General features: G+C 44.1%; 6 protein-coding genes and 2 long non-coding RNA genes across 10 annotated transcripts in view; 3 read left to right on the top strand and 5 right to left on the bottom strand.

Moving 5' to 3' along the window:
- CACNA1I (calcium voltage-gated channel subunit alpha1 I) overlaps positions 1–37,454 on the bottom strand; it is a 376,846-nt gene extending 339,392 nt beyond the window's left edge. Inside the window, exons 1-2 of one of the 2 annotated variants that reach the window (XM_083701729.1) lie at positions 37,068–37,454; positions 34,151–34,236 (exon numbers count right to left, since the gene is read on the bottom strand). The gene's annotated coding sequence lies outside the window, so the exon portion shown is untranslated. The remainder of the gene's footprint in view (positions 1–34,150; positions 34,237–37,067) is intronic. The other variant, XM_083701730.1, reaches the window with a different exon arrangement.
- Positions 37,455–37,489: 35 nt separating this feature from the next.
- RPS19BP1 (ribosomal protein S19 binding protein 1) lies at positions 37,490–44,613 on the top strand. The gene is made up of 4 exons (XM_083701745.1): positions 37,490–37,616; positions 37,699–37,839; positions 39,698–39,795; positions 40,721–44,613. The coding sequence occupies exons 1-4, from the start codon at positions 37,565–37,567 to the stop codon at positions 40,859–40,861; spliced, it is 432 nt and encodes a 143-aa protein (XP_083557871.1). The 5' UTR covers positions 37,490–37,564; the 3' UTR covers positions 40,862–44,613.
- On the bottom strand, positions 43,653–48,622 carry ATF4 (activating transcription factor 4). The gene is made up of 3 exons (XM_083701744.1): positions 46,495–48,622; positions 44,835–45,149; positions 43,653–44,591 (listed from the first exon to the last, which is right to left on the bottom strand). The coding sequence occupies exons 2-3, from the start codon at positions 45,049–45,051 to the stop codon at positions 43,741–43,743; spliced, it is 1,068 nt and encodes a 355-aa protein (XP_083557870.1). The 5' UTR covers positions 45,052–45,149; positions 46,495–48,622; the 3' UTR covers positions 43,653–43,740.
- LOC310826648 lies at positions 48,112–49,293 on the top strand. Its single transcript, XR_014555908.1, has 2 exons — positions 48,112–48,219; positions 48,621–49,293. It is a non-coding gene; the product is annotated as an uncharacterized lncRNA (long non-coding RNA).
- A 7,354-nt stretch (positions 49,294–56,647) lies between these two features.
- On the bottom strand, positions 56,648–64,936 carry MIEF1 (mitochondrial elongation factor 1). The gene is made up of 5 exons (XM_083701742.1): positions 64,897–64,936; positions 64,037–64,185; positions 63,198–63,378; positions 62,229–62,491; positions 56,648–60,639 (listed from the first exon to the last, which is right to left on the bottom strand). Exons 2-5 carry the CDS (start codon positions 64,178–64,180, stop codon positions 59,836–59,838), a joined length of 1,392 nt encoding a protein of 463 aa, XP_083557868.1. The 5' UTR covers positions 64,181–64,185; positions 64,897–64,936; the 3' UTR covers positions 56,648–59,835.
- A 135-nt stretch (positions 64,937–65,071) lies between these two features.
- On the bottom strand, positions 65,072–65,284 carry MIURF (mitochondrial elongation factor 1 upstream open reading frame; the record flags this gene model as incomplete). Its single annotated transcript, XM_083701746.1, has 1 exon — positions 65,072–65,284. One exon carries the CDS (start codon positions 65,282–65,284, stop codon positions 65,072–65,074), a length of 213 nt encoding a protein of 70 aa, XP_083557872.1.
- Positions 65,285–77,067: 11,783 nt separating this feature from the next.
- On the bottom strand, positions 77,068–125,069 carry MGAT3 (beta-1,4-mannosyl-glycoprotein 4-beta-N-acetylglucosaminyltransferase). Of its 2 annotated transcripts, none has more exons than XM_083701740.1 (2): positions 123,909–125,069; positions 77,068–84,754 (listed from the first exon to the last, which is right to left on the bottom strand). In XM_083701740.1, the coding sequence occupies exon 2, from the start codon at positions 84,751–84,753 to the stop codon at positions 83,248–83,250; it is 1,506 nt and encodes a 501-aa protein (XP_083557866.1). In that variant the 5' UTR covers position 84,754; positions 123,909–125,069; the 3' UTR covers positions 77,068–83,247. The 2 variants fall into 2 exon arrangements, with proteins under 2 accessions (XP_083557866.1, XP_083557867.1); XM_083701741.1 differs by lacking the exon at positions 123,909–125,069 and adding an exon at positions 95,457–95,888.
- On the top strand, positions 94,484–101,161 carry LOC310826646. Its single transcript, XR_014555907.1, has 3 exons — positions 94,484–94,778; positions 97,713–97,784; positions 101,047–101,161. It is a non-coding gene; the product is annotated as an uncharacterized lncRNA (long non-coding RNA).
- Positions 125,070–144,179: the final 19,110 nt, after the last annotated feature.

Below are 144,179 nucleotides of genomic sequence, written 5' to 3'. Positions count from 1 at the left end.
AAGCCATAAGAGACCATGTCAGAAACTGATCCCAGACTTTCTCGATCCAAGTCAAACACAGCTGACTAGACAACACTGGTTCTTAGCAAATCAATGCCGTATTCTCCATGCTCCCAAACCAATGATAAAAGAACACTGAAGGTGCCACTAATGCCGCTCATTCTTGGTTAATTTGACAAAGCTGCTTGAGCAAGGGAACAATTGCATCACTTTGTGTTAACAAGAGGAAACTTTAGGTGAACAGAGCAGCGATGTACTGGGAATGGGTTTGCCTTACTGCACACAGAACAAATAGCTGGGGAATGAATAGTACATCTCACTCTAAGCCCTACAATATCCTCCTCTGCTCCAGCATATAGCCAAGAGGCACCAGGTCTAAGATGCCTCTAAATGGAGGCGAACAATTACAATAAAGTTTACTCCTTAGATTGCAAAGCCTTATTTGGCAGACAGGCAGTTAAAATAAAACTCCTTCTCTCCCTGAAACTCTGAGCCAGCTAAGAAATGGAATCCCTGCAACTCCCTGGTGTGATGCAGAGAAAATAATATGTCACAAATGATATCACTTAAAGAGTGGGATGGAGAGCCAACGCACACCAGGAATCATGAGCAATAATGCCAGGCAGAGGCTCTGTGCTGGAGCAGAGACACCTAACTCATCACTAAGGGAAATGGATGTCACTGGAGTAATGCATGAGAAATTAAGAAATCTCCCCTCGCTGACCAGGGTCTTCAGTGGGGCTAGAGAAGGTTACACAAACAATGTACGTTTCCGAGCACAATTCAAAGTGTTGGTGCTGACCTTTAAAGCCCTAAACGGCCTCGGTCCAGTATATCTGAAGGAGCGTCTCCTCCCCCATCGTTCTGCCCGGACACTGAGGTCCAGCTCCGAGGGCCTTCTGGCGGTTCCCTCACTGCGAGAGGCCAAGTTACAGGGAACCAGGCAGAGGGCCTTCTCAGTAGTGGCGCCCGCCCTGTGGAATGCCCTCCCATCAGATGTCAAAGCGATAAACATCTACCTGACATTCAGAAGACATCTGAAGGCAGCCCTGTTCAGGGAAGTTTTTAATATGTGACATTTCAGTGTATCTTTTATCTTTGTTGGAAGCCGCCCAGAGTGGCTGGGGAAACCCAACCAGATGGGCGGGGTACAAATAATAAATTATTATTATTATTATTATTATTATTATTATTATTATTATTATTATTATAATGTGTTTCTTTCCTTTCTCTTCTATATCCTCTCCCAACTTCTGCTTTCTGTTTCACCATTGAGCTGTATATTGCTTTCAGCCAAAGCCTAAACCTATATTTTGTTTCCTGATGCAGCATCACATTCTTGATTGCCTCTCAGACTTATAGCTACTACTTCTGCCTCTTTCCTCCCTGACCCAAGTAAGCTTTGTTAAAGAAGTATTCGTGGCATTTCAAAATGGGCTGTTCCTTTTTAATGTCTTTAAACTGAACATGACAGTCACTGAGAAACAATAACATTAGAGCCAGTAGTTGATGGTAATGGGGCCTCTCCTATGGCCTTGGAAGGCCATTAAAATCTGAGGAAGAGGAGGTGCTTGCAGAAAAACAGCTTGTATAGGGGCCTTAGCAGAACACTGGGAGCTCTCCTTGGTCCTGCAGGTGCTCTGGGTTTCTCAAAGTCCTTAGCCTATTGCTTCAGACTATGGAAGGGAATTTGCTGAGCTTTCCCCTGTGAGCCTGGAGCAATTACAAAACACAGTGCTGCCCCCCCACCTTGAGAACTCCAGCAACTGCCAGAAACTCCTGAAGACCCTGTATGTGCAGTGAGACCTTGAACTCCTCATTCTGCCTCCAGCCATCTCTTTCAAACATTATGGCACTTGTCTGTCCTCTCTCTACTAATCTTATCCCAGTTCCTTTCCCTACCACTCCTCCTTCCTTCCCTTCTCGTATCACTCCCTTGCCCTCCCTGGTCCGTAACCCCTTATCAGAAGAAAGCCAATGCATGTGCAACTGAAATAACAAGTCTTCCCTTGCCTACTGCTGACTCCCCCCCCCTTTATTTAGTTATTTCTGTGTTTAGAGTAGAGACCTATTTTTCACAGAGCTGGACAAAAGTCAGGTGTGTGTGCGTGCTTGGTACAATGAACTCCTGACTGTCAGGGGGCAAATCTGTTCCCTTCAGGCCTTGCTGGCTGACCTAGAGAAGCGGAGAAAGGCTGAAAGATTTGTAGGCAAGTCCTTCAGTACCAGATTGCAACATCTCACTCTCAGAGCAACAGCTCCTCTGTTGCCCCAGAGAGCAAGTGTCTCGGGGGTGCAAGGCATCACTCTGAACTTCAATGAGAAGGAAACCAAGAGATAGACTGGAAATAAAACTACCAATTTTGTAAAGCCTTTATGCCAAGAGTGGGGAACCTTTTTCAGTCTGAGGGCCACATTCCCTCATATGCAGCCCTCTGGGAACTGCATCCCAGTAGTGGGTGTAACAATGGACATGGTTCTTCCATTCTAGCCACACAAAAGTCAAACACACAAACATTCTGACAAGCAAGAAGCATTATCACAGTTCAAGGGCCCAGTCCAAGCCAGGCAAAAATATTCAAATGGGGGGGGGGGTAAAGGTGCACAACAGGAACTATGCAAGGTATTGCCTAGGGAGAGTGCATTGCATAGGAGAACCCCAAGAACCTGATGGAGAGATATGGAGGACCACATTTAGCCGGAGGTTCCTCCTATGGGCCAACCATACTTGGAATGGAATACAGTTCTGATTGCTCCACCTCAAATTAGGATACTATGGAACTGGAAAAGGTGCAGACAAGGGCAATCAAAATGACTGGAAGACTTTCCAAAAAGAAAATATTGCCACGTTTTTGGGCTTTCTAGTTCAGTAAAAAGTGAGAATAAGAGAGGTTTCCTCTCTCTCTCTCATGCTGCTAAAACCAGGGGTCATTGTTCTGACAAAGGGCAGGTGTTCTGTTTGGATTCCCAACACAATGAACACACAAATGGGGTGAAGGCTAAAAATTTCATTTTACAGCTAAAAGAGCTGCAGAACACAGCAATTAACTTACATCCTTTCTCTGTTTGGTTGCTGGGAACCCCATCAGCAACCAATGTAACTCCTGAAGCTGGAGTGGTGGAGAGTACACATCATGTTCCGGACATGGCTTGCATTGAAGTTCTGATTAACAAAGCTGTTCTCTGGACTTATATACTCTTGGTGTTCCATAAGTCACATCTGGTATTTGTGTGCTAGATCAGTAGCCCTGACAATGCTTATGCATTCTTGCCTGAGTGAAGGACCACTTAGTATATGTCAAGCAGCCAACACAGATAGCTCTAAAACTAGTGAATCCCCCGTACCAGCTGCCCCCTCATGGGATCCTGTTAAGGGCTTACCTAGAGATTAAACTTCCCACGCAGTGCCATCTCAGCATATAACTAACTCAGAGAAGCTAACATTTCACAAAATAACAAGAGGGAAAGAGAATTAACCACTTAAAGCCCCAAGTCTCAAAGATTCTCCAGGAAGGAAAGGAGACAATTGTTGTATTTCACCAAAATGCCTCAAAAAGAACAATGGTCTTTCTTAATATTCCACTAGTCACCAAAGGAAGCTGAATGGTGAGAAATGTAGGGCACACAAAAGGAATTTCTTCACACAGCACACAGTTAATTTTCAGAATGTGCCTTCTCAAGACGGGTGATGGCCACCAACTTAAGGCAGCTTTAAAGAGGGATACAAAAAATTCATGGACAATAGGACAACCAGTGGCAAGTAGTAATGGTAGGTATATGCTACCTCCAAGACAGATTTGGCATAACAGCTGCTGGGGAACAACAGTGGCAGGATACTAGGCCCTACATTTGCACCAGCTGGAGGTTTCTAGTTGGCCTTTGTAAGAAACAGGAAACTGAACTAAGTCAGGCCTTTGGCCTCATCTAGGAGGACTGTTGGTGTTATGTTCTTTAAAAGATGATGTTCCAACACTACACCTAGGTAGTCCAATAATAAATAAATGACTCATTTGTTCATCATGTCCTATGGTATATGATCTTCATTTCACCTCTATATAAAAAGTCCTCCATAATATTATTGTGAGGAAGCTGGTAAAATGTGGACTGGATGAGGTAACTACTGTTGTTTTTAATAAATATTTGTATTGATTTTCCAATATTGTTCTAATAACAGCCTCATTATAACAAAGCCAAATTTATCCAATTAATACAATCATTAAAACCAATGATTAATATACCAAATTATACAATTTAGCTAAAGTGGCCTCCTCACGTCCTAGATTTGATGACTCCCTCTTTGTTTTATGTTTTGCATGCCAAAATCTTAATAATTTCAATTACATTCCCTTCAAGTTAATAATCCGTTATGCAACGGCTACAATCTTATGGTTTCAATTTGTGTTAATACTGTATATGAAGTAATTTATAAAGTTTCAAGTGAGGTACTCAGAATGAGGTAACTTATGTGGATTTGTGGCATGTTGACTGACCGAAGAGTGCTCACTAAAAGGTACCCCATCATCCTGGGGGAAAAGTGGCAGGTGGAATGTCACAGGGTTCTGTCCTGTGCTTGTTGTTGTTCAACATAAATGACTTAGATTAAGGAATTGAGAGGATGTTCATCAAATTTGCAGTTGACACCAAACTGGAAGGGGCAGCCAATGCCACTGAAGACAGAATCAGGATTCATTATGACCTTAACAGATTGGAGAACTGGGCCCAGACTAACAAAAGGAATTTAAATAGGGACAAATGTACGGTTCTACATTTACACAGGAAGAACCAGCTGCACAAATTTAAGATGGGGGACACCTGGATTGCCAGTAGCACATGTGAAAAGGATTTAGGGGTCTTAGTAGACCACAAGCTTAACATGAGTCAACAGTGTGATACAGCAGCAAATAAAGCTAATGCTATTCTAGGATGCATCAACAAAAGTATAGTGTACGGCTCAAGGGAAGTAATAGTACCATTCTATTTTGCCTTGAACAGGTACTATGTCCAGTTTTGGGTGCCACAATTTAAGGATATTGACAAGCTGGAATGTGTGCAGAGGAGGGCAATCAAGATAAAGGGTCTGGAAACCAAGCCTTATGAGGAACAGTTGAGGGACTTGGGTATGTTTAGCCTGGAAAAGAGGAGATATGATAGCCATCTATGGAGGGAGATATGATAGGAGAGGAGATATGATAGGGCTGTAACATGTAAGATGGAACCAGATTGTTTCCTCCTATTCCAGAGGGAGGACCTGTACCAATGGATTCAAGTTACAAGGTGATTCCAACAAAACATCAAGAATAACTTTCTGACAGTAAGAGCTGTTCACCAGTGGAATGGACTCCCTCGGAAGGTGGTGCACTCTCCTTCCTTGGAGGTTTTTAAGCAGAGGTCAGATGGTGATCTGTCATGGATGCTTTAGTTCAGATTCCAGCATTGCAGGGGGTTGGACTAGATGGCCCTTGGGGTCCCTTCCAACTCTACAATAACGTTGAGAGTTGTTGGTTTTTTTCATTCCACAGTGTCTGGTCTTTCTTTTTTTAAGGTTAGCAATTCAGCAAAAGGTTGTGCATCTTTTTTCCTTCCGGTATCAAGCATTTTGTGCTGAAACAATTTTCCACACTTTCTACCTAAACCTTTTATCTGTTGCACACCACTGGATTCTCTTTTTTCTTGGTATTGCCTTACTAACCCTAGAGATTATACTGAGGCCTAATCAGCAGCCAACAGAACAGTTTCATTACCTTGTACATACAATGACTTTCCTAACTTACACGAAGTCTGATTTGCTTCATATGATGGCCACAAGCGAATAATTTACTCAAGCATGCAATCCCTGTGGACAGTCTCTCATTTAATTGCATGTACTGCATGAGCCAGCCCATACATGTGTAACATTAGCACACTGGTGATCTGCAACCTCAGAGGAAAAGCTGTTAGTGCACCAACCCTACACATCTTTGTAATGCAACATATACACAACTGAGATGGGTGTCATGGTCTGGTTCACAGGCGATCGAAGTCCCGGCTGGGGATGTCAGGACCGGGGGCAAGATGGCGAAGTGGGAGCAGGAACAGGAGTCCAGAAGCCAGGAGTCAGAAAGCCAAGAGTCCGAGGGTCAGAGTGCCAGGAGTCAAGAAGCCAAGGGTCAGGAAGCAAGGAGTCACGAAGTCAGGGGTCCGAGAAGCAAGGAGTCACAAAGTCAGGGGTCCGAGGACCAAGATGCAAAGAGTCACAAAGTCAGGGGTCCGAGGATCAAGAAGCAAGGAGTCAAACACAGCAAGGCAGGGGACGTCTTGCTGTGGCAAAGAGCCAAAGGGAAAATGCTGACCTTATATCCCTTCCCAGCTCTTGCCACCAGGTGCTATGAGTTACTAATCAGCCTCACCTGTGTGGCCACACCTTGCCTCTTCAGAACAAACTTAGGAAGGCCCCAGTCCTGCAGAGTCCTATTGGTCACGGGGCCTGGCTCCTGCACACACACCTGACAATGGGGGCCACTGCAAAAACTTCCCCAGGATCCACATCAAAAACATGAGAAAAACCTAAGTCATGTGCTCCGGCATAAGAAGGGGCTGAGAATGTTCTGCAGGTTGTGAGTTTGTAGAGAACACCACATAGCTTTTAAAAATGAAACTAGCAATAAACAATAAGGGTCATTTCTCTGCCTATAGGAGGGATGGAGAATCATTCCCCCCCCCAAAAAAATGTTACTGGACTCAAGCTCCCATCAGCCCCAGCTGGCATGGCCAATGGTCAGAGATGATGGGACTTGTAGTCCAGCAACATCTGGAGGGCCACAGGGTCTTCCTTCCTTGCCTAGAGGGCAATAACCTCTTTTCCCTGCCCACATTATTAAAATAAAGGCACCGCTGGAACACAGTGGGGCTAGTATAGTGCTTAGAATACAGTTTCTTTTCCCTCCCCTGTCAAACTGAGAGGCCCCAGGACTCAGGAACTCATTCCTACTCATTTTAACATACCGCGGATATCTGGGGAGCAAAATGAGCACACAAAGGCTTTTAACTCCAGCAAACCTCACTTTTTGAGCTAAATCAAAGGTCTCCCCATGCTAAGCCACAAAGCCTTGGGGGGATTTCACCACCACCACTCCATAAATTCAACGGGCAATAAGCGCCGACCTCATTACAGCCAATAAAACTAGAAACTTGGATCCTGCATTCATTGCATACACACAAGCAAACATTTTAGGTACTACCAGCAGAAAGTTATTTTATCCTGATGTGGGCTAGTGCAAAAGACTTCCGAGTTTTTTGAGAAAAGGAGAGCTGTTGGGAAAGACACAGCATCAGTGGCTACAGCAGCAAAGATGATGTGCAAATCTTTTTGCTTTATTGTGCAGCACAGTTATTAGATTTTCAGTCAACAATCAGACTAGAGTCGTGCAATTTCTCCTTGAAAGTGAAATAATTTACTCCAATCTCATTTCTCTCCACACTCCTTTCTCCACTGCTCATTGAGATCCCTCAGCAAACAAAAACTATATTAGGAATGTTCCTAAGCTGACTGGGGGGGGGGGAATAGTGGGAACATTCCCATTGTTCCCACCATCTGACCCTATTGCAGCCTGCAAGACTCCTGCAACTTCATGGCTTGTGAATAGACCAGGACCCCCTTTGAAGCAATTCTGGACTTTTGGCAAAGTGTTGCTTACCTGTGGGACTCTGCAGCAGGAGATCACTGAGTGGAAAATCTAGTGGCAAGCTCACAGATGTAACAGACCATTCAACAATTGCTTGCCATCTTTTCTGTTTCCCTCTCTGGCAGACATGCTGAAAGATTCAGGGTATTCACTAGAAGGGGCTGACATGTGACCCTCCAGATGATGTTGGACTACAGCTTCCATCAGGGTCAACCAACATGGCCAATGATTAGGTGCCCTGAACCCCTGGCCCACCTGACCGCAAGTCAGCAGGCCAAGTCCAAAGTTCAGAGTCCGAGGGCCAATCTACACAAGCAAAGTCCAAAGGTCGGGAAACACATTCCAGGGTCAATCCAAGTAATCAAGTCTGAAGTTCAGCAGTCAGGATACAGTCCAGAGTCAAACCCAAAGCACAGTCTCATAGAGTTCCAGGAGCATCCAAGTCAAGGCCCACCAAGATGGGCAGCTGAGCAGACAGAGCCCCTTGGCTCTGCTTCCCTTTTGGACTTTGCATGCTGATTACAGCACCTGGGCTTGACGAGGTATGTGACCCTCACCTGTTTTGAGCCTCCTCCAGCTGAGGAAACACACACCTCTTCCCAGAGCTAACAAGACCCACCTGGTTGCTGGGTTGTGGGCCCTTGCCTGCCTCAGCCTCCTACAGCACACCCTGCTGCTCCCTACACCTCAGAGCTATGTTCGTGGAGACAGGGGCCCCTCTGGCTCTAGTGATGGGTCTGCTGCTCTGGTTCCTGTGCACTGACCCCCATCTCCTCGCTATCCTCCGTCACCCTGTGAGTACTTCCTTCCCCATCCCTTGCTTGCCCTGGTGTGTCCCAGTCCCAGCTGAACCTCCTCTTCTTCTTATTCCTCTTCCTCTTCCCCATTGCCCTGTCAGTTCACGACATCAGGTCAATAGTGGGAGCTGTAGTCCATCAACATCTGGAGGTCTGCAGGTGTTGTGAGTCCTGAAGAGACATCAAGGAGTGGCTGTTCCAGTCAGGACAGGGGGAGTCAGAGGAGCCACTTGTTGATGACCCTGGGAATGGGCTGTTTCAGTACCTTGAGAAGGGGAAGGAGTTACAGGTAAGGAGTCAGATCCCAGGGAGAGTCTCAGCAGCACAGCTTCCCAGTGCTCCACTTCACCCTCTCCTACATCATCCAGGCATGCTGCACCCACTGAATCCTCAGCTTCTGTGCCCATTTGGCCTCCCATCCTGGCACCACATCCAGCAGCACAGAAGCCCATTTCCAGCCCAACCTCTCAGGAGGAGTCAGGTGCTCTGTCTGGTTTGGAGCAGCAGCTGTCACCTCCTCCATCGCCTAGGTCACAGAGACACCAATGCAAGTAAAAACAGACAACTCAGGTCCTGCCCATCAAAAGTTCATAGAATCATAGAACTGTACAATTGGAAGTAATCCCAAGGGCCATCTAGTCCAATCCGCTGCAACACAGGAATCACACCTAAAGAATCCCTGGCATCCAACCTCTGTTTAAAAATCTCCAATGAAGAAGAGTCGACCACCTTCCATGTCCATTCCACTGATGAACAGCTCTTGCCATCGGAACATTCCTCCTAATGTTTAGTTGGAATCTCCTTAATTTTAATTTACAAGCTTACTCCATCTTCCTTGTGAAAGCTCTTCAGATATCATATCACCTCTCAGTCTCCAGGGTAATGATTTCCAACTCCCTCAACCATTTCTCATCAGACCCTGTTGTTTGCCCATTTCCCATGCTGAAGTTGTGCCCACCCCATTCCCATATAGCAGGACTCAAGAGGGTGTGTTGCTTCTTGGATCAGCATCTTAGCTTGCTTAGCCATGTGCAGCACCTGCTGTGCCTTTGACCTGTACGTTGCCCAGGCATTGCACTCATCTGAACATTAAAGATCTTGGCAGAAACTGTACTCAGAGTTCAATGTCTTCATCCAGTTAGAGCCAGGACAACAGGTTAGCCACCACAGATATAAACTGGCTATATTTAAAGATCTCATCCCAACATTCAGTTTCACAGAACAGCTAGTAGGAATGAAATGATGGGCTTCCTCTTGAAGAATCCACTGCTAGTTCTTGATGGTTGTAGCCAACAGAGCAAGATCAGTCAAAGGACTATCCTGCAATGGCACTGGGAGTAACCCTCTGCTTCCTAGCAAGTATTGATTTGGGCTGGGCCTCCTGCACTTTATTTCATTTTATTTCAAAGTACTGGGGATTTCAAGGAGTTGTTCTGCAGAGATTCTGTAAAAAGATGCACCAGGCCCACCTCTTCCAATTCCCCACCCTCAAAACCCCTGTTGCCATGGTAACATTACTGACGATTTCAAGCCATAAACCAAAATTTGCATTTTAATGGGACACAATTAGAATGTTGAGACAAATGCTTCCTCCTCTCTAAGAGGTAATAAACACACATGCACGCCCCATGGCACGTAACACAATGGTGCTGTGCAACATAGTACAGACAGAGGGAGGGAGGGAGAGAGAGAATTTGGGAAAAAGTTATACTATAGGAAGGGTCTGTGTGGGTTTACAACAGAATTTCAAGCAAAAGGCACAGCCTTTGCTACTTGTCCCAGCTTGGTCTCTGTGTGCAGCTCCATCAGTAAGCAAGGGAAGCATCGGTTCTGTCAGGGCGTGTCCAATATCCATGGGGAATGGATGCACTAAATCAGTGAGTTCCAAACTGTGCGCCAGAGAACCATTGGGTTTGGGGTGGTTTTTTTAGGGGTTTCTTACTGCCAAGAACAGCACAGTGGTACCTTGGGTCACATACACTACAGGTTACATACACTTCAGGTTACAGACTCCGCTAACCCAGAAATATTACCTTGGGTTAAGAACTTTGCTTCAGGATGAGAACAGAAATCGTGCTCCGGCGGCGCAGCAGCAGCAGGAGGCCCCATTAGCTAAAGTGGTGCTTCAGGTTAAGAACAGTTTCAGGTTAAGAACGGACCTCCGGAATGAATTAAGTACTTAACCAGAGGTTCCACTGTAATAGCAGAAATGCATCCCTAAAAGACAGCTTGTACACGGGGCACATCCAGACAACTGGTTTACTGAGCATTCATCTTGATTCATTTGTAGACAAATCAGACAATATTGGCTATTTAATGAGTGTTCATTCTGATCTGTTTGCGGGGAGATTGGAAAATAAGAGCATAAAAAGAGCACTGCTGGATCAGGCCACTGGCCCATCTAGTCCAGAATCCTGTTCTCACAGTGGCCAAACAGACATTGTGGGAAACCCCCAAGCAGAACCTGAGCACAAGAGCAATATCCACCACCCACCACCCCCTGGTGGTTTCCAGCAACTAGTATTCAGAAGTGCTACTGCCTCTGACTGTGATGGCACAGTACAGCCATTGTGGCTAGTAGCCTTTTTTTAAAGCCATCCAAGTTGGGGGCCAGCACTGCCTCCTGTGAGAGTGGTTTCCATAGCTTCACAAAAGTGCTATGTGAAGAAGTACTTCCTTTTATCTGTCCTGAATCTTCCAACAGATTAGATGGCGCTAGGTGCAGCTCCGAGAGCCTTCTGGGGGTTCCCTCACTGTGAGAAGTGAAGTTACAGGGAACCAGGCAGAGGGGATTCTTGGGAGTGGCTCCCTCCCTGTGGAACACCCTCCCATCAGATGTCAAGGAGATAAACAACTTTTTAGAAGACATCTGAAGGCAGCCATGTATTGGGAAGCCTTTAATGTTTGATGTTTTATTATGCTTTTATATATACTGTTAACAACTATCCGGGGCAATCCAGCCAGCTGGGTGGGGTATAAATAATAAAATTATTATTATTATTATTATTATTATTAATTATTATTATTAGATATCCCACATTTTCCAATGCATTTTCCTATCACTTTCCTCATCAAAAAAAGCCTGAGCTTTTGGAGAAGTGGTTTGTTGTGCAAGACGTCCCATTCAGCTATAATTCTGCAACCTTTGACTGCAAACTTAGTGATCTGTTTTCATAGTTCATGCTGAGCAACAGGGAAGCCCTACAGATCTGGCTGCCATCCTTGTGTGGACAGCACAAATAACCCTATCCTGGCTATTTTGAGCTGGTGAAGCTCACACATTTCCTAAAGAAAGAAATAACCCATTGAGAACATTTAGCTCCATTGAAAGCCAGTGTGGTGCAGCAGTTAGAGTGTTGGACTAGGGCCTGGGAGACCAGGGTTCAAATCTCCACTGGGCCAGGAAGCCCACTGGGAGACCTTGGGCCGGTTGCTGTCCAACCTACCTCACAGGGTTGCTGTGAGGATAAAATGAGGAGGGGAGAACTTTAGAGGCCACCTTGAGCTCCCTGAAGAAAAATCTGAGATATAAATGCAATAAATAAATAAACACATCCTATTATCTGTTGCAAATGGAGAGGGTTCCTCAGCAAGCAAATTCATGCAGGGTAGCTTCCCTGGAATTGAACATCCTGAAAACCTCTGTGCTATAGCAATGCTTCAGAGCAACCAAGGGTGGGAAACAACATGTCCCATGGACCTCAGCCAAGTGTACTCTGAAAGAAATATTCACAAAGGAGATGTGTGTTGGGCATCTCTGACAGTGGTACCATACAGGGCAGGAATATGGGGCAGATGTCCGGGGCTCCACCTGGCCAACTGAGCAGTGGGGTTCCAAAGGCAGCAGAGATCTTAATACACATTGTAATCCAAAATGGGACCTCCTATAAAACCATTTGAAGTAAGTGAAGTAACACAGATTATCATCTAAATGGGGAGTGCACCCATTAGACCATCAAGTCCCGAGTCTAAAATTACTGTACGACACTACTGATCTCTGGTAATTAAGTATAAACTTCCAGAGAATTCTCCTGTCTCCCCTCCCCTTCCTAGGCATTATCTAATATCTAATTCACAGCAAATGGGTAATTATTTCCCCTTCAGTTTCTTAGATCAGAGAGACATGTTGTTGAATAACTGTCACATATTTTCAGCAGATGGGCAGATATTTAGAAAGGGCAAAAGAGGTAACATTTAAAAAAAAAAAACTTCTAAGACATCTTCATTTGATCCTGCATCTATTCCACCACCGCCACCCCTCAATTCCACTCTGTATTAAAAAAGATTTATTTATTTTTTTGAAAGGCAGAAAATGACTTTCTCCTGCCCTCGGTGCAAACCAAATTCAAAGCAGGCAGCTGCTAAGAGTGAATAGGAAGAGAGAGGGTGTGGAGGGAGAGAGAAATAAATTAAAAATAAAAAGGGGGGAAGCAAACAAGTGAATCATAAAAGCTGCAAACCGCCTGGAAATTCCATTTGGCTTTTCAATTTGAAAGTGACATGACGCCTGAGCAGGAAAGCAGGAAGGGGAAAGGGAGAAAGAGACCAAGAAGGAGGGGGGAGCTTCCAAGCTAAAGGGGGAATGGCCCAAAAAGTCATGTTGGTTGGAGCCCACCCAAGGCTTCGCTGGGCTAAAATGCAGCCCAGCATGAAACCTCCCCATCTTGCGAGTAAGGGGTCCCAAGAAGCAAAAGAGAGGGGTAGTTCCTGAATGCAGGGGGTTGGCTGCACCTTGCTGGGAAGCCTGTGAAAAGCCCACATTAATAGGGAAGTGATAATGAACTGCTTAACCGTTCCCTTGAGATGTAAGAACCAGAGGCTGGCAGTGTTTGAAAAGAAGCAGGCAGTGTTTAATGGGCACATGGAAACAGCAGATTAGGAGCCAGGGAAAGGGGGAGGGAAGGATTTAAAGGGGAAAGTACATGGTAGCCCATTGTCAGATAATCTGGTAGCTTCTCGAGGGGACGCATGTATGCAGACCCCTAAACATTTTGGGAATCTTTGTACTTTTGTCCATTTACTGCGTTTATTTTTCCTGATTTGAACTATAAAATGGTGGTTTTCTTGAGTCAAAATGAGAGTACCCCTAAATGTTTATTTTTGTTTTTAGAAAAAAGCACTGGTGCTATTAAATTAAATGTGCAGGCAAATGACCAATTTCCAAGAAAATCCAACATGGTCGCATTGGACTTTGGAAGAAGAAACTTCATTAATAAATCAATATTATATAACGAAAAAGGAAACTTCCCCACCCAAAAAAATAAGGGTTTTTTGTTAAAAATGAAGTTGAAAGCCAAAGTTAGGAGGGTCAAATCACTCCAAATGCATGGGAGTTGTTTAAAAACAGAATATAGTATATAACTCAGATCAGGAAAGGCAGGGCGAAGAAATTGCCAGCGTGGTTAACTAGCGGAGTCAAAGAAGCTACTACCAGCAAGAAGGCATCCTTCATAACATGAGTCCCATCCAAATGAGGAGAACGAAAAGGGATACAAATATTGGCAAACGAAATGCAAGTGGGCAATAAGGGATGCTAAAAAAGAATTTGAGGAGCATATTGCTAAAAACAACATTATTTAAATATATTAGTAACAGGAGACAGGCTGGGCTAGTGCCAAGGCTGCAGACCTCTGAGGGGCACAGGACTGTCTTCTGAGGGACATAGTTTTATACAGATTAGTTTTGGTTATATCCTAAATTTCTGAAAATATTTTATTTTTATATTTTGAAGTATTTTATCATTTTTTAAGTAATTCATAGATTAGAATTGTTTTTAATGTATATATGAAATGGGCATAAAGTAGAGTTGTAGGTTATGCATATATCACTTAATTTTAAATCTTACCTTCACATCTTATGTATTCATTTTTCTAGTGAGCTATAACTGATTTAAAAAAAAGACCACCAGTAGCTCAGTACCACAAATGAAAAGGAGCAAGCAAAGCAAAGAGAACTTTCTCCTGAAATACCTTCGTACACAGAAAGGAATTGGAGAACAAAAATATGACTATACTCTTGTTGAAACCAGCACTAAGGGAGCTGAATGTGGTGTTTCTACTACAAATGATATAAAGTCCAAGACAGAGGTTTCACAAATTGGAGATATTTTTGGAAAACACACAGCAGAAAAATAGGATGTCAAGAAAAGTGAGAGTGCTGCAAAGTCTGCAAGGAGATGGTATTGTGCCTAATTTCAATTACAGTGATCCTGCTAATTGGCCTAAATATTGCCATGATAATTTGAGACAATTTACCGTATTTTTCGCCCCATAGGGCGCACCACCCCATAGGGCGCACCGCCCCATAGGACGCACCTAGTTTGGGGGGGGGGATAAAGAAAGCCCGAGCTTCCCCCGACCCCAGCCCCCAGAACAGCCTGCTATCCGCAAGCCTAGGGAGCCGCGCCGGTCTCCCCAGGCTTGCGGAGAGCTGCGCGAACCCCAGTCGCGCTCTTCAGCGCACCCCAGGCTTCGAAATGCAGGCGGCTCTGTGTATCCTTCTGATACTTCCTGTATCAGTGGCAAGTGGTGAATGTGGTTTCTCAAAGCTCAAACTTATATATATAAAAAAAAACTTTCATAAACTGAACCATGTTGCAGAAGAGACTAGTTGGCTCGGGAACTATACAGTGGTACCTCGGGTTAAGAACTTAATTCGTTCTGGAGGTCTGTTCTTAACCTGAAACTATTCTTAACCTGAGGTACCAGTTTAGCTAATGGGGCCTCCCACCACCACTGCACAATTTCTGTTCTCATCCTGAGGTAAAGTTCTTCACCCAAGGTACTACCGTATTTCTGGTTTAGCAGAGTCTGTAACCTGAAGCATCTGTAACCCGAGGTACCACTGTATTAATTGAACATGGCCAAGTATCAGCACTTGACCTGAAGGTACTGGTGACAAAATTTTACAAAGAAAAAGGCATGCAAAGTGAGATTTTGATGTGCCCAAAACTGAAACATTTAAGAGACTTAAATTTCAACATCACAATTCACAAGATTATTCAAAATGATTTATGTGTTAAAACGTCGTCTTCTGCATTTGAGAAAGGTAATCAAAGATTGTTTTATCCAATTGGTTAGAGCGTGATGCTGATTATGCCAAGGTTGCACGTTCGATCCCTGGGAGCTGCATTGCAGGGGGTTAGAGCATAGATTCTATGATGCTATTACTTAATTTAAAATGCGATTTAAAGTGTGATTTAAAATGAATTTAACAGTTTCTATTTTTGTGCTTTTCATTTTTTCAACAAGACATCAGTTTTTGAAAATTGAAGTTAGCAATTTTTGGGGCGGGGGGCAGGGCGTAGTTAGCCTTGCATAGGGTGCAAAATAGCCTGGCACCGGCACTGAAGACAGGCTGGTTTCTATGGGGAAATTCTGCAGGTACATAATTCTGCATGCTTGTATTTATAGTCTGTATTAAGCTGAAGGCCTAGGTTTCAGCAGAAGGTAGGGATCTGGGGGCAAAGGCTGTAAGGGTGCACACTGCCTAATGAAAGCTCTTTCAGCATAGAGTGCGGCAAAAAGCATTAATCAGCAGATCAGGGTTTGCATGCAGAGGAGCATCTGCTGATGTGATGAGAAAGGGTGGGGGGTAGAAATCACTTAACCATGGATGACATTAGCAAGAACATGATCAGGAAGGGAAGACCTGAAAAGAACCATCTATGAGGAAGTGGAGTGAGGACTCAGCTAGACTGCTGCAAATATAACATTTAATTTATTTGCATTATACAACTGTGACCCAGGGTGACGATGGTGAGCTTATGGCAAGTTCAACATATTTTTCAAAACTTTTTTTAAAAAAGCATTTTCACAGCATTTTTTATATGTGTTTAGATTCCACCCAATGTATTACTAACAGGTGGGGTAGAAGGGCCTTGAGATACTACTTAAGTCCTAAATACAGTCATAGTCACAGAACATATATTAAATAGGATCCATACATTGTTCTTCTGAACTTGGTATATTAGTTTGTTGATGTCAGTATGGCAGGTTAGCACAGGAATTAACTTGCATCTCTGCATTCTGGCTTTGCTGGAAATGGCACAAAAGCAAGCAGACGGACACCCCTAAGTCAGAAATTACAAAATTAGCTCCACCTGCGTTGACTAAGACTGGAGTGGGGTTTAGGAACATTTTACTGCATGTGTTTTCTGACAGGTGTATGGAAAAGCACATGAACTTGACCTTTGAAGAGTTTGTAAGTAAACCAATTTTTAACTTACCAAATGTGTGGCCTTTTTCTATGCTAGGGGAAGAGGGGAACTTTGGAAGGAAGTTAGAAGGCCATGTTTTAAAGGTCTAACAACCTATATTTCCATGCTCTGCTGCACATTTTGTGTTTTTAAATCTCTGCTGGGATTCTCCCACCATCGACTACTTGCCCCAAACCTTGATCTTGGCATCTAGGAATTTTCCTTTCCATATACCTTTCCCCCCTGCCAACCAACATAGGGAACCTGTGCCTCTCAGATACCGCTGGACTACCTGAATATGGAACCAAGTGGGAACTAAGAGGTGCTCAATTGTAGGAAAGAAGCTTCCAGTTGGGAGTTCAACAACATCCGGAGGGCCACAGGCTCCCCCGCCCCAAATAATAATAATAATAATATTGAGATTAGATCAGACTTCTACCTCTGCATATGGAATTTGAGCTCTCTCTCTCTCAGGGGGCAACAAGGAACGGCTTGCATTTGTATGCTGAACAGATCCACAATCTCAACAGATGGGTGATTTGCTTCCATCTGGATCTGCACCATCTCGATCTCCCCCCTTCTGCCTATATAAATTATTCCAAGAAGCTTTTCAGCTGTGGTTCTACTAGTAGCAGCTTGTTGCTGTCAGTGTCTCCCCACCATGCTCCAGCTTCTTGCTAAGTAGCAGCACTGCTCTGGCCCTCCCATCCATACTGCTGGATTAGTGGTGCCTGAGTATACAAAGTAAAGACTTCACTTATATTCTCATATTTTAGCTGTGGTGTTGCAGTTCTCAGACATGGGGTCCTCTCAGGCATATTCACCCATACAATCAGCAGTGGCTACATAGCCACCTAGTATGGATATTTCATCTCCATTTGTTTGCACAAATGATGGGGGAGATTAGATGATGTTGGCTGTTTATTGAGCATCCAGTCTGATTTGCTTGTGAGGAGCTTATACGATGTTACTCAACTGTTACAGCCCACACATCCCAATGCATTTGGCCATCACTTTTCTTATTGCAAAAAAGTCTGATTTTGAGGGAGGGAGGGAGGGAGGGAGGGAGGGAGGGAGAGAGAAGTGGTATGTTACACAATGACACCACACAACCTTTGATTGTGCAACCTGAATTTGTCGGTTTGTGACTGAATCCCACCCAGAAACAGAAAATGATGCTTATCATACTCCAGAACTTGGAATGAGATAGAAAGCAAGGCCAGTGCAGGAGGGCACAGGGACAGATGTTTGGTTAGTATTACCCAACATTGGGACTCTGTCACCAGCGGCCAGCAAGAAGAGCTATTTATTTGCAACCAGTGGTGTTCAGTTGCATATCTGACTGTCATGGCTCCCTGGGGAATTCCTTCGTCATTTCCCATTCAAGGGAAAGCAGCATTAGGGTGGAAACCCTGTCTCACAATATACCTTCTTTCTTCAAGGTTTTCTTCCTGCACTTCTGATTTATCAAGGAAGTACCCAGCAATAAGCATGAGAAACTCATCTGCAAGCATCCTTTCCCATTCATTCCATTTAGGGCAGTTGCAACAATCCTGCTTATGGTGGAATTCAGGGAAGATCAGGATAAGGGAACTTCTCAGTGGTGGCTCCAGATTGTGGAGCATTACTAAAGGAGCCCACTAAAGCAGAGCCAATGGATTTTTAGGAAGAAATGCAAATCTGACTCGTGGCTGCATTGCACAAAGCTGCAATGTTCAAAAAGGTGGCATCTGCTAAAGATGCCCAATTGTTTTAAGGGTCAGAAAGTATGATGGTGGTTATTATTTATTAAATTTGTATACCACCCTATACCCATAGGCTTCAGGGCAGTTCTCTGTATAATTTCTTTTCCCTATTCACAGTATCCTTTCCTCATGTTGGTGCCACCATCACCCACATTGCCCATTCATTCCCATCCACTGGAGAGCAACATTTAACACTGGGGGAAATTGAAAATCTCGGGATAATATGGGCAAATCATCTGAAACCAGCAGAGCTTGCTCTGATGCTGTAATGTGGCATTGCAAAATATGGATTGTAAAAAACAAGAAAGCCCTTTGTGCTGTTATAGTAACCTAACCCTACAGATGCCCAGTCCCCACTACACTTCCATCAGTAACAGAATCATGTAGACCGTTTAGGGCCGTTTCCATAGCAGCACTGATTATTTAGAAGGGGAGAGCTTTAGGTAGCTGGAAGTTCCCTTTTGGTTAAGTGTTTGCGCTCCCAATTGGGCCTCCTCGGGAAAGAACCCCTTTCTCCATTCCACGCAGCTGACCCCATTTAACTCCTCTGCCCTCCTTCATTTGCCAGCATCAAATATTAATTGCACGGCCCTGTGATGGAGGGGAGGTTAATGCACCTTGGCATTTTATCAAACGCAATCGTAGCCAGACCCTTCCCCCACCCACCCACCGCCCCCTTTGCCTGGCAAAGCAGAACTGATAGCCACAGTCCTGGAATATGGAGAGAGCAGATGTCTTTGAGGACACCTTCCCCTTTTGGAATGGGTGGCAGTTGCAGAAGCTTATGCCTGAGAAAGCCCCATGTTAGAGTCCCCAGAGAAAGCTGAGTTGCCTTCCATCTGTCAGTTCTGCCTTCCTGTCTACTGTTCATACAGTTTGAGATGGGGCTCAGCCAAAGAGTGAAATATCAGTGTATTTTGGATGTAGCCATTTGTATTATAGAAGCCCTTGATAGAGATCCCCTTTCCCCCTATATAAGAAACGAGGAGAGAAATCTGCCTTTCCTGGGATATTGGGAAACAGCAAGAGTGGGGAAGGTTGACTGATATCCAGCACTAATGGGAGTCTCCCATTGCCAAATAGGTTTCTCAGGCTAACTAGGATTTTTGATGGGGAATTTAAAGGAGGCAATAGGGCTGGTGTGGATGACAGATAAGGAGAGACTATTCTGGACAATAGCATTGCACATGCCTACAGGCAAAAGCCCAAAGAGAAACTAATGTTTCACCAGACCTACTGTTCTGTGAATCAAGGTTTGGAAAATTTTAATCTTTACCACTTCCCCACCCCGTCCTTCATGTAGAAAGCCTTTGAGGCTGGGCTTCAGTATGATCACATATATCCAAGTGGCCTAGGAAATTTCTAGTCCCCTAGAAAAATTAAAACACAGAGCCCTTTGCACATAGTTGCACAGACTTGGAGCTACATCAGGAGGGACAACAGACCTATAGAACAGATACCCCTAGTCCACCCAGTGGAGGTTGTACTTGCAGGCTGCACATTCACAAAGGCTTGCCCACACAAGTTGTCCTGAGTTTTGCTGCCTTCGCTTTGGGTTTGAGTGAGGCAGGGAGAAATGCTGCCGAGCTGCCGACTGTGAGAGAAAAAGCAGTTCTGTAGGAGTGAGACATATATGTCTGCCCCCACACAGCTGGACCCATAACTGGCATTTTTGTCCATTTAATTGGACAGCTGCCCTTCTGTGCTTGTGTGTGAGATGGAATACAAATGGGTGCATGGGCCTGTGTGCTTGATCCCTCTAATCGCACACTGTTTGTTTGCTAATAGAGACAGAGAGTGTCACGCTTACTGCTTGGCTCTCGTTTCAGCAATGCAGCAGGGCAGCCACAGGCAACATGGAGCACACTGCCAAGCATGAGCACAGCAATCTGGGAGACACTGTGCTCCTCCTTCACACACACCCCAACACACGCACCCCAAGTTAGAGCAGAAACCACAACAGAGAGGAATCAGGGCCTTCTTGAGTCCTGGAGCTGCTCACGTTCTCCTGATCCGGCTGACAACAGCACCTGCGCTTCCCCTCTGCGGTGCGGCACAATTTGTTTTCCTAGACTCCTGATCAGATGAGACATATCTGATTTTCCAGCATCACAAGGTTGCCCCACTTGTACGACTGCCAAAGTAAAGCTTTCTCGTGCTGCTCTGTGGATTCTGACAGAGCTAATGGCACTGCCCACTATTTGTTATTCATGGTTGTACAGGGCCTGAGGCCATACCTGGTGCCACTGTAAGCATCAGCATCAGGTTAAGAGAGAACTATTTTGGATGCAGGGAAGGTAAAAGTTGCGCTTGCGGCCAGGAGAGCAAACCAGCGCCTGGGACTGCAGAGTGCAGTTGTGGGGATGCACAGCAGTTTGTGCACATCATGGCACACCTCCAGGTGAAATACCTCCCTCAAAGAAAGATCGGATTCATATTTTGCATAGGTGAGAAAAATTGAATAATTTTCTTCTTTTTTAAAATACGAGTACCCTGATTCCCCCCGCCTCTGGCTTTAAAAAAGGAAAAGGAAAAAAAACGGCTTGCTACCACTTGACGGTGATGCAGGCATGTCCCTCAGACAGACTCCCTCAGGGAACGATGCTACATCATGAGACAGCCAGCTTCAATCCCAGGAGCCCCCTGCCCCAGAAAGGCAGGCAGATCAGCAGAGCCACTGCTTCAAGTAGCAGCAAGACTGGTCATTTTGAAAGAGAGACAGAAATCCCTTCTCCGTCTTGTATATAAGGTAAGCCCAACATACTTCATATCCCCAAAAATCATGAAACAGCCCACCCATCTGGCAAAGGTGGGGTGGAATATTCAGCCCAGCACTAAAATGAACAGTTGTTTGAAATAAACACATGGTCCCTGCAAACATAATGGGTTTCAAAAAAACAACAACACTTTTCCCCCTGTTCTTCATAGAGTCATAGAATTGTAGAGCTGGAAGGGACTCTGAGGATCATGAAGTCCAACCCCCTGAAATGCAGGAATATGCAGCTGTCCCATACGGAGATTGGACCTGCAACCTTGGCATTATCAGCACCAGAAAGAGTCCTCAGAATAGCTTTAAAGTGTTCATAGACAGTCCCTGCCTTTGGTCTTACATTCTAAAAGACACAATACAACGGAAAAGGGTATTAAGAAAGAGGGGGAGAGCAAGCTTAGGCACTATTTTTTACTTTACAAGAATTCTTGCAATGGCCAACTGCGACTGAAGGAGTTCAGGGAGAGGAAGCCCCCCAAATCTGTTGGTCTTTCAGCAGAGTAGATGGAGAGGCCTTGCAGTTCCATCTCTCTCCCTTGCCTATGGCCTGGTGGAACTAGGGGTCGCACCCACACCATACATTTAAAGCACGATTCTTCCAAGGTGTTATGTACTGAGTTGAATAGGATACAAAAGGCAGCAGTCTGATTGTTCCTAGAACAATAGGATCCAAAATGCAGCAGTCTGATTGGCCCTAGAACAATAGGATTCAGAATGCAGCAGTATTATTGGTCCTAGAACAATGCAGCAGTACGATTGGTCCGCAGGAGCCACCCAATCCAGCTCCAGGTGGAATCCGCAACCTGATTGGCCTACAGGAGAATCCCGGAATTAACCAGTCACGTGTGGCCCATTGTGTAAATAATGTATATAAAGGAGATATTTGGGGGGGAACTTTCATTCCTCACACTATGAGCTGAATAAAGAGCATGAAATCCACACTCGACTCTGAGTATATTTCACAAAGAATCCTGGAGATCTTGTTATGGGTGCTGGGAATTGTAGCTCTGCAAGTGCTCTGCAACTACTGTGCCCAGGAGTCTTTGGGGGAAGCAAATATGCTTATATATGGTGTGGACGTGCTGCAATATTGAGTGCTCCTCTTCAGCATTCCAGCTAGCCAGCCATCCTTCTTTCAAGATTCACCATTCCAGTCCTCTCATATTGACTTCTGGTCTCCACCCCAGAAACTCACCACTCTGTAGCCACTAAGCATGATCAATCCCTATTGGGCTGGTTTGGGGGGGGGGGCAGAAACGGGGTGTAATCCTCTTTACAGGTTTCTCCTGTTGTCTTCTGTACTTCTGCAAACCTCCCTCTTCTGTGTGTGGATCCTGCCATCTTGGATAAGAACCAACACTTGAAGAGCATGTTTGCTATGAGTGTGCAAAAGCAAATAAGGTAAAATAAAACATTATCAGTGAAGTCAGCCTTATTTCATTTATGAATGGGGTTCATTCATAGTTGAAATAGGAGGGTGAGAGGGACCATGTTAGCAGACGTGCCCATGTAGCAAGATGAAGAACACAATTGCATACTGTATGGTGGGATTTCAGACCCTACATCTCAACCAACAACCTGCAAGGCTCCCTACATATGCAAAGAAGAAGAGGAGGAGGAGGAGGAGGAGGAGGAGGAAGAAGAGGAAGAGGAAGAGGAAGAGGAAGAGGAAGAGGAAGAGGAAGAAGAAGAAGAAGAAGAAGAAGAAGAAGAAGAAGAAGAAGAAGAAATGTGGCCTTCCTGAGGCATGTGGCATCTCAACAATTTAGACAAGATTATAATTATATGACATGGACATTTCAACAAAGACTTTATGCATTTGAATGTGGTTGGGGGTAGGGTTCTTTTGTAGTTTGTCTTTGTTTATAAAATATAAAAAGTGATAATGTTCATTTTGCAAAACCCATTAAAAAAAACCACATTACTGGAGGTGGAAGGGGAAAGTATCCCAAGAGCTCATTCAATTGATCATGCAGAAAAGCCCTTAGACGGCAGCCGAAATGGCAAAAAACATGTGAGTGCATCATGTCAGCCTGAGCCATATATCAAAAAGGGGAAGGAGTGCAATCTGCAAACAACACCTAATGACTCTGCTAGGACTGACATAATGGTCATTACAGAAGGATCACTGCTTTGAAAAAGTCTGTGCAAGGTGCCTTACAAACTGGGACAAAGGTTGGTTTGGAGGAACATGAGAGGCTCCCACTCAGTGTTCTGTGGCATTTACAGAAGCGTTATTGATCAAAAACACAGTTTGATAAAGTGCAAAGGAGAAGACAGTTTCTTTACTTTGAGACTTGTGTGCAAGAATAAATTTCAGCAGGTGTACTTCTCACTCATGCGAAACAAGTTGCACACTTTGAAATCCCCCCCACCCCATGCAAGTTTTAAAAGATGCAAGGGGCAAGTCTTCAATTAAGCTTAGTTTATTTGTAATATTCGGTTGTGTTTTTCTTACTCTTATCCAGTTTTTAAGGTGATTTTATTGAACGTTGTTTGAATTTTTCTTATTTTGTTAAAAATACATTGTTAGTGTGGTGTTAGAAGCTGAGATATGAAAGCTAGGAGCTGAATGGCACCTTAAACCTAGGCTATGGACGCCGCAATGGAGTGTCTAGGCGCACTTTTTTATAACAAGAATACAAAGCTGAAAATGAATGAACTGCAGCTAAAATCTTATGTTCGTTTTTCACATGGTCTTGTCCTTCTCTGAAGACTGCAAAAAAACAAAGGCATGCTTCCCCTGCCCGCCCCCCTAATATTCTTATGAGAGTCCCTTCTCCAGCCTTCAGAGAGTGGCTGGAAGTGGGGAGGTAAAAAAGGGTCCTCCTTTTCTTTCAGCAGTGGCAGTTTTAATCTGAAATTTTAGATGGAGTACTGTGCCCAGAGCTCAGAAACTGCTTGCATTAATGAAATTCCCTGTCGCAAAATGCGCCTAGAAGAATAGGAGTTTTGAACTCTTTGTTAGTGTATTTTTAAAACACTTAAGAGATCTTTATCATATTAAGCAACATAATTTTTTGAATGAATGAATGTATTTAATTTTAGTCACCCTAACAACAAGCAGGAAGAGCCATTCTGGATATAACGTTGGGTCAACAAGATCTGGGCACCATCACTTGTATTTTTGGTAGACACTTCACACACTCCCAACCACAGTTATCTATTTGTAATAGGGGAACATTAGTGACCAACCTTACAATGCTATTGCGCACATATATATATGTAAAGGTAAAGGTACCCATGCCCGTACGGGCCACTCATGACTGACTCTAGGGTTGTGCGCTCATGTCACGTTAAGAGGCCGGGGGCCAGCGCCGTCCGAAGACACTTCCAGGTCACGTGGCCAGCGTGACGAAGTTGCTCTGGCGAGCCAGCACCAGAGCAGCACACGGAAACGCTGTTTACCTTCCCACTGTAAAGTGGTACCTATTTATCTACTTGCACTTAGGGGTACTTTCGAACTGCTAGGTGGGCAGGAGCTGGGACCGAACGACGGGAGCTCACCCCGCCACGGGGATTCGAACCGCCGACCATGCGATCGGCAAGTCCTAGGCGCTGAGGTTTTACCCACAGTGCCTCCCGCGTTAGTATAATAGCATAACACCCGCGTTAGTATAATAGCATAACACATATGCAAAGGTATATTTGTATGCATATATATGCATACAAATATACCTTTGCATATGTGTTATGCTATTATACTAACTGTATTCAGCATGGTTTATTGTATGAACATTTTTTCCTTTTTTATTATTTAAATGCATTTCGCATGTTGTTAAATGAAATAGGTCATTGTGCTCATCAACAAGCCAGAGAAAGGTATTACCCTCAACAGACACTCTGGCACGCACACACACACACACACACACACACACACACACACACACACACACACATTGCGGGTCACAGCAATCCTTCAGCAGCCTTCTCCTTTGCCTTCCAAGAGGCTAACTGCAAAACATTCTGTCTGTCATGGAATGGCGACACCTTGTGATGAAAGGAAGCAATTGCAACAAGGACCAAAGTAATTCTGTGCATCCTCCAATGGGCCCTGCACCACCTGACATTAAGCACACTTCTGAAAAGGCCACTTTGCTGTCACTGGTGAGGAGAAGCGAACAAACAGAAAACTCCCTTCTCCTGTGCTGCAGAAGATGATGGAAAAGAGTAGGGAAGGAGGGGCACTGCCCCCAGCCTGGAAGCTCCTCTAACCTCCCCGCCACATCCTTTGACATCACCCCCCTGTGAGCACTGCTGTTTGGGCCACAGTGTGTGTGTGAAATAAGTGCAAGCAAAAGAACTCAGCAGCTGGTTTTCCACCAATTGCCATTTACTCTGATTCAGCTTTAAAAGAGCAGGTTTTCACAAGGAAACGTCGGGGGGGGGGGGCGACAACCTGTGCTTGAACACAGAGCTTTTAAGCCCAGACAGTGCCTGGGAAGCACGAAGGAAAGGCAAGTGTGCACAAGCCCTTTGATGTGCGCTCTTTTACTGTTCTTATAGTGAACTGTGGAATTGCAGAGTTGGAAGGGACACCGAGGGTCATCTAGTCCAGCCCCCTGCAATGCAGGAATCTTTTGCCCAACATGAAGCTCAAACCCACGAGCCTGAAATTAAGAGTCTCATGCTCTACCAACTGAGCTATCCCATAAATCATTGTTCTCATATTAAAACCAAAGTATATGGGGGGGAGCAGTATATTTTATGCACCATAAACTTAACAGTGGGAGAATTTCATGGCAGCTGATAGGCTTCCAAAATTTCCCTTCCACTCCCCCTGCATTCTGTTCCTCCGGACAGTCTCTGGCTGCTGTGATGGCTTTCTAGGGCTGCATACACACTTTCCCTTTAAAGGACATTTGAAGTGCATTATTTATCTCAAGTAATTCTAGCCATCTAAAGTAATTCCAGCCACAATTCAAGTCCACTCGGGCTAAGGGGGCATTGCCCAACCAACCTTAGCCAGTCCCCCACCTACCTACTTTCTCACAACAAGTCAATAGGGATTGCACAGCTTGACAGCTACCTCATCCCCTGTCCCAGGCTATTGATTCCATGGGCACAATGAATGTTGAAAACACCCTGTATTTTATCATTTGTATTATGACCGGGATAGGGAATTTCTAGCCTGTGGGTCTCTTTTCTGGCCATTCCAGAACAGTTCTTACTGTCAGAAAGTTCTTCCTAATGTTTAGCCTGTCAGGGTTAATGGTGCTTCTAAGATCAATTTGAATTAATTAGTTCAGCTCCTGTCCTCCTGAGCAGCGGAAAACAAGCTTGCTCCATCTTCCATACCCTTCAGATATTTGAAGTTGCCTACCCTGACACCTCTCAGTCTAAACATACCCAACTCCACTTCCGGGTCGGCGCCATCGCCGAATGGCGGACTCCCTCCGAGCTCCGGAGGGAGCCTGCACGGCAGGGGCTGGGTCCTACCGCACCGGCGATGCGGGGACCCTTAAAAACCACGGCCACGGGGGCCGTGGACATGGAGACTCGGCTGGCACCGTTAGCGCCCTCCCGACTCGTGAAGGAGCCTTTTTAAAGGCTAAGGATCGGGTGCCGGGGAGAAGCGTGGTGTTTTGAGTCCTCTGCCATCCCTGCCGTGCGAAGCCGCATGCCATCCGGCGGAGAGCGCTGGCTTTTTCCTTTGAAAATTTGGACCTAAAAGAACAACCCGTAAGTAATTGGAATCTGGACTAAAAAGAGGGACAAAATTTTAAAAATTTCGGAGCGAGCGGGGGAGGCGCAAAAAAGGAAGTCAGCCACCCCCTCCATTGTAGAAGGGTCAAAACAAAGGATTTGATAACTAAGATCGGAATAACATCATTTTGGCAAGTTTGGAACCTCACGAGTGAAGAATATGAGATTGAGCTGGAGGAGGAAAGTAGAATTTGGACTTAAAAACACCCCCCCCCCTGGAACCCCGGGAGCGATCGATGACGGTGTTTGGAGAGGAGAAAGGCAAGTTTTGACAGCTGTCAAAGAGCTGTCAAAGCAGAAAAACAAGATAGAGACTATGTCACAAGGACTTTGCAGGTTATATTTGTTATAAATTGGACACAAATTGCTTTAAATAAGGATTACAAAGTTACTAGGGCTAATGGATGTGATCTGGAAGAGAACTCAGTTTTTGCAATCCACCTAGAGGAGCCGAGGGATATCACAAGTGGTTTTAGTTGGAAATTTGAACAGAATTTTTTATCTCCTGGGAAACTGCAGAAATGGAACATTATTATGACTACAGAGGCCAGTATACCGAAGAAGACAATGGAATCATCCGTTGTGGAATGAAAGGAACTTGACGTAATGTTTTGTTTCTGAGCAACAAGCCTCTGCAAAGGAACTAACTTTTGGAATTAGGACATTTGTGCAGGAAAACAGGGACAGAAAGAAATAGAAAGACGAGTGTGGCCAATAAGAACAACAAAACAACAAGAATTGGATTAAGTCGAAAGTGGGGACATTTGGGACATCCAGATTTGACAAGCTTAAGGATTATAATTTGGAGTTTTTCACTCCTGGATATAAAAATCTGGATGGAAAAAATGGGCCTTTCTTTGAGACAGAATCCTTTCATGATTGGACATGCGAAACTAAAGAGGACTGGCAAAGGACTATGACTTAGAGAGACGTGGAAATATCGGACATTGAGGAATATTGGGAACGCAACCGGGAAAAGGGGGGGTGGGAAATGTGGAACCCAAAGGGCGTAAACTATGTTTTATTTAGGCTATATACATCTACATGGTATTCTAAAGTGGGGAACTCGTGGAGGGACTAAGCCGATTTTAGGGGAATGGAAAATAATTTTTTTTATAAAAAAAAAAAAAAAAAAATTTTGGGTTAAGGATAACAAGTTTGAAGTGAGGAGAAGAACTTGTTGAGATTATCTGTTTATTTGAGAGATTTGGAATACAAGGGGGGGAGGGAAGGGGAAGTCCTGAAAGGATGTAATTGGAAAAAGATTTGAAATTGGATGTTTTATTAATTTGTAATTAATTGGAAAACTTTAATAAATATTATTTAAAAAAAAAAAAAAAAAATAAACATACCCAACTCCAACTCCCTCAATAGTTCCTCCTGCATGCAGGTTTTTGCAGCACCCACGCAATCCTGTTCTCATCAAAATGCCATCCCACATTGCTCTCCACCCCTCCCCATTTAATCTGAACTGGTCGTTCCTTTGGTTGTTATTGTTTTGGTTTTTTTTTACTTATTAGTGGAAAGGCAAATCTGGATTAAAGCAAGTGGGATATGGGATAGTATTTTGATAAGGATGTCGTTGTGAGGAAACTGTGCAAAACGTGTATGCATGAGCAGCAACCGAGTCCAAAATAAACTGCCTAGTGGAAGCGCCCAGAGTTAAGATTCCCCCACTCCCATTTTAATCCATTAAAAATGTCCTCATTAGCAAGGTTTTAAAAACTAATTTGCATTTACCTTTTTAAAATACAAATTGAACTAATTAGTTCCTTAGTTCCTCTCACAGAGGTCCTACGTAGCCTGAATACAAAATGTGATTTACTGTTGAATCTGTACTGTTCCATTAGTTACAGTATTATACATTTCCACTGGAATAGCACTGCATTATGTGTCAACATCCAGCTCCATCGTTCTTCATATTTATCTGTATTTGCCAACCCGAGGCAATTTACTCGGCAGTCGCTTTACCTACAAAGAGATATGGATCACTGGCTGGCTGTTCTGCAGGCGTGTGGTGTAAACACTTTTGGCTTTTAACTGGTGACATCGCTTTGAAAAATGATGTTTTCCTCCCTTGCCTTTATGGCTGACTGAATGCAAGCAAATGGAAGGCAGTTCCTTGAATTTCTGTCTTGAATTCATTGAGCATGTAGTTATTTCTGACTGTCAAAGTGAGGGAAGAACCCAAACCCTGACTGCTCTTATTTCCAATATTTGGTTCATCTCTCCCTTGTAAATTTTTTATCTCTCTTCCTCTTGGTTTATAAATAATGAATACCTCATCAAGACATACAGTAAGATGATAAACAGGCGAACAACCTGGATCTCTATTCCAGCTCTTAGAGGTCATTCTCGGGAGGTAATAGCAACTTTAAGGCTGTGTACAAACTCCTGTACAAACTTTGAGGCCTGTGCACAAACACAGTGTGCTCCTCCAGTGCGCTTCCACCACTGGTTTGGAAAGACGTGTGCATACAACATTAGCCACAATCCATATTGATCCTGTACCTATCATGTCACTTTGTAGGAAATGCTGCATTTTGATGCATTCCCCGGTGTTATGTACTGAAGTTCTCACCCTGGGCCAGCAGGGGGATACTGTAGATAGTTATGCAAATCAAAGATTGAAAGTGACGTTCAGTGATTGGATAGTTTTAGAATGTTGCAACAGTTACGTTGTTCTGGAGCTCTATATAAGCAGGCTGACTGAGCTCTTCAGTTCAGTTCTATTCTGGCCTCTGAATAAACAAGAGCTGTTGAAGAATCGCTGTGTCGTCTGATATGTTCGCCCACAACTTAACACCCCGCAAACCAGCTTCAATCGAAATTGAGAAAAAGAACAACGTCGAAGCTGGTAATGTGTACACAGCCTTGGCCTCAGTCCTGTTCTCCTCTTTCAGTTCTGTCAACAAAACTGAATCCACAATAAACTGCTGTGCAAAAGGCGCTCTTCAATATCCTGTCTGTCCCGCATTTGCAAGGGATTGATCCTTCAGTGTGGCAGCACCCACTACTCTTTGGAAATCTCTGCCTATTATTATGAGACAAGCCCATTCACTATACTGCATTGTTTTTGGCATGTGCCATTTTTGTTTAGGCACACCTACCCAGACATACAGTTTTAAAACACAATTTTAGCATATAGTTTTATTATGTGACTGTTTTATACCTGCTGGTTTTGTTTATGTTTTGATAAATTTAATGCCAAGTTGTTTTTAATGTTTGATTTTGCTGCATCTTTGACATTGTTTTAAGTAAACCAACTGCAGGGAGGGGAGTTGTCAATTAAGTTGTATATAAATTTGTCAGATTAAATGGCAATAAATTGGGCACAGAAGTTCAAAGCGAAAGGAATGGATATATTGAAGGAGAGTTCTCAAAGAGCTTCCAGAGCCTACTATGTGAAAGGAAAATAAAACAGAAATGCCAGCACTGTGTGGGTGCCCATACACACAGTGTGTGTGAAAGCACACTGGATATGGAGTGTGCCCAGCCCAGCCTATGTGCAGAACTTCGTCAGAGAGAACTGCACAGCACTTCTGGGATATTATGGGGCCCTCCTGCAAACCCCCATAAAGCTCTGCAAATGTTTGCAGCTGCTTCCACCTATAGCCCCACTGCCTTTCAGCGCCACTTCATTGGCCAAAGACAAGCTCCCACTCATAAGCCTGCATTCCAGAATCACGCAAAATGTTATTTGCCCCTCATCTTTCAAGCCTTCCTCAAAACCCATTCTTACATTCCCCCCGCCCCCTGCCTTTTCTGCATCTGGTGCTTTACCATCCTTATCTCACAATCCTGTCTGCAGTCTGTCTCAGGTATTCTTTACTGTCTCAGAACCAAACAAGACACAACAATTGTCACATAGGCTGGGCTGGGCCCACTCCATGTCCAGTGTGCTTTCACCACTGGCATTTGAAGCTGAGTATGTGTGACGTTAGCCACAGTCCCTTACCTATCCTGTAGTTTCTTGAGAAATGTTGCTGTCTGATGTGTTTTCCCGCAAACCAAATTCCATCTGATTTGAAAATGTAAACTACAGTTGAGCCGAGGCATCTGTTGAGCATGCACAGATGGCAGCAGCACATGTGCAGGTGACAGCTTCATTCAATAGGATTTGGGGGTGTTGCAGGCACAGGGAAACAAATCAGGTAATGTGCATCAGGTGAAGACATCCCCACCTCCTCTCCAGTGTGCGCAACAACATAAAATTGTGACCTGAAAAGCAGTGGGGAGTTGACACTGCATTTTAAGCTGCTAATGAGCACTTAGGCATAGTTTCCTCTGACTTCTTTTCTTTTCTTTTTTAATAGCCAGCATGGCAAAGCAGGGGGCAAGGAAAAGAGGCAAGTTGAATAGGGAGCATGTCAAAAAATCAAGCATGCCGGGAAAAACACACCAAGTATGCCAGCAAAAGTGACTTATAGTTCAGCCCTTAGAAAGGCCATCCAGCACATGGAATTTGAATCAAGGTGTTCTGGGTACAAGGTCTAAACTGGACTTCCCTCGCTTTCACCAAAATGCCAGTGCGAACATCGGCCTGGCAAGGAAAATAACTTGTTACTCTTCACTATTCCTTTATCAATCTCTATCCTCTCTTTCAGTATTCATCTTTGCCATCTAAGGTAGACAGGCTTTAAATTAATTAATAAATTTGCTGCATTTATATCCCACATTTTTCACCAATTTCTATTCATCCATATATATATTTTTAATTTACTTATTTATTTATTTTATGAATTGCTTCCCATGAAACATCCAAAGCAATTCACAGTAAAATCAGGAATCAGAATTGGAAGGCTCTCAGTGAACTGGGTAATTCAACAACAACAAAAAGATGCCAGAAAGTTTTGTACTGTTCCTAAATCAGCCTAAAGGGCCTAATGGACAGATAGGCACTGTGTACATTTTTGAAACAGACCCTGGTGGTCCCTTCCAATTCTATGATTTTATTATTTATATCCCACCTTTCCATACAGTGGGGTAGAAGTGGGCTAGGTTTGGACTTCTCATCATGTGATTGATTCACTATGTGCACAAATCATAATTTTTCCACGACAGGTGGCACTTTGAAAAGTCACTACGAAAGCCTCTAAGATCAGTACTGGCACATCAGGAAGTCAGCTTACTCTGAAAAAATGTTATCATCATCACATAAAGACATCCAATGGCAGTTTCATTGCACACCCAACTCCAAACATATCACACTTCAGTTTAGCCCGTATCAATCCTTCTTTCAGGGTCAAGTGACTCAATCCTTATTGTACACTTCATTTAAGGGTGATAAATCTTGAATGGAGAGATTTAAGAGAATATAATGAAGCCTCAAACCATTTGCACAGAACAGAGGTAAAGGTAAAGGTAAAGGTACCCCTGCCCGTATGGGCCAGTCTTGACAGACTCTGGGGTTGTGCGCCCATCTCACTTAAGAGGCCAGGGGCCAGCTCTGTCCGGAGACACTTCCGGGTCACGTGGCCAGCATGACAAAGCTGCATCTGGCGAGCCAGAGCCGCACACGGAAACGCCGTTTACCTTCCCGCTGGTAAGCGGTCCCTATTTATCTACTTGCACCCGGAGGTGCTTTCGAACTGCTAGGTTGGCAGGCGCTGGGACCGAGCAGCGGGAGCGCACCCCGCCGCAGGGATTCGAACCGCCGACCTTTCGATCGGCAAGTCCTAGGCACTGAAGACTTAAAAGCGGAAAAAGCAGAGAGGAGCCTTTCCAAGAGCTCAGCTACTGAAACTAATTTGAGCAGTGGTATTTTCTTAAACTGCTGATTCATATAAAACAACACAACAGCTGAAAAGCACACTGCTCAGTATAAAATACATCCTCGCTAGTATTTAAAGGAATAATAAAATATCTAGCAAGATGAATTCAAAGCCTTTGGTCAATAAACCCTTTAAAGAACTGGCACAAAACGATATTGTCTGGCACGGGCAAGGCCGAGATAAATTTGATTCCTTGAGGAACAGAAAATGTAATGAGAAAATCTCTTAATAGTGCCAGCATTAGCATTACAAGGACAAGGGCTACCAAAGTCACCAATTTGTTGCAAGTGCTACGCTGTGCTGCACATGCCAAGTAGACTGTGAGATCAGAATAGAAAAAGAGGAGCAGAAGCCGAAAGGAGGGGTGTGAGCAATCCTTGTCCAAGAAAAGCTGCCCAGTTGCAACTTGGATGCAATAAATTATCATTGATCCCTGCCTGGTAAGTTATTTCCAGCAAAGTTCTGTCGTGCTTTTCCAGGATTGATTTTTTTTTTTTTTAAGTCTCTGAAAAAGTGAAGATCTAGAGCTGCGCTGATACAGTAATAATACATGCCTGTTTCTCATTTATAGATTTTCAAAGGATATTTTATGTGGCCAAATATGCAAGAGAAGTAGCACACACACACTTATATATACATACTATAAATCCCAGTCATGAACACACACACACACAAGAAATGAAGTGGGGGGAAATTGTGACTAGCTTCATGAAAGAGGCTAGTGGTGAAGGCACTAGCACACCATTTTTAGTCATCTCCTTTCTAGACCAAATCACAGAAGACTCCCTACTTCTTTCCACTCATGCAGAGGGAGAAGGGAAAAACCTCAGAAGCCTCTACCAGCAAAATTAGCCCCCCGTGAGGCTGCATAAAAATCATACATTTAGAGCAGGCCCATGGGCCAGATGCGGCCCAATCGCCTTCTAAATCCGGCCTGTGGATGGTCCGGGAATCAGCGTGTTTTTACATGAGCAGAATGTGTCCTTTTATTTAAAATGCATCTCTGGGTTATTTGTGGGGCCTGCCTGGTGTTTTTACATGAGTAGAATGTGTGCTTTTATTTAAAATGCATCTCTGGGTTATTTGTGGGGCATAGGAATTTGTTCATTTTCCCCCAAAACTATAGTTCGGCCCCCACAAGGTCTGAGGGACAGTGGACCGGTCCCCTGCTGAAAAAGTTTACTGACCCCTGATTTAGAGCACATTCCCCCTTCCCAATAATCTTGAGAACTGTACTTTGCCCCTCACAGAGCTACAATTCCCAGAACCCTCAACAAACTATAGTTCCCATGATTCTTGGAAAGGCAGAAACATGCTTTAAATGTATGGCGCATTTCCAGTTCAACCTGTTTCCATCCACATTCATTAGATTGCTCAGCAAACTGAATAGAGTAATACAAATTCACATTCAGTAGAGGAAGGACAGTGAGGGGGAAGAGTTGGGAGACAGTTAACCAACTGTAGACTGCTACAGCATGTGTTCCCTTCTCCCAGGCTTACCTGTGTGGGTTGCTCTGTGCCGGCATCCCCAGCTGATGGAGTGGAGTTTGGTATTTATGTCTGGAATCCCAAGTCCTGTTAGGGTTCTAAGCAAATAAATATTGCTAATGTTATCAAGCTACATGAGGAGAAACAGGAATATGCCTCTCCCTGTACCCCAGTCCCCCATCCCACCCTTCTGCTGCATGCCAGTACGACTACCACCCAGCTGACCTCAGCAAGCAGGGGAGCGTTCCACAAGGCTTTGACAAACATCTACTCAGCCCCGGGGGTAGGGAAGATGAGTGGCAATGCCGTGTGCCAGAAGGCTCTTGCACTTCCACCGCTTGAGGCAGCCGCTTCCCTGTCTCATGGGTGGGCTGGCTCTGTTCTCAGGTTCTCTGTACACTGTAAGACTAAGTTGTTCTGTACAATGTGCTCCCTTTTTATGTAAAACGTTCTTCCTCCCTGTAGCCTTGCATACACTGTGCCTTTAAAACACATTCAAAGCACTTTATTTACCCTCAAAGAATTCTGAGCACCATCGTTTACACCTCACAGTTTCTTCCCCCTTGTGCATGCAGTGCTCTCCTCCAACTACTGCAGTTCCACAGGCTTTCCTCCCTAAATCCAGAGATTCCCTGTACTTTCGAAATCCAGTTAGGAGAATTACATTGATTGCATAGGGAATCTCCAGGTGTAGGGAGTAGAAAGCGTGTGACAATGGTAGGTGGAAGACAATGCTGTATGGATGAGGGGGGATTAAAAGAGGGGCAAGGGGCTCATAATCTATACTAAGATGAGTTATGGATGGGGTCCAAATCTTCAGTAGAAGATTGGGCCCTAAAACCCATTTGATTAACCACAGTTCTCTGAAAAACCATACAGCAGAAGCTGACAGACACCACTTTTGCAGGACCTACTTTGCTTTTTTTTATTATAAAATGCTAACTACAGCCAAGACCTGGGGTTAAATAATGACTTGAGTTGGCAGGTGGTGGTGTTGGAATACTTTTAGAATTAAAGAACAGAGAGCGCCTTCCCATGCTCAAGCTGGAATTTGTTTTAATTATCAGAAATGAGCTCACAGTTCCTTCACACCTACATGCCATTCCTGGTTTCCCCTCAAGTCTCTTTAGCTCAGCAGCATATTTTAGAAAGGGGTAGAAGAGAGCCTTTTGTTGTTGCAATTTGTTGTTGCAACAGCTGGGAGTTGTTGATCAACTGCAAATTACCCTGAGATCTAGAACAGATCCCAATCCACCTTCTTCTGCACACGCCTGCCCCAGAGCATTGTTTCTTATAGGGTTTTGAGTTGAGATGAAGCTTTGGAACAGCAGCATGGATGCAAAATTGTTCTCTCAACAGCATGGAGGGATCCTGCCTTCTCAGAATAACCATTTGGAAACCCTAAACCTCACATGGTGTTTCCTATTAGGATCTCTTTGTTATTTCATATAATTTTTTTATTTCATAAAATTTATATACCACTTGACTGTAAAAACAGCATTTGTCACTCAAAGCATTTGTCACTTAAAATAATTTCTGAAAATAAGCAGATTTGATATCAGTTATTCATGCAGTATTCCACTGACTTAAGGGCCATCCATAAAGCATATCACACTTGTTAAAGCCTTTTTATAATGGAATATGAGAGGCACCCACTATCTGTGCTTTCCAGAATACATGCTTGTTTTGACAACCTTTCTGAGATGGAGAAGGTCTCTGCTATGGCTGTCTACTTTGACGTTTTTAAATTTATCTGTTGTTATTTTGTATTGCTTTTAGTTGTGTTTGTTGTATTTTGTACATCACCCTGAGACATAAGTGGAGTGCAATAAAGAAATGAAATAAATGCTGTCCCACCCAGTTATAACACTTTGTCCCATTTTAACCAATAGTAAACCCCTCCTTTATAAGCTTTTTGCAATCTCCTCCTACCCAATACACAATATACTTTATGGATAATCCCTTAGCCCAGTGCTTCTCAAACTGTAGATCCATTATGTTTTTGAATGGGACTCACAATGGTGGGCTATTTTTTTCCCATTACCAGGGGCATTTTTTGTACTTCTTTTTATTGGGCCAACAAGCTCCCTCACTCACTCCATGTCACACTTAAGTTCTAGGCAACACAATGACCATGTACAATAAACAATCTTTTATAGAATTCCTTCAAACCATAACAAGTCCTAAATGAAAACTTTAGTCTAAAGATTTCATTTTGGACTTGTTATGGTTTGAAGGAATTCTATAAAAGATTGTTTATTGTATATGTACATAGTCATCGTGTTGCCTAGACATTGCTGACGTTCTCTTTGCAACATGGGTTTGTTTGGTTACTTACGCTTAAGTTATAGGCAAACATATAATGCCTACATATAACTATGTTAACATTATGAAGAAAATCTAAATTTCTTCATTGTTGACTAGGAATGTGAAATTCTTTCATTTTCTATTGTAGAGCAGGAAAATAGGCTCCAGTAAGTGGGGTTAGGTTTAGACAGGTTGAGTAACTTTACAAGTGAGCACTGCCTTAGCCCATCCCTCAAATTTCTAGGAAACTTGAGCAGGCTCGCCATACATCAGGAAAATTATTGAAATGTCAGGGGATATGCAGATATATGGGAACGTAATGGGAAAAAACAGTGAAAACAGCTCAAAAAGCTTTAAATCAATTTGGGTTTGTTCCCAAAAAGCTCAACAATATTGGTGGTTTCCTTTTAAAAGTTCAACAGTTTTGGGGTCTTCCCAAAAACGCTCAACGACTTTGCGGGTGTAAGGAATTTTGGTTTTTAATATGGCAACCCTGAAACTGAGTAGACAAAACATTTTTATTTTAGAAGCTCCGATTTTTTGTTTTACATATTGTAAATCTCATGACATTTACTTGGTTTTGTAAAGTGATTTTCTTTTATTTATTTTTTACTGTTGTTACCTGTCTGGAGCACTCTAAAATTAGACGGGGCAGAAGTTGCTATATAAATAAAAATAAGAAGGATAAACAGCCAACTTCAGCCCCTGGAGGCTCACAAGATGTCGCCCTAGAAATGGGGGATACTTTAGCCACTCAGGGTTCAATACTTTACTGACATATCTGGGAGTAAGCCCACTGAACTCAATAGGGCTTAGTTCCGAGCAGACACGCAAAGGACTGCACGGCCACCCTCAGCGTTCCCGCCTAAAAACTAAACTGGCCATTCCTTCCCTCACCCGCTTTCTAAGTACAGTACAGTACTGTATTTCATTGCCCTGCGCAACCGCCAGCAAAACCTAAGCAGGTGCGGCATAGAACTACCGGAAGTGTGGCAGAAACCAGCACGGCACACCAGGAAGTGTGGCGGGAAGAAACACGGAAGTGCGTTCATCATAGACAGTAGTACCATAGAAGCGAGACAGGAAGAAGGGCATTTCACGTGGGAGAAGCGAGGCAACATGTCAGCCTCCTTGCTGAGGAAGGGTCTGGAGTTGCTGGAGACGGCGGGAGGTAGTGTAAGGCAGCGGGGGACTAAGGGAAAGGGATGAAATCCGTTCGTTCTTTAATAGGCCTTTTCTCTTCCTCTGGACAGCGTCCGCTCCCCGGCCCAAGAGGGCAGCCACCACCAGCCCAGCCAACAAGCAGTCGCTGGCGAGGGCGAGGAAAAAGAAGCTCTCTCGGCCCCAAAAGGAGAAGGCGACAGTCAAGGGCAAAGTCATCAAGTCCGCGTTAGGTGAGCGCCGAGGAGCCATTATCTTCGAATCCACCCATAAGTTTTTTACCAATCAAAGCAAAACCCTTCAGGCAAGCTTGCTCTGAATCCCGGGAGGATGCAGTTAATCACCGAAACCTTATATTTATTACGATGACGAACAGCAGAGATGCTCAAGTTTTAAAGCGAACCGCTTTGACTTTCCTCCTTCTTCAGCTGTTCTTATGTGTATCAGATGCTGCAGCCGAGGTGGCAGTTTCAGAACAGGAGGGAGTGTGGCTGTTGTTGAGTGATGCCTGTTATTCTCTTCCAGGTTGAGCCTTTTTAGTTTAGAGAGAAGGGGAATAACAGGAGATATGCATCCAGGTGCATTAAACTATGCTTGGTGTGGGGAAGGTGGGTAGAAAAAATGTTTTTCTCCCTCATAATACTGGAACTTGAGTGCAATCCAACCAAGTTGAATGTTGGAAAATTCAGGAGAAACCAAAGAATGTATAAAGGACAAAATTCATTCCTACAGAAGGTAGTGATGTCTACCAATTTGAGTGGTGCTAAAAGAATAGACAAATTCATGGAGCATAAGGCTATCAGTAGCTTCTAGCCATGATGGTTATGTTTCCCTCCTCTGTGGGAGGCGGTGTGCTTCTGAATACCGGTTGCTAGGAATCACAGGTGGGGAGAGTGCTATTCTGCTCATAATCCTGTTTACTAACTTCATGTAAGCATCTGGTTAGCAACTGCGAGAACAGGATCCTGGACTAGATGGGCCATTGGCATGTTCTCTGTGTTTCTTCAATGAGATCCTGTATCAAATATATAGATACTGTATTTTTTGCACCATAACACTCACTTTTTTCCTCCTAAAAAGTAAGGGGAAATGTCTGTGCGTGTTATGGAGGGAATGCCTACGGGTGGCATGCCTACGGATTTTCCCCCTCTAAAAACTATGTGCGTGTTATGGTCAGGTGCGTGTTATAGAGCGAAAAATACGGGTATATCTCCAAGTATATATACCCAGGCATTTTGAGTTTTTTCTAGAGCAAATGACATTTCTGTTGCAATTATGGATCAACCAGAGAGGCCTTAATTATCTGAATATTACCTCACCTACAGTACCCTCTGTTCACATCAAAGGAACTAAGGAATATGGAAACCAAAATGTTTTGCTTAAATATATGTTTTGTAAATCACTGGTGATGAGTGCAGGGTCTATGTCAGTTCATATGGAGAAAGGCAGTCCTTGAGGTCCTCAGATGGTTTGCAGATTAGGAATTCAAAAGGAAACTGAAAAGACAAACTGACTTTTGCCCCAGCTGGAGCTGCTTTAAAAAACTCTGTGCACATGGAGAATTGTGAATGACATGCAGGAACATTCTGCAAGACTGTAATAATACATGCCCAGGCATCTGTCCTTGTTTTGTATCCATTAGTTACATTAGTTGCTTAATGATCCAAATTGTGTATTTGTATAGACATGAATCTCTCTACTACCATCACTTCCCCACTTCCTTGGGCTTCTCAATGTACTATATTATAATTAAGATCTGGAAGGTTTTGTGATTGGCCTATTATCTACCTTGAAGTGACTGCAGTATTCACTTTAGTAAATAATTTTGCTCTCCACATTGGGAATTAACACATGCCCCACGCATGGTCCTAGTTGATCCAATGAAAGACCACATAACCGGTTTTATCTGTACTTTTAGATCTATAACCTGTGCTATACTATATGATGGGCAATTTAAAAAATTAATAAATCTGGGCCGCAGTGGCAATGTCCATGCCGTACATGAAAGAAAGTATCAGTCATAGCAGCATGTTACATCTTGCTGTATCTGTTGAACAATCTTACTAACAATTATTTTCTTAACCTTCCCAGAGGAGTATACGAAACATCAAGCTGTTGACCATTTTCAGGAAAATGTGAAGTACATGACGAGTAGCCATTTCATGACAGACAGCACCATCACTCAGAAAGTGAGCCTTCTACTCTGTTCATTAGATCCCATAGTTTACTTGGAGGCAGGGGTGAGGAATGTGCTGCCGCTGCAAATTTGTTTTTCCTGCCTTGTGCCTTGTCACACCCCCTAACAATAATGTTTCTTTAATAGAAATTGAGTTGATAAAGTTTGCCTGAAATATGGGTTCTATGTGCCATATGTTGTGTAAGAAAAACTAACAAATTTCTATACCTGTAAAGTATCAGTTGAAATGATGTCTCAAAAGGAAGAGCTGTAGCTCAGTTGCAGAGCATCAGTTTTGCATGCAACAAGTCCCAGATTCAGTCTCCAGACGGGACTGGGGATATTCCTGGCCAGAAACTACCAGTCAGTGTGGACAGTATTGAGCTACATGGACCAATGGTCTGACTCTGTGTAAGCCAGCTTTCTGTGTTCCTAAGGTCAGGGCATCTTGAGAAAGAACTTGCATTTTTCCGCTTACCGTCTAATTCCTATTGCTTCTTGCTCTGCCATTCTTATCAAATGGTAAATATTTATCTTAATACATTAAAAATATATTTTTAAACCGTCTGGGGAATTCCTAAAATGATTTCTACTAGACTGTAAATCAGACTTTTTGACTCAAGTTTTTTTTTATTATTATTCTCACCTTGCATGGGTCCTTTTCTTCCCAAAAGGAAGAGGCAGTTGCTTTTGAAATTGGACCATGATTTAATTTTAGTATTGGTATGCAGCAATGCAGAGTGTAGCCTTGTTGGACTGAATTTCCTTAAATTATTTTGAACCAGAGCCTAGACTTGGCTCTATTTGAACAGTGTGTCAGCAGTCTGTGCTCAGATGATTGTTTGAGCTGGAAGATAAATTGAGATTTGAGAACTGTAAGTAGTTTTGCAATAATAGAAAGCTGTAACTTCTCGTTTCCCTTTGTTTTGTGTCTGAAGGTTTTGGCCCAAAATAGAGGCAGGAAAGCCAGAGATCGCCGTCAAGAGGAGGAGAAAAAGAAGCCCGAAGGCACCGTTTTCACCGAGGAAGACTTCCAGAAATTTGAGAGAGAATATTTTGGGGGAACTGGAGCAGTCTGAAGAAAACGGCACTGTCTCCTGGTTATAGAGAAAACATCAAAGATTAGGATACTTCCTTTTTATAAGCAATTGGGAGCAGAACTTTACTATAGGGAGCTGAAGCACCTTTACATCTAACTTGTTCAGTCCTCTCATGCAGGATGTCTGCTCTTTCTTACCAAGAAAACATTGTTCCTAGGAATAACCTACTTTGGGACTTCTACCTCTCTAATACTTTTTGCAGCAGTATGAGAAAATGCTGGCTGGAACCAATCATCCCCCACCCCCAAATAGTTAAGAGGCCTGAGAAACAAATTGAATGCAAATGTTGGGGCAAGGGGAATTCGCTAAAAGTGTGGGAATTAAATACATTTCCTTTTGCAGGTATGCCACTAGGAAAACTCCATAAATGTGTATTTTATTGTTACACTTGCATTTTCGTCCTTCTTCCAAAGAAATTACAGCATATATACAGTTGTGCTTCGTACCCCAAGTGATCATCTGTCTAAAGCATCTTAGGTTTCTGTATTCAGTGTGAGGCTGTAGTAACACTGCTTCTGTTAGTAAGTGAAAAGGGTCACTAGTTGAGTTTCTGAAAATGATTCTTGAGGCTTACAAGGTAGGTATTTATGGTATAGCGTAACTTGTGCTCTTACAGTAGCTTGAGGGCAAGTAGCTTGGGGGCACTTCTGGATCCTTTGCTGTCGCTTGAGGCCCAAGTGGTCTCAGTGGAGCGAAGTGCCTTCCATCAGCTTCGACAGGTGACCCAGCCACATCCCTATCTGGATAGAGATAGCCTAACTTCTGCCACCTGTGCTCTGGTAACCTCTAGGGTCGTAGTAGTACTAGTAGTAACATTTCTTATACGCAGCTCATCAGACTGGGTGGCCCCACTCTGGGCGATTACTGCAGTGTGTTATACATAGGGCTGCCTCTGTGGACAGTTAAGAAACTCCAGCTGGTGCAGAATTCAGTAGCCAGGTTGCTAACCAGGACAAGAAGGTTTGAGCATATTACACCAATCCTGAATTGCCTGTTGATGAGTTTCCAGGCTCTATTCAAAGTGGGTTTTTTTACATATTAAGCTTTGAACTGCTGAGGACTGCCTGCCACCATATGAACCGACCCAGACCCTATGATTGTCATCTGAGGACCTTCTTTGTGTGCCTCAAGAGGTCTGGGTGGCAGCAACACAGGAGTGGGCCATTTCTGCAGTGGCTCCGTTTGTGGAATGCTCTCCTCGGGGACGTTTGGCTAGCACCTTTATTACACACCTTTGGACCCCTGGCAGAAATGATCCTCTTTAACCAGGCCTGACTGATTTAACATCCTATATACCCTTTTAAATGTGTCTATGGGAGTGGGGTTATTGGTTTGTTTTGCTTTTGTATGTAATTTTCTTTTTGTATTTTTGTGAGACACTGATCATCGGGGGAAGGACAGTAGACAAATTTAATTTAAAGTGCTCAGTATACTTGGACCAAGTTGGGCTGGGAGCCAATAGTGTTGGAGGGTAGCTGATGGTGTAAATGTTCAGCAGCTTGTGAACTATTTAAATTATTTCTTAATTTTGCAGTTTCTGCAAAACCCTAGCATGTTAGTCTCCCCAAAATGAGATGGGAAAGCCACTGCTCTCCAGCTGTTATTTTAAACTTCCATAATCCCAGAGCTTTGGCCATGCTCCCTATGGCTGATGGTGTAAGGACCACAGCTCTCCCTCAGTGAGCCAATTGTTGTTATTGTGCAAATTCATTTTAAGAGTCACCATCTGCACCTAGCAGCCTTGGGCAGCTGCCAAGCCCCCATTCTGGCCCATTAAAAAAATAATTAACATCTGTATTAAACTTTTCAGTGCATCACTCCAAGTGCAGCAAAATCGCCAGTGCAATTTCTAAGACTGCTGAACTCATGCCAGATAAATCAAAGATGTATTTACTAGTGGAAATACCCCTCTGCCCCAATTATGTGAAAATATTTTAAATATTTTCTCCACCTCATCTTAATCAATTTGGGTTTAAATTACTTGGCAAAATCTGCTGCACGGCACAGTAACTTTACCAAAATGTGGCAACAGCACTCTGCCAGTAAATCTACTGTGGTTGTCAAAAGCTATGGGTACATAGCTTTTGCTACTGATTGCTAAATTGTTAGGCTGTTGAAAGCTTCTTCAGATTATTAAGGGAAAAAGCATCACCAATGTAGGAGGCAGATGAAGCTGTCTTGCGGTTAAGTGTTCTTCAGTGTGGATATTCTTAGTTAACTTCCTTTTCTCCCCCCCCCCCCCAGCCCAGGGTGTAGTCACACTGAACAGAAATGCTATCATTTCAATTCTTTGTGCGTTTTTGTTGCAATATGGTGTTTCAAAACCTTGTGTGCAAACAGCCAAAGATGTCTGACAAATTACCGTAACCAAATTAAAAAAAAAACTCATAGAACTAGCTCTTGCTCCTCCCTTCATGGACTTTTGTCAACTGTATCTAACCAAATGACACCCACCCCCAAGTACATAGCAGAGTAAAACTGCTATTAAGGTTGCTTTTGAGAATAAAGGCCTTTGGATCATTAAACTTAGAACTATTTATTGGTTGTACCGATATATATGAAAATATCCACACATAACTAGCTTGGAGATAAATACTACCAAAAGTGCCATATCCCATTTTTTAAGCCTTATCAAGTGCAGTTGCCAGGTTCCCCCCTCACCAGCATAATCCAGACCTCTCTATTTTTATTCTTTTTGAATTTTATTAAAATCTGCAGACCAAGCCTGCTGTAAGTAAAACCTCCATTTGCAAGACACAAGACAAATGTGTACTAGAAAATAATTTATTAAGCAACAATACACAGCTCATTGTACTAAGCTCTTATATACATGCATGTAACATATACCCTTGACTACCCTATTCTGGGACTTTAACTTTTTTACCCTTGGCCTTCCGGACCTCTTCAATTAGATCTTTCAAATACTGAATTTCTTTGCTCAGGGAATCTGCCTTTTCCCTCAGTGTTTCATTTTTCTGCTCTAGTTCTCTACATTCCCCTGATAAGGCCTCCTGCTCTAACCTTTTCTTCTGTCGATAGCGTGTAGCTGCAGTCTTGTTTTGCTCCATCTTCTTCAGTTTCTTATCTACTCTCTTTTCTCCTTTCATCTTTACTGACACTACCTTATCTGCAGGATGATCATAAGGTTTGGACCTCACAGGGCTATCATGCAAGACTGTGGCTGATTGACAATCACTGAGGGAATTAACAGAAGTGGTGGGGCTTTGCTGGGGAGACCCCAGGTAAGATTCTGGACTCATGCATATTCCACTATCATTATCTGAGTGAGCTTCATCCTCTTTTTCACACTTTGGAATCACCACTACTAAGATATGGGCTTCAGTTTTCTTGTCTCCTTCAAGAACATCTACTTCACTGCCTAATTCTAAACTGAAAGAATGATCTGTAGTGGAAATCACTGACTCTGGAGTGAGGGGAAATGGAAACAAAGGGGCCAGTGGGGCCACCTGGTCTGCCCCAGAGGGAGACTTAGGAGAATGAATAATTAATTCTGTTATCAGTGGAGTTTCTTTGTTGGGAATTTCTTGGACAGGAGGGTCAAATAGATCACACGTGTCCTCCAACGTGGCCATGAGCTCATCTGGGGAGACGGTGGCTTCCAGATCATCGATACCCAACAGTGCATCGAAGTCAAATTCCTTCAAATCCATCTTCTCCACCATCCAATCCATGCCAGAGAAGGCATCCTCTGTTAAAGAAATGACATTTTTTTTTAGAAAAAGAAAACAATGAACTTTATAAATGAGGGTTTTTAAAAAGTGTTTTTTTCTCTCCTTTCCTGTGCTCATTTAACATATTTAGATGATGTTGCTAGCACTCATATCAGCTCAGCTCTTTAATCTTATTAGGAATGCCACACATTTACTACATAGAACTATAATTCAGCCAGGCCACCCAACGTTTTCAGAATACGTTTTAGTCTGTGTCTTACCCTGGCTGTTGTCTGTGGCATTGTTCGAACTATCCACAGCCAGCCATTCGGAAGAGCCCACTTTAGCCTTGTCGCTGGAGAACCCATGCGAACTGAGGTTCTTGGCCACCTCCAGGTAGTCATCTAGGAGGCCCAGGCCCTCCTCAGCCACCAAACACGGCTGGTTGAAGGGGGACAGAAAATCCCCCAACAACATCTCTGTGTTTGAGAAGCTCATTTTGGTCAGATTTTAGTACTTTGTCGTCAAAAAGTGTGGACAAATAGATGGTGTCTTTGTCGAATACAGCAAAGCTGCTGTCTGATGGCTTGAAAAACCTGAAAGACACAAGCAATTTTTGTTGTCATTGATGTTGAATTCAGGTTATCCCTTGAGAGGGAAAAGACGAAAAAAAGTACATTACTGCAACAACAGCACCCCATGATTCCAGTTTAGGACACTGTATCTGGATCCTATCCAAGAGAGTTCTAATGAATACCAACAAGGCACTATTGTACAATAGCGCCAACTAGGATTTGTGGAAAATATTCTCACTTCTGCAAGGCAGCCTGCTTGGGTTTCCTCCCAACCATATATGGTCACAGCCACAGTTTCAGCTCCACCCACCACTTTTCCTGGTCTGATTCATGCATTCACAAGCGTCAAAGGCAACAGCTGCAGCCATTTCATGATCTGCCTGCTGTGCATGTCCCCACCCTATAAATAGGGAGCCATTTTGTGTCCTGCCACGTTCCATGAAGGTTCGATTACTCCTGGTATCCTGGCATTTTTCTAATCAAGGCTGAGAAGCAGCAATGTAAGGGGGTGCCAAATAGTTTGAATTCACATTCAGTGATCAAAAAAGGGTAACACTTTCCACAAATAGATATACACAAAACTTATTTCAAGGTGACAGGGAGCCATCTGAAATCCCCACCCTTTCTTGGAAAGCTAAATATGGAACCAATCCAAAACAGACAGTCAGATCTGAAGCTAGGGAAAGCCAGCATTTTTCTCCTTTTAAGTGTCTTGGGCCCAGCAAAATTAAACAAAAATTAGAGCTGCTCCTTTTGCCCATCACTGTATGTTGAGAAAAGCTTTACCAGTTGCCTGGCAAATAGGTACTAATAAACCACAGCTGTTTGGCTCATGAAAGCCACAGCAAATTTACCTTAAATGCCATCTTTGGTCTATATAGGAAGACACAGCACAGATCTGTCAATAGTTCAGATCTCATGAGCATTTGCTTAGCTATGAAGGGAAATCACTTTAATTACCCTGGGAAGCCCAGAGGCTCATTAAATCACCCTCCACTTTGGACAAACAGACCTCTCCCATCCTTTTTCTCTCCAAGGGAAGCCTTGCCCCACCCTCTGATCTCCTTTCCACTTCCATGGTAGATCTTTATTTTGGGAGGACGAACTATGGTATTTCTACAATGTCACCTTATCCCCACTTCATGCCCCGCCCACAAAAGCATATGTCAAGGCGCGACCCTTTTCCAGTGGGGGAAGCGGAGCGTAAAACGCTGCTAATTACACCCCGGGGCTTTTAATCCCGTGAGATGAGTCTATGAGCTCTGCCGCCGCCCACTACTGTCTTATGTTTAAAGATGGTTCTCGTCGCCCCCTCCTTCGGAAGAACGAGGCGATCCTCCAGTTTTTGTCCCTCCTCGATACTCACGCCATGGTTGCAGATGCCTGGAGATGCCGAGGCCGCGGCCGATGCTGCTGCGCCTCTGCAATGGCCGATGCCGCCGCTTGCACTGCCGCACCTACCATGCCATGGCGGCGGCTGCGGTAGCAAAAATCACCCCCTCGCTTCGACGCCGCGTTTGAGCTGCGTCCCGGACAGCGACACGCAACAGCAGACTACACACTTAATTCTACAGTCAGACAATGAGGCTGCGCCGCCCGCGCTTTCCGTATTTATATGCAACAAGATCCGGCAGGACGCGCCCCTCGAAGAGCAATCACTCCAACAGGATCCTTCCACCAACCGTTTCCAGAGTTAAAATAACTTCGTTCAAAGAACTGGATTTTCTCAGAGGGCACTCTGCAGGACTCTAGGGGTCAAACGTACAGTTCGCGGGGCTTGGCGACTGGATCTGCCTGCCCCTTCTCAAAAGTCAGCGGAAGGTTTTCAGGTACTACACTGTGCTATTTTACTCTAATGCCGCTCTCCAGGCTCTCAATTAAGGTCAGACCGCGTGACGCAGAAACGGCTGGCTGGCTTCCTATTGGCTTCCTTGGAGCAGTGGGAAGGCGACTGGCTGGAGCAGATGATGTCCCGAACTCGAGATAGCACGTGAACATAGAAACACCCGATTGGCTGACAGCGCCTGTCCACGTGTACTGTAAACCGTCATTGGCTTAGAGCGGGAAGGGCGTCAATGGGTTCCGAAAGGCAGTTGAGGGGTGGGAGGGAGGCAGAATTATTTTCTGTTTCGCACGCGCGCATTAAAAATTTAACCGCCTCAGGTTGGAGGACGGCGCAAACGTCCTTTCGTTGTCCGCGTCCTGCGTGTTTCTTAATGCGCTGCTGCTGCTTGCCTCTCCCTTCTTTTGGAATGTGAATATAGGAAAGGAAATTTGTTCCATCTTCTTTGCCATCCTTTTCCTTCCCCCTTTTCCAGAGCGGCTGCCATGTTTGGTCGGTGTGGCAAGAGACTAAACATGGCTGCTCCCCTGGAACTGGCCTTTGTGGAGCTCCGTCCGCAGGAGCCCTATAGGGCGCAGTAACCGCCTCTCCCTCTCCCTTTCTTGGCTGTGCTGGGGTGCAGATGGCGCCTGGCGAGCCTAATCGCTCCCCACCCTAATGCACTATGAATGTAATGAAAGAGATAAGAATTGAGTGTAACGCAGCTGCTTCTCCCTCAAGATGGCCAAGCGGCCCACAGAGTGGACATAAAGCCTTCGGGGGGCGTGGGGGGGAGATGAGCCTTCAGGCAGCAGCAGCCGCCCATGCTGACTCCTCGCACTTGCCTGCCTGCTTCTCAGGGCCGCATAGCGAGTATGTGGTGCGCTGGACTGGATCCGCGCCTCTGAGCTCTCGGGAGGGTAAAAGGATGAGATCGCTATGCCTTGGTCGCTGCTCCCACGTTTTCTAGGCAGCACCGTAGGCCCAGTCCTCTTCTCTGCACCCAGGGACGATAAGCGAGAGAGGGAAGGGTGTAAGGAGCTGCTCTTTGCCCTTGCCATGCACGTTTCTGTCCTCCCCAAAACGGGAGCGCGTAGAAGAAATGGTGCCGCTGGGGTGTATGTGTTCTGGGGCGCTTTCTAAGTTGGGGAACTCCCCCATCCTTTCCAGCATCTGGTGCAGATGGCATAAATTGTTTGGGCACCTTTTCCTTCCCTGTCCATTCGGCTTCTTTTCCTGCAGAATAACTGCCTCAGTGCTAAGCATAGGGTATGGTTTTTAAAAATAACATAACATGTAGCTTGACCCCCTTCGTGTTGGGTAATCCACTTCCTTTCTTCTGCCAGTATCTCTGGGTGATTCACAACTTTTTCTTCCTCCTTCCCTCATGACGGGAATCAACATGAAAGTTCATGTTGTGTGGTCTGGTAGCCCTGAATCAATAAAAGCACAATTGTTTCTAACAACAAATGAAAAGTGAGGAAAAGGGAAGTCTTTGGGATTTTCTTTTTTGCGAAATGAAAAAACTACACTTATCTGTGTACTAAAGCATTCACAATAGAAGGATTAATCATGATTTGTAGTATAAAGTGCACAGCTCTGTGACCTCTTCCACTACTGCTGCATTTTCTTATTGATCTCATTTGTATTCTGTCTTTTCTCTCTCGAAGAGACTGAAGGCAACGTACGTGGAGTCATCCCATTTTATCTGCACAACATCCCTGTGAGGCAGGCTAGCTTCAAGGTCATATAGGGAGTGTCATAATTGTGCTGATTAAGTTTTGGTCCAACAAATCTTTATCTCAATTCCATTGTGGCGTCCATTTTTTTCTCATAAATAAAGCAATGCTGCAGCTACCAAGCAAGCACTGGACTCAGCTGCGCAGCAATAATGGTTAGCTAAGGAAAGACATAGTCACAGAATACTTGCAGTAGTTGCTGACTTCTGCTAAATATGATGCTGTATTTACTGTCATTTTCAAAAAGATACTAACAAAGTATGTATGAATGGAAAACTCTTTACTTGAACTGGCTGTTGTTACTGTTGCAATTCCATCCATATAAATTTACAGATAGCTAATACATTACTTATGTTGGATGCAGTGCTTTGAAGGCCAGGTAATTTTTGTAATTTTGTTGTACTGTTAATACTATACACAACTTGTCTCAAAGCTATGTAGCGCCTAAAAGCTTTAGTGTTTCAAAATTAACAAGTTCACAAATGAAGAGTGTTCACAATTGGACTTTTTAGCCTGTCCAGTGCTACTTAAACCTGTATGTTGGTTGGGAATATGAAGCCCATGAGGTTATGTTGCTAGTTAAAAATAAACCAGTTCTAACACATACACCTTATTGTCTCCTTCTTTAAGATAAGCGTTGTTCAGCTTCTGTTTCCTCTTTTCAAAATAAAATCTTCAACAGGATATAGTAAAAGGAACTTCATTTCCCAAGACTGATGAGGGGAAAAATAATCACTAGGTGGACACGTCAGCACCAGTGTTTTCCATTGACAGAGTGCTAGCAGTTCTCCTGTTTGCTTAAAAGGTCGTACAAGATTTTATTGACTGATGCAGGTCAATCTGTTACTGTATTTAAAAAAGCAACAAACCATGCCCCTCTGGGTCACAAGTGATAAAGTTTTTTTTTTAAAAAAAATTGATTTAGCACTGCATTGCACCAAATATGTGCATTTGGCAAATACATTAGATTACCTCCTTTCTTTTTCTTTCTTTTTTACAAATTTAGTTTGGTTAGTTGAAGATAGATTACATGAAGGCTAATTTTACATATGTGCAGAAATAGATTTCACTAGGCCAAAACACTCATTTTTACAACCAGCCCCCAGTCACATTGATTTTGATGGTGCAAGAGTATCTGTGTTTGTTCAGCCCCATGGCCTTAACTAGATTTGTGTGTGTGCAGCTGTTCTGTGAAAGGGGTGGGGAATGCAAACTTAGCTGAAGAATCCACTGGTGCACATTAGCAATACTTGGCTTATTTACTTCTGCTGGTTTTGAAAATGACAGCAACAGAACCTATTAGGCTTTAACAACCATTGAAGTAAATATGTATAGTTCTTCAGATAGGAAAATATTTTAACATTCAGGATGCTAAAACCACAAAATCCTACTTTAGTTTTGTCATTTGCTCTCTGCCAAAGAAAAATCCCCAAAAGCACTTCAGTACTGCAGAAATCTAGGAAACTCTGCTTTCAGTTCATAAAGGGGGATGCAGCTGCTGCATGTCTGATTGGCTGGGCAAATGGGTGGACATCATCACAGGGTGCTGACTGGCTGCTGTAAACGATCTCATAGCATTCCCCTCCCTACTTTAGTGAATGCCTTTTTAAGTGAAAATGAAAAGGTCATTCTAATCATAGTTAAATCAATGGAAATTAAATGTAAACCTTAACCTCTATCCCCCAGAGATAATAAATCTCAATGAAAGAGCTCATTGTGGAGCTGAACAAAAGGCACAAGTTAAATAGAAAGAACTGGCTTGCCCTAGCATTACAAATGGAAATAAATCCTTAACATTTGTGGCGATGAAAGATTCCAGAAAGAAATTCCCAGTCCTTGAGGCAAAAATAAATTAATTCAAAACTTCTTGTTTTGATACTTTAGAATTGTCTTATATTTAGGCATGAAATGTAATTACTTTTAGAATTCTGCAGAGAAACTAATGTACCTAACCTGGGTGGGTAACAACATTTTTCAGCCTTACTGCAACTTTGTAGGATTATTATAATTAGTCTTACTGAAAAAGACTTGTCCCTGGCAATTGGAGGGAATTGAACACAGCATCCCAAAATCTATACCCAGCATTACAAACACACAAATCAACAATTTCTTTCTCTCTAATGTAAGATACCAAAAAATGGAATGTCATGTTGATACGTCAACACATCTCACCATTTCACAGCAAACAAACAAACAAACAAACCACCAGCTCTAGTTGCTGGAAATTTCCCCCACAGCATTCAAGAATCCACTGAATTTCCTATATCCCCATGGGTATATAATCCTAGTGGATCCCCCACCCTGCATGGGGTGTTTTGCCACTTACCAGGAAATGAGTTAACAATGACAACAGGTTTATGAGCACTCCTGTTTCCAGACCTTCCTTCCCACAGAATACCAAATTGAGGGCATGCCCTGCTCCATGTGCTGAGCTGACAATAAACTGAAATAGCCCCATGATCCAGACCACCTTTACCAGCTCAGTCAAGGAGACTGTTGGGCAGCAGGAATCAGTATAATTCGGTTCAGGGATGGGAAACCTCTGGTCCAGGGACTGGACTCTTCCCCAGGCCACATCACTCCCTGGCCTTGCTTCATAATCTAAGCATTTTCCCAGGATGGGATGTGCCCTTGAACTCTGATGATGCCTCTTGCTTGCCTGGATGGAGGCTAGAGAAGGATGTGTGAGTGTGTGTGTAGAAGCTAGCCTACTGTAAAAAGGCAAAACTCACTTTCATTGCTCCATGTCCTTTGGACTCTGGCCACACCCACCACTGATATGTGGCCTCCGGATAGTTGTCCCAAAGCAGAATGTGGCCCTTGGCCTGAAAAAGGTTCCCCAGAACTGGTGTATTTGTTCCCTCCATCTGTAGTTTATAACAATCTGGAGTTGGAATATAAGAGATGTTTGCAGACATACTTGAATTAGCCTTACAAGGTGGAAGACCAAGGCCACATTCACAACATGCATTTAAAGCACCATGATTCCACTGCGATTTTTACTATGATTGTCGTTAAGGGTGCTACAATTTACTGGAAATTGTAGTTAAAGGTGCTGAGAATTGTTAGCAGTCTCCTTTTCCCCTCACAGAGCTATTGTTCCAGAGTGGTTTAAGAACCAATCCCCATTCACAGGGAACTCTAGGAATTGCCCCTTTGTGAGGGGGCATCAGATATTAGAAACTGAGGAAGCTGCCTTATATCAAGTCAGACCATTGCTCCATCTAGCTCAGTATTGGCTTCACTGACTCAGACAAAGATCCAGGGATCTTCTGCATGCACAGCAGATGTTCCCCTACTGTCAGGAACCAAACTGATGGGTATTGCTCTGAGGAAGAATGTGAGAGAGCCCCTCTCCCTCTGCTCAAGGGCCTGATCCTGATGTTCCTCTGGAGCAGGAGGATAGTATCGACCTAGAGCAATGGTTCGTGGAAGGACACAGTTCAAGAACTGACAGTTGGGTTGAGCTGGGAGAAGAGCAACCAAGGGGAGAGGATCAAGAAGAGAGGGAGCTGGTTGGATCTCCCTCACTAGAAAGTGTGCAGCCCATGAGCCTAGAGCCAGGCGTCTGGATAGGGTAGCCTCTCAGAAGGCTCAGTGGTGGAGGGATCACATGGTGAGGAGACGGAAGTAACCAGAGAGAAGTGGGAAGAACTCAGTTGGGAGCACCTACACGGTGAGAATGGACGCTGAATGTTTGTGCTGTGTTCAATAAACCTCTGTTGCTGCAAAAGACTGCTTTTACTTCGTGCTGTTATCTACAAAGAGGGGGAAGGTAAGCCTTGCCTGGCAGCATGACGCCTACTGAACTACAGCCATTTTCCAATTGAATAAATTGAATTTAGGCACCTGTAGACATTACTGCTCTCCTAGTTCATACCAAATAGCAGCCTGGGTTTGAACCTGTAACATGATGTAAAGCAGATGCTCAGTCACTGAACTATGGCCCTTCCCTCCACTTGGGTGGGGGCAGCAGGACAGAGTTGTGTAAGACTCTGATGACCATCTACTCCATTGCTACAGTCCACATTTGGCCATTGGGCAGGAATGGAGTATTGCTACATTCAAGAAAATGCAAGAAGTGCTCAGAATTGTTCCCCTTAATCTACAGAGGGGGAAATCCTATGGAAAGCCCAGTTATAGCCAGTTAACACAAATAACATGCTCCTGTTTTGCATCTCGTTCTTTAGAAGCTGATATGCTTCATGAAGCATAACCAGTAATACAGCAAAAGGTCAAAACTGCAAATGAGTATTGGAATGTAAAGGGCAGACAGGGTTACAATTTTGTTACTTAAAACACAATAAAGGATCAGGTAAGGATGCGATTGTTGTCGTACTGGGTTGCAATGGGATCCTTTGGCTAGTTTACTCCACCTACAAACACATGGTTGAGTACATTTATACACTAGGTCAGAGCAACCATATTGTCACGCGATTCTTGGAATTACACAACGTCCCTCTTTCATGTTTCATTTTTCTTCACTGAATCACCATGAAAATATTATAATTACAACCGTAAGCAGAGTCTTGTGCTGCAGTGAGCTCACTGGGCCCAAAGGCACCAATACTTTGCTATTACTCCACTGCTAGACGGTTAACACAGCAGCCCACATACAGCATAGAAAAATGTTTATTATTTAATTTAATGCCCTTATTTATTTTAATCTACCTTTCTCCAAATGCAGGACCCAAGGCATAATAAATTATAACAAATACAACTAAAAACACACAAGAAATATAAATATCAAAGCAAAAAAAAAAAAAGGAACCATATTTTTTAAAAGCACTGTTTTCCTTTATTTATTATGGAGATTTTAGGTTGGTGGAAGGAAGCAGTTTGTCCCAGTTGCCACTCAACAAATTTAGTTGTTACCCAAATTATGGCACAAGAAACCATCAATGCAGATAGTGATATTTGGGGAAAGGGGGTGGAGTTAAAAGCTGAACACACAGATGTTTGATAGTGATACAGTAACTTAAGGGATGTCAAAAAATGAAAGATAAATCATGCATTCAAAACATATATTCCATACCTGGTGGCCAGTCTTTCCCTCACTAGGCCAGGTAACTTGATTACCGTAGCTTATAGACCAGGTGTAAGGAATCCTTTTTTTCCTGTTGAGGGCTGCTTTCCAAAGGGATGAATGTAAAAAGGTAAAGATAAAGGACCCCTGACAGTTAAGTCCAGCTGCAGACGACTCTGGGCTTGCAGCGCTCACCTCGCTTTACTGGCTGAGGGAGCCGGTGTTTGTCCACAGACAGTTTTTCAGGGACACGTGGCCAGCATGACTAAGCTGCTTCTGGAAACCAGAGCAGTGCACGGAAACACTATTTCCCTTCCCGTCAGAGCGGTACCTATTTATCTACTTGCACTTTTTGGTGTGCTTTTGAACTGCTAGGTTGGCAGGAGCTGGGACCGAGCAACGGGAGCTCACTGTCGCGGGGATTCAAACCGCCAGCGCCTAGGACTTGCCGATCGAAAGGTCGGCGGTTCGAATCCCTGCGGCGGGGTGCGCTCCCGCTGCTCGGTCCCAGCGCCTGCCAACCTAGCAGTTCGAAAGCACCTCCGGGTGCAAGTAGATAAATAGGGACCACTTACCAGCGGGAAGGTAAACGGCGTTTCCGTGTGCGGCTCTGGCTCGCCAGAGCAGCGATGTCACACTGGCCACGTGACCCGGAAGTGTCTCCGGACAGCGCTGGCCCCCGGCCTCTTGAGTGAGATGGGCGCACAACCCCAGAGTCTGTCAAGACTGGCCCGTACGGGCAGGGGTACCTTTACCTTTACCTTTTAGGCTCAGTGGTTTAGACCACAATGCCACCCACGTCCCCTTTGGGGTGGATGAGTATGGGCTTATTTGAAGAGGAGCATTTCAGATTGTAATTGAATAATGCAGCTTATTTTGAAGTTTTCAGCGCCTACATACTGTATATGCCTGCTGTTTAGGTCCCTAACATACCACGCAACATTGGGGATGTGATTACGAAGGCTAGAGTCCTAAGATGCCTTGGCTCTTCTGCTTTTTCCCAATCAAATAACCTTAGGAGCAATAGTTGTAGCAGGTTCCCAACTTGTGTTGCCTTACGGGGAAGTAAGGCATTATATAGGAATGGTGACTGCCTGGTAAGGCAGCAACATTCCTCTCTCTGCTTTCCACAGTGACAGGAAAGACTACTAAATTGCTTACAAGCCTCCAACAAACTGTTTCTCCATATGCTCACATTCGCCCCAATCATAAGAGCTGCAAACTTGCTTAAGGTTGCAAATCAGTGCACACTTACCTGCAAGCAAATCCCATTGAACTAAATGAGTTTTGCTTCCAAAAAGTATAGGATGATACACTTAAAAACGAAACCTGAGGTTTTCAGGGAGTTTAACTCCATGATGTACAATGCAGTCAGTGGCAGAGTAACAGAACTCACTATCATAAATTCAGGTCACGATGTATAGCAGCAGTGTACAAGCATTCTAATGGCAGCAGTGTACAAGCATTCTAATGGATGAATTCCATAGCCAAAGAACTCCAAATTACATGTCAAGAAATCACCGATTCTATATTCAGAGTTAGTAATGTGCATGATTATCAGACATCCCTGTTTCCCGGGGACAGTCCCTGGATTTACAAATCTGTCCCCAGAATGTCGCTGGATTTCATTTAATGTCCCTGGATTTATATTTTAAGTGTAGATTTATTAGGGAATGAATGTTGCGTGATTGGTTCAACGGCACTTCATATGGGGACTTCCGGCAAGGCAAAATGGCGGGCGCCACTGCCGAGGGGGAACCGGGGATGCCCGGCTCATCAACTGGGGGAACCACTGACCCCACCCCTGCAATCCAAGCCAAGCTGGGAACAAGAGTACCTGGCCACCTGGCCGACTGCCCAGTGGCGCTCCATGGCCATGAAAACACCGGAGCCAATGCAGGGAGAAGAGAAAGGAGAAAAAAGAGGGGAGCCATGACCTTGCTGCACCACTGCCGCCACCGCTGAGGAGAGGTAGGAGAGCACCAGGAGGGCAAGGACCCATGGCAGAGCCCAGACCCGACCCGAGCCTACTCCATGGCGGCTAGTGCTCCAAGAGAGCAGGCCGGGGCCCAGAGGAAGGCCACGCGACAGAGGAGGTCACAGAAGAGAAGATGATAGTTCTTAACTTTTTTTAAAAAATAACTTTTCTCTTTTCAAAAAAAAAAAAAAAAAGGTCCCTGAATTCTTTGAAAAAAATCTGGTAACCTTATATTTGGTGGGTAACCTTATATCTGGTAACCTTATATTTGGTGGGTAAAGCCAAAACAGGAAGAGGGCACAGAAGATAGAAGCAGGAGTTACCACCCTAGGCTCCTTTGAGAGGAAGGGTGGGATAGAAATTTTATAAATAAAAAGCAGGGATCTTAAGGACAGGAGGACAAGCATCCATGCTAGGCATAAAAGCCAAGACCTCAAGTTCTCTGCTCAACTCCTCCTTACAAACACACACCTTGACTTCTAATTTGCTGAGGAATTGCACCTTTAAAAAACAAAATTGAACACTGAGTTGTGTGAGAAGCCAATTCTTGCAACCTCTGCACCAAGGTAATATGACAGCTATCTTTTGTGGAATTTCCAAGTGACTTCCACAAGGCATATGGTGAAATGTTGATGTAAAGCTATAGCACAATCTTATTTAAACTTTTTAAAGCACATGAGGCAGCATGTTCTGCAGAAAAGTCTATAATTTTTTGCTCACTCCTTGCCAAGTTTTGCTCACAAACTAGCAAGTGTTATTTGAAAGCTGTATGCAGTTGTAGATGGATTATTGTATGGCTTAAGTACATTTCTCCCTGTGGGCATTACAAGCTGATAGTTTCAAGATTTTATCAATCTAACTAGCACACGAGGAATTTTCCTGTCCCCCAGCATACAGAATGTGAAAAAGGCTATGCATCTTATGTTGTAGAGACATTCAAAAACAGCCACACAATTGTGGAAAAGTTGTTTTATTTCATAATTTCCACACAGTCACAGACCATGCACTAGACCTTGTTCTTCCAACTCCCTTACACAGCATTAGGGCTTGAGAGAGGCTGAAGTATCTAATTCCTTTCTCTTCAATATCTCGGACACACAGACACTAGAAGAAGTCTACAATTTACATAATTAAGTTGTCGCATTAAGAATTTTAACAGGTTTGGAAGATCAGTAGTGGAGTTTGACAACAATGAAAGACTTCAAGTTGAGATAGATGGTCCCCACCCTGCAGTTTAGAGGCAAATCACATTAGCTGGTGTGACCTAAACATCAAGATAGTATGTCGATGCTTTCGCAGGGTTCAAGAATGCAGCAACAGACTTCAACTTCTGGGCCTATGGCAATCATTCATTTTATACCAAGGCCTCCCCATTCCCCATGATATGGGGGAGCAGCTAGACACTACTGGCATCTACAATTTGTTCTGACATTTCACATAAGGAGTCCACAAGTGCTTAAGACCAAACCCTCCTATATATACCAATACACATGCATTTTTACTGAATACTGGTGGCGGTGTAAACGTTCTTCAGAATGAATCATCTAGTCACATAGCAGAATTGGTGCAATATTGTTATAGCTGTCCCGCATAGCCTGTCCCGGATCCCCTGCCACAGAAATAAGGAATAGCCCAGACATGCTTCTCCCAACCATCACCACTTTAAACTTTGTGTTGACAGTCAAAAGCATGGTCTCTTATTTCCTACTCGTGGAATTATGTGCACCTACCATACTAAGAAATAGGCTCAAATCCCTCGTCCTCTTTTAGGTGCCTCAAAGAAAGAATTCATTACTTTGAGAAAGGAACAGCTAAAGCAATTAAAGTGAATACTACAATTGTGTCTTGCTGGCCTAAGCCTACATTCAATACGCATTTAGCTTCATGGCAACTTGTCTTGGTCAAGGCTTCTATTAATTATGTTCCTAGTCAGTAATAAAGCATTCATTTTCTTAACTGAGCATGTCATGATATGCATTTGAGAAGCAGAAAAGCAGGAGAAACTAGATCCCTCCTACTCTCCTTGCAGGATCTCCCTGCTACCATGCTGCTTTGAAACAAGCAACAGAATGGTGGCAAAGAGGAAACTGGATGAACACAGAAGAGGTCAATGTGGGGTTTCGTACAACTCTTAAAATATCTATTCATGTTCAAATAGCAAGGTCTCCATCCCCCTAAAATCCGCATGCATCCATGTCAGCATGTGTGGCAGGAAGACTCATACTGGAAGGACGGCTGAGAGATGAGTGAAAAACCTGGTGTTTTTCCAGGCTATGTATTACCAGACACCCACACAAGTCTTTGGCTGTAAATCTGGTGAGGCTTAAATAACCGCAACACTGTTTCTCTGCTGTGCAACAAATACCATCTAGCAGACAAAATTGAAAAGACAGACTGTTGGGGGGGGGTACCCAGGTTAAATTGGTATATAGATTAAAGACTCCACTCTGGAACCACACCAAAGGCTTAACTTATTAACATAAGCACCACCTTAAAAAAAAAAAAAGAACAGGAAAGGGCACTTGTTCCTTATACTGTACCTACAAATTATCTCATTATTTATGGTGCCTTTTCAGCAGCAAAGGTGAGCATTTCAGATGTGAAAACAGGGGAGCCATGCCTGCAAAATTACACACAACCATAGCAATGCTTGTCACGCAGACTCGACACACAAGAATCTCGCCACTTAGGGTACACCCTGTTACTTTTCTTTCTTTTTTGGTGATGTTAGCAGTAACAGAACCAAACATTCCTGAGAGATAAGACATTCACAGTCAATGCCCATTTCATGTCTGCAGAACAGGAGACATAGCTAGAGTGAGCGGCCACTCCCTGAGCTGTGCCACTATCTCAAGGAGCAGCCAGAGATGCAGAGCAGCATTGCGTAAATTAAAGCTGATGACTCCTTAAAAGCAGTAAGGGCAAGGTGATTAAGCGTGAAATGTGCCACCCTCTTTAAAAGCGTATTAAAAGCACAAAATTACTTTTTATTCAAGCTTTCTTTTGCCTTCCTGTAAAACCTTCGTCTCTTGTTTCTAGTGACTAGTCATTTTATGGACCTAAAGTTTGGCAGGTACAAGGTAGTGACCATTAATTCTAGCAATTGGGTGATGAAGGTCTGAACATCAACTACTCCTCATAGCACACTCCAGCCGCAGTGCTTTCAGCAAGAATTTGAATGTTCAAAACGGAAATATTTGAAAATATGGTGCCTTACTTCCGGAGCTACTTGTTCTATGTCACAATAAAAGCTAAAGAATGTGTTTTCCCTAGCAGTTTGCATTTTCTTGGGCAGATACCACTTGTAGTGGGAAGTGTTCTTGATAGCCACATACAGGAAACTGCTCTCCTTACATTCCTCTGGACACCTTAAGGGTCTAGCGCCAGTTTTGCAAACATGCATGCAATAAAAGAACCAAATTTGTGTACACTGAAGGGCATCAGATTGGCTGGGGAGTTTATCCCCAGATTCCCAAAAATGCGGATACATTGGTGAGAACCTATGCAAATGTGCAAACTCTCTCTGGACACCCCACCCCAACGGCAAATATAAATACAATCAATGCACAGAGCTCACACAAATACATTCTCCACTATAAATATTTCTACTGAAACTTTTCATCCAGACTGCCATGCATTTTGGGGTGTGAGAGGAACAAAAACAAACTCCCACACACAAACCAACAATAGGGGACTGAATCCCTTGGGGGAAGAGGGCACAGAATCACCATATTTAGATGTTTCCAAAAATTGGCAGTAGGTTACTGGCCCAATCCCACACTTTCCTAGGTGGGAGTGAGAGTTTTCAGTGCAACAAGTCATAGCATATTACCGGGGTGGCGGGTTGCACAGGGTTGGGACAGGCAGTTGGGACCACAGCAAGGACTTTCTAATAAACCGAGCAGCCAATCCACATAATTTCTTGCCCCATGAGACAATGACTATGCGGGTAATGGAACTGGACTAATAGCACCAAGAAATCTAATGGACTTTCCCGCTCTCACGGTATGATAAAAACGGAAAGAAAAACAGGACGAACTTGTGAAAAGAATGGGGCAGGTTATGCATATCTCACTCAGGATGTGTCAGAGAGAACCTGTCGTGGGCTAGAAGCTCCAACACTGTTCTCACGTATAAGGCAGCTATTCTGTTTGCAGGAGGACCTCTGGTTCCGAAAGGGAACAGTACAGAGTGTAACCCAACTCATCCACCTCTTCAGGAGTAAGCTCTGAAAACAAGTTCACCTTGGGGTTCAAAGCGCTGGGAAGAACCCCTGCTTCCAAATAGCCAATGAGCTCTTTCAAGGCCTGCAGAAAACGGTCAGCGAGCATGTCTTGTGACCAGTCAGTCTCCTCCAGGTGAAGTATGACGTTGGTAAGCTGGCTGGCAGAAAGGTGACTCAACGCCGGGTTCAGCTTGCATATGGCCTTGAGGATCTTGAGGCACAAGGAACGGCAGCCAGAATCAGCCTGGTCTAAGGCCCGCAGGCGAGCTGTCTCTGCCGGCCGAAGACTGAGCCGCCACAGATTATCATACTGGGCCAGTCGGTGTGGTTTGGCTACCAAGACAGTGTCACCTAGTGTCACAGATGGCAAGAAGTCTATGAAAAGGCGCCGATCTCTTTCATACTGGACCTCCAATGTCAGAGATTCCAAGGGTGCTGCTGGACGGATCACATAGTCTAGGAGGGTCCCAATAGCTGGCCAGTTGATGGAGCCTGCCACAACTTTCTCAAAGGTGCTGGACACTGCCCTGGGTGAAAGGTAGCCCCCCACCACACAGCGGTCCCAGTAACTGCTACCACGAGGGAAGTATTCTGGGTTTTCCCGACGTACCAGGCAGAAGCCAGGGATGTTCATAATGGTGTCTTCACCTGGAATGCAAGACCACAGGTTCTGTTCCAACACCAGAGGAACCATGAGCTGGATGTGATCAGCAGTCACAACCTGCCAGGGGGGAGAAAAAGAAGAGGTTTTCTAAGGCCCTTAAAAGGCCACACTATTTGGCTAAGGGGAAGGCTGGAATGCAAAGAAACGTTGAGCTAGGATTTCTATGATGCTCGGTGCCGTGCTAGAACATGCTGATGTATCAGAGGCAGCATTAGAAATAGTTCCTCATAAATTAAACAGTAAGAAGGAAATAAAAGCAGAGTTTATGCTTCAAAGAAACTACTACCTTATTGAGATGCCATTCACATGCTCACAGTGATTATTTGCAGATAGGCATTCCCTGGATACAGACCAGAGAGACAGACGGGGGAGTTGCCTGAGTTTTAGTGAATAGGAGTAAGTCTGCATGTAGGTGAAGCTTACCTGATGTTTTTAATTCTGTAGAGGTTGTGCAATTTTTTTCTTGAGATGTTTTGAGTATTTAGTCATATATAGATTTAAATGTGTTGCAACCTATCCTAAGCCCCTCAAGTGGAGTGCATTTACATTAACTAAAGCCCGAGAAGAATGCTAAGAATGTAAGAAACGAAGAAATGAAATTGCTTCCTCAAAATAAAACGTAACTGTTCACATTTATGGTGAATACAATAAAAGAGCCAAGGACATATAACAGAAAACAGGGAGCCATTCACTGAATCAGACCATTGTTCTATCTAGCTCACAATTGTTTATTCATCAACTGGCAACAAATATCCAGGGTTTTTCACACAGGAGTCTTTCTCAGACATACCTGGAGTGGCAGGGACTGAACCTGGGACATTGCTGCTTCTATGTTTTTATTGTCAAAAGCCAAAAGACAACTATTTAAAGACTGAGTTTGATGAAACATGATACGTTTCTCCAAGGAAATCACCATCACCATTAGGTGTAAATTTAAGTTTTATCTAATACAAAATACTACACATAGAAGTCTTGATGTAATGTTGAATCAAGTACGTCCATTCAGAATTGCTCACTTAAAGGCTATATGTTCATCAGGGTAGCATGAAGGAATGGCTCCCATGCCCATTATGTATTGAAAAGAAGAGACTAAATAATGTAGAAGGACCATGCACAGTCAGGAACAGATGTGGGCAAGAAAAGATAGAGAAAGATTTGTATCTTGCTCAGTCGGAAAGAGAGGACATTAAAATTGCAAAAAGGAGGGAAAGTACTTTACAGTGGTACCTCGGGTTACATACGCTTCGGGTTACATACGCTTCAGGTTACAGATTCCGCTAACCCAGAAATATTACCTCGGGTTAAGAACTTTGCTTCAGGATGAGAACAGAAATTGCGCAGCGGCGGCAGCAGGAGGCTCCATTAGCTAAAGTGGTCTTCAGGTTAAGAACAGTTTCAGGTTAAGAATGGACCTCTGGAACGAATTAAGTACGTAACCAGAGGTACCACTGTACAGTATTGGGGAGAACAAATTATTTCCTATGCAAGATCAAATCACAAAAAAAGCCAAGAAACATGACCACAGACAATTCTAGGCACAAGAACATGATGCTGAGACAAACACTGGCAACAATAAAGTTTGCATGTTCTCTTTCTCTATCACACCTATTGAAGAATATGTAAACCTTCTCACCCATCCAAATTACCTGCAAATCATCATAGAGGCTACCACTCAGGTACATTTCACGGAGAGGCATGTCTGGCAGCTTGGCACGGAGGAAACCACGCAGTTCTGCACATATATCTACAGCAGCCTGCTTGGCTTTCGCCTGCTCTTCTGTAGGGATGGCCACCTTCCTCCGGTAATACGCGAACAGCTTCTCTTGCAAGGACATTCGGAGGCGGGACTTCTTCAGCTCCACCTGGCTTTTCTTGATGGATGATTTCTGCTTTGTGGGTTTGATCAAATCTGCCAGGATAGGTTGGAGAGAGAACAGCAGGCCTCAATATTGCACCACACAGGATTCATTAGGTACAAATTGCCTGTACTGAATTGCACCTCTATTGAATTTGAAAACACTGGGGATTAAACTATGTGAGACAAAAAAATCATTGACCACACTTTTAACCTTTCTTTAAAAGTAATGGCAATGTGCATCTTGATACAGATAGCAACAACACCCTTTAATTCATGTCATTTTCCTGACAAAAACAGTACAACCTCCTAGCTTTAATCTTCCTTATGAGGACAAACTGAAAAGTACCCATGTCCTCTTCCTGCACACTGTTAGTGTTATGATGTAGTGATATAATTTCTCTTATATATGTGATAATTGTAATAATTTGGACAGTCTGTTTTCTGTAAACTGCTTTGAGCACAAATATCTTTGTTGAAAGTACAGTGTAAAATAAACTGACTGATTTGAAAAAGATGCGCTTGTTCCCTGGAGATTTTCACGTAAGGCACTAGAACAGTACTTGTCAGGAATACATTGGGTCAGCAGTATTCTTCCTCAGAAGAATGTGCTGGACTTATTGATCTGTAGGCTCTCTTCCAAAACTAAGATCCTTTCTTAACTGTTTTTAGACACCAGAACATGTAAAGGTGAAAGGTTTACCTGTTTGGCAACCAACTTATGTAAGAAGTTGCAGAAGAGTTACAGGATGTCCCTCACCTATATCAAAATCTGAAGAATCAGTGGGAAGAGTCTGCAGAGAGCGGCTAATATTAGTCTTCATATCTTGGTTCAATAACCGAGATGATGATCCAAGCCAACTTGGCTCTTCCCAGCTTCTCTTTCCTGACTGACTCATGCGAGTGGGGCTGGCTGGAGCACTGATCGCCCGGTCATACATCTGAAGCAATAAAGTGGGGAGACAAGAAATTAAGTGTATGAGCCATTCAAAAGCCTCCCTGTGTAGAACCCAATGGTGAAACCGTCCTGGAAGGTCTGTAAACTCCATCTTGGTAGTCAGGCAAACATGGGACTAATCAATGTGAGCTGTAAAATGAGCTTATCTGCTTGCTTTGAAGCCTTGGCTGCTGGCTTGGCTAGCTGGGAAAAGGGAAGCTTCTACCTGTCAGCTACCCACTTATCTGAGAGATGGGTGTGAGTGGGGAACAGCCCCCTAAGACAGTGTGATTAATTGGATTATTTCTGCCAGTTTATATAGCTTGTTTTCTGTATAAGTAACACACAAGCTATTAGCCCCTCAAAGACGAAGCATGGTGGTGCTTATAGCTTCAGCGTCCATCCTGAGGTGTAGTGGCAAGGAATTCTATGTTGCCTTGTATGTCTCTTATATAATATATATCCTTATAATAAAACATTAGAACTGATTACTCTGGTGTTTTGTGCATCTTTCTTTGGAATCCCTACAACTGGGTCCTTCGGAGCACCAGTCAATCCTTCACTTTGGTCTGTATTTGGACCCACAGGACAGAAAACCCCCATTGCATCTTTATCATACCCCAAAGTCTAGGCACCCTTTCACTCACAATGTTCACTCTTACCCTTTTAACAGCCAAGGTGGCAATCCCCAGCATGGCAGCACCTCCCACACCCAGGACAAGTCGCGCATTGGACAATACAAAATCAATGGCTGTGCCAATGCCATTGTCATCCTTCTTTCCTTTGCGCTCTCCAGCGCCTGCCATTGCTCCTTTATGGGAAGAGAAAAACCAAACACAACTGTTAACATATTTCATTTTGCCCATTTGTCATTCTGTGCTTCCTGATTAAAGCTAGAATCTCACTCCGTCCCACTGGTGGTTACAAATAACCTAATTATCCATTCTACCAAACTTATAACGGGATAACATGCTTCACAATTCTTAAGTCATTTGTACACACAACTCTGACACAGCTTAGGCTGAGATTTCCCCAGGTCCTTTCAGTGAACTTCATGGCTGAATAAGGAATTGAACGCAGCTCAACAACCAAACCCAAGTCTCTATCTTTTACTGCTAAATAAAACTAAGTTCCTAAGGAAAATGAGAATATATGAAAAATGGTATGCTCTTTAAAAATGAAATGATCTCAAGTTTTCATAAACTGATTTCCAGATCATAAAAATAGTTGTAATAAGAGCTTACATTATTGTACAGAAATAGATCTTTCCACTATGAAAAACCATCAAAAGCTAGATGGGAGTTTCCCCAACCTCTGCAGTTATGCATTTCTCTTGTTCTTACCACCAACTGTATAGGTCACTCCTTGCAGTGTGATCTGCAAGCTTCCTGGAACTACTCTGGCTCCCATATAGCCTAGTCATGTTACATTTAGTCATTCAAAGTAGTGCTTTAGGACAGATCTACAATCATTTATAAAGATTCTGAATAAGAGAGCACATTCTGCCAGGAAAACAACCTACCTGAAGTTTACTGCATCTGTGAAGAATAGGGAATACTCCCAGGCAGGACACTTTTGGGATTCCTTTTTCAAGTCTGTACCACACAGCCAGTATTGACCATCTAGCCCAGACAGTCAAAAGGGTTGATGAAAAGGAAAGTGGTGAGAAAACAGATGGGGGGCAGGAAGGGAAGTCTCTAAACCAACCCCCCGAGTTTGGAGTGCAAGAAAGCCTGGCCCTTCTCCAGCTGTCTCTCCTTATCTTTGAGCTGCTCAAGATGTTGATTCTTGCGGAATTCACGCCGGATTGTGTCAAAGTAGAAATCACGGTCAGTATAGCGCAGGCCACGTCCCTGACGCAGCAGAGCGCGATACAGGGTCAGCACTGCTTCACGGGTCCACGCTGCCATGAAGGATGAGTGGAGGGCGGGCAAACTGAAGGGACACAGAAAATGAAACAATCCAGTATTTTTGCAAATTATAATATTTAGCCAAGTCGTCAATTGTGTTTTATCCAAGAGGTAATAATATCAACAAATAAGAGAAATACATCTATTTAAAGCTCTATCCATTACAACCTCCTTCAAAGTTATCCTTTATTTATTTTCTAAGCAAAAGACAGAGAAGACTCCACTAGACATATTAAAAGAAATGCCAAAAAAAGTTCCAAAAGGTGAGGAAAAGCCTTTTTAAAAAATACAACCTACATTCACATCCCACAAAACTAGGTATAAAATCTCAAAGGGAGATGCAATCAAGAAGCCTGTGGCAGCGTTGCCTCTTTCTAGGCCCGGCGACTTAATCGGAAAGTTGGGTTATGGGGAAACATCATATATGTATTTTAAATGAAATTATTGTGAAGTCAGATTTATTAGAAATTATTGTGACAATGTCAATCTCCTGGCAGACTTAGAATGAATCTTGAAATACAGAGAAAGTATATCGCAAAATGTTCTTGATAATAAATGGGAAAGCAAAACAATAACCAAATGTGTACAGACTAACAAAAGGTAAAATAGCACAATGAGAAGAATCGGAAGTTAGTGTTTATGGTGTGTGTATGTTGTAGTGTGTGTACTGTGTGTGGTATATACTGTATGTACTAAGTTAATTCTTATAAGTTATATGTAAATTGGTGTTAATTGCTGTACAATAAAGGTTGTTAAAAAGAAGACAGTAAGCAGCATCGGAATCCGGTGGATTTCGGAGATGGCGGTGACGGCGACTGGCAGATTTCCCCTCTCCCTCCAGCCTACCACAATACGAATTATATACATCTAATTATTAATATATATATTGAGTGCACGATGAGGAAAATGAAAGGCCCTCAGAGGAAACTGGAACTCAAGGGATCAAGGAAGTCTTTCTCCCCTCCCCTCCGAGCCGGGGGTCCGAAGGAAGAGCCCCGCCAGTCCCACCGAGGTTGGGGCGGCCCTAAGGCTCCGGGCGTCTCCCCGGAGGGAAGCGGGGGACTGGGGCTAAGGGCAGGCACTTGCTCTCGGTACCTTCACGGAGGAGAGGAGACCGTCGCGTTTCAGGGGCTGCTCGGAGCCCACCTCTTCCCGCTCCCGGCACAGCTCCCGGGGTCACTCGGCAAGATGGCGGCTTCTCTTCCGGGGCACGACCTCCAAGAAGAAAAAAATCCACAAAAGGCCCCGGCTTCCAATTCGGCCCTGGGGCGGAGGGGCATCGATGGAAGAGGATTTAAATGAAGCAGAACAGGGCTGAAAACAAAACCGACCGACCCCCTTCCTGCGCTCGGAAATAATAATACCCTGCACTCTAAAAATATTACACAGTATTTTGCTCATTGAAGGCGGCTGCGCCCCTGCTGGGCTGTTTGCATATAGAGCCTCTGCGTCTTGGATGCTTTTATTAAAGGCTCTGTTTTTTTAAGGTGATGTACGAAACAAAGAGCTAAGCAACGGAGTTAAATTTAGGCATTAGACGTGTGTAAGTTGCATTGCTTATAAATAAGGAGTTCTCTATGGCAAGGCTGGGGTGCAGATTTATGCTTAGAGTAGACCTATTGAAATCCACGCTTCAGGTAGTAGTAACTTGGAAGTCTCATTTTTTTTCAGTTGGTCAATTCTTAAAAGTAAAGGGACCCCTGACCATTAAGTCCAGTCGTGGACGACTCTGGGATTGCAGCGCTCATCTCGCTTTATTGACCAAGGGAGCCAGCGTACAGCTTCCAGATCATGTGGCCAGCATGACTAAGCCGCATCTGTCGAACCAGAGCAGCGCACGGAAACGGCGTTTACCTTCCCGCCGGAGCAGTACCTATTTATCTACTTGCACTTTGACGTGCTTTCAAACTGCTAGGTTGACAGGAGCAGGGACTGAACAACGGGAGCTCACCTCGTCGCGGGGATTCAAACCGCCGGCCTTCCGATCGGAAAGTCCTAGGCTCTGTGGTTTAACCCACAGCGCCACCCGCGTCCCTTCTTAGGCATTCTTAGGTCAGTTCTTACGCATGACTAAAAAGAGGCTGCAGTACTAGCCGTGTCCACCCAGCAGGAATAATTCCCAAGGAATTCAGTGAGATTTCCTCCTAGGAAAATGGGTTGCAGTCTTGCTCATACATAAGAGTAGAGCTGTTGGAACTGGTCCTCCTGCCCAGAACTGGTGGCCTGTGTGCTAAGGTTACCAGATTTTTTCCAATGAATCCGGGAATACTTTTCAACTTTAGTCGTAATGGATGGATTTTGTCAGGGGACTGATTTGTAAATCCGGGGACGTTACTGTGTGGTATAGTGGTTAGTGTCAGACTAGGACCTGGGAAACCAGGGTTCAAATGCCCATTTTGCTATGTAGCTCAGTGGGTAACCTTGGGCCAGCCACTTCCTCTCAGTTTAAACTTACCTCACAGGATTATTGAGATGAGCGTCACAACCCTATAGTCGCCTTTGACTGGACTTAACCGTCCAGGGGTCCGTTACCTTTTACCTTACCTATTGTGGAGATTAGTAGAGGATGAGGAGAACCATGTACATTATGTTGCCTTGAGCTCCTTGGAGAACAAGCTGGGCTTTGAATGCAATAAATAAATAGCTCTGCTACCCTTTATAGTGGCATCCTTTGCTCCTGTTTCAGAAGACTATGGAGGATGCATTTACTCTTCCAAGCCTTCCCTTTCCAGATCTCCCCATCATGTCTTTGGCTATGTGCCCGATTGAGGATAAAAGCAGCTGGCCTTTTGGTTTACATTGCTTTGTTGACTTGGGCAATGCAGTTGTAGCCTCTTGGCTGCTCCTGCTTGTCAGTGTTTTCAACCAATGAATGAAGTTAGAGCTATGATTTATAAGTGAGTTGGTTTGGATAGACATTTCTGAGGTCCTAAAGAGCTGCTGGTTTACCCTCCTGTTTACTGATTCTGCTTATTTCCTACTCCCTGGAATCTCCCTGGAATTTTACTTCCTTTTCCCAGCAACCAGGATGCAGCTTTCTTGGGCTGGGTTCACCTGACATTGCATAGTCCCTAGAAGTTTCTTTCTGCAAATCATAGTATACAATAAGCATGGATGAATGTTAAAGAATCCCTCTTCTTCCCAAAAGGCAAATGTGAAAACTTTGCAAAGGGGCTTAGACACATCTTCTGTTTTGCAGGAACTAAAGACCAGACACTCATTAAGAATTCACTGCATAGTTAACAATGGTATTTCTACCCAGAAGTATCTTTGTGATTAATGGGGGTTACTCCCAGAAGTATCTTTTATACCCAGGGGGTTACTCCCAGGTAAGTGGGCACAGGATGGTAACTGAGGCTTTGGTTTAGGGTTGACATTTGGGAAGGAAGGGTTCTTGTGTATTTAACAGCTGTATGGCAGGGAGAAATTCAACAGGTTAAAGTGTTTCCCTGTGTGGAAAATACAATTATGTGGAAAGCTTCACCATGACTATTCTCTCTAAATTTGTGTTATGTCATGCATGCCCCCATCATAGTATTACCGTATATTTGATAAAAAATGAACTGATGTTTAAAACCTTTTCTAGTTGTATGGCTTGGGAAGAATAAGTTTTCAGTCCTAGGCCTTACATCTCAGTAGGCATGGTTAGAATTGTGCTGTTCATTTTCTCCCCAGCTGCCCAAGAACAAATTGGTAGGCCTCTGCTGTGCGTATGTGCTATAAAACACACTGAAGTAAAAAAGTAATTACTTCTACTTTCATTCCCAAACAGTAGCTGTATTGATCCTTCAAACTAAAAACAAATCCTCTGTATATTCTTATCTGTGTGTAACCCCATCAAACTCAGTGTGGGTTACATCTAAGTAGAACTGCATAGGTTTGGGAATTCTAATATGAAGTAGTTAGGATGAAAATTGAAGCAGGTTTTTATGTTTATTTATTCACACACACACAGACAGCTTTATTGTGGTCCATAGACCCCCAAAAACATATTTATTATTGTCTATACTTATAGCCCACCCTTCACCAAATAGTCCCTGGGTGGGTTATAAAATTGCCACAATTAAACAAGTACAATTGACATTTAAATAAATAAATAAAATCCACAAAACAGCCAATAACAAAGCAACAAAAGAATAGCAGGGCATCAACTATGACTTGACCCACTGCCTGCAGTCCCTATCAAATTACTACTCACCTTAAAAAAAGGAGTGTCCACCCCTGCCTTAATACATAACTAACAGGTAGAAATGCAAATGGGAGAAGCTTTTCCCCCCAGAAGTGCATCTCTGCTATTGAATTGGTGCTTGCTGTGAGGCATTTCAATGTGCACCAGCATTGCAGAGTGGGGGGTGGGGTGCAATATGAAGCACTGCCTGGGGAAGGGAGAAGGTAATCCTTGTTTATTTATTTTGTGTGTTTGTTTTTGATAGAGGGTCCAATTTCAAAGCAGCAGCAAAACAGAGACCCTAATCCAGCCTACTACTTTAATTCCGTTGTTACATTAATCCCTATGCATTTCTGTCAGTTTTGCCCCACATACAGAGGGTTCTGCCAACAGCAACCACAGTCTGCAAGTGGTGCTCAAGAAGCACTGTTGCTTTGTAAATGAACTTGATATTCTAGAGAAGGACTCGAGACCACAGATATAGGAAAGAATAGCATGGAAGGCTCCCGTTATGCGCAAGAGCTGACTGTCCTTCTCCTCCCACCCCTCATGCTCAGCTCAGCTCAATGGTGCCGCCTTCTGGTTGTTTTCTTGAAAGCTCGTTGCTGACACACTATTCTTGAGAATAGCATTTCTGATTGGAAATTGTGGGAAGGTCAGCAGCACAATAAGTGCTACAAATAAACTCCTTCCACTTCTGTGAGAAGAGCAAAGCATTGTGGACTTGGTTGCTGGACTTCGTGGACCTGTCCGAGTCCATGTGCCCAGATGGAAGAAGAGGTTGCTGAGACATTTATGGCTCAGGGTGATTAAAAAGAACAAAAAGGGGGATGGTAGTAAATCCTCCTGCTCTTTTTCAGTGTATGTTTTCCTATGAAGCAGGAATTACAACCTGCACTGGTGTCAGCATTGCTTCAAATTTGGAAAGTGGTGATATGGTTCACTTTCTGCCCATAGCTTTATGCACATGCAAACAGTTCTGTATAATGAACTTTAAACTTGGATATTCTCACCAGGGTTAAGCTGCTGAGTCCATGGGATTTATGGATCACTCTCTTTTAAGAAGAATGTGTATCCTACCCTGCTCCTGATTTGTTTTTTGTTAACAGAGAAGGGCCCACACCATCACTTTCCAGGGTGTCTCTGTCTAAACTAGAGAGCTAGATTACTTTCTTTCTAGAGAGCAGGCCTATGAAAAATCTGGTATAGTCTTGCACAACAATTTTGAGTATAATATCTTTGTGGGGGAAACGGGAATGCGTAGTTGTACATAAGGAGTACGTGGACACTGCAGAAGGCATCCTTCCAACAGAAATATCCAGTATTCATGAGAACGTACATATTCCTCATAATTGGATGCTTGGAAGTAATTTTCACTGAGGTCCTTAATTCCAATGAATGCATATAAGACTGAGGAACCACACAATCATTATGATTTCCAGGGCTTATTTTCAGCCAGAACTCTGTTCCGACACCTCTCAGGTGGGCATCATTGCCATTCTAAGAGAACAAGGGAGGCGTTCATGGTGAGTTCCAGCATCTCTTTTTCTAGAAAAATGGCACCGACTATGCAGAAGCATTTTTCAGGGGCTTAGTGAAGGTTAGTGGCCTTCAAGTGTCCTACGTCCAGGGAATCCTTTCCTTGTGGATTCACTTGCATGAAACCTGTTATATTCTATAGAGGATTCTATAGTGTGTTCTAGGATGTATTCTCAGGGTTGCCTAAGGAGGCAAATGCAAAGCCAAGAGTGTGTTGAATACTTGCTTCCAACTGCACACTGCTGAAAACTGGTAGCCATGAGCAACCTGTTTTTGTTTTTTATCTGAAAACCTGAGCTCTGTGCAACATGATTTGTAAAGGAATTCTGTGCAGGTTGTTTCTGTCGAAATGAGAGACAAAGTAATGACTTCCTCAGTGTACTGGAAATGTTTGTTCTTATATGGGAACTTTGTTCTTCCTGGGAACTTTTTCTTTCGTATAAGAAAAAGTGTGTATGCACAAATACAAAAATAGTACATCCTCAGAACAAAACAAAAGAAAAGTAGTGAAAGGTGGGGAGGAGTGATTTGAGTGGGACAAAACAGCAACTCAAATTATTCTCTTACACACACCTGTTTTGTGATCATGTTGAAAACAAGAAACCCAGTTTAAAATATTATTAAAGCAAGTTTTAGGCAATTGCCATAGTTTTGGAAGTTAAGCTCTTCATAATTCACAAACATGACACAGCAGCCAAATTATGGCCCAGGGTAATTTTACCAGACATACATAAGCAGAGCATTTGGTTATCTCAATACCAAATCATATATTCAGCAACAATATCACTTTTCTTTCTCACAGGTTCCTGTGAGTCCTAGATATTTTTTAGAATTTGGTATGGTATTTTTGTACCATTCCTTTATTTGGGACCGAGTTGTCTGCTCTATTGGTGTGGTTGTGGTGAGAGTACTAAAGCCTGGGTGTGACCGGTTCACATCTGGATTTACAGGCCAGTAGTGTGAGTTAGTGCCAGTGGAGGGTTTGGACTGAAGCTGCTCCTCTACCACATTGCAGCTAAGGGAGTGCTTGCTACTTTGGTTGGGATGGAACCAGAAGTTGAATGTTCTCTTCTGGTATGTTGATTAGGAGGCAAAAATGCACTAACTGTTTTTGAGCTTGTGCTGAATGGGATTTCAATGTGCTAGTAACATTTGTTGGCAGCACTGGCAGCTTAAGGTTTCCGCTGGAGATTTGTTATGCGTTGTATGTAGCTTGTCTGGGGTTTTATTTTTTTTTTAATTGCTTGAAAACAACTATCTTACAAATGGTAAGGTGTCATGTTTACTAGCTGCCATTGATCTGCCTCCCATTAAAAACAGTTTGCAAAGAATGATTTTTTTCCCATTTCTGATTGCATTGCACTGGTTTAGAGCTGAGAATCTTGCTTGCTTGAATACGGTGGGAAGATGCACAGCAATTGTTAAGGCAGACTTGGTTCTTTGGTGTTCCTCAGATGCACTGCTAAGAAGTGGCTCAGGGGGGCCAGATCTTCTGCACCAAGCCCCTATTTCCTTCCCCTTTCACCTTCTTTTAAAAAACTTACTTTTATTTGCTTACAAAGTGGCTGAGCACAATGCAAAGCACCGTGTTGATGAGACCCCCAGCCACCCATCATCTTGATTTTCCCAGAAGCATCTATACATATAAATTTGTGTGTGCAATTTTTTTATTAGCAAATTTGTGTCACGGGTCTGTGTCCCATGTCTGTTAGGCTCTTCTTACGCTCTTAAGTAGGAGTGGCAAAGTTTATTAGCTTTTGAGCCACATAATTGAAGTATTTGCAGAATGAACAGAAGCACTGCCTTCTTTGCCTTCCATCCCTCAACAAGTCCTGCAGCTATCATTCTTCCCTCTAGTCTGGCCCAACAATCTTTGCCCTGAGCTCCAGAATCTGCCTCCACCAATCAGACAACAGATCAGTCCCTTTCCTTCTTTGCTAACCACTTCTCTTCTCAGTGTGAAGTGTAGCTGGGAGAGGAGATGAGGAAGATTGAAGAGCTCAGCCTTACGGCACTAATGTATATGCACACTTAAACACATCATACACAGCCCATTCCTAAGCATGCTTACTCTCTGAGGTCCAATGGGACTTTCTTCCTACTAAGTATGTGCATAGAAATGCACTGCGGCAGTGATTGCATTTCTATTTGTTGTCTGAAACCATCTGGGATCTGTGCTTGGAACTGCTTAAGAACAACCTGTCACTGCTGAGCTGTGGCTTGCCTCTCAGAGTGAAGTGCCTGGATGAAAGCACCATGATTAGGTAAAATAAACCGTTGGGACTATTGCTGAAAACATTTTATTATCTGGAACTGAAGCTGTAGCCATTAGCAGAAGAGTAGGGGAGGTGGGAGGAAGTGACTGAAAATAATTTTTTACTCAGAATTTTACTAAGCAAAGTGTATGGAAATCCCATAAACTTGGAGGGCTTTGCTTTATTGACACAATCTTTCCAGCTCTTTAGATTGCAGTATAAAGTTATATTTAGTTCTTCAGATCATACTGTTCCCTACAGTGTACAACCCAAATTCAGCAAAGCATTTGGGCATGTGCTTAACTTCAGGCCCTTAAGTAATCCCATTGCTGAGCTGCAAAATACTTAAGCATGCCAGTGCGTGGGCTTCTTCTCATTTTGCACTTTATTGACTGGCTCAGAGGTAAGCCCTAATACAGCTTTATGTATGCCACAGAGATTCTCTTTAGGCAGAGAGAGCTGTGGCATATACATTTTTAAGCAATGGACTTAGCTATTTTTAGAGGATTTGTTTCCATTTTCTGAATGCATCCGATCAATAGATGTTTTGTACAACTCCAGAAATGCAACATATGCCTATTTATTTCATTTTTATTTGAAGAATGTGTGCAGTACTATCTAGCAAGAAGGAAAGTCCCTAATGAGCAACTATATATAAGACAGTTTCCGTCTGATTCTTTGGAATCCAGAAGGAACAAACAAGCTTCCTCCCACTGGCTTTAAGATTTCTTTTTGTACATGGTGTTGGAAACTTGTGCATGCGGTAATGGCACTACCAGATGGGAGGTTTTATGCATGAAACCAGACCTTCTGAATAAACATTTGCTTAAATTGTTCCTTTGTGATAAACAGAGGTCCAGGGTGGAAGGAGCACTGGTCTGGTACCAGATGTCTTAATAGAGCAGTATGAGCACTTTCAGACAGTTGCTGGTGAGGCTCAGGTGTGTCAAATCACCCACAGCCCACAAGAGGACAATGCCCATCCCTGCAGTAGGTTCAGTAGAATCAGTAGGTTCAGAGATTGCACAACAATCACCACTCCAAAACAGCCATAGTAGCTATAAACACACAGGTTACTTGTTACCTTTGAACAACAAACCAACAACACCAGAACAGGCTTATGAATATAAAGAACATTTTTACTGGAGTAAGTATATACCCTCATAAACCAACTAGACAATGAGCAAACTAAAGTACAATGTGCATAACCAAGCCTGGAGATACTCATAAATATAGAATGTACCAGTGTCTCTCTTGTTGCTGTACTGGTTATATATGCGATATGTCATAACACAGCTGTGCTCATGGGGTTTTAAATGTTGGCAGTACTACCCATGCAGTCGGGACTAGAATTTCTGAGCATAGCATAGCGCGGGTGGCGCTGTGGGTTAAACCACAGAACCTAGGACTTGCCGATCAGAAGGTCGGCAGTTCGAATCCCCGTGACAGGGTGAGCTCCCATTGCTCGGTCCCTGCTCCTGCCAACCTAGCAGTTCGAAAGCATGTCAAAGTGCAAGTAGATAAATAGGTACTGCTCCGGCGGGAAGGTAAACGGCGTTTCCGTGCGCTGCTCTGGTTCACCAGAAGTGGCTTAATCATGCTGGCCACATGACCTGGAAGCTGTACGCCGGCTCCCTCGGCCAATAAAGCGAGACGAGCGCCGCATCCCCAGAGTCAGTCACGACTGGACCTAATGGTCAGGGGTCCCTTTACCTTTTATAGTTATTCCAGAAAAAATGTTCTTTATATTCATAAGCCAGTTCCAGTGTTGGTGTGTTGATCAATTATTATAACACCTGATACTTTTTGTGTATACTTGTTACCTTTGTCTTGGAGGCGTTTTCCTTTGGATGCCATGTCAGAACTGTCCCTGCTTGTTAGACACTTCCAGAAACAAATGGCATTAGCCTCCCTCCTCACAATGGTGGGAGGGATAGGAAGATGGAAGCGCCTCCTTCCTTATGCTACACTGAGAATGCTTTGTGATATGCTGTCTCAGAAGGATCAAAATAAACTAAAGGCACTGGTGACTTCAGCAGTAAGTCAGTTCAGTCTTACTTGCTTTATCAGCTCCTAGAGTGTTATCATAAGTTGGGTAGTAATAACCACTTTGGCTGTCATACAGCATGGAATTGAAACCTATGATTTTTAAAAACACTTTTCCTAAATGCCCAAGCAATATTGAAATCATTTCTGTGGAGTGTAAAATATTGAGCTTATTTTATTTCATAAAGGAATAATTGCACAGTGCAAAAGTTTAAAAATGCAATTAAGATCCCAACTGGCAAAGTTTGCCACAGAAGCAGGGCTGCTGTTAACAGGCTGAATATTTACAGGTTTAATAATGGCACCAAATCCCTTTCTCTGAAGTTGTTACCTACAAAACCTGGAGCTGAGACAGTGAGCCATATAATCAAAAGCTTTGCAAAAGGAGGACGCAAAGAGAAAATGTGAACCTTCAGTTCTCTGGGGATAAGATCTATTGTCTGGACCAAAAGTTTCACACTGTTCCTCTTTTGTCACTGCTCTTTTCCTCCATCAGTGGAGTCACTTTAAGCTGCACTTAGGAACATAGGAATTGGTCCACTTAGCTGATTATTGACTACACAGACTGGCAGTGGCTCTTGTCAGGCAACAGTCTCGCCCAGCCCCTACCTAGGCTTTGTACCCATAGCAGGTATCTATGATTGAATCATCTGTACCCACCAACATTTCCTCACCTAGTTGTATTAGATTATCCTAACCTCACTGAATTCAATAGGGCTTACGTCTGAGCAGATGTGGTTCAGATGGCACTGCTAATTGCTATGCATAGCAAAAGATAAACTAACAACATTTGCAATCCTACATGAAGGGGAATTGAACCCATGTTATCATTTCCAGAAGTGAGTAAATTGCTCCATGCAGGACACTGGGCAATTCATACTATGAATTAGTGTCGGGCAGCAGAAAACATGGCATAGGATTGTTCTTATAAGGAGTTCATGCAAGATCACCTATTGTCTGTTAACTGAAGTTTACTTGAATAGGTTGATCAATGTAGGTGCTTCCTAATCCTTCTCTCTCATTAATAACCTATGTAAACAGTTTTGTGTGCTTTAGCTGACCTGAGATTTGATTTAGAGAGGTACATGGTGCGGAGGAAGACGTTTGTTCACTCAATTAATTTTAATTGTATATAAGTAGTTGCGAAACTGATTGAGGGATCGAAGGGAGAAAGAGGAAGGGAAGTATGCAGGTGATGAATGGGTCCTAACAAATAAGCAGGCATTTACCATAGGTGGATTATTTGCAGAGGGAAGGAAAGAGACAGAGTGCAGAGACAAGTATGAACTTGTCCTATTTTAAGACTGCTGTTAAGTAAGCCTTCAATGACTAACTGAACTTTTAACTAAAGACTGCAATAATTCACTTATTTATTCATCTGTGTGTATATTGTCATTTATTACCACATATTTTGCATTATGTCTCATTTGCTCCTTCTCCTATCAGAGACAGTTGAGATGGGTGTATGGCACCAAATCTCTCATTCCTGTTTGTCTGACAATTCTGCGTGGAATATTCAGGGGAGGTGTATACATGTATATATCCAGTTGGGAATCATGTGGTTGAAAGTGGCTACATACTCAGCTATATCCTGCTATGGAGAAAACACAAAATATCTTTAACTGCGCATAGGCTTCCTCAGTTGACTGGGCAATTGTGCTCTCAGGCTAAAGGGAAGGAATATACAAACACAGTCAGAAACAAGCAAACTCCCCTCTCCTCTTCCACGAACATCTTCCAGTTTCAGTTGGAAATAAAACCACCACACATGCTCATTTCCCTTTCATGGTTTGTAATTTGTTTTATTTCTTCCTTTAAACATCCCTTTAAGGGTGAAATGAAATCCAACCATTTACAGAGAAAATGATTTCAGAATGTACACTTTGATTTTTCCCTTACAAAAAAATTATTAATAATTGGTATTTATAAATTAGACTTTAAAGGGCTTCTTCAACTTATTTGGCAAGTCCCATGTATTCCTTAGCCAACAGGGGGCACAAAAGCTATTTCTTTGTGCTGGGACAAGAGATCCTGTATCCTTTCTTTAAGAAATGAGCTATTTTCAGGACTTTCCACGGTAGAATACTGCTCAATTGTTCCCTCAGGAATCATGCTGGATAGTGGTGTGCACCCTTGTTGCAGGTTTTTCTTCATATCTCTTTTAGGCTAATTTACCAGCCTTGTTCCCCCACCCCCACCTATGAGAGAGTTCTGCATCAAAATTCTCTCTAGCTTCTTTATGGCAGGGGTGGCAAAGTCATAGCCTTCCAGATGTTATTAGACTACCACTGCCATCACCCCAGACCATTGGCCATGCTGGCTGGGGTAGCTGGTGGTTGACTCCAACATCATGTGGAAGGCCACTGGTTTCCCAGCCCTACTTTTATAGCGTGGTTATGGCCTGTAATGCCTCCCCCTCTCCCCCCCAACAAAACTCATCAACTCCATATTTTCCCTTTTTAAGATCCTTCAGAGTTTGAAAAGAGCTCCGAAGGTTGAGTGGAGTACCATTCCTTTTTTCCAAGCCATTCAGTTTAAGGTCTATAAAGCCATGGCACCTTGTCCCTTCCAATCCAATCCAGAGGGTGACTACTTCCACGATTCCTCCAGATCTCCACCAGTAGAGGACAGACAGAGAAATGAAGTTCGGCAACTGCCTAGGAGCAGGCAACGAGTGAAAATTAATGGTATTTCAAGTCTGAGCTCTAGATTCGCAATGAAAATGCCGTAGTTTCACCAGAAATGCTTCAGAACATCCTTATGTGCCTGCTATAGAAAAGAAGTTATGAATCTTCCAGTTTTCCTTTTTCAGCAGCTGAATACCCAGTCTTAATGGCAGTATCGGGAAGACAAGGAGCTACACAGCAGAGAGAAAATATCTCTTCCATACAGATACACAGAACTAAAAAGAACAGCCTATCCAGCTCTCTGCACAGTGCCAACTTTGTCCCTTGTAACTGGATAAGGTGTGAAGTAGCCTCCAAGGTCACAGAGAACATATGAATATGAGTAAGAATTAGTACAAATTGATAACCAGTCACATAAGTTGCTGCCTGTATTGGTCAAGGGGTGAAACAATGCTTACAAGTAGGTCAAAGGAGCTCTTCTCTAATGCTTAGTTCATATAAAGAGCAGATAAGACGAGGAAACTGTTCCTGGACCATACCCATTTTGTACTGCAGCTATGGGATCTTATAGCAGAGTGCTATCTCATTGGTGAGGGTGGGTAGGAATTCCTAGAGACACAAAACAAACAACTCATAGAAAAGTCTATGGTGGCTATAATTCTTCTCCCTCACATCTTTCTCTCACACAGGGAAGTTAGTTTTGTTTTCAGATAAGGAAAAGCATTCAACCCCCCACATACCTTGCAACTTAAAAAGAGGTAGAGTCAAAGACCAATTTCACAACCTCATTTTGTACAAATCAGGTTTGAAGACAGTGGAATGTGGCACTATGGGAGATAGAGCTTCTCTGAACAGATGGGAAGTTATCCTCTAAATCCTGTCTACAAAGTGGGCACTCTCTCCATAGTTACTGGCCATAGTTGCTGTCACTGGCCATGACAATACTTCTGGAGGTCTACTAGGGATAAGTGAGGTGGGTCTTTTGTGGGGAAAATGGGAAAGAGATACTCCCCAACTTCCTCCAGCTATTCATGGAGAGAGGAGACTCAAGCTAGCTCTGCTACAAGTTATATGCTGGCATTCATGAGGATAGTGCATCATGATGGTAATATTGGTACACTTGCAAGTAGCAATTATGCAGCACTATAACAAAGACTGCTCCAAACCTTTCTGCATAGCAGGAAAGAACTCTGCTAATACTTTTAAGTCAGCCCACCCTTTGCCCATTTGAAGTGGCATGAGTTATTCTAAAAACCAAAGTTCTTTCCAAAAACTCATCAATACAGTTAAGACACGACGTCACTGCAGCTGCAATGCTGAACATAAATTCTGTGTATACATTAAACTGATGGAGGGGCAGGCACTAAATAACCACTTGCACAGCATCAGCTACTCATTAGCATGCAGCCACTGACACACTCCAAAATGAGGCTGGCTTTGCCCACCAACCACACCAAGGGCTCATCCACACTTCTGTCTGCCCCACTGCTTTCTTATGGGAAAACCCATAGTTTAGTGCTGAATTGGAACAAACCACAATCGGCAAAATCACTCAGACCTCTGGCTAGAAAGCAAGGGACAAGAGGAAATGGGGACAGACCCTTAATTACCTTTGTAATGATGTGCAAGGATCTCAGATTCTCAACGTGGTACCAGCTGGGTACAGTCTTATTACAAGATGGAGGCTGTCACACCCTGATTTTTCTACATCGGTTCCTCTACAATTGTGCCTAAAGGTTCTTCCATTAGGGCAGGTTCTTCAATCATCTAGGAGCTCTCCTCTTCTACCTGTTGCATACACATTTAATATTTGACTCACTCATTTTCCATTGACTCTGCAAGTCAAGGGGTAAAATTAGGTGCCTAAATTACTGGCTTGCCAAGATACTTCCCCAACATCGTTTCTCCTTTAGCCACTATTGGCCACCCCCCACCGGAATGCAGAAGTCCAAAGGCTTTTCTATTAGTGCAAAGTTCCTTAATGTGGGACTCTGTTCCCACTACATAATAAATAATTAAATAGAGGGTTCTTAAACTGGAAATGTTAAAAAAAAAACACCATCGTACGCAAAAGGCAGTCCTATTTTTAAAAAAGCAAAGCTTTTACTGTAAATTCTCCTTTTCTTCCCCTACCCCCAACCCAAGAGGTCAGTTTCAAGTTTCACTTTGGTGCAGTCAAAGAAGGGGACCAGAACAAAGAGTTCTTTCAGTGTCCCAAAGGAATTCAGCGCTAACTTATCCAATTACAATGGGATCTGTTGCTTGCACACAAGGGGGGGGGCAAACCCCCCACCCCAAGGAAGGGGGAGAGTTGCGGAAAGTATAACGGGGCTAGGAACAGCCTGGCTGTCTGTGTGTGTTGCGCTTTTCAGTGACAGATGGAGCCTAGAGACAGCAGTGATGGGAGTATTACGAATTCATGAGCAGTAATTGTGAAAGCCCTAGATGTGCACAAAGCATGCCCTGTAGAGCAAGTGCAAGGACTGAAATGAACAACAGGCTGTATTGGAGGAAGGAGCTCGGTTTGCAGGAAAGCAGCACAGTGCTGAAGATATGGTGAAGTCATCTCCTTGGTCCTCATTTCTTGAAGGGTTATTTTTCTGAATTTTGTCCCAACACGCTGCAGGGTCACAACCAAGCACTGCAGCATAGCCTAAGCTCACATTCTCCATGTCCCAAGAGCTGGAGCCCATCTCTCCCCCCTCCCCCTCCCTTGCCTCTCAACACACATCAGTAGTGAAGGAACATACTGCAACGATTGTGTTAGGCAGGCTGGGTCATGAGAGCTGAAGGTCAAAGCCTAGATTCCCATTTCCTCCGAAGACTGAAAGAAAACTATTCCCTCTGTGTAGTGGGCCTTTGTATGGCAGTACTGGGAACCAATGGTGCTTAACAAACCTCCATTTGTCACCAGTAGCTCCTTTGCTATTGCTGCACATACATTTTGGAATAGCCGCTTGAGATCTGCTCCATCAACTCTACACCCCACTGTGCCCGCTGTACCCAGTATGGTTCAGGATCCCTCTCCTTTAACCCAATGAAGATCTTCTCAGAGAAAAAGCATGCAGCCCATTCCATGGGTCATTTTAGTGCAGCCTTCTCCAACACGGTGGCCTCAAGATGTTTTGGTCTGTAATTCCTATCAGCCCCAGCCAGCATGGCCAATGGTCAGGGATGATGGGAGTTTGAATCCAACAATACTTGAAGGGCACCAGGTTAGAGAAGGGTGGTCTAATGCTTCAACAGAGAAAGGAACCATGTACAAAATTTAGCATTGCCTTAGAGTGGTGAACAGAGTTAGGTTGGCATCACCAGCCAATCCATTCACCCATCCCACAAAAAGAAAAGGGGCTTCAAGTGAGCTCAGCTTTAGGCCGGAATTTCCTTCATTTTAAAGGCATAAAGGTCAATTCATACAACCATTTTTACATGGCACAGCTAAACGCAAGATGACTTTGGTTGGTACAGGGAGCCACTTCTCCCACCACCCCTTGGCTCAAACCCACAGGCCAGAAAGTTTGCCACTAGAAGAGGTGTAATCAACTTGAGCTATCCAAGCATTCACAAGACCAGCAGCTGCACCAAAAAAGAAGAGTCAATGCAAAGGGATTTCATCACATGAAAATGGTAGAGCATGAACTGGCTGAGCGCATCATGGAGACAAAGCATTAGGAGTGATGCCAAAGGAAAACTATAAAGAAGACACAGCACTTTCTGTGTCTTTTATAGGGATCAGGAATAATGCATTTGAAGGGCAGGAAAGACAAAGGGAACGAGAGAGAAAGAGAGAGAAAACACACACACACACACCCCACACATCTGAGTAACATACTGTTCCAGTGGCAAGGAACCTGTGTGCACCTCCTATTGCTGCACACATATCACCCATTTTTTGCAGTTAGCACAGTAGCTCACTGTTTAATATATTTCCTTAGCAGCAAACATAACATGGGGTTTACAATACATTTCACCCTGACTCCATATAGTAACTTAAAAGAGACATAGAGGAGCCTCTTCACCAAAGGAGAAAGGATGCACACTGTAAATGGAATACTTAAACGCTTGGCTCTTACATCAGCCTCATCCGCCACACACCCTGTCCCCTCTACTTGCCTATGCAAACCACATTATAGGCGTGCAAGTGCTAGACTTCCAATATAGCACTGTCCTCAAAATGGTGGCATCATAGAGCCAAGTACCTTTACACCTCTCCTGTTCCAGAAGTAGTAGAATGGGCGCTGTAGCTTTAGCATCCTAATATGTCCTTTCCTTAAAAGCAACTCTAAGCATGACATGCACACTGTTTTAACTGAAAATGTAAACAGCACATTTTGTTGTCGTGGAAGAGAGAAAGTAGGACCTCAATGGGCATTCCCCTTGCAAGTCTGTGGGCTACAGCCCTACTGTCATGTTCCTTCCACATTAGAGACTGGCTACCAAAACTATCCATTTAATGAGCAAAACCAGACAGCTTTTCGACCTCCATAGCCTGCCACTTTGCAGAGAGTTTTTCCCTGAATGTTCATCATCATCAGGTGGAAAGCAGAGTTCTTTGGTGCTACCATGCTCCCAGCTTGTGTGCACACCCACACTCAAATGTAACAAACACACGTGGCAAAATATACATATCCTAGACAGACATGACTCCTGGAGTCACCCACGAAAGTTCTTTCACACTTATACACACATTTCCTAGTGAAGCTGCCACCCACCTGTTCTGGCTCCAAATAAAGAGCATTGTATCCAGGGACACGGTGCTCTTTGGCCAACCGCCACCACATGCTCTTGAAACGACCAAGACAAGAAGAGTCCACACATCTACCCTGACCTCTGTCCATAACCTCTATGGGCTGAACAAGTGGCAATATGCTAGGAGAGCAGAACTTAATTGGACACCCATTGGTTTCAAATGACTCAGATGAACATTGGCTTTTAGCAATGGAGTTTGACATCACGCCCACCTAAACTACAAAGAGAGGCTTCTGCACCCTCACACATCCAGCTGTGTGCTCCTTCTCATCTCCATGTCACACAGAGAGGCGCTACCTGTCTTAAGAGTTTTCTTCCATCCCACAAGAGAGGTGAAGGAGCTGTACCTCCTGCTGGTTCTCAGGGCCAGTTCCTGCATCCTCTGGTCCTTGTTTACATGGTTTGGAATCTCCCCCACACCCAGACACACCCAAGTATATTTTCTGGGATGGGGCAAACAGAGGCTGGAGAGAACACACACTTCTCCAAGAGGAGTGGGTGGAGAGGGGGGGAAGAAAAACAAAAGACGTACCCCACTTCCCCCTTTTTCCATAAAGTCCCATGCAAGCCCCACTGCCCTCACCCAGCCCCCTCTGCTTTCTGGTAAGGGTTCTCCAATAAGTAACTAAACCTCTGGTAGTTCTTCAACAGATATTTGGGAGCATACATTTGTTCTTTGGGGTCCGCAGCAGGGTACTCTTGGGTGGTGCCATCAAACCACCCACCAGTCCGAATTAGCTCCCGGATATAGTTAAGGTCCCTCTTGTCCTCGTAGTCACCCCAGCGGGGGAAATCCCCATTCTGGGCTGACACCAGTTTGAAGTAGATTCCTTCTGGTGTAAAGCACCAAGAGCAGTGCCAGCCAGCAAAATGGAGCGGGCTACCCAGTGACCACTGCACCAGGATGTGACCTGTGCTGTTTTCATACTGCCGAAAGCCTGGCATGGTGTAGTATTCCCTCCGGCGCAGGCGAATCCCATCTGTGGCGTAAACAGTTTGGAGCATCCCCACCGTGCAACCAGAAACCACCTCCAGGGTGCCGGGCTGCTTCCAGAAGAATCCGTAGAGGGATTTGCGCATGTGGAAAGCAAAGGGCTCCGTCCAGCCATCGTAGAGTTTGAGGAAGAGCACGCCATCGCGGGCCGGGATCTCGTCGGCGTCATCAATTATGAAAACGTCATCGGGCCGCAGATTGCGGAAGCGGGAGATGCCATCCCGAGTCAGGAAAGTGCGCAAGTAGTCATCAGCAATCCAACCATCCTGGCGCCCGCCTGGGGGAAAGTGATCCAGGAAGACATAGAGCAGCTTGTGGCGGATGTAGTCAAAGGAGCCATTGAGCAGCATCTCGCGGAACTTGAGGGGGCGTGGCTCACCATATGCAGTGAAGTTGGACTCACAGACCACAAAGGCATCTACCACATCGCCCAGCTCGTGGAAACGCACGTCCAAGAGGTCAAATTCGTGGTTGACATTGATGGCATTAATGACTCTCCGAGGAACCTCCCGTGGGGTCAGCCGGTCTTTAGTGGGGAGGTTCGAGTACTGGACCACGGTGGGCACCCCGCAGCTAGGCCCATGCCAGCCAGGCAGGCACACGCACTCCACCCACTTGCGCCGCTTTGTCCCATTGGTGCTCAGAGGCTTCCGGGCTGTCCGCCCCGAAGCAGCTCCTTCTATTTTCTCCTCTGGCCGGCCCGCTAGTGGCTTTTCCAACACCTTGGTGCCTGGTTTGAAGCAGACACCGCCAGCTTTGGTATGCACAAAGTATTCCGCCGTGTCTTCAGGCAGCACAAACTCAGCTCTATGCAGCTCTTCGCCAGCTCTGCTTGGGGAGAGGGGCTGGAGCAGAGGTGAGTGGGAGTACAGCGGCGTACGGAGGAACTCCGGGCCCCCAGGCTCAGGGCTGACCTGAGGTGTGACGGGTGCATTGTTCCAGAAGAAGTTGGAGACCAGGTTGGGGCTAAGCGACGCCAGCTCCCTGGGGAATGTGACATAGGAGAGGGCTTTCAGGAAGTGTAGGAAAGAGATGAGGCAAAGACCAGCCATGCACAGAGTCAAAAAGAGTTTGTGGCGTCTCATCTTCATCCTGGGATGGGAGGGAGGGAAGACAAAGGGAGAGAAAGAGAGAAGTTGGGTTAAATATTTCCTAGCCCACAGAGATTGTTTAATCATTGGTTGGGTAAAAGGCAGCAGTGCCATCGGGGCAGAAGCCAAGCCCCCCACCCCACCCCACTCAGCAGAATGAGCTAGAGGTCCCCCTGTTGTAAACAAAAATTGCCCTTTTCCCTTATGGGGTATCCAAGAGCCCATATAGAGTCCTTACATAGGTTCCCTATTGGTAGGAGAGAATAACAGAGGCCAACCAGAGAATATTGAGAAGCAAAACAGCTAGTAAGCGTGATCTTTATTGATCTGTTGCAACAGGGTGCTCCCCTGACCGTCAGGAGAGAGGAGGAACCCAGAAAAATGGCATGCAAGGCCTTATAAAGACTTTTGAAATTGCCACCCTGTAGATCAAGACCACCCCCAGAAACATCATACATACACCACAGAAGGGGTTTAACCTTGTCAGCTTCGCCTCTGAGCCAGTGCCACCGACTGGGCTCAACCTCTTCAAACCTAAGACCACCCCCCAGATACATCATACCTACATCACAGAAAAGGCGGTCTAAACAGAAATTTGAATGTTGTTTTTTTCTCTCCTGTCCTTGTTTATCTCCTGTCTGGCAGGTTACTTGATTGGATTGTCTGGGGAGCCTGGCCATTCTTTTGTAGTGATAAATACTTAGTTCCTGGGCCAGGTCACAGGCTCACACCCTATTCATATCTTAAATGTGCCCTTAAGACAGGATTTGTGAGGAAAGAGACAATGGCAGGTTTCCCACTTTGACCTTGCGGAGAAAACATTGGCTCAGTTTAGGAATCAAAATGGTTCCAGGTTGGCCTTCCTGTGCAGATCTACTTAGTATGTACGTGCTTGGTTGGTACACTTATGAACATTACCATATATATAAGACCATAAAATTCCTATCACACCCCTAACACATGAGAGCTGGATTACCACATTTTGAAGAAAGTGAAGGAATACATGTTTACGATCTAAAGATGGAGCCCTCCATAAGACTATGAAGTCCAGAGTGTAAAATTACTTAACTGCACCACAGTTAAAATGTTGCAGGATGGGAAGCATAACCAGGGTTAGGCGTTTTTCCTCCTCACAGATTTAAGCAACAAAGGTTCAGCAAAGGGCACTACATGGCATGAACTGAGTCCTGACAATCCTGTAGAAATGTACAGCTCATGAAATCAATCCTAGAGGAGATAATAATTCTGTAGAAACGTACAGTTCTTGCAGCTCTCCTCTACCAGTAAACCACAACCCAGAAACCTGGGCTTAGCTCAGTTTCCAAAATAGGGTGAAGCTTATATAAAGTTCTGCATTAACAAAGACCACAATGCACACCTAGCTGGCAGGAAAGTCCATTCATAAATAACAGGCTTAGCTTTTAGTTCAAGCTCAGCGTAGGCTCAGCTTAGGTTTTAAATGCAGCTTATTAGCTTAAAGTGTAGGTGCAGACCTCAGTTTGGTTTGAAAAATCAGCCTACAGTTTCAAAAGCTAGAGTGCAAGCATTAAAAACAAGGCAGGCTTACAGTGAACCAAAGCTTTGCCTTCCAGAGGGACTTGTCTTTCTCATTCCTGTTTTCATTCCCTTTTTCATTCCTGTTCACTTTCTATCTGCAAGGGACTCATCTGATCAAAAACCCACATTAGACCACCATTCACTAGAACAACTCCTGTAGTTGATCTACACACCCTTTAAAAAAAAAAGTCCCCTGAGACTATTTGGCTGCAGCACAAATTGGGGGAAGCTAGCCAGGTATATGGCAGTGAAAGCAAGGCTCACAAAGAGCCTAGTTCTCGGCTCAGCCCTACTGACAAGAGAAGCAGGAGTGGGAAAGGAATGAGAATAGGATGTTACCTACTCATTTTGTTTTACTGCTATTTGGCATTATGAGCAACTGGAAGGAAAATCGATTCTGAACTTATTTGTCTTTGCCCTTTGATAGGTATTTTATCTGGTTGCTGTCAATCTGTGTAGATAATGTTTTCCTGCCCTTTTGTCTTATTCTTGATGCAGTTTATCTGGCTAAGTTTGCAGTTCACAATTAGCTGCTGAGGGGATCAGCCTGTGCCCCAACAATTATAATGATATTCATGTGTGAGTGAATCTAGTAGTTCTGGGCAGGGGGAGAAAGAACAGCAGGAGAGGAGCTGCATGTCTTCCTGTTCAGTGAAGTGTTTTCAATTGTATATGTTTTCTTTTTTAAGAAGCGCACTGCTTAAAAGGTCTTGTAATGAAAGGCTTTCTATATCTGAACTAAAGCTTTTGCTGTTGGGGGCAGATACCAAAACAAATGATCTAAAATACTTTTGGTGATATCTAGGGATTGCTATGCTGCCATTTTGACCTGGATGTGATTATTCATGGTTTAATAATATCAAAATTTGACTCCTGGGACATGACTTACACAGCAATGGCCTTGAAAAGCAAATGGAAAATGTAAACTGATATAAAATGCTACCCGCCTGGTTATTCATTTGCGATAGGTGCTGTTTCTTAAACTTTTCATAATCTGCACTGGCTTCCTGTTTCTAGGTTCAGCTCCAAGTGCTGGTTCTGACCTTTGCAACACTTTAAAAAAACATGAGATCTAAATAGTTTTAAGGTCTGCATTCCCCCAAATGTACATCCTTTTGTACTCTGTCCAACATCTGAGTACACTGGCCAAATGAAGTGTGGAGAATACATGCCTACTAAGAACAAGGCCTTCTTGGTTGTGGTGGCAGTTGTATAGTTTGCCACCAGGTCCAAACACTCTGTTCCTAGAGTTCCCAAACTATACTCCAGGGACCATCAGCAGCCCACGAGCTTCATTTAGGCAGTCTCCAGTGTCTGTGGATTTGTGGTTGGAGATGGCTCCTCCATCGCATTAAATATTCTTTTAATTGTATTCGATTTCTTTTGATTTCTTAATACTGTTGGTGTTTTATTGTATTATAATTTAGTTCAAATTGCAATACAGTGCAACATATCATAAATAAAGAAAAAATATAATTAAAAACCATACAGTATCTAGCACAACAAATTACAATTTCTACAACAGGCGGAAAAGTCATTAAGTAGTCTGCAAAGACACTCAGCAATCTTCAAATAGTCTATTGGGGTGGAGAACCACTGATTTAGTTTTTCAGCTTTGATATTTTTTTACTAGTAATAATAATAATAATAATTTATTTATATGCCACCCATCTGACTGGGTTGCTTAATTAAAACATTAAGCGCAGTAAAACATCAAACATTAAAAACTTCCCTATATAGGGCTGCCTTCAGATGTCTTCTAAAAGTCAGTTGTTTGTTTCCTTGACATCTGACAGGATGGCGTTCCACAGGGTATGTGCCACTACCGAGAAGGCCCTCTGCCTGGTTCCCTGCAACTTCACTTCTCACAATGAGGGAACTGCCAGAAGGCACTTAGAGCAGGATCTCAGTGTCTGGGCTGAACAATGGGGGGTGGATATTCTCCTTCAGGTATACAAGGCCCAAGCCATTTAGGGCTTTAAAGGTCAGTACCAACACTTTGAATTGTGCTTGGAAACGTACTGGGAGCAAATGTAGATATTTTAGGACCAGTGTTATATGGTCCTGGTGGCTGCTCCCAGTCACCAATCGCCACATTCTGGACTAGTTGTAGTTTCTGAGTCACCTTCAAAGGTAGCCCCACATAGAGCGCATTGCAGTAGTCCAAGTGGGAGATAACCAGAGTATGTACCACCCTGGCAAGACAATGCGCAGGCAGGCAAGGTCTCAGCCAACATACCAGCTGCCCTGGACACAGAATTGACCTGTACCTCTATGGACAGCTCTTAGTCTAAAACGACTTCCAAGCGGCGTACCTGGTCCTTTAGGGGCCCAGTTACCCCCATCTCCCCCCCATTTTGTGAGCTGCTTCTTTTTCAGTTTTAAAACGGGCTAAAAGTTTAAATTCGAGGGTACTGCTTTTGCTGCTGGGGACTGATACTGCAGTAAGGTTGATACTGTTCTTCTAGGTGTCAGAGAGAAAATTCTGTCTTTGAAAGGACAAGAACAGCTCATGCAAAAGAAGAGCCCGTTTCAGATGTCACCACACTTGCAGAAACCGCTATTTGCAAGAACCACTACTTGCAAAAATTGCAGGCCAGCTGCAGTGTAGAAAAGACAATTAATGTGAAAGACATCAAGGCTAGTTTAAGGATGCTCATCAGTAATTGGAAGGTAAAAAAGGTCTTACTTTCTATTTTTGGTAATGTTTGCAAGATGTGGCTGAAGATGGAACAAAACCCACAAAACTAGTTCAGTACACCTGGGACGCTCCCAGACTCTATCTGATATTCATAATATTGGATTTTAAGTTATTATTGTTATTATTATTAATTATTTATTAAATGTGTATAGCGCACTTCATCCAAAGATCAAAAATACAAAATGAGAACACAAAATACATAATAAAAACAATAGAAACAAACCAACAACCTTCCCTGCCCCCACAAACATGCTTTTGCCTGGTGCCTGAAGATATGCAACGAAGGCTACAGGCGAATCTCCCTGGGGAGAGCATTCCACAAACAGAGAGCCACTGCAGAAAAGGCCCGTTCTCGTGTTGCCACCCTCCAAACCTCTCATGCATGTGGCACCTTAAGAAGGGCCTCAGATTATGAGTGCGGGGTCCAGGTCAGTTCACTTTGAATTGGGCCTGGAAACTAATTGGCAACCAGTGCAGTCAGGCCAGGATCAGTATAATGCAGGCAACTCTTTATTTGCGCAGGGGTTGCATTTTGGACATTCACACCCATCAGCGGAGGGCACACAAGCACGTTCCGCCCTCTTCCGGGTCCAAAATGACCTGTGCATCGGTGGTTGTGCGTCAATGAAATACATGTAGAATGGTCACCACCTGTATGCTCAAACCATCTTGCCTCCATGAGCAACCTGGCTGTTGAATTCTGCACCAGTGGAAGTTTCTGAATCACTGTAGTTTTAGTCATTGAAAAATTGATCCAGGAAGTGGTCAGTTGTTTCTTAACCTACCAGTGGAGTGACCATCCTATCTATATCTAGAAACTGGGTCCCCATGGCCAGTTCATGATTTTTAAAATTGACAATCATTTATAAACTTCTCTTGACAATATTAGTTTTTTATTATGGGGTAACAGGACAATCCTATGCAGTAAATTCAATAGAGTTTACTTCCCAGTATGTGTGCTTAGGAATGAAGTTGTATTGTATGAATATGCTTGGCTAGACGTCTACTGGTTATTCTAGCAACATATTTTTATTTTAAATGTCACTGAAACATTTTATTCAGAGATTTCTTTGTTTACTCAGCATATCTCTTCATTTTATGCGTAGCCTATATGAAATTCTGAATTATTGTTGTTGGCGTCCATCTGTTGGGAGTGCCACGTAATCTGCCTAATTTAGAGGCACCTTCCTGCTTGCCCTGGTTCATGGCTCAAAGGGCTTTGGGTACAGCAGACAATCTGGCAAATAAGAGTTACGTCAGAGCTTCTGCTGGGTCCTATATCACTGTGGGGGTGAGAGCTCTTCTCCTTCCAGCCTGGTGAGTACTTGAAAGCCTCTAAGTTTTCTAAAGAAAGGGAATAAATATAAAAAGCATAATACAAAGACTATTGTTTATCTTCTTGACCTCCTTGGACTCTTCACATAAGTATTAATCTGATGACGGAGACAGGCAAAATACTGCAGCAAAGGGTCTGAATATCTTGTGGATAGTTCTTCTCTTAACGTTGCTTAAATTGGATTTTGGTTTTGGTGTGTTTTGCAACAGTTTCACATTACTGCTGACTCAAGTTGAAATATTTATGCACTGGCATCCCTGGGGCATTTCCCAAACTTTTGATACCTGTGGAACAGGGTTTTAATTCTTTCATTTTTCTTTGATCAAAACTGAATTTCCATCCTAAAGCTTTAATTAAGGGCAAATAATAATAAATAATAAAGGGTAAATGTATACATTGTCTTTGATCCCAGAACCATGGGCAGGAATATTGCTGGGATATTCAGTGCATTTCATATACTGCTGCCTCTCATCATTCTTTGTCCAGTCAGGGACAGGGCCATGATTTCTAGTGATGCTTCTAGAATTCCCTCATACCCTCCAGGTGTCACATGGGCTGCACTGGGGAATTCCTGCCAGTCTTTTTAACACTGGGGATAAGGAATGTGTGGCCAACGGCTGTGTTTGCACTCCAACTCCCATCTGCCCCAGTCAATATGGCCAGTGGTAGGAGATATTTGGAGTTACAGCCCAGCAACCTCTGAGGTGCCACTAGCTCCCCATCACAGCTTATGCCCGCCTTTAGATGAGGTCACCCACTGCCCATAAAGTGGCAGAAAGGGTAGTGAAGGAAACTCTGTGGAGTCCCTGTCTACACAAAGAGGCAAAGAGTGATGGATGCATCCAGGAATGCACCTTAAACTACGGTACTTAGGAAATACTGTATGCTCTGACTCCTCTTATGGTACACTAATGGAAGGGAGGGACTATAGTGGTTGAGCCCATGCTTAGCATGCAGAAGGTTCCCAGTTCAATCCCTGACATCTCCAGGTAGAAATGGAAAGACCACTCTCCAAAATGCTGGAGAGCCAGCCAGCCAGCGAAGACCAGAAAAAGCTAGATGGACCAATGGTCTAACATGGTAGAAAGCAGCTTCTACGTGGTTTACAAGTGATCCTAAGCTACTACCACTTGGCTCTTTACCTTATACATGTTTCCTGCCCTTTGTGGTCAAGTCCACCTTTCTGAGATTTCTAAGAAATCATTGCAAATGGCTCTCATTTTATTTCAGCCACAATGTCATACAAACTATGACAGCTTAAAGAGCAAGCAAGCTAGCCTGCCCACTTTGACCCTTTCCTCCCCATCTTCCTTGCTTGGAAGCATCATGCAATTAGAAATTAATAGGTGCAAGAATCAAAGAGATATAAGCAGAACCGATAATTTTCCTCTTTTATCTGTCTCTCCACGACTTGTTGCCAAGAAAATGAAGCAGAAAGAGCCAAAGTCCACCAGCTCTACTCAGGCAGGCAGCCTGGGTTGCATTCTCCCCAGGATCAAAACGGCATGCTGTTAATGGGTTTCCATCTGATATCTTCTAGTCAGGAGTTAGGCACTATCAGCAGGAGTTGCCGGAAGATAAACAAGGAGCGATCTTCAGAATAGGTTATGGCAAACCTCCAACAGTGCAATAACAACAGCCCTTGGGACTACGACCTAGTTCTCACTGAGTGGTAAGATTTCAAGTGGGAGAATTGTATGACTAAATGATCCTCCATACAGTAATCCTGTGAGCCCTCTGCCTTCAGTGGTATACAGTACTATACAATACTCAGACAAGGGGTTTTACCACTGCAACAAGGCCTAAACATCCAGCTTTCCCGACAACCAGATTGTCTCCAAATCCACCCACTAGGAACACACACACCTTCCTCCTTAATACTGTTGCAAAAGTTGGGTACCACCCCCACCCTCTGCTCAGTGATGGGAAGATCCCAGGGGGTCCCAGGCATTCCCCCCCTCCAGTCTGTGTTACTTTGGCGAATCCCATCACCTCAAACAGACACCCCAACACCTTGGCAATATCTGTCTCCCCAGGCCAAAAGATTCCCTTCAACACCTTTTGTCAGGTTAACAGATTTGCTCTTCACTAGACCAGTCAGACTGGTTTGCATAAGACAGGAAGAATTCCTTGTCTGGCACAGCTTGTAAAGGTAAAGGTAAAGGTAAAGGGACCCCTCACCATTAGGTCCAGTCCTGACTGACTCTGGGGTTGCAGCACTCATCTCGCGAGCCGGCGTACAGCTTCCGGGTCATGTGGCCAGCATGACTAAGCCGCTTCTGGCAAACCAGAGCAGCGCATGGAAACACCATTTACCTTCCCGCTGGAGCGGTACCTATTTATCTACTTGCACTTTGACTTGCTTTCGAACTGCTAGGTTGGCAGGAGCAGGGACCAAGCAACGGGAGCTCACCCCGTCACGGGGATTCGAACCGCCGACCTTCTGATTGGAAAGTCCTAGGCTCTGTGGTTTAACCCGCAGTGCCACCCGCATCCCAAATCTCAATTAATGAAAATCCTACCATTTACTAATTTCTAGGGTTTAGGGGGATCACCCCCCAAAATCTATAACAATACTCTTTCCACTACATCTGCAGGCAGAGAAGGGTTCACTACATTCATGTATTAATTTGAGGAAGGCTCAAGAACTATGGTGATTAAGAAGATACTCAGCATAGGAAAAGACAGGTAAAGCATCTGCTGGGAGAGACTCCTGTCTGAAACCTTGCAGAGCGGTTGCCAGTCAGTGTGGATAATTCTAAGTTGGAGTTTTGCCCTTCAGGCATAGATGTTCTTCAGCAGTTTTTAAGATGAAGGAAATTCCTTCATGTCCAGACACAATTATCTATGCCTGAAGAAAAGAAAAACAACCCTCTAAATTTGCAACTAGTAAAACTTATCAAGTGGAAAGCATTTAATGTATCCTATTACAAAGGTTTTTTTAAAAAACAACAACAAGAATTTGCTTTAATAATAAAAAGGGAGCAGCTTGAAGTAGGTTTAATAAAGAGACCCAGACAGAGGTTATCAAAAAAGGCCAGAAAACCTTGTTCTGTTTCTTAATGCTTGTGAAACATGAAGACCTTTGGCAAAGTGCATTCACAGCTATCCTAGTAGGAATACACCTGGGCCATTAAATTCAGAATGATTTTCAGAATGACAACCCTGGGCATCAAAGGAAATGCAGACCAAAATGTTCCAGTGAAATAAATGCTGCTTCCAAAGTAACAAGGCAACAAACCTATGCATGTGCATAGGCAACTTCCAAGAAAGGCTCATTGACTTTAAAAGGAGAGACTTACGATCCGGTAAGTGTGCATAGGATTGCAGGCTAAATGAGTTATGTCAAATTAAAACCATAAATCAGTAGAGATCTCTAAGATGTAATAAGTTTCAAGCCAGAGGGTGTGAGGCTGCTTACTTAAACTCCAGTTTGGGGGTCAAGAACAAGTTGCCAGAGTTTCTTTCGAAATTTTTATGCACGACATTTAATTATGTGCATAATTATTTTTATACACAACATTTAATTATGAAGGCAGTGGACAGTATGGGGAGGTCTATGCAAGCTAGGGATCAGAAAATGAGGAAGGAAGGGGACAGGGCAGAAGATGACCAGCAGAAGCAGAGACTAAAGTTATCTTACATCTCCTTCCTCTACCTTATGAAGCAATTCATTTCCAGATAAAAGAGAAGTAGCATTGCACAGCAGATAGAATGGTTTGCCTCCATTAAGAACTCTCTAGACAAGGCACTATTTCTTCCACTCAGCTCTCCATTGGCAATACAGGCATAAAACTGGCCTATCTTACAAGGCTAGCATAGGGCTGACCAAGAATGTGTGTGAAAAAGTGATCTGAGCTATATAGCCGGTTATTATTGAAAACCAAGGACAAAGTTTCTTTCCTGAAGCCAAGACAGCTAATGCCAGCAGTTGTTTGTGTAAGTATCATTGCCAATAAGAACAAGACTGCCTATTCACCTAAAACCGCAAGCCAGGGGTCAGCAAACTTTTTCAGCTGTGGGCTGGTCCACTGTCCCTCAGATCTTGGGGAGGCCGGACTATTTTTTTTGGGGGGGGGGGGAATGAACGAATTCCTATGCCCCACAAATAACCTAGAGATGCATTTTCAATAAAAACACACATTCTACTCATGTAAAAACAAACTGATTCTCGGACTGTCCGTGGGCTGAATTTAGAAGGTGATTGGGCTGGATCCGGCCCCCGGGCCTTAGTTTGCCTATCCATGCCCTAAGCTTTGGGGCACCCTTTGGCTAGATGGCCTTAGCAGGCTTGCCAGCCCAAGTAGCCCTATCAGTGTTGCTGCTGCCCATTCTCTTGCTCCGTGTCTCAGCTCAGTCTGCGCCACTGCCCAAAAAGAGAAGGCAAGGTGACACAGGCTGTTTCTCCTGTCGGGACCCATCAGAAGACAGGTGAACCAGCAACATGAGCAAGGAGTAGCAGCAGAATCAGGGGACTGTCAGTTGATTCCTGCTGGGATATAAGTGTCGCTCGAGGCCACAGGCTTCCAATTCTGGCCCTGCATTTAACTATTAGATCCACTTGCCCAAACAAAATTTATCTCTGCCCATAGCTCCTCTTGTCCAGTCTCCTGCTGACGAGATAGCAATAGAACCACACTGTTTCTGTCCACCCAAGTGTCCCTCCTAATAACCTTTCTCATTCCATGCCACCAATTAGTGATATTGCCGTGCACACAAAATATAACCTCACCCGAGCCACCTCAGAGGCCAAGAAACATTACTTCCAACAGTGCACACAAACTCCTTTGTTCACCAAGGCAACGTATTAAAAAGCAGGGATCAGCAACCTTTTTCAGCCGTGGGCCGGTCCACCGTCCCTCAGTCCATGTGGTGGGCCGGACTATATTTTGGAAAAAAGAAAGAACGAATTCCTATGCCCCACAAATAACCTAGAGATGCATTTTAAATAAAAGGACACATTCTACTCATGTAAAAAAACACTGATTCCCGGACCGTCCGCAGGCCGGATTGGGAAGATGATTGGGCCGCATCCAGCCCATGAGAGTCTGCCACATTCTCAGTCTGCCGCTCAGCTAAGAAGGGGATAAAAGCCCATTTTTCACTTACGGCTAGCTGGTCCAAGCAGAGAAGCCTTGATGGAGCTCCACTGGAAGGCAGGAGTGCTGCTCACATGACACCAAGTAGTTCTGGTGCAAGAGATGAGCCCCACTTAGATTGGTGGTGGTTAGGCCTCAAACTTTCCCCACTGTTTCCTTATAACTACAACTGGGCCTAGGCCCGTGGATGTCACATTGTGAAAGACTCTTTTCATAGCATCCTGCTTGCAATCTTTTTTTGTTAAAAAGTTTGAAGACATTGGGAAGCACAGGAAAGCAGAAGCTTTCACAACTTGGTAGCAATAGTACTGGTATTTCGCCCTCTGTTATAAACACATATACCACAACGAGGACTTCTGAAGAAAGCCCAGAAGTCCCTTTTCACAGCCGCAGCATTGAACACTACTGATAATAATTTTTATTAGTTTTCAATCACTATCCAATAATAGCCTCATTATAACAATACCAATTTATAATACAATTACTAATACAATTACTAATACCAGTCATTCAAATACTGAATTATATAATTTAGGTGCCCCCCCCACATGCTAGAATGGATGGTTTGAGGATTTTATTTCTGCGTTCCAAAACACTGAACACTATTATGGGTCATGACCATTGAAACATTGTTCTAAAAATATGAGGCAATCTCTCTGTTTCTCCCCCCCCCCCCTCTCACACACATACAAAATTTTACAACATATGAGTATAGACCCTGGCCCAAATAGGATTATTTGATGAGGATACACAATTGTTCAAAGGAGGGCTTGCTTACCTTAAATTAACAGGTTTTTGAAAACTTGAATAATCATGGGCCTGTGGATAATTAGAAAGACAGAAGCACAGCACTAAAATCCATAAATTGGCAGTTCAGCTTGGGGTTTATTTAGATATAGGAGCCCCCACTGATAACCCCCCCCCAAATGCTTCTGCATCGTCAGTGCCATTTTTTTAGAAAAAGAGGTGCCAGGACTCATCATGAACACCTCCCTTGTTCTCTTATGATGGCAATGGTGCCCACCTGAGAGGTGCTGGAACTGAGTTATGGCTGGGAAAAAGCCCTGGGGCATATACCTCACACTCTTAACTAGGGCTGCCATACGTCTGGAATTTCCCGGACATAGCCGGGATTCATCCGCCAAAAATGTTGTCCTTGGCCTAATTTCCGGAAATTGGCTCAATAACTTTGCCAAACCTTTGTGTCCAGATTTTCACTTTTTGAAATATGGCAACCGTACTCTTAACCATCACACAAGTTCTCAAAGAGAACTTGCCTGGTGGGCAACTTTGTTGTTAAATCTGAATTCACCTCTGAGAGTATATATAGCATATAGCACACACTAGAAACCTTGGTTTCTAATCTGGATTTGACCTACCCACTGGCAGATGGATTCATATCCTAGGGTTCCAGTTGTCTCTCTCCCCTGTGGGAGACATCACTGCAATAAAAAATTCTTTCATTGGGAAAACTTGAATTATAGAAACTATTTGTCATAGCACCCCAAAGCTATCAAATTAAGATCAGCCTGCCCTGCTCCTAACCACACACAGAGTCACCTCCGCATCCTCACATACCAGAGATTCCTCATCTCAGAGAGGAAGAAACACTTGGCCTCTGGGTGGGCTGACATTCTGTAGCCTTCTCTCCCATTTTTCCTTTTTCCATTTCCTGAGATCAACATTGCAATGCAAGAAATGCCTCTGAATTGCAGGCGCGTGAGGCCAAAGTTCATCCAATGAAGCAATCAAGACATTTCTCCTTCACCCACAATTAAGAGAAAAACAATGCACAGGTAGAAAGGAGACAACAGACCGCAGGGCTAGTCTAAGTCACTTTGTTGTCTGAGACAAAGGAGATGGTCTGTTCCACACACAGAAGCTGCCAGCTGACTCTTAATTCAACAATGGTGATGGGGTAGTGCACCTAAAGCAATGGGCTAGTATAGCAGAACCAGGACATGCCATGTAGTAGTCAACCATTTCCCCTCAGTTGGAGGACAGAGCTGTGTAAGGGAGGCTTAGGGAGATCGGAAAAGAGGCTGCCACCATTGCCTCCAGCAGCTGCTGCCTGAACATGAACCAGTACTGACCGAACGTATGAAAATCAGAGAACTTAAAGGATCTTCCCACCCCCCAAAATAACTATGGAAGGTCTCCTATAACACCTAGATGAAACTGCTGAGTGGGGTTATCTGGAGTTTTGGAGTACATTGTCAGCAATATGATGACAACACACAGCTTTACTTCTCCTTTACATCTGCAGGTATGGCTGTGCAGGATCTCTGTCTTTCCTTGGTAAGGGGCTGGATGAAAGCCAAGCTAAAGCTCAATCCAGGTAAGTGAGGCACTGCACCCCTATCTGGACAAGGATAGCTTAATTACTGTTGTTTATGCTCCGTTAACGGCTGGGTTAGATTACTGCAACACATTATATGCAAGGGCTGCCTCGGAAGGCGGTTCAGAAACTTTAGCTGGTATAAAATTTGGTGGCCGGGTTGCTCATGGGGGCAAGATGGTTTGAACATATTGTACTGGCTGCCAATTACAGTGGTACCTCGGGTTAAGAACTTAATTCATTCTGGAGGTCTGTTCTTAACCTGAAACTGTTCTTAACCTGAGGTACCACTTTAGCTAATGGGGCCTCCTGCCGCCGCTGCAAAATTTCTGTTCTCATACTGAAGCAAAGTTCTTAATCCGAGGTACTATTTCTGGGTTAGTGGAGTTACAGATAGGTAGCCGTGTTGGTCTGCCATAGTCAAAACAAAAAAAATTCCTTCCAGTAGCACCTTAAAGACCAACTAAGTCAGTTCTTGGTATGAGCTTTCGTGTGCATGCACACTTCTTCAGATACACTGAAACAGAAGTTTCCAGACCCTTCTATATAGTGAGAAGGTGGGGAGGGGTATTACTCATGGGTTAGTGGAGTCTGTAACCTGAAGCGTCTGTAACCCGAGGCACCACTGTATTATTTCCCTTCACTATGGAGGTTTTGGGGTGGGCTATAATTTTAAAAATGCAACTGTTAAAATAAAGATCAGTTAAAACAAATCACAGAATAAAAGGGTAGGTCCTAAAATATACGAGTTGTCAAAGGCTAGGGGTAAAGAGGCACATCTTCAACATTCAATGAAAACTCCATAATAAAGGTGCCAGACACACCTCTGTGAGGAGGGGGCGATTCCACAGTTTAAGGGGTGCCACAAGGGTTGCCCTCCCCTGAGCCACCATCACCTCCAAACTTCTGAAGTCAGTGGAACTACCAGAAAGATCCCCTCTGCCTGTCTTCAAACAAGTGAGCCTGTGGGGAAGGCACAACAAGCCCTACAATCAGCAAAATATTACTAGTTTGTGCTGTGGCGAACATTAGGTGGTGTATTCAGATACATATGTCGGGTCAACGATGTACTGAGACAGTTTCATGGTTGTCATGAAGTTTTGGCTCAGCCTCAGCATGGATATTGGAAGTCCCTCAATACAATCATGAAAGCGTTCTCCATCACCACATTCAATATTACATTCTGCCAGCTTGGTGAAGGAGTTTATAGTACAGTAAGGTAGACAGTGGACTAACAACATCCCCTTTCTGTCTCACTGGCCACAAACACCACAAACCATCACTTGAACCCAGAGACAGTGTGTATCAGTCTCATAGTGAGGGAGATGGGTTTTTTTTAAAATGGGTGTTAGTGACCTCCCTTCCCTGCCTCTCTGACCTATAGAGTGGTGTTGTACTGAGCACCCAGGCAGACACAGCTGGGTTAGAGATGGGGAATCTGTGGCCTTCCAGATGTTGGACTCCATTATCCCTGATCATCATTGGCCATACTGGTTAGGGCTGATTTGGTTTAGAGTCCCACAAGGAGGGCCACAGGTTCCTCATTCCTGATTTAGTGATTTCAGCATGTAACAATCAACTGAGCCAGTTAAGAGATTAGAAACCCATGCTTTTTTTTTTTTTAGGTCAGCAATTCAATGAGCACCTTTTCCTGCAGCAGAATTTTGATTGCTAATAGTATAACACAGTCCTGTTACCTGGTAACCAAGAAACAGAAGCCAGAATTAAGCTACGGCAGAGAAGAGTCTGGGTTGTTTCCCAATGACTTCTATGGGGCACAACATAAACAAACCTTATGGGAGGGGCATGTAATTGTTTTTGTTCATTACTATGTTTTGTGTGTTTCTATTGTAAATAAAATGCAGTGATCCTTGGATGAAGGGTGGTATAGAAATTTATTAAGTAAAAAAATAAAAATGTAAGGAGACTGGGAAATGAGAAAACATCTTCTCCAACTTCAAGATACTGGGGTCACCAATCACAGGGAGCAGATTGACGTCTCCAACTAGCATCCCTGAATGCATCCTTGATTTTCTTTCCCACTTAAGTCAATGGTTCTGGCACTTGAGACATGGTCAAGGTAGGGCAAAGCCCGCCTTCTACTTGTGACACTGAGTCCCACTGAGTAGGGCCCTTCCAATACATAGATTCACTTTCCATCATACCCTTTCTAGTATGAGTAGCCAACATGGTGCCCTCCAGATAACCTGGAACTACAACACACATCAACCACAGCCAGAAAGACCAATAGGGATGATGGGTTCTGTAGCCCCAAAACATCTGGAGGGAACCATACTGACTACTCCAACCAACATCATAATGGCTCGTATTCTGCTAGCTGCTATTCTCTAATAATTTTTCAAGAAACAAACTCTCTTCAAATTATTACCTGAATTAAGACACCTAAATCTCCTTCTGAAAATTAAACCATTTTACAGGTTCATTCAACAGACAGCTGTAATTTATTTCGTACATGGGGAAATGACTGGATCTAAGCTATTTTAGATCTAAGCTATTATAAATCTGTGCTTATTGTCATTTTCCTAAGCAGTAAGAAACTGGGGCCAAGAGCAGTAATACACTAGAGGTTATCTTCTCCTTCCCTAGAATTAGGCTTTTTTATTGTTCAGAATTATCAAGTGATTTATACCATCCTGTCCTCACATCCGAAACATAATGGAACTTTAGTAAACAGGTCAACAATTACTGACATTGATGTTCACCTTGGGAGCTGAGCAAACAAAGGATGCAAACAACTTGATGTTATTCCTTACCAAGAAACTGCCCTTACAAGACATTCTCCAATATGTGATCTGGAAGCACAAGAAAGTAATTGGGATGTGTCGTGCACTCAGATGTCTGTGCACACCAGTATAAGACACTTGAAAAATGAAACAGCAACCTGGGAACCACAGAAACTACTTATGTTCTAAGACATTTCTGCACCTGAGGCAGAAAATATAGAGAGGCTTTGCTCCTCATCCTGCTGCCCACCGGTAGTGAGAATAATAAAAATACCTATAATATTTTTAAATTAGTTTCCAAAGATTGCTTGAGGACTCCTTTTGGCCTAACGGATGTTGCCTTAGAAAAATAAAACTTAAAATTATAAGAATGAAAACATTAGGAGTGTAATTATGCGCTCGTGAATAAGCCCCACTGAACATATTGAGACCTTTGAGCAATTGTGCTGTAGGTGTTTACCTTTTAAACTTTAGAGGGTGTCTCAAAATGGCTTTAGGAATGGGTTTTTCCTCTTTAGTGATGCCAGTGGGTGTCTGCAGACCCAGTATGCCCTGTCCTTCAAAGGGAAATGAGGACAGATTGTAGTGATGGGGCAAGTGATGTTCTACTTATCTCTTCCTACCCTACCCTGCTGAAATAACCACCTTGGGGTGGGGTTGCTGGTAAAATGAGTTTACCCCACAACTGATGTGCTAATTTTCAAAATATCACATGTATATTGTACAAGTGGCAACTGCATGTTTCCAGTGCAAGGAAATGATTCTTAAGAACACACAGGTTAAATGTCAAATTCATTCTACACTAGCAACACAACCATATGTAGTTCTATTATGTTTCTGCACACTAAGAGACTGGGTTCTGAACTCCACCTCTACCCCAAGCCAAAAAGAATACAGTGGCACCTTGGTCTACGAACTTAATGTGTTCCATAAGTCCGTTCTTAAACCAAAGCGTTCTTAAACCAAGGCATGCTTTCCCATAGCAGCGGGGGACTCAATTTACAAATGGAACACACTCAACAGGAAGTGAAACATGTTCTGCTTCCAAGACAAAGTTCACAAACCAAAACACCTACTTCCAGGTTTGCAGCATTCTTAATCCAGGTTGTTCATAAACTAAGCTGTTCTTAAACCAAGGTACCAGACGAAATTAATTCGTTCCGCAAGTTTTTTCTTCTTGCGAGTTTTTCGTCTTGCGAAGCACGGTTTCCCATAGGAATGCATTGAAAATCAATGAATGCGTTCCTATGGAGACCGTCCGGGGACAGAGGGGAAGCGCCGCGCGCCTTCCCCTCTGTCCCCGGACCTGTTTTAAAGCAAGGGGCAGCGGGGAGAACACGCGTTCCCCTCTGTCCCCGGAGATTGCGGGGCTGGCAATGGGGAGAAGCGATCTTCTCCCCGCCGCCCCTTGCTTCAAAGAGGTCCGGGGACAGCAGGGAAGACGCGCTGCGCTTCCCCGCTATCTCCGGAGCTTGCGGGGCAAGCTTCGTTTTGCGAAGCAAGCCCATAGGGAAATGCGTCTTGCGAAGCGTCTAAGAAAACGAAAAACTCCTTCGTCTAGCGAGTTTTTCGTCTTCCGAGGCGTTCGTCTTGCGGGGTACCACTGTACTTCCTTCCAGAATGAAGTAACCAACAGGCCTGCCTTTCTTTTAGCTGACTGCCCTGAAGTAACCCCAAAACTGTTTGACTAACAAATGTGTATTAAAAATCGTGATGGCTTCTTCTTCTATGGTTCTATGGATGTGTTGGACTACAACTCCCATGATCCCTGACCACTGGCCAAGCAGGTTGGGGTTGATGGGAGTTGCAGTCCAACAGGGGCTACAGGTTCTCTCTTGCTGCTCTAAGGAAAAGCTGCTTTAGACAATGTGAAGTGGAGAAACAGGGCAGGGATGCTTAACTCCCTATTACCCACTATTTTGAGTCTGACCAAACTGCGGGAGGCAGTGGAAGACAGGAGTGCCTGGCGTGCTCTGGTCCATGGGGTCACGAAGAGTCGGACACGACTAAACGACTAAACAACAACACCCACTATTTTCTGCTACAACTCTTCACCTTCTTTATTTCTTCCTTGAAAAAAGATACATTTTTGTTTGATCAAAGTGGAGTTGGTCCCATCCAGTCACTTCCTTCTGTGCACAGACATCTAAATACAAACCGGTTCTCTCTTGTAAAATTCTCCTTTGTCATATTAACAGAGAGTCAGTCTTTGATTGGATTATGTCGCCCTGGCAGGTCAGTTCAGGCTGAAAACACATCCTTCTTTTACTGCCGTTTCTTCTCTGAAGAACTCCATGTTTATGCCCTTTTATTTTTCACTTTGCATTTGACTTAATGAGGCCATATATCTTCGTTTTGGTACGGAATGTTTAGTTGTGTTTTGAGGACTAATCCTCCGGGCCAGATACAACATTTTTAAAAAGCTGTTCTTAAAGACAAAGCAAGAAGTTATCTGTTCTTGTTTAAGCCCTACTTCCCAATGAATGCCCATAAAGATACTTTAGTGCTTGTTTTTCAAATCAGGAAACCAACTTGGCTTTAATGGCTTCTGCTGTGTCCAACCAGATCAGGCCACTTCAGTATTGCTGCTGTAGCAACTTTCTTTGGGATAATTGGGACGTAACCACCCAAAAGTCACAAAAGGAGTCTGACTTGGGGAGGGGGGCAGTGGAATGAGGTACAAAGACATTTTAAAGGGCATAATGTTTCAACAGTTTCAATGATTTCCTAGATCAAGTAGTCTTGAAGGAGCTCCTGTAATTTTGCTACGGTTACAAAGCACCTTTGCGGGAGGGAGGGTTGTTTTAAAATTGGCCTTTAGAAAGCAAAGCAGTTTTCTTAATGGATGGCTTTTCTGTGGGGCAGGTTTCTGGAAAGAGGGGCTCAGAAAGTGGAAGGCACTGCAAAGCAAAAATGACAGGATCACTGCTGGGGGCGGGGGCAGCAACAAACACACACATACCCTGGTCACTTGAGGTTTGGCAGCAGGATCACTTTCCCACAGTAGCAGCTCTATTACTGTTTTGGAATAGAGCAGTCACTCCACCTCCCCTTCCCTCTCACCCCCTTCCCTTTCTGTCTGCACGGGTCCCAACTTGGCTCCTTCTCTGCTTCAATGAATGTTTGGGGAGAAGCCAATCCTATGCAAAAAGCATTCCCTGTCGCTCTCTCTCTGAACCCCCCTCCCACTCACTACACACACACAGACAGGGGGAAACCTGACTCCACACTTTAATCTAAGGGGGTCTCTCTCTCTCTTCCTTAACCCCACCCTTTCCTCTAATCACAATCCAAAGGTAGCAGGGGAGCAAAGCCCCTTCCAGTATGCATTACTTTTGCTCGAGGGAGATTTACTTGATCCAAGAAGTGGCCTTATTTATTTTTCCAGCCTTCTTTTGTTCTCCATTTCCTACTCCTGAGCTCTGGCAAGACCCAGCAAATCACCTCATCCCCAGCAATTCTATAAGATTAACACACACACCCCACACACATTTTTAAGAATGATGCCGTTAGCCAATGGGAGAAATAATGAAATACCCCACACTAGGGATGGCCATGGAATCTGTTTTAAATGGATTTATTTATACATGGAATTTGGAGGTTCTGATCAGACTGTGTTTTGCTCACATCACTGCTTCTTGTGTAATATGCCAATTTATGTCCAAGCTGTGTGTGCATTGTTGTGGTTGTTTAAAAGTCCAACTAATTATGTGCAAAATTAAATTGGGGGGGGGGGGAATCTAAAGCTTCATGCTGTACTATATTTATCCAGCACAATTCCACCCACTCACACAGTTATACATATTGTTGTATGATGTGCTGGTTATTTTAGGAAGCCAGGAGTGGATATGTATACATCATTATATGTATAATAGTTCATATATGAGAACTGTTAGTATTTTTTAGCAAAAGGGTCCTTATGAAGATTAGGAAGCAAGACAGGAATTAGAAAAAATCCATGCAGATAAACTCGTCATTTGAGATTTGCAAAAAATTCCATCCCTCCCTGGGCTGCCACATATGTAACCAACAAAGTCTGATGAGTTGACTTAAAAGAGGATGTACTGCCCACCTAATAGATTTCTGCTTGGGCGATATCCATCTTCTTGCAAATAATGGCCTTGCAGCTATAGAACCCTAACCAATAGGATTAAAGTTCTGTAGAAGCTAGCTAGTTAACAGTTTCTGCACAGTAGTGACCGGCACAACATACCCCCAAACCAGGTTTTACAATTGCTAAGCCTAAAGCGAACATTTTGTAGCATATTAAACTCACAAGCAAGGTTTAGGCACTGAGTTTTAAGAAACCTCTCAGTAATTTCAGAGGAAAAGGGGGGATATACACTGAGGGTCTTTGAACTATGATAGAAGTATCGTCCACATGATTCAAGCCAAGTGCAGATTTGGCAAAGATTCCCCTGAATCTACATTCTCAGCACACCAAATTTGAATATATCTCAGAATTGCCTCCTCTAGAGATGTATGTTTTTGACCTCAGATATAACCTTCTAATAGTAGGTGGCGAGAAAGCCAGGAGGACTAGGATCGTGTTCACACCATACATTGAAAACACTATGTTACTACCTTTAACAGTTGTGGCTTCCCCCAAGGAATTCTGGGAGCTGTAGTTCAGTAAGATAGCTAAGAGTTGTTAGGAGGCCCCTATTCCCCTCACAGATCCACAATTCCTGTAGTTTCCTGTGAAGAGGGATCTATTGTTAATGTGGCTAATTTTCATACTCAAGATCATACTCATTACAGAGTGGGCTTCAAGCTGTCATGCGCCACCACCCTTCAGGCAGGGATGTGAAAGTGCAGTTTTAGTGGCAGGAAATGCTGTGGTCAGATTTTGTTCACAGTGTGCTGCCCATGATGCAATAACTTCACCCTTGGGATTTGAGAATTGTTTCCAAAAGAACACAGAGTCTATGCAGCATTAAGCACAAACTACTTTCTGGAGACAATGGGTGTTATGTACTGAGTTGAATAGGATCTAAAATGCAGCAATCTGATTGGTCCTAGAACAATAGGATTCAGAATGCAGCAGTCTGATTGGTCCTAGAACAATGCAGCAGTATGATTGGTCTGCAGGAGCCACCCAATCCAGCTCCAGATAGAAGTGAATCCACAACCTGATTGGCCTTCAGGAGAATTCCGGAATTAGCCAATCACGTGCAGCCCATTGTGTAAATAATGTATTTAAAGCAGATACTTTGAGGGGACTTCCATTCCTCCTCACCACTATGAGCTGAATAAAGAGCATGAAATCCACTCTCGACTCTATTTCAATGGACACCCTACAACCTAGGAAGATAGCAGCGCCTTATACCAGAACCTGGGACGCAGGTGGCGCTGTGGGTTAAAGCCTCAGCGCCTAGGACTTGCCGATCGAAAGGTCGGCGGTTCGAATCCCTGCGGCGGGGTGCGCTCCCGCTGCTCGGTCCCAGCGCCTGCCAACCTAGCAGTTCGAAAGCACCTCCGGGTGCAAGTAGATAAATAGGGACCGCTTACCAGCGGGAAGGTAAACGGCGTTTCCGTGTGCGGCTCTGGCTCGCCAGAGCAGCGATGTCACGCTGGCCACGTGACCCGGAAGTGTCTCTGGACAGTGCTGGCCCCTGGCCTCTTGAGTGAGATGGGCGCACAACCCCAGAGTCTGTCAAGACTGGCCCGTACGGGCAGGGGTACCTTTACCTTTACCTTATACCAGAACCTGCCTTACAAGGGCAGGAGCCATAGCTCAGTAGAAGAGAACATGCAGGAAGCCAAAGGTTCAAACTCCAGCATCTCCAAGCAGGGCTGGGGGAAAACACTTTTTCTGAAATCCCAGAGAGCCGCTGTCAGGCTGTTTAGAGAATACTGAACAAGACAGACTGAGAAAGGAGAACATGTCAAACCTTCAGAACATTTCAGTCTACCAGAACACTCTGCCACTGATACCAAGGTGGACATACTTGAGCAAAGGAATTTCAAACATAACATTCACACAGCGCAGTTGCATAAATGTTACAATCCAGTCTTGTTAGCCCTTTTGACAGATCTGAAAAAGGCTGGAGTTACAACAATGGAGCAGCAACATTTACAGAGCTAACCAAATCAACATAAATTGTATTAGATACTATGTTTCCATTTTTCCACAGCATCACTTAAATAATTAAAGGTGAAAAAGTTTTCCAAATGCTCTTTTTAAGCACCTGTTTTAAGCCCATTTTATTGCCTCCTTATGAATGCAAATGGGGAATTTATGATAGATAATAGTACAGTAATTGACCCTTGGGTAGCCTCTCAATCGACCCATTTCAGTTTCTGTTCTCACAAGGTGAGGGGGGGACTTCAATTACTAGTGTCCTCTCAATTTTTAATAGCAAAAAAGAAGATGGGGGAAAAGAAACGAGCAATTAAGCCCTCCCCACACACAGGAACAGAAACTGACACGGTGGGGATAGGATATCACTAATCCTCCTCCTACAGTCATTGAGAAGGAAATCAGGCCAGCTCTACAAAGGGAGAAGCTTTAATAAGCATTATTGGAAACCTTTGCTGAATGGGGCATAAAGGTAAAGGTACCCCTGCCCGTACGGGCCAGTCTTGCCAGACTCTGGGGTTGTGCGCCCATCTCACTTAAGAGGCCAGGGGCCAGCGCTGTCCGGAGACACTTCCGGGTCACGTGGCCAGCGTGACATCGCTGCTCTGGCGAGCCAGAGCTGCACACGGAAACGCCGTTTACCTTCCCGCTGGTAAGCGGTCCCTATTTATCTACTTGCACCCGGAGATGCTTTCGAACTGCTAGGTTGGCAGGCGCTGGGACCGAGCAGCGGGAGCGCACCCCGCCGCAGGGATTCGAACCGCCGACCTTTCGATCGGCAAGTCCTAGGTGCTGAGGCTTTAACCCACAGCGCCACCTGCGTCCCATACTCTGGAATTAACACAGAAGGAGTTTGGCCATAAGAAAGGGCCCTGCTGGACAACTGGGTGCTTTATCAAGTGTTTGTGTAGAACCTCCCATTTTAATTCGGCTTCCAGCTAATTGAGGAAAAGCAATGCCTCAGCAGCACTCAGGAAAAGGAATCTAGAATGGAACCAGCCTTTTGTCTCACGGCATGCTGATATTTTGCTGCAGTGTACCCAGAGGCCATTTCATACATTACAGGAAGTGAAAAAACACCACATTTCTATGGCCAGCAAACTAGTCTTTTAGTGGCTTTAAAACATCTGTGCTTCAGAAAACTTGTGGTGAAATGTACGCACCAAGCCTCAAGCCAACTGCATCTCCTGAGAGTGGGTTCACTACTTAATTTTAGATGTGCAAATGCCCTTCAGCTGTTGACAGGAAATGTGTGGTCCCACTGTGCCAAAACAAAGTCCTAAACCAGCCAGTCTGAACTACTGCACAGCCAGGACACCTAGTTTGTCTGCAAGCCACCAGCCCAGTCTCCACCAGTCTGGTGGCTTCCAGATGTTGTGGACCACAACAGCCATCAGCCCCAGCCAGCAAGGGAATACTTTGAAGAACATCTACCAGGCAAAGAAGTGGGGGGGGGGGGGAGGAAGCAAATGCAAAGAGGCAGTAAAGCCACTCTGATTTCAGCTGCTGGGATATAAATCACCAGGACCCAATAGCACTATCTCCAGTATTTACAGGAAACCAGAAGATGCTGTTCCACTGCACAAATAGCCTATAAATGATGCACAAGCTTGTTTAATAATGCAAAAGCCATCCTATAGCTCTCCTGGCCGTTCCAAATGCAGGTGTGGCCACAAAACAATGGCAGGAACTGGTGGGAAAGCAGGATTCATTTGGATCATGCACTCATGAAACAAAAAGACTTTTTAAAAATGACAACAGGGCCAGTAAGCAGTGGGGAATGGCCATATGGCAAAGGGTTTAAAAAAGATCCTACCCCCCCCCCAGTTACAATCAAGGAGCTGCTGCAGCTGCAAAGAGACATGGCTAGCCACAAGCCTGAGATACTAAAATAAAATCATGCTCAAAGTAGGAATGGCAGAGAGATTTGCTTCAATTCTCCTTTAAAGGTGAAGCTGCTTTATCGGCACTTTCTGAAGCAATTCAGGACCCGAAACAGCCATCCTTCCAAATTTGCACTTTCCCAAATTTTGCTAAGCAGTAATATGTACAACAACGTACATGATGCAGTAAAGTGTGCACAAAAATGCATATATTAGCAAACATAACATAAAATTGCAATATATTGGGGGAAATTGCTTTGCAAAAATGTGTATGTTCTGCAAAATTACGGTACATACAAACACATTAGGAGAAATTTGCTGGTGAAGTTCCATTAGGTCTTTAAAAATAATTTGCAAACTGATGTGGAAATGTGCAAAAAAGTGAACTAAAGATTGGAAAGGTGAGAAACTAAAATTGACACATTTGCCCACCAGATTCACATGTCATTTGAACACTGGATTGTAGCAAACATCTCTCTTCAGACTCTCTCCTAGGGCTTCAGTTTAGGATGATGGAAACAACACACACAGGATCACAGAATTGTAGAGTAGCAAGGGATCCCAAGGGTCATTTAGTCACATTCCCTACAATGCAGGAATTTCAACTGGATCATACATGACAGATGGCCACCCAATCTCTGCTTAAGAACCCCTAAGGAAGGAGAGTCTACAACTTCCCCAAGGAGTCCATTCCACTGTCAAACAGCTCTTACCATCAGCAAGTTATTCCTGATGTTATTCCTGATGCCATTGGTTCAGGTCCTACCCCCTGGAGCAGGAAAAAGCAAGCTGGCTCCCTCCTCTAAGTGATAGCGCTTTAGATAGTTTAAGACGGCTATCATATCTCTTCTCAGTCTCACTGAAAGAAGACAAAAGTAACTATGCCAGGTATTCAAGATAAGACATCACCCACCTAGGTTGCACAAGGCCCAGTTCACACATTGCAGAAGAGAATAAACCTCCTCACATTTCTACCACAAACTGACAGCATCTCCCCCACCAAAAAACTGTTCCCAATCTCTGCCGATCCAGATATTTTGAGTGAAGAAGGAAGAGGAATATGTAACAACATTGTTAATTAATAACTGTACATTGCTTCACTCTACTTCCTCTGGGTCATAAAAGATTGACTCTATCCCTGAACCGGCCTGACCTTCGTAATTAGCCTCCTTTATGGCGGTTGCCTACATTGCTCTTTTGTGCTGGGCAAATAGTCAACACAGAGCATCCTGCCTTTCCCCAAAGGGCTACCCCTTTAAGTAGTTCTCGTATGTCCAACGTAACCTCAGCCAGAATGTGCTTGGTCTGTTTCCTCTCTCGCTAGCAGGGATGCGTCAATTTTGGTTTCTCTCGGTTTCTTATTTTTTATTCTTAATTTCAGTTCTTCATATTTCCACATCTGTTTGCATTTTAAAAAAACCCTCATGAAAACTAATTAGCATTAAGTGAGAATTTCTCCAAATAGACTCATTTTTGGAAAGCTATTTCCCCATAGATATTGCATTTTGGTGTGGTATTTTCACCATTGTATGTATTTTAATGCAGACTTCACCTCAGTATATGCACTATTGTACATGTCATTGACTGGAGAGCTGCACTAAAAATTTAGAGAATTGCAAATTTTGAAGGATGGCTCTGTGTTTCATTTCATGTATCATTTTGGAAAGTGCAAATAATATAGACTCACCTTTAAATGTGAACTGGTTTTTCCAGGTTTTTCTTAATCTGCCTTCTCATGTTAAAGACTATGCAAGTCTCTGAAAGAAGCAATGTATCAGATTCTTATCTGGTGAAAACAGGCTGTTTATGGCATCTTCAGTTATGTAGTCACTGGGCATAACTTTATGACCACTGCTCCATAGCAATTGGTGTTATACTTCACTGTATAGATGGGTTTATGAAGCATTTGTGTATCCTTCTGCTGTGCTGAAGAAGAATTCTACGAAACAGTGGGCATATCTAGAATCACTGTTCACAACGTCTGTTTGCGAACTACTTCGGCAGCATTGGACATAATAAACAAAGCCTTACAGCCTGTTTTCACCAGATAAGAATCTGATACATTGCTTCTTTCAGAGACTTGCATAGTCTTCAAAGACTTTCAGAGACTTATAAGACTTATGGTTATCTGGTTTTATGTTTTCAAGAGAATCCATATTTTGTGACTTTCAGAGATTCATAAGTTTTCTGTTTATGTGTTTTCATATACTGTACGGTATTTCATATTATATAAAGAGTGTATATTGATATCGTATCATTGTATTTGATCATCGTGTTGCCTTGGGTATTACTGACTATTGTTTGCAACACAGGCGTTAAATTGTTTGTTTACTTCTCGTGTTAAAGGGCCAGAACAAGGGCAATCTCATTTTCTGCTTGGTTCATAGAGAATTTTTGCTCTATTCTAAATAAACTGCATCAGACTATCTCTCTCTCTTGCCAGCCTCTGCCTCTCCCTAAGAGGTTCTTCTCCTTTTGTTTCAGGCTTCAGAGAACTGGCACCTCTTTTCAGTAAGGTAAAGGGACCCCTGACCATTAGGTCCAGTCGTGGCCGACTCTGGGGTTGTGGCGCTCATCTTGCTTTATTGGCTTCTGGGTCATGTGGCCAGCATGACTAAGCTGCTTCTGGTGAACCAGAGCAGTGCACAAAAACGCCATTTACCTTCCCGCGGGAGCGGTACCTATTTATGTACTTGCACTTTGATGTGCTTTCGAACTGCTAGGTTGGCAGGAGCAGGGACTGAGCAACGGAAGCTCACCCCGTCGCGTGGATTCGAACCGCAGACCTTCTGATTGGCAAGTCCTAGGCTCTGTGGTTTAACCCACAGCGCCAACCGAGTCCCTGCTCCATCTGGGTCCCTGCTTTTTTCAGTACTATAGTCTTTTCAGTACTATAGTGCTAAGCCAGAAAAGGGAGGTCACCGATTAAGACAGGGGTTTTGTGCACTGTCTATTGTATTATTATGAACCGTATGCTACCTGTCCTGATTCTGCTCATGTACTAGTCTGCCATTAGGATTAGCAAAGATCATTAATTCCCATGTGGTTTACAAGTGTCTGGCACATCAGAACACCTGAAGTTGCACTCAGCTCAGTCCAAGCCCAAAGTTTCACCCTTTCTTGATCCCAATAATACTACACTCACCAGTCCTGAACACCTCAATCCACAATCACAGATGTAAGTCAGTTTTAGCAACAACCTCTTCCTAGGAAGCAACAGCATCATTGTTCTGTCAGATGGGCAAGCAATCTCTAAAAACTACCAGCATCGAAGAGTAGGGTTCCCTACTCATGGGGAACACCATGAAGTTAAAGTGGTATTAAGTACAGTATATAGATTTGAAGCAGATCTATGCCTCAGTGCCCAAATGGACTCAATACCCTCCACCACTGCACAAGGAGAAACAGGCTTCTCAAGGCATCAGTGTTGCAAGTTGCAAGACAGTTGTTTTCATAGCCTTGTTTTCAGTTCAATTCTAATTATTCTTAGTGCTACGTTAACTATCTTACTGTAACTAAAACCAACATAGCAATTACACAAGGAAGATTGCAGACTAGCAAGAGATTTTATGCAGGGTAGCCGCTTAAAGGAGTGTCTCTAACACTGTGGTTTTGTTTGTTTTAAAAAATTAACAACAGGTGTATCCCAGGTGAACCTTCTCCAGTCCCAAACATATTCATGGGTTCCATAAGTCCATCCCACTCATTTCAGCAAAACCTATTTCTAGAAGTCTGGGCGTGTGTGGAAATGAGGCTTAAGCACACCTAACTCTGAATAAAAGCAAATTGCAAAAGCACTTTCTTGGCTGTGAGTCTAAGTACATTACTTGAAATTCCATAAATAAATGGCGTTTGCTTCCATAATAGGGGAGAGGGTGAGAGTTCTTGTTTCAAAAGTTGCATTTCTACAAATGCAAGTACTAAAGAGGGCTTGACATTCTGTATTGCTTCCCCCGCCCCCTGAGCTCCCTATCCCTTTGCAGTTTTATTGGAAATTGTGTCAGTAAGTTCAATGGGGCTGCTCTTAAGTCAATGCGCAGGATTGCATTGCAAGTGCTTTCAGATCTTGCAGCCCATGCCTCCATGCACTCTTACTGTCTGTTGCCAGTCAGTGTAGGCCAGGGATTGGGGTCTGTGAGCTTCATTCAGGTGGTCTGAGACATGTCTGTGCAGAACGGTGGGTGCAGTGGCTGCCAGTCATTCTTACAACCTGTAAGTACTCCGGGAAGGTGAACAGAATGGATCAGAAGTGATATGGGGAAGAGGCATTTGAAAGGAAGCAGTGAGAAAGATATCCAATAAATGGGAACAAAGGTGAGAAGAACAAACTTGAAGTCATAGTAGGAGTAGGAGGATAGCAAAATACCCTTTTCTAATAGGTCTGTACTGTACATGGTAGTTACACCCAGCTGCTGTTGTTGGGTAAACTCATTAATAAGCTGCTGTCATCTTTTATCTAAAAAAGTTAATGGGAGGCTAGGATCAAGAAGTTCAGTTTTAATATATTTGTTTTTAATGGTGGCAATCTGTTGACGCCAAGAAATAAGGAATTTCCCCACCCTTCAGCACAACATGAGAAATAAAAATACAGTTAAAACCACACAGCATTTAGCGTAGTACATTACAAATGCTACAACTGGCACAAAAACCATTAAGTGTTCTGCCAAGACCCTCTGCAATTTTCAACAGGTGTGGAAGGTACTGAACTAGATGAGGCAGTGACCTGACTCAGTAAAAGGCAGCTGGTTATGCACTGAAGTCAATAGGGTATACAGCAACTTCAGTCCTATACCTGGAAAGATTTTACAATAGTCAAAAATGCACCCGTCAGCCTCAACTGTGAATAACATAAGACTGATACTTGCAAGCAATACAAATCTTTAAAAAGGAACGTTTACTATCCTCCAACACTACTAATTATTATTCCCAAGAAACACAACCAACCAAATTTGTACTCTTTTTTTGTTATTTTTATTCAGTTGTATCCCCCCCTCAATTGGAGCTTATTTATTTTCTTATGTTTTTGATTGAATAAATATATATAAACATGTTTTAAAAATAGAGGAAGAGGATCCTCACTGCAGATTAATTTCCCTCAGTAACATGGCCCATAGGTTTCACTGTTAGGGTATAATTATTTATTTAATGTATGTAAGGCTGCATTGACCAGGAAACAAAACTCTGGGAAGATACAGGAATGGATAAGAGCAGAAACAAAAAGAAATAAAAACAGTAGAGAGGTTAAAGTGGAACAAACCCACTTCTTACCTACTGAGAAGCTGCTTTTCTACTTCTTTGATTGAGCCATTACCCAGAAACTCCTGGCTACACTCCTTTCCCCACCTAGTTGGGAGTACTGTATGTCTCAGGAATCAATGGGACATACTTCTAAACAGACACATATAGCATTACACTGTTAGTAGACTGGATGTTGGTCCCTTCTGGTATTCTTCAGAAGAGTAAATTACATTCTGCAGAGCCTCTGTTTCCCATTCTGTGAAATGGAGGTAGTGCTACTTACTTCCCACCTGGGGCTGATTAATGCAAATTGGCCACAAACGTGAGATTCCTTAGCTAATTACGCTTCCTCCCCCAGTGCTTGCTAATTGCTTTGCATTCCCTAAAGAAGTGGAGTGTATACCTAAGAGCATTGCCAAGAATGCCCAAATTCTTCTGCACCCCAGCAGCAGCAGCAAGAGACGGCAGGGCGCCCACAGGGTCACCACTGTGTGGGATTTTGCCACCCCATGATCTGTTGGGCCTGCTGGAACCTACAAGTAACCTAAACACTGTCCAGGATAGCATATCTGAAGTCAGCAGGCTAGTTTAGGGGCCCCAGGACAGGCCACTGTCCACTTTTTGCCTAATGGTAGGGCTGGTCTAGAGGGGGGCAGGGTGAGACAGCAAGCAGAGAACTCTTGTCAATCAGGAGCAGGCTGAAGTTATCCTTGGATCTCCTGGTAGATATCTGGGTGAGTTGCAGCAGGTTGGCATGGATTTCTGCCTTCCAAGTTATAACAATAGCTTGTAGAAGTTTATTTTAAAGCAATCTGCCATGATGACGTCTGTCTTTGGGCTAATTGCTTATTATTCTCCGAGTTCCTCTCCCTTTGAGATGCGCTGCTTTCCTCGTATTGTTCGTCTTCAGTTATTTGTTTAGTATCCTTACCAGCAAGGCTGAAGCCAACACAACAATCATCCATAAAAAGATTGTTGACTTTAAAGACATTTTAGACAGTGTATCTATACAGCAGGCTCCTTTCTGTGTATGTTAAACATTTGCTGTCATTATGAAACCTACAGCAGCCATAACTTTCAAGTGAGCCCTAATGAATCAGGAGTCCAAAGGTCGCTGGCATCAGGGTTTGAGCTTTATATTTTCAGAAAGGCCACAACAGCCAGGGAGAGGCATCATTAGAAGGGCCATTTACTTTTCATAAACCTGTTTATGACTTTGGCATACAACTGGGAGTTCACATGATAGGGTGCTGATGACACGATGAAGAAAAAGGATTTTGTGCTTACAGAAAAAGAATATTGCTGGAAGAAGGCTTCTATCAGACATTTAGTTTTAGGACTTCTTTGGATGGAGAACCATTCAATCATGTGAGCTCCGACCTGCAGTCTCAAGTAGACATGAGATAATCCAGGCATAACATCTCATCTGCTGTTTAGGAGATGGAGACTGCCCACACCATACGTTTAAAGCACCCCCCCCCAATGAATTCTGGGAATGGTGGGTTACCTCTCACAGAGCTACAATTCCCAGCACCCTTAGCAAACTACAGTTTCCAGGATACTTTGGTGGGGCCGGGGATGTGCTTTAAAGGTAAGGTTTGTACGCAGCAGAAGTCAGGTCTAGGAGGTTTATGTTATGCTTTAAATGCCATTTTAAACTGATGACTTCCTTTTTAAATGCTCTTTTGATTTTGTTAACCGCCTTAGCTATTTCACATTAATTAATGGGGCTGCTTATTCTGATGCACTTTCCTGGAGAAATACTCTAAAATGAACTATCCACGTGTTGTCCTTAGAACAACAATCAGCATTGCTGCAGCAGATAATATTAAGCTGGCATATGAAGCTGCTCATGGAGGCTGTACATTTCACAGGGAAGTGTTTCTTAGGACATGAGGAACAGAGTATATACCAGAAGCAATACTTCCGTAGACGTGGAGAATGAAGGTGGCACATTGGGGAAGGGCTGATGCTTGCAGAAAGTCCCAGGTTAAATCCCTGGCACCTCCAAGTAGGGCTGGGACAGACTCCTGCCCAAAAGTCTAGAGAGCAGCTGGCAGCCAGTGTAGATGAGGAACACCTTTCAGCCTGAGGGCCACATCCCATTCCGGGCAATCTTCCAGGGGCCACAGGTCAGTGGTGGGTGGGGCTCAGGCAAAAGTGGGTGGAGCAACAAATGCATATCATACCTTTCTACAGTAGGCTGATTTATGCACACACACCAGCACTGCAGGGCAGGGGCGTAGCATGGGGTGGGGGACTGTCAGGGTGCTCGCCCTGGGTACATTTGGGGGGGGCGCAACTTGCACCACCCACCCGGCCGAGTCAGCCCTATGCCACTTTGCAAGGCTGGGATCTGATCAGATCTCAGCATCACAACGTGGCTCGAGGAGGGTGGCGTGAGAAGAATGCCAAGCATGTAGCCTCCTTCTTGGATAGGTACTTCGGACTCACAGGAGCTTTTTCTGAACAGTACAAGGCTCTGCATGTTTACTCAGGAGTTAGCCCCTCTGTCTGACTCCCAAGAAAGTGAGCATAGGATTGTAACCTAATTCCCTTAATTTTCACAGCACACCTGCAATTCTCCCAGTTTGGGAATGAATGGTCTAGAGCAGCCTTTCTCAACTTTGGGTCCCCACATCATCCCTGAGCACTGGCCATGCTGGCTAGGAATGATGGGAGATGTAGTCCAACTACAGCTGGGAAAGTTGATAAAGGCCAGTCTAGAGACACCTCAGAACCTACAGCTCTATGTCCTGGGTGAATACAGGGAGCTGCCTTATATTGGGCTAGACCATTGGTCCACCTACACTGACTGGCAGCAGCTCCTCAGGGTTTCAGGCTGGGCTCTTTCACAGCCCTACTTGGAACTGCAGGGCATTGAACCCGGGACCTTTGGCATGTAGAGCCGACGCTCTACCACTGACCTACGGCCCGTATGAGCACCTGAGGGCTTGTCTCCATTAGTGCAACTCCACTAGTCAATTTTATCTTGGATTCAAGCCAATACACAATTAATCTGCTTGATCAGGACCTTAGACTGAAGCAATCACCATGCTGGCATCAGCATGGTTACCTGGACTGGGGTCATGGTTACTGTGTGCCTGGTTTAAATTTCCTGAGTTTTCTCTTTTTCTTTCTTCTTCTATCCACTTTATTCTTCCTTATGTTTCGTTCTGTTTCTTGATGCTCTGAGTTAATGAGGGAATGCAGAGGAAGGTGATGGATGGAAGGGGAAAGACCCTGTTTGAGAAGCAGGGAAGGGAAGATCTCCCAGGATGGGGGCTGGGAGAAGAAAGGGAAGCTGCCAGGTGAGAGCTGGGAGCATTTGCCAGCTTTTATCTGTGATAAGAGTTAAGATCTACCTCCGATAGGGGACTTTGTATTTTCTTCCCCTCTCCCTCTTTTTTGCTTTTGTTTTTAATTTTTATTTAGATTAGTTTGTTATTTATTGTATTGTATGCTGGAAAATGTCCATAAATAAAAAGCAAACAAACAGGGGACACAATGTCCTGCAGCCATTCTTCTCATGACAACCTTAAGGGGAAAGCAGAATGGCTTGACTACTCACAGCACACGACACCTGCCAACCTGGTGGCACACCGAGCGGAAAATACTTCTCCCCCTGCTTTGTGCTCACCCCCAGCAGGGCGGAAGAGGAGAAAGCACTGCCCACACCCACCAGTGTGCAACCGCAGGCGATGCGCAGTGAGTGTAAGCCTTGGTGCACATGACCTGACCCAGAGATATGAGCTGGGCTTGATATGCCAGGCAATGGCCGGCCACCCACCCTGGCATGGCTGCAGGCTGTGCCAGGCTTCCTCAGCACTGCCACCTCCTCCTCAAACCGTATCCCATTCTGACTGGGTCACAGATTCCAACAATGTACAAAGAGCCCGTTTCAGAGAGCGCGGCCCCACCTCGAGCCTTGCCAGCCTTGGCAACCGTTAGTCACAGCCCTCTGGGGAAGCTCTGACCATTGCCCCTGTCTGTTTCAATGGGGCTTTTACAGGAGAATTTCCTGGGCGGGTAGTCCCCACTGGCACTTATCCTGCCCTCCTCCCCCGACTCCATTCCTTCATCCAATCTGCCCATTCTGGCTTTCTTTCTTTTTTTAATCTTCAAGATGTTCTTAAGAAAGCTTGTGACAGGAAATCCAGCGGCAGCTTGATAAGACCTCTGTCCCCGTGCAGAGTTTTATCCCCCAGCCAAAAGATTAACACACAGCTGTTTGTGTGTGTGTGTGTTTGTGTGTGTGTGTGTGTGTGTGTGTGTGTGAGAGAGAGAGAGAGAGAGAGAGAGAGAGAGAGAGAGAGAGATGGCATAAGCTGCAATCAGGTTATATACACACTCCTTAACTGTTCAAGTATATCAGACGTTCCTACTATTTTATGTAAACCTCTCAAGAGATTGTTATTATTTAATTAAGCAGTATTGATGCGGTGAAATAAGTAAAACTGTAGATCTTGGGTATATGCATATTTAGCCATTTTTAGGTCAAGGGCGAATAGAAGCATGGAGCATTTCTGAGGGCCTGGTAGTGTGTAAGTCCTCCACAGAACGGTTGCAGTGGCTGCCCAGAAGGTACAATATAAGAAAGGAGGAAGAGGCCTTCCTCAGTCTGCCACAGCCTGGTGCCCTTCAGCTGTTTTATACTACTCCCATTAGTTCCCAGTCAGTGGTAGTCCCAAACAGCTGGAGAACACCAGACTGGGGGAGATCGTGCTACATGATGGGCTAGGGGAGAGTCAAGTGGGGGTGATGGACCAAGGATCAAACAAAGGGAGGTTCTGCTTTTACAAAAGTCCCCCACCTACAAGAACATGCTGCAAACTTTCTGGATATAGATTCACACATCATCATCATCATCATCATCATCATCATCATTATTATTATTATTACTACTACTACTACATTATTTTAATTTATGACCTACCCTTCACTCCCTAAGGTCCCGGGACAGCTTACAACAATTAACATACAATGTTAAGAACAGTTCAAAACAGCTCACAGTTGCAAAAATAAGATGGAAACACACATCTCAGGTGTCAAAGTCCAGGGCAATGAGGTGTGTCTCTGGCATTTGCTGAATCCATGTTGTATTCAATGGCAGTCCCACATAGGTGTGCACTGCAATAATCCAGCCAGGAAGTGACTAGAGCACAGGGCACAAATCATTGTTGTCCAAAAGAGGCTCTAGCTGGTGAACCGGCTATAGCTTCAAAAAGGCACTGTTATCCCCCCTGAGGTATCCTGAGCCTCCAGTGACCGTGTTGAATCCCTGAAGCACCCCCAACCAACAGACCAGCCCTTCCAGAGCAATGCAAATCCATCCATAACAGACTGTCTGGGTGTGAGAACTTGGGACAAATCACACCTCTGCCTATTCAGGATTCGGCTTCAACTTATTGGCCACATTCAGCCCATCACAGCCCCCAAGCACCTTTCTAACACCTCAGCTGCCTCTTCTGGTTCAGAAAGAACAGAGAAAGTGAGATTATATTGGCTATCTATCCAACCTTTCTTTTAAAAGATCCAAAAAAAGAATTTCTTTCACCAGCTTTTAAAATTATTTGTTGCTGAGTTTCTCTCATGGCTACCAAATTTCTTTTCGTCATGGCTCCTGTGCCTTTAACAGCAAACAGAAATTCAGCAGGAAAAGCATGGAGATGCGCTAACCATTCACCAGCTAAATTTTGCTTCTCCCAAAGCTGAAATAGGTATAGAAACCGTGCAGGAAAGAGTTGGCAACCCTAAAATGTCTTCTAGTCCCTGGCCACTCTGTATGCTTTGTGTACATCCCATAGTAATGTGCATGCACCACTTTCAGCTTACTATGCAAGCACGCCCACAAAAATACAGGCACAAGGAGCAAATAAGGACAAATGGAAAAACAACCCTAAACCAGCACTTTGATAAGCACATGGACTCTGGATAGAAAATGATTACACCTAAGAGACTCTGATTTCTGACAAGGTGTGTTCAGTTTCCAGTCTCCTGGTTGTCTTTCATGAGTATAGTGTGTGTTTATATCAAAATAAATCCTAGGATGCAATACAAAAAAAAAACCATTTTTTCAGCTGCATCTCTGTCTGCCTGCCTGATATTTTCTATATGGAAGAGGCCATAGCATGTCCCTGAAGCAGCTCAAAGTGCTTGAGGGATACGGTGGCATTTCAAGCAGGCATCACAGACGCAAAGAAACATGATGGTATTAGAAGCAGCTGCTTGGACAGCAATCTGGGAAAGGGCCTTGTTAATGTGAACTGGCACCCGCAGGGAAAATTGGTCAGGTTCCCTCTCCGCATTTGGCTGGGTGCACTCTGCATCCAGTTTTGGGTCGTCTGCATATTTGCAGAATCCAAACCAAGGGATATAGATATCTGGCACAGCGCCCCAGCAGGAAAGGATGTCACACCTGCAGCAAACTTCCTGTCTCTACTGCAAAGCTACCTTGAGTCAGTCGGTCCAGCTACTAGGCTGGGAGCTTTGCCACAGCCTGTGGTAATTGTAGGCTTCAGTCCAAGTCTACTGTTTACAACAAGACTTCACTGCAGAGACTCAAGGATTCTCAAAGGGCATCAGGGAAGGGAAGATTTGGGCATTTCTCCCCTCCAAAAGACACAGACGAAATGCCATCTTCCTAGACCTAGGGTTGGTTTGTTTTTTAATGCCCCTGTCTCTGTTGTCTCACCAAATGCTGCACAGATTATCCCCACTTTTACTTCTCTATTTGGAATAGAACTTATCTTTGGAGGCGGGGCTTCAGGGAAAGGGGCCGTAGCTCAGTGGTAGAGCATCTGTTTTGCATGCAGAAGGTCACATGTTCAATCCCCAGCATCTCCAGGTCAGGCTGGGAGAGAATCCTGCAATGAAATCCTGAAGAGCCACTGCCAGTCTGTGAAGACAACACTGAGATGGGTGTCTCAATGGTCTGGCTTCATATAAGGCAGCTTCCTATGTTCCCCTCTTCTATCCAGGCTGAGTACTGACTACAGTCTTTCAGAAATCTGAATGAAGTACAGAAGAACCACAGTAACATGCATTTAAAAAAAAAAAAAAAATCCATCCCACTATAGGCAAAGCAGATTTTCCAAGCAATGCAAATTCTGCTGGACCAAAGGGCAATGGGATAGGAAAAAAGAGAGCACACATACCAACAGGCGGCGATAGCCCTATTGTACTATTTTCAAGTTTCTGAAAAAATGTCACCCAGTTCCTAGTTGATGTCAAATTTGACCCCAGATTTGCAGCACACATGGATCACATACCATATGGCATGCCCTGCCATCCAGTGCAGGGGGAAGGGAAAGGTACTATAGATTATAGTGACTAGAGTTTGGTGGATTAGATAACATCGATGGAAAAGAGATAATCAATAGGAAAAATTAAATGAAGAATTTCCAGGTGACACAAGGATTTGTTTGGGAATGTGTGGCCACTCTGCTCATCACGTAATTATCACTGCCTCTCTGCTTTCCTGCATTTACTTTTTCTTCTGCTTACAATCCCACCACTCTAGCATGTGCGTGGGACTAGCACATAATGAATCTGATGGCATGGGTGGTAGTCCATTAAAGCTTGTGCCATTAAAAAAAATGCTGGTGTGGAGGGAGAAGCACAGCAGTTCCAAGGAATGGGGGAATGGGCTGCTTTTCTTGATATTTGTGATTCCTCGTGATCTAAGCTCTGCTGTATAGGGAGTTGAGGGGCTGTAGGTCAGGGAAGGGCCATAGGTCAATGGTAGATCACATGCTTTGCATGCAGAACCAGAGAATTGTAGAGTTGGAAGGGATCCTGAGGGTCATCTAGTCCAACTTCTGCAATGCAGGAATCCTGCCCACCACCATCCCTGGGTGGCCATCAACCACCAACCTTTTGGTCAATTGCCAGTGTGACTTGGTAGGATGCATCTTCCTGTGCTCCTATGTATAGGAAGGTAGTGAGCCTTGTGGATGATTCAGTTTCTGCTGAAATGTATGTATATTTTGGGATTTACGGATGACTCAGCCCCTTCCACTCTCAGCAGTGACTGCGGAGGGGCATAAACGCATCTGAACCTCCAGGAAATTTGTTGGTTAACTGAGTAACACTCTCAGCCTAAGGTCTAGCTCAACATGCAAGTTCATCCCATGATGACTGCAACATCAAGTGATGACTGGCATGTGTGAAAGAGTCAGCTGCAATCTATCACCACACATGGTTATTTATATCACAAAATGCTCCAACTCAGAATCTATACTTTTTCAGTGTAGTCAAGTTCATATATTCCACTCCCAGCCATGGTGCATTGACTCATGTGATGTACATATGTGCAAAAGCAGCCCATAAATGATTGCCAAGTATGTCCCTGGTTCAGATCTAACTCAAACTCACCAGGTTGTCTTTGGCAAGCCACTACTGGCCTTCCACCTACAAATATGGGGATAAAAATACTGCCCTACCTAACAGGGTTGTTCTAAATATTACTGAGATGGTTTGTGTGAAGAACTTTCAACAGGCAAAAAAGCTCTGCTATGCTATCCTTGCTGCTGATGGGGACAGCTTTCCTAACTGTGAAAATTCTACTTTGGGGGAATATTTGCTCTTGCCTGATCTATTTAGTGGTCCTGAAAATGTGCCAAGAGGACAGATTTAATGTTGCCCAAGAAAAGAACTCAGCAGGTAGAACCCACAAATCCCTGGAGAAAGGAAAGCTGGGGGGGGGGGTCCAAGTCTTCTTTCTCTTCCATCCCTCCTGCTTGCTCTCCCCACCCCTTCTTTCCATAATACTGCCTAAGTAGGTTTACATCTGCAGCACAGGCTCCACTCCCCCCCCCCCCACAACACCTTTGTTGTGCTCCAGCAGACAATCACATCTCCCTGGGATGGAGCAGCACCGGATGGTCCCTCCTTCACCACAATATACAGAGAGGGAGAGCTCTGTCTGTCTAGCTGTGCATCTTCAGACATTGCCAGTGGCCCTATGTATAAGCCAAGGGAAAGAAGCCCAGCTTCTGTATCAAACCCTGTCTAGGGATCATTTAAAATCAACAACACAATGAGCAATATGCTTGAGGGAGTGGATCGAAAAGGAAAACCTGTGCTTATTCTATAGAATAAGTGATCAAAATCGCACCTCTCTTTATCTCATCTCTCCCCCCCCCTTATTTATTGCCTATAGCACGGTGCAGGCTTGGCACAAATACACCATCAGTGCCCTCCTGGCATTGAGAGCTGGGCAGCAGATGGGCTGTTGCTGCAGTGCCTGTGCTTGTAGGTTCCCAGCCATGCTTTGAGGTGTATCTCTCTCTCTCTCTCTCTCTCTCTCTCTCTCTGTAGGGTGGGAAAGGCAGAGTGGGCTTGCAATCTATGCAGGAGATCCCCATCAACCCCCACCTCCAGAGACAGACACACACACACAGAGAGAGAGAGAGAGAGAGAGAGAGAGAGAGAGAGAGAGAGAGAGAGATGCTGGGGTTATGGTCTTTCAGAAAGGGCAGCATCTTCTCTCTGGTCATGTCTTAGCCATCCCTGCAGATACAGGTGGGTCGTTTCCCTACAGTGCTAAGGAGAAGGAAACCCAAACACACACCCCCTTCCCTCTTTTCCCCATATCACAAGCAGCAGCAGAGATTGGGGGAGCGATGGCAGAATCCCTGCCACCCCTTACCCTCCCAACACACACACACATCTGCAACACCCCCCCCCCCCATTATTTCTAAGGCTCAGAGTGAAGTAAGGCAAGTGAAAGATCAAAAACACTTGGAGTTTCCTCCTGGATGGATGGTGCAGAGTGTCTGGTCCCCAGAACACCATTAGCTCCCTGACTCAAAGAATGGGCTGATTATGACCTCTTCCCGCACCCCTAGAGTCTTAAAATAATTGTGCCTCCAAAGAAGCCCCCCCCCTTTCCTAACCATACACAAAGATCTGACGATCTGGTGGGGGGGGGGGAGGGACGAAGCGAGGAGGCACAAGTGGCAAGGGAGACCCTTGGGGTCAGGAGCGATGTGGGGTGGAATGGGAACACACGTCAAAAGGGAAGATGGGTGGGATGGGGCAGGGAAGGGTAGCAGTAGGATGGGGAGTGGGGGTTTCGGAGTGCAAGTGGGAAGGGGGGAAGCGGGGAAGAAGGGCCGGAGAGAAGAGCATGACGGCGGGTGGGGGGCAGTGAGGGGGGGCTTCTCCCACTTACCCATCGCCCGTTGTTTTTCAGCAGCGGCGGCGGCAGCGGCGGCGGCGGCTCCTCTGCCTCGCGGGCCCCCGGTGGGGAGATGCTGGACTCCGCAGCAGCCTCTCGCCCCATCCCTGATTCCGGCAGCCGTGGCCGCCCCCCGGCATGGCTCAGCCGGGGCGAAAGCCCTCCACCCCCCTGCTCCTCCTCCTTCCCCCCTCCAACAGCAGCCTCTGCAGGGGAGGGAGGAGGCGAGCGACCCACACACCGGGGTGCGGAGCGTAGTTTGGGGAGAGAGAGAGAGAGAGAGGCGAAGGGAGCGCAGGATGAAGAGAGGGGAGGATGATGAAGATGGTGGTGATTATGAAGGCGCAGAGAGAGAGAGAGAGAGAGAGAGAGAGAGAGAGAGAGAGAGAGAGAGAGAGAGGCAATGGATCCGGGCAGAAATAGGGAATGTGTGCGGCGGGGGGAGGAAATCACCTCCTCGCGCAAGAATAATACTAATACTTCTAATAATAATGCGGCCGAGGCTCCTCCCCCGCCTCCTCCTCCTCCTCCTCCTCGGAGCCGCCAAAGGAGGGAGCCCGATGCTAACGGGGAGAGAGAGATCAGGTTGGGAGGGCTGCTCTCATTCCCTCCCGCCTCGCCTCGCCTCGCCTCGCCTGGCAGGTCTCTATGCTGCTGCTGCTGCAGTCATTCAAAAGCCCTGCGTGCGTGAGAGCGGGGGTCCGTCCGTGCCCCTTCCGCCCGCCGCTCTGCCCCCGAAGGTCTCAGCCCCCCCAAAAAAACCTCCTTCTGCCCCCGCCAAGCCAGATCGCCGCAGCTCCTTCCCCACCTTCCCGTCCCTCCTCCGGTTTAAAAATATCCCGCCCCCAACCCCGACGCAAAGTAGGGAAGGGAGCGGAGGACGGGGGAGGGAATGAGGAGAGAAAGGACTCGTCGGGAGGAGAGGGATTAAGTCATCCGAGCATCATCGTGACCCCCAGAGGCGCTCTCTCTTTTTTGCATCTAGGTAGGAGTCGAGGGTGGGCTCCCCACCATCTTCAAAGCGAGCTCAACCCGACGCCCCTCACAATACAAAAAGGAAAAAAAACGGGACGGATATTTCGAGTGTGGAAATTTACGCCTAGCAATTGGCGGCGGTTTTTGCAGCTTAAAGAGCTGTGTGTGTGTGTGTGTCTTTTTGTGCACTGGCGCTCCTGTTCTGCCTCTGCAATGGAAGGCAATACAAAGGAACGCCTTGTGTTTGGAAGCCGAGTTGGGAAGGGGTGGGAGCGGCGGGGAGGAGACGGCGGGGTGGGCTCGGTGAGTGTCTGAACTGGGCCGCACGACCACTTGTGCTGGGCGAAGGAATGCGCCAAGCTCGGGACCGAAGGGGGCGGGCGGTGGGGAGTAGGCCCTTTCCCAAGGCACCTGAAAGGGCAGGGAAAGCTGCCAGGACGGTGCAGCGGACAGCTGGGAGTGGACCCGGCCAGGCCTGGATTTGAATCTGCTGCGCGTTCAAGGCACCGTCTGTAAAATGGGCACAACGGAGACCCTGTTCCAGAAAGGGCCGTGGCAAAAATAGGTGGGTCGGGGTGCAGTTTGAGGAACAGCTCCACTCCAGTTCAGACTGGCAGACCCATGATGGGGGCGGGGCGCATTTTAGGAGCCTTCCAGCAAACGCTCCTTGCTACCTATCCATCACCAAAGAACAGGAAATGGAAGGCACATATTTACCTAAAATTTACATAGGCTAACTTATATGTATTGATGCAAATTTAGACATTGATACAGTCATTCAGTACATCTGACCAGTGTGGCTGCTCAGTTTGCTGTCAATGGACCACTCTTCAAGGTCCCTGCTCTCCCTCCTGATGGATCTTGATCTATAGATTGGACTTAGACTGGAAAGAGCATTTCAGACATAGGACTATCCTCCAATATCCCTTCAAAAAGAGAGAACTGCTCTCTATGAAGCAGAAGGAAAGGCTACCCTGTTACTGCCTCTAGGCAATAAATGTATAGGTCAGCACAATCCTCAGCATTTCTATTCAGAACCAAGCTCCAGAGTTCTGTGCATCTTACTCACAAGTAATCATGCACAGGTTAGCAGCCGTTGTTCATTTTGTTTTGCCGGTGATACAAATTACTCCCCTCTCTACAAAGTGGAACATTTGTTGTGCCAAGTTAATATTCCCCCAGCATTCAGACTGGTTTATTTTGTCACTGGGAAAATGCAGCAATCCAGCAAATGGGATTATGAATCCTATGTGGCAGTGCGGTTGCACAAGTCCCTCTTGGGCACGGCTTGTGACATGGCAAGGGACGAAGAGATGAAGACCTTTCAAGCTGTGTTCATCCACTGATTGAGTCACTGATTACTTTTAGCTATGAATTCGTTCATTTATTAAAGGAATTTGTAAGTTGCCTTTCAGAGCACAGGGCCTTTCATTTCATTTTTAAATTGCTTCCCAGGAAACACATTGAAGGAACTTGACAATTTAAACATCAACAATTTAAAAAAAGTCAAATCCAATGCAGACTGAGATAAAAATCTCCACCTATAAGTCTGGGAGCGGGGAGGTGTTTAGGAGGCGCTGGGAAAAAAGAACGGGGGGGTGGCATCTGTCTGATATCATAATCTGAAACGACATATTACATTACATATATAGTTGGAGAGAGTTTGAAAGGGTAGGTACACCATACTGAGGCCCAGTTCCTACAGAAGTGTCTTCCTGATCAGATTATATATGCAGGAAGCCCTCTCCTGCATTGATAGTTGGGGATATAAAGGGTACAGCAGTCTTTTAGGTACCGGTATCCTGGCTCCAGGCAGTGTGGGGCTTCTGAAACCATTACTAGCACCTTTAACTATTAGCAGTTTCATGGGGAAAACACCATGAGCAGGGTTGTTTTCAAGGGGTCTCTACCATTCAAACCCAGGAATGTTTTAATGTAGACTTTAAAAAAAAAAAAAGGAAAATGCTAGCAAGGCTTCTCACCCCACCTAGCAATTCCTTTACATTTTGTAAACCCTTTTGTTTATTCATTTTGCTTATTTCTTTGGAAAATGCACACTCCTCTTCTCCAATGTTGGAATAATACACTACTCTCTTGATTCCCCCCCCCCCCACCAAGTAGTGGTTTCGAGTGTGAATTCCCTCTACAGTAAGCCTGCCTCCTTCTGTTAGTTGGGAACAGATATTGTATTATTGGTGTTTAAACAGTGGTGCCATCAGACACAACTTTGGGGAAGAAGCCTGGGCCCCCCCGCTTAGCAGAATGAGCAGGCAGGGCCACAAATACAGCAGCAGCTCTCTTACTGTAACAATGGGTGCTATTCTGGACTTTTTACATGGTTTACAGTGGTACCTTGGGTTATGAATTTAATTTGTTCTGGAAGTCCGTTCTTAATCCCAGGCGTGCATTCCCTACATAGGCCTACATAGGCCCTGGAAGCGGATTGCGTTTGTATCCCGGGGCAAAGTTCACAACCCGGGATACCTACTTCCGGGTTTGTGGAGTTCATAACCTGAAGCGTTCGTAAGCAGGACTGTTCGTAACCTGAGGTAATACTGTATTTCTTTGGATCGTGGCATCAGTGCAGCGGGCATAAGATTAATATGAAAGATATCCCGCATGAACTATCTCTGACCCTGGTTACAAGCACCTATCTCATACATGACTCAGAGAACAGCTGAGGTCTTGACCCCTAATAGTTGCAGCAAAGATCAGCATTCTAATCCTTTTATTAGCCAGGAAGATCTAGTGATCAACCTCCTGTGGGCAGGAAGAAGATAAGAAAGATCACTTTTAAGGCAAATTTATGATTCAAGAACTGTAAAGATAAAATGTGGCCTTCCCAAAATTAAGCTCATGTCATCCTCACTTCATACTTATATTGCAGAAACACAATAGTAAGCCAGGGAGAACAAACCACAGTTGAAAGGATTTGGTGTCATATTATTCACTCACTGAGCAAGCCCCTTCCCTTGGCTCATGAAAAGTTAGATTCCAATTATATTTAAACCCAAGGTTTTACAGTGGTTTGTCAACTCACCGTTCCAATGGAACCCCTTCTTGCCACACATCAGCCCTATGTCTCACTGAGAGATTTCTGTTGCAAGGCTGATAAAGGAGTTTAAGGTAAACGCTTACATTTCGAAAAAGGCACAGATCTCTTGACTTTGTGTTCCATGAAACTCCAAGATCAGGTATTCCTTTCTTCTTTTTACTGTGAGTCTGTGGCACGTAGCTGCACTCATTCACCGACCTTTGGGGTAGTTCTTTTTGGGATTAAAGTGTGCAGGATTAAGGTGTGTGTTGCCCGCGTATTTGTATCTTACCCTCTAAAGCAGCACACACTCCCTCCCCTCCCCATATAATAAATCGATCTTTTCTACTTCCTGGTTTGATAAGTTCTTTATTGGGTATAATAAAGAACTAGGCACGTAATGATACGCTGGGCAAAAGACTTTGGATATAATATACAACTTAAAGAATGGGAAAGGTTGTGGAATAAAAGGATAAAATTTACAGCCTGTAATGCTTTGAAAGAGAATATGATGAAAATAATGTATAGATGGTATATTACACCAGTGAAATTAGCTAAAATGTATAAGACAAATAATAAATGTTGGAAATGTAAAGAAAAAGAAGGAACATTTTATCACATGTGGTAGGAATGTAAGAAAGTAAAGAACTTCTGGGAAATGATATATAATGAGATGAAAAAGATGTTGAAATATACATTCCTAAAAAAAACCAGAAGCATTTTTACTTGGTATGATAGGCCAAAACATTAATAGACAAGATGTCAAACTGTTCTTATATGCAACAACAGCGGAAAGAGTACTGTTAGCCCAGAAATGGAAGGAAGAAGAAATTCCGACGAAAGAAGAATGGCAGACGAAATTAATGGACTATTCAGAACTGGTCAAAATGACAGGAAGGATTCGAAACCTGCGGGACCAGAGATTTACAGAAGATTGGAAGAAGTATATGAATTAATTGAAGAGCAACTGTAATCAACAAATTACGCTAGTAGGACTACAAGAAGTTTTGTAAGGAGAACTATATGAAGTGTTACAAAGTAGAAAAAGATAGAGATATTGGTTATGAGTTTGAAATGTAATAGGGAAAATAAGAAATGTATACTAAGAAACTAGATTGGAAAAATTTCAGACAGGACTGATGGAAGTCAAAACAATTGAATAAGATGTAAAAGTATGTTTAATTACTGCTGAAAATGGTATATTAGAAAACTAATGGTTGGACAGTGTTCGCGAAGCTATGAACATGAGTTTGACCAAACTGTGGGAGGCAGTAGAAGACAGGAGTGCCTGGCGTGGTCTGGTCCATGGGGTCACGAAGAGTCGGACACGACTAAACGACTAAACAACAACAAGCCGTGATTGGGCTCATCTCTGAAAGGGAGGGTGAAACGGACTATAGAGATGAGGTGGAGCGGCTGACAGAGTGGTGCAGAGCTAACAACTTGCTCATAAATACAAGGAAGACAAAGGAGCTTGTGGTGGACTTCAGGAGACAGAAGAGCAATGTCCAGCCACTTTTGATTGATGGGGTCTGTGTGGAGAGGGTAACAATGTTCAGATTTTTGGGCATTGAATTACAAGAGGATCTGTCCTGGAGTGTCAACACAAGGGGGCTTGTGAAGAAGGCGCAGCAGAGACTGTACTTTTTGAGAATTCTAAGGAAAAACCATCTTCCGCAGAAACTGCTGCTTGCCTTCTATCACTGTGCCATTGAGAGCATGCTCACTTATGGCTTATGTGTGTGGTATGGAAGCTGTACTACCCAGGACAGGATGGGGTTGTGCAGAGTTGTTAAGGCAGCAGAGAGCATTGTTGGCTGCCCACTCTCCACCTTAGAGCAGATTTATGCCACAAGGTGCCATAGGAAGTCACTGGACATAGTAAAAGATCCATCGCATCCTGGTCACTGTCTCTTCGAGGTCCTGCCGTCGGGACGGAGATACAGGACGATGAAGACAAGAACGAGCCGTCTTAAGAACAGCTTCTTCTCCAGAGTGATCTCGGCCCTGAATGGGAAGCCTGGACTTTGAAAGTCATCTAATCTTCCTTGCTGTATTATACTGTATTGTTTTAATTAGTGTTTTTATAGTTGTTTTGATTTTGTGTGGAGTGCCCTACCTGGGTGGATGGAGCAGCCAAGTAATTTTGTTGTCCCTGAGAGGGGACAATGACAATAAAGATATTATTATTATTATTATTATTATTATTATTATTATTATTATTAATAACAACATATATAAAGAACTAGGAACAGCTTGTTCAGAAAGTTCTCTATAGTGGACATGACATGTCTTCCCACTTCTTCAGTCCAGGGTTTCTGCTGTGCTTATTACAGGCCATTGCTCAAGTGACAAGGAGACAAAGAATCTATAGTGAAGAAAGAGGGAAATGGATGAACCAAACATGTCTGCTGTGTGGCTGTGCATGAGAAGCAGCCCTGCAAGGGCTGACCAACAGCATCCTTTGTTATTTCTGTGGGTCAATCTTCTTAAGAAAAATATGGGCCCAAACCAAAGGGCTATCTGGTCCAACATGCTGTTTCCCACAGTGACCAGTCAGATCCCTCTGGGAAGTCTTCAAGAGGGCAAGACTGAAGGCAAGACTAGCCCAAGGCTTTTTGCTGCCTGAAGCGAAAGGGAAAATGCTACCTCCACCCCATTCCATGTATAGAAACCCACTGGACTGGCAGTTGAGTCTCATTTCAATATAAATGAGGTGATAGCATCTCTATAGCATAGCAGGCTAGTCTAGATGTTTAGGCAGAACAGGCAGTGTAACATGCACAGCTCTGTTCTCCAACAGGGGGAATGGTTGGGTGGCTTAGGAGAACCAGCCCCTCCAGCATCAGCCGCCTGAGGCAATTGCTTCACTTTGTCTAATGGTAGGGCTCTGTGTCTGGAGCAGCAGCATAAAGCTATCATGCTTGGCCTGATGTTGCACCTCTTAGGCTTTTACGGCTTGCAACTGAACTTATTCAAAGAAGAAGAAGAGTTTGGATTTGATATCCCGCCTTTCACTCCCTTTAAGGAGTCTCAAAGCGGCTAACATTCTCCTTTCCCTTCCTCCCCCACAACAAACACTCTGTGAGGTGAGTGGGGCTGAGAGACTTCAAAGAAGTGTGACTGGCCCAAGGTCACCCAGCAGCTGCATGTGGAGGAGCGGAGACGCGAACCCGGTTCCCCAGATTACGCGACTACCACTCTTAACCACTACACCACACTGGCTCTCAGAACAGCAGGATCAAAGCATAATAAATCAATAGGAAGGATCTGGGTGAGAAATATGTTCATAAGTGGGAGGGTGCACATAAGTTCCCAAGGGCAGCTATATAACTTTGTTTTAGCACAAACAACAGAGAGATTTTGCGGCACTGTATTGTGGCTTAAGTTTTCTTACTGTTACAGTTTATTTGTGAGTCTTTAAGGTGCCACAAAGCTTGGCTGCTTTCATATACATGTGAGCACAGGTAGGTGGGGTGGTTAATGGAATTGTGGTGGTTGGCAACCTGGGAGAGAGGAGGTTGCATTTCTAGAGATCCCCTCAACTCACCCCGATGCCTATCACTCAGTTCTCCTGCATCTTTCTCCAGCTCTCCTCCTGTTGCTCAAAGATAAGGGCAGTGGGCATGCCAGCACCAACAGCTTGAATCTTTGTGCAAACATCAACTTGCACAACGGGCTGCATGTTTTGTAGTTCAGTTTGGAGAAGGAAGAAGCCGAAGGAGTGGCGAAGGGCAAGCAGCCAAAGAACTCCCCACCCTCAAAGGAAAGAACCTACTTGCACTGCTTCTGGCACGCAATTGTGCACATTCACTCCCATGCAAACTGCATGCCATAAATGGCACCGCATTTGCAGGCTGAGGGGGAAATGCAGCTGAAGAATGCTTTGAGGGATCACGTGGGAAGGCTTGCTGATAAAGGTGAGAGAGCGTGCTTTAGGTTAAAATGTTTAGGAAGCTGTAAAATAAGAAGAAAAGCATAAAATCCTTCCACCGTAGCACATCCTATGGGTTGGAAATAAGCCCACACAGTTTGCTTTCCCACTGAACTGAATGGGAGTTAAAAGTAGTTAACTTTCATTGGCTCATGCCTAATAGTAATAATAATCTTGTAATGGGATGGGAGAGAGGGACGCGGGTGGTGCTGTGGGTTAAACCACAGAGCCTAGGGCTTGCCGATCAGAAGGTCAGCGGTTCGAATCCCCGCAATGGGGTGAGCTCCTGTTGCTCGGTCCCTGCTCCTGCCAACCCAGCAGTTCGAAAGCACGTCAAAGTGCAAGTAGATAAATAGGTACCACTCCGGTGGGAAGGTAAACGGTGTTTCCGTGCGCTGTTCTGGTTCGCCAGAAGCAGCTTAGTCATTCTGGCCACATGACCCGGAAGCTGTACGCCGGCTCCCTCAGCCAGTAAAGCGAGATGAGCACCACAACCCCAGAGTCGGCCACAACTGGACCTAATGGTCAGGGGTCCCTTTACCTTTAATGGAATGGGACAGGTGATAATGTCCAGGCCTACCATTACGAGTGAGTTGTCTGTGTGGAAGTAGGATTGGGTCCCATTGATAGCCATGGAAGCTTCCAAGCACATTTAAGTCTTCACAGGATAGCCCTGCAAGCCTCAGTCCAGTGCCAGTTAGCACTATTTCATTTAACAAATTAATAAGCTGCTTCATAGCATGAAGCCACAGAAGTATCGTATAAGATGAAAATAAAACAAAACACAAAAATGAAAGCTCTAAGAACAAAACCATTTTAGTAAATCTGTACCCCCCCTTAATTGGGTTGTAGACCTGGTTGTTGTTGATTTTTTAATAGATTCTTGTGAGACTGGACACTTTCTGTTGAGTGGCAAACGCTACTGAGCCACCTTCAGAAGTATGTGAGAATAAGGGTTGTAGGATAGCAGGCTTTCCCTTGTCCCTACTAGCTCCAGCCCTGACTTTCTCAAGTTCAGTGGCGTAGCGTGTGGAGTGCAGGGGGGGCCGGCCACACCGGGCACAACATCTGGGGGTTAGGGTTAGGGGGCACAAATCCATGGGTTAGGGGGTGCAAATTAGTTGCCTTGCCCCGGGTGCTGACAACCCACGCTATGCCATTGCTCAAGTTGACAAAGTCTGGAAAGAGCTTCTTTGCATATTCAGCTGAACAGGCTTAGAATCCTTTCTGTGACTGGGAACTTAATCCCACACAATTCCTTCCTCATCTGGGTGCGTTGCTAGTGGTGGCGTTCTCAGTGTTGAAACACAATTGAAATGTGTTTCGATTGGTTCATGGGCTTATAATGTCAGAAGACACACACCCTGCCACCACAATAAAAGGGTTGCCTCTGACTACCTTTCATCTTCATTTTTTGTTCTTCAGTCTTGCACACTTGTTGGACTTCAGCAGCAGCATAGAGAGTCTCACTTTTACTTTCTGTCTGGGTGAAGGAAAGTCTCCTTGGATGATCAATACAGTGGTGCCTCGCAAGACGAAATTAATTCGTTCCGCAAGTCTCTTCGTCTAGCGGTTTTTTTGTCTTGCGAAGCACCGCTATTAGCGGCTTAGCGGCTTAGTGGCTTTTCGTCTTGCGAAACAAGCCCATAGGGAAATTCGTCTTGCGAAGCACCTCAAAAACGGAAAACTCTTTCGTCTAGCGAGTTTTTCGTCTTGCGAGGCATTTGTCTTGCGGGGCACCACTGTAACTTCCTTTGGACCCTGGTAATGTAGCTGTCCATTTTCTTTTCTACAGCCTTTAACCCCTAAGCTAGAGCAATGTGCTAGATATCGTGCTTTTATGGTTGTGTTCTGATATGCCGGTATTTAAATCCTTTTCTGTTTTGTCTTTATTCAAAACCTGTAGGTGAAAATGTTTGTTCTAGCACAAGAACAAAGCACTTAGAGAAGGGGTGGTGGATTCCTACCCTCCATCCCAAGGGCTGCATAACCTCATGGGCAACTTCCCAAGGTCCTCATGCCACTGGTGGGAGTGGCCAGAGGCAAAAGTGGGTGGAGCAATTGGTATGACTTCTACCTTTGTTGGGCTGCCTGTGTTCCAGCTATGCAAAAGCCCATGGTTTCTACACAAACCCGTCTCTCTGCATCCAGGCAAGCAAGAGGCCTGTTTACATATCCCAACCAGGCAAAAGCACTTGCGAAGAGCGCAGAGTAAGGCTGCAGAGAAGTGTGGACTAGGAAAGGCCAGAAAAAGAGGCCAGCCCCCGCCTGAGGTTCCCAACCTTTGATTTAGAGCATAACTTTTGGAAAGCACATTATGTTCAAGCATTGTGTTGCCTAAGTGCTCTTTACAATGCCCATTGCAATAAGACTGTGCTGACCCAGACATTGTTTGCATGCCCCAACTGGGAAGGGCTTGTACTTCCCAGTCTGAAAAAAAAAACACAATGGGATGGATTGACTGCAGTATCAGGGCTGGGTTGGGGGAGGAGGACTGGGAAACGACAGTAGCAGAATTCTGGACACAAGAGACAAGGTGGCCATCTGTCCTACTTTATAGAGACTGTTCTCTGTTTAAAGGTGTTCTTTGTTTGTGTGGTTCATGTCTCCGTTAATGAGAAAGAGCCAGAAGTAAAGAGAGCACAGATCTACAGTTTGCACCTGTGCAGGTACATAGGCCGCCTTGTCTCAGTCTTCCCTGTGTAATAGGAATTTTATGGCCTTAGATATATGGTAATGTTCATAAGTGTACCAACCAAGTACATACATAGATCAGCACAGGAAGGCCAACCTGGAACCATTTTGATTCCTAAACTGACCAAATCTTTTCTCTGCAAGGTCAAAATGGAAAAGCCTCCCCATTGTCTTTTCCTCACAAATCCTGTCTGTGTTTGAATAGGGTGTGAGCCTGTGACCTGGCCCAGGAACTAAGTATTTATCATAAAGACTGGCCAGGCTACCCAGGAAATCCAGTCAAGTAACCTGCCAGAAAGGAGATAAACAAGGACAGGAGAAAAACAACATTTAAATTTCTGTGATGTATGTATGATGTTTCTGGGGGTGGTCTTGATCTACAGGGTGGCAATTTCAAAAGTCTTTATAAGGCCTTGCACACTATTTTTCGGGGTACTCCTCCTCCTCTCCTGTGGGTGAGGGGAGACCCTGTTGCAACAGATCAATAAAGATCAAGCTTACTAGCTGCTTTGCTTCTCAATATTCTCTGGTTGGCCTCTGTTATTTTCTCCTACCAATAGGGAACCTATGTAAGGACTCTATATGGGCTCTTGGATACCCCATAAGGGAAAAGGGCAGATTTTTGTTTACAGCATCTGTTATGTAGAGGTGTTATGTACTGTGTTGAATAGGATTCAGAATGTAGCAGCCTGATTGGTCCTAGAACAATAGGCTCCAGAATGCAGCAGTCTGATTCGTCCACAGGAGCCACCCAATCCAGCTCCAGGTGGAAGTGAATCTGCGACCTGATTGGCCTACAGGAGAATCCCATAATTAGCCAACCACGTGGCGCCCATTGTGTAAATAATGTATATAAAGCAGACATTCTGGGGGAACTTCCATTCCTCCTCACCACTATGAGCTGAATAAAGAGCATGAAATCCACTCTCGATTCCGAGTATATTTCAGGAGGTCTATTTATTTCTCTTTAAATTATAGTGGGAGGGGGTATAGTTTTTGTTTTAAATATTTTAATTTTTAAACCTAGCTAATATTTTTTACATTTGTATCTATTATTATTATTATTATTATTATTATTATTATTTTATCACTTGCTACATTTTATTGTTTCAAAATGGTTTCCATTTTTTTAAAAAAGAAAAGCCCACAATACCAAATGAAACTAAAATCTTTATTAGCTAAAAAGGCTCATCCTGCAAGAACATAAAAAGGACACATCCCACATACCTCACCCAGCTAAAAGAGGAACACCAAGTAGGAGTAAGATCCCTGGGTAAATGAGAACCAGGTGTATACTCATGGGGGTGGCAGGTGGTTGATGGAGAACGCTGGGTGAGAGACAGGGAAATGTCGGTCTCCCAGGGTGAGAGACTGGGAGGAGAAAGGAAAGATCCCAGGTGAGAGCTGGGAGGAGCTACTATCTTCTGTGGGTGTTATGGGCTAAGAATTAATTTTAAGAGGGGACTCCATATTCTACTTTTTCTGTTTGTACTTTTTGAAGCGGCTGTTTTATTGTATTATGAAAAACTTTAACAAAAAACTCATAATAGGTAAATAAGAATCAGGTCTGGCCCAATACATTTTGTCGCCTGAGGCAAACCACAAAATGGAGCCTCCTGATCCCCACCAGGGAAGAAAGGCTGAGTGAACATCTACATCAGGAACAACGCAGGGGAAAAAATCTACTGTCCCTGTGGATCCTGCCACCTAAGGCAGTTGTCTCACCTTGTCTCATGGGTGAGCCAGTCCTGATAAGAATATTTTCACCTAGTGCCTAAAGATTGATAGTGATGGTACTGTACAAGGCCTATCTCTCTGGGGAAATCATTTAATTAGGACATGCAATTTTTCTGCAAATCAATACCTTCTTTCATCCTCTTTTTTTGGTGATGCATAAATGACCACTGTGATGCAGCACACAAAGTGAGAAGAACAACAGGGAAGACATTTGCATCTTTAATGTTAAGGGGAAAGAAAGATAAATTTTTGCAGGTTAAGGTAAAGGTAAAGGTACCCCTGCCCGTGCGGGCCAGTCTTGACAGACTCTGGGGTTGGTGACTTCCGGGTCACGTGGCCAGCGTGACAAAGCTGCATCTGGCGAGCCAGCGCAGCACACGGAATGCCGTTTACCTTCCCGCCAGTAAGCGGTCCCTATTTATCTACTTGCACCCGGAGGTGCTTTCGAACTGCTAGGTTGGCAGGCGCTGGGACCGAGCAGCGGGAGCGCACCCCGCCGCGGGGATTCGAACCGCCGACCTCTTGATCGGCAAGCCCTAGGCGCTGAGGCTTTTACCCACAGCGCCACCCGCGTCCCTTTTGCAGGTTAGTATGTGGTTAAAGCTTGGGTATTTGCATGGGAAGTGCTGTAGATATCAGCCTAGTGCCTTCCAACTGTTTTGGACTCCAACTTCTCATACAACCACCTCGTTGAAATTTAAGATGGATCACCACTTACTGAATGGGACTTTCTTCTGAGTGGACATGCATGTGATTGCATTGTTAATCAGCTAAAAATGTGCCTCTGTTAGCTGAGCAGCAAATTTGAATGTATATTACTTTTAAAAGAGAAAGCTAGTGCCATCTTCAACAAGATGTTCTCCTTTCTCTCACACACACAGGAGGATTCCCTCTTCCAAGACAAGGGTAGGGAACCTGTGGCCTTTCACATGCTGTTGGACACTTCCAAGCAGCATTGTCAATGTTCAAGGATGATGGGACTTGTAGTCCAACAATATTTAGAGTGCCAACATTCCCCCATCCCACTTCTATATACTCATCAAGGCCAATAGCTGTTGGGAGCAGAGCTCAATGTAGGACAACCTTTCACATCATGGTGCCCTCCAGCTATTTTGGCCTGCAACTGGGGCTGATGGGATTTGCAGTCCACGACAGCTGTTGTCGACTGTGAGGCTGGCCATGGTACTGGAGGTTCATCTCCTCCTTCACTTCTTTGACTGCTGGATGGACCAAGAGCATTTTCTTTTCTTTCTTTCTTTCTTTCTTTCTTTCTTTCTTTCTTTCTTTTTTCTTTTCTTTTCTTCGCTCCCCCACCCATGCTAAAAGCAATGCTTGTAAGCAGCTGTCTCTCCCAAGATGCTATTAAATGTTTGCTTGTGCACTTCACAGAGAGCTTCCCACTGGAGTTTATGTATGGATGTCACTCGTGCCTTCTGTGTTCTGTTATTGTTGGCGCTGTGCGAATCTGGGTACACAGCCTGAAAGCGATAATTGACCAATCAATACAAATAAGCACTTAATGGATTCACTGCACATTCCAAACATAGCTTTAACCAGAATCTACAAAGTGGGCTCTCTCAATAGAACACATATGAAATGCAGTTGGTTCAGGAATGAAACGGTAGTAGTGGTAGTAGTAACAGCTGCAACCCAATGAAATGAAATTTAGTCTAATCCTATGAGTTATAGGCAATCTGTTGGTCACATTTGCATATGGGTGAAACAATTTTTCTGAAACAAGAAGCATACTTTGCTTTTTAAATGGTGCACACCTGTGTCATAGCACACATCATTTTAGATGACAGGTAGGGAACCCTGTGGCTGTCTAGATGTTCCTGGTTTACCGTCCTCATCATCCATGGTACCTGGAACTGATGGAAGTTGGGAGTCCAACAACATTAGGAAGGTCACAGGTTCACAAAGATTCCTCCTGTGTGTGAGACAACAGAGAATGGCTCTTTGAAGATGGTGCTTGTGAGCATTTTTCTGAAGCATTTTTTATTTTTTAAAAATACATACATCCAAATTTGCTGCCCACTAAATAGGAATACGTTTTTAGCTGATTAAAAATGCAATCACATAAATGCCTACTCAGAAAAAAAGTTCCATTCAGTTCAATGGAGCTTCCTCTTAGGACACTTGGGCCTTAGTGACAAGGAGGTGTAATAATATGAATATTAAAATAAAAATGCTGCCAAATATTATCCTATAACTTAGAAGGAAAGTTTCTTCAAACATAGAAGGATAGACACGTAGTATATTGCAACAAACCATTTAATGAAAATGTATAATTCACATGGAGACAACTATTGAAAACAAAGAAGCTGTCCTTAGATTATATTCTTTTTGGCAAGAGGTGATGAGGATTATAACTGAAATTCTTGGTAGCAGCATAATCTGAACACCAAAATATACCTTATTGGGATATCTGAAAGGCATAGTAAAAGAGGAAACTATGGAACTTGCAACAGCTATTATCACTGCAATCAGACTAGTCACAGCAAGAAATTGGAAATCAGATAAACTGGTTGACGTGCAATGGCATAAAAATGTATGAGATATAGCACTGTTGGCAAAACCTGTATATTATAAAAGAGACATTGAAGGAAGTGCACCAAATAAATTAATGAATAATAGAGTTTGTTGGTTAAAGAATGTAAAATTCCAAGGCAATGCCCAGCCTTATATATCGTTTTCATGCATATAATTTTATGTTCTCCTTAAAATACAGCAGTAGCCAAGGGCACCTAATAAGTGCTTATGATGCTCTTTAAACCATAATTGACTTTTTGTACATGAATAAATTATAATATAAAATAACATGTATGTTTTGTGTTCATGTATCTCGTTAACATACTTACTTCTTTTGTAGTGATCTGAATTATATATATTTTGCAATATATATGAAAACACAGAAAAAAATGGAACAAAGAGTTACCACCCATCTTCCTACATTAGCAAATCATTTCTTATTCCAGCCATATAATAGAAGAGAAGTTGAGGCCACAGATGAACAGCTGCAAGACAAAAGTACAAAACTGAACCACGAGAAAATCCAGGCCTTAAATACAAACAGATTCCTTCAGTTTTGAGTTTCATATTAATATAGGATAAGCCTCTGCAGAAAGGAACAGAAAATGGGAAGGATGAGTTCTTGCAAGGTGCAAGAGCATAATCAAACAGAGGTTCAGCAAGGCACAGGAGAGGTCATGGGAGAAAGGCAGCATCAGTTCCCTCCCTTTATGGCTTTCTATTACTGTCGATACGCAGGAAACTTCAGAGGCCAGGAAGGAAGAATGTGCCAGCTGATGATACAATGTCAGTGATCTTCTGTTATCCTGTAACGTGTTGGATTTGCACAGCTCTGTGGCTGGAAGCTGAAGAGAGGAACAGGCTCAGGCAAACAATCTTGCATGTAAAGATCTCTTTATGAAAGGCAACATCTCTAATGGTACATATGGAGCCGCCTGAAATGTCTCTTGTCTGTAGGCCAGCCATGGGAAGCCTCCAACCTGAGAGGCAGTTTCCTCCAAACCACACCCATCCACACCATGTCAGATAGAATATATGATGTCAGGTGTAGGGCAGGTAAGGACTTGACTGCAAAGGACTAACCGAAAGTCCTAAAGCCTTTCAAATTTGGCACTAAATGCCCAAAGCTGTGCTGGCATCATCTATACTCCAAGTGTATCTGATTCTTGCAAAAGCATGGCTTGAAATCATCACCGGTCAGCTGATTGGCGGTAAGCTCAGACTCCACAGGTGCCATTTGAATCTAACCCATGCCCGGAGAGGAACTTTTTAGGTCACCTGATATTATACAGTATGGGTATGTCAGGTGATTGACAGGTGGGTGACCCCATCCATCTGTCAAAATGGTGTGGGCAAGGTCTTTCAATCTCTAGTGTGGAGATAGATGGACCAATGTTTGGGTGTCTGCACAAAAAATTGAGAAGGGCGGGAAGTGTATGCTTGTTAACTACAGGTTGTTGATGTGACTGTTTTCAGTCTTCATGGGACTGAACTTCCCACACCATTATATGGTGCTGAAGAGAAGCCAGGAGAAAGAATTATGGTCTGTGCTCTTGGTGATTTACTGTATTGTGTGGGATCATACATTTCAGAACTAACTCAGAACAAATTGCTTTGTTTGTTCATTTAACAATAACAGAATAAGTACTAGAAAGACGTACAGCTTCAGTTTGTCCATTAAAGAACAATACTGTGGGACTTTAAGGCAAATTAAAAACTATTAAGGCTGTACGTCACACCTTTTGCACAGAATTGCCTTGGTTAAATGCCAGACATAAGGTCTAAAACAGTCAGACTTTTTGTTAATGCTTGTCTGTGAGTAATATAATGGAAAATAGAGTACAAAGTGGGCCACTCTTTCAATGAAAACCAGAGTCCTTGAGGGTTGTACCTGAAAGGGCCAATAAGATTATAAATTTCTCCTTGGGACAGGCTTCAACTTTTTCTCTATGGACACTCAACAGACAGAAGCCAGGTGGTCAGTCTTCACTCAAATTGCGCTTGTTGTAACTGGGAGGGAAAGTGCTGCAAGGACGGCCATTTTAATAACAAGGAACGGTTTTAGGTGGTTCAACAATTCAGTAAGGCTGATGTTGCTTATGTCACACAATGAGAGGTGCATTTCTTTGTTATGCCTTTTTGGCCACAACTCATACCATGTAACTGATTCATCTCCATAGTTTTCACATGTTTAAAGTCCCCGAATGGAATTGACATGGGCTTGAAAGTTTTTTCTTTCAGATGCATGTAGTTTCAGCAAATTGTAAAAAAGTATTCAGTGGGGTAATAAGCAAATCCAGGTAGAGAATGTTGATGGACCACAGATAGCATTCCTCTCTGGATTGGTTGTAATGATTGGCATGGTTTTTCTGTCCTATGGTTTGTCCAGGTGTTGTAAATCCTACATCTACTTCATTGGCCAGTTTCTTGCACTTCTCTATTATTGTGCTAATGGTCATCTCGTAAGCGTCCCTGTGTTGTTCCATTATTCCCAGCAAAGCCTTTATATTCACTTTAATATACATCATATTTAACTTCACAGTTTGTAGAGCTTGGTTCTAGCATCAAAAAATGTTTGCTTAGGATCACAAGATAAATGATAAAAGTTGATGCACAGAACAACTGATACAAAAGTTGTCTTGTCTGATCCTGCTAATTGCTTAGGCTGTGAGAAAATGTGTAATTTTCTGCAAAGGTGTGGATTTATTAATTTTTTTAGTCCACCACATTTCACATTGCATTAATATGTTGGGTATGTCATCTTTGAATGTTCTCATGGGGTTTTTTGTGGTGGCTTAAATGTGTCAGCTTTATTGCACATATCACTTACCCTGTTAGATCATTTACAGTGAGACTGTTTATGGGATGAGCAATGGACAAAGGTTGCCTGAAGACAGAATGCCCAAATTTGTGGTTGAACTCTACCTTCTTTTCCTGCCATGGTTGAACAGCCATTGTATCCTTGCCCAACTAAGGTATTTAGTCCAAAATCAGAACAAGCAGATCAGATTGTGTTGGCTATGCCTGCTGGTGTGAGATTTAAATGAACCCAAGGATCTCCTCATGTACAAATGCCTTTCCACCACTTTCTTCAACACTTCTTACATCTAGAGACAATTGTTCAATGCCATAAATATCTGCTGCTTCAGCTGCTAAAATTTAGACTTTCTTGGAAGCATTAGGCTTCACAGCAACATCTTCCCCTCAAAATCTGGCCACCCTACTTCACTAACTCATTCTGCATTCTTGCAGATGTATACTTAGCATTGCCTGCCCCAGTTTCCAATTTTTAAATATTTCATCCCATGTCTCAGCACAAAACCGTAAAAGGTCTATCATGTTACCTGTTGTGCTGGTCTTACCATGAACAGCAAGGTCATGTGAAACCTGCAAGCAGAAGCCGAGCACAAGACCACTCTCCTCTTCTGTGGTTTCCAACTACTGGTATTCAGAAGCCTTGCTGCCTCCATCAATAACCCTCTCCATGAAATTGTCTAATCCTCTTTGAAAGCCATCAATAGCCCTCTCATCTCTAGGAAGGCTCTGTTTCAGAAAAATCAGACAGTCTGAGTCTGGCAACCGCTCTCATTGGGAGTGGTCTCAGAGATCACTCCAAATCTCTTGCTGACTAGTTGGATGTGTGTGCTTCCTTGTACATCAAAATAATGAAATAGATTTAGGATTTGGGGGAGGAGGGGTTGGTCCCCACCCCCAATACCCATAGACCAGGCATGTCCAAAGTCTGGCCCATGGGCTACTTGCGGCCCCTGGGCTGTTTTCAAATGGCCCTCCAGGCAATTTTGAAAAAGCAATCTCTTATGCCCCGCAAGCACCTGCCCACCAAAGCCATTTCCTTTTTGCAGGCTCGTCATGAGCTCTCCCCTCTGCATGGGGGGCGTGGCTAGCCCCTGCACCATTAGGGAGTCCCTGGCTGCGTCACTCCTTGGGTTGACCAATCTGGTCGGCCAGGGGTGTGTGTGGCTAAATAAATAAATACTACAGTACACGTTCAGAACATTGATACTGGAGCGATGGCAGTGGCAGAGGGGCAGCTGCTGTCTTGACCCAGTGCCAGATTTATGTATAGGCTAAGTAGGCTGAAGCCTAGGGCCTCTAAATCTAGGGGGCCTTGCCAGCCTGCCCGCTCTCCGCGGGCAACCTCCCCTCTCCCAAAATTGAAAACCCAAGACTTCATGCAAGGGCAAGGCAACTCAGGCCCAGCAACTATGAGTCTCAGGGCTAGCCAGTGGGGCCCAATTTGAAGCAGTGGGGTGCAACTTGAATTTTTTTTGGGGGGTAGGGCCCCAGTTCACAGTCAAAGTCTGCAAAATCTTAAAGATATAAATAAAATCCATCTAGATTGCCCTGCTGCGGGGTCCCCCTTAGGAGCGGCACGCGGGGCCCAATTTGGCCCAATTGCTCCAATTGCCTTAAGGTCAGCCCTGATGAGGCTGTGCAGGGGTTAGGCTGACAAGCCCTGGACCTTCTAGGTCCCTGGTGTCACTATTCAGAATAGAGACTCAAGGACTTGTTATGGAAATAAAAGGGGGGCACTTATTGGAAATCAGTTTTGTCACCTCTTTGCCCTGCAAACCCCGAGACAATGAGCCCAGCCACCTTTTATTCACATAAGCACTACACTACAGCATGGCCATAAACCTGTACGTTCATCCGCTGAAATATACACCCAATATGTAGCAATGCCTCCCTTCCCATTAGAGCAGCCCCAATCCTATTCCTACTTGCATGTAAGCAGGAGGGGGCGAGGATCCCTCAGCTGGTAAGGGAGGCTTTGCACTGCATATGGAGCAACCCCAATCCTAACTCTTACTTGCGTGCAAGCAGGAGGGGGTGGGGATCCCTCAGCTGCAGTCCAGAAGATCGCAGTTTCACCCTTCGTATTAGTGTAGGCATGTTGTTGTTGTTTTTTCAATTGAGATGAATACATTGTAAAATCTCAGTTAATGTCAGTTGGTCTAAATCAGGTATAAATATATTTGGACACAAGAAGTATACCTGGTGTTATGTTCCTGTTCATATGTTGTGAACTTAAAAGTTGACAGACAACCTTTATTACCTTGTAATGTACTTTACAATGTTCCTGGCATATATTTCAGCATTCTGGATTTATTTTTCATCTGGCCTTCAGATATGAAAGGCAGAGTGATTTAACACCTGTATAGATTTGTCATCAATGTGATGTCATGAAAAGTATGCCATTTGCAATGAAATTTGCATAAAATCATTGCATAGAATTTGCATTTAATTTTAATGATTCTCAGAATGTCAAGCAAAATGGTCGGGCCTCACGCATGTTTACTTCATCAGATCATGCCTCAGCTCTCATGCTATCTGTTGC

Source organism: Podarcis gaigeae (assembly GCF_964106915.1).
Source record: "Podarcis gaigeae genome assembly, chromosome: 10".
In the NCBI taxonomy this organism is placed as follows: domain Eukaryota; kingdom Metazoa; phylum Chordata; class Lepidosauria; order Squamata; family Lacertidae; genus Podarcis; species Podarcis gaigeae.
The sequence above is the reverse complement of the archived record's forward strand: the minus strand, read 5'-3'. Positions and strand labels throughout refer to the sequence as shown.

Coding starts and splice junctions, on each gene's coding strand:
- RPS19BP1 (XM_083701745.1), top strand. CDS start 37,565: ATGTCAGCCTCCTTGCTGAGGAAGGGTCTGGAGTTGCTGGAGACGGCG. Junction 37,840..39,697: donor AGTCATCAAGTCCGCGTTAG/GTGAGCGCCGAG, acceptor TAACCTTCCCAG/AGGAGTATACGAAACATCAA. Junction 39,796..40,720: donor ACAGCACCATCACTCAGAAA/GTGAGCCTTCTA, acceptor TTGTGTCTGAAG/GTTTTGGCCCAAAATAGAGG.
- ATF4 (XM_083701744.1), bottom strand. CDS start 45,051: ATGAGCTTCTCAAACACAGAGATGTTGTTGGGGGATTTTCTGTCCCCC. Junction 44,592..44,834: donor TGCCACAGACAACAGCCAGG/GTAAGACACAGA, acceptor TTTCTTTAACAG/AGGATGCCTTCTCTGGCATG.
- MIEF1 (XM_083701742.1), bottom strand. CDS start 64,180: ATGGCAGGCGCTGGAGAGCGCAAAGGAAAGAAGGATGACAATGGCATT. Junction 63,379..64,036: donor CCACCTTGGCTGTTAAAAGG/GTAAGAGTGAAC, acceptor TTATTGCTTCAG/ATGTATGACCGGGCGATCAG. Junction 62,492..63,197: donor TTCTTCAGATTTTGATATAG/GTGAGGGACATC, acceptor CTATCCTGGCAG/ATTTGATCAAACCCACAAAG.
- MGAT3 (XM_083701740.1), bottom strand. CDS start 84,753: ATGAAGATGAGACGCCACAAACTCTTTTTGACTCTGTGCATGGCTGGT.